Below are 144,179 nucleotides of genomic sequence, written 5' to 3'. Positions count from 1 at the left end.
CGTTACAAAGGTGTGCCCCCTCCTCTCAGACCTGGGAAACTGAGCAAGCCTTTTGGAGACTGGCCAGGTCTCCAAGACTACTCCTGTTCCCAAGCTCAAGCGAAGAAAAAACAACACCCATGTACTCTCTCTTATCATGTCTAGCAATAGGCAGCTAAATTGAATACATCATGTCAAAGCCAATAGGAATGCAATGTCAAAGCCAATAGGCGGCTAGACTGGATACAGCATGTCAAAGCCAATAGGCAGAATACAGAATGTAATGGCTAATGCAATGTCAAAGCCCATAGGCGGCTAAACTGAATACAGAAAGCAATGGCTAATGCCATGTCAAAGCCAATAGGCAGAATACAGAATGTAATGACTAATGCAATGTCAAAGCCCATAGGCGGCTCAACTGAACAAAACATACCATGTGCTACTGGTGAACATTGAGCAACTAATATGCGCAGTGGTGAAACACAAAGTCATTGGTCAAAACAAACTCCATCAAATGGCAGTACATTCCGCCCTTTGACCAATGAATTTTTGTTTCACATATCTCTTGTTTCAAACAAAAAACAAAAAAACATCAGCACAAACAAAAAAACATTATGATCAAAGCAATCCCTGTAAAGCAATAGAAGTGAATTAACACATTGATTTCATAACCTTTCACATCAGAGTCTCTAATTCAACAGTGTTAGCAATTTGATGTGGCATGAGTTCTGCTCATGTAAAGGTGCACGGTCCACCTGAAAGGTTTTCTGGAAGGTAAGCAAAAGTCAGAGTTCCATACGAGAAGGCGCAGTTTGCGCAAAATGGATCCATGGTGCTGGCACTTTACTCAGCCAGGTTCAGGTTGGGGATTCGGTCCCTTCCCCGACCCCACACGCACACACCGGAAGGGGGACCACACAGCACACTCAGGGACAGTGGCGAAACGTGGTAGGATCTGCAAAAGAAACAAGTATGACTTTTCTTGCAAATAACATTTTTCATTTAAACTGCACCCTTCCTCTTTCTTTCCCTGTATTATAATCAGCAGGACGTTTTTGGGGCCCTTTGTTATATTCTCTGCAGGTTCTGGAGGGTCACTTGGGGCTTCAGCCCACACATCAGCACTGAGGTTTTTATCTGCTGCGCCACAGCTTCCCTTTTCTTGCACTGTCAGAAGGGCTGGGGCAGACTCCTTCTTTAAGAAACCTCCATTCACTGCACTTTTGTCAATTTGGGCCATTCTGTCTCCAATTTGTATGAATGAATCAGATTCTTTTCTAGGTATCAGCATAATTTCGATTTTTCCTTGGTAATTTGCAGCAATCACTCTCCCTAAAACCTGATCAATTTGCCATTTCTGTTCTGGTAACTTTCCTCTCCCCAACTGCTCTGTGACTGCTTGCATGACAGATTGCTTTTGTGCGTGCTGCACAGTTTTTATCAAAACTAGGGGAATGTGCATCTCTCTCATCTCTGCCCACCTGTAACTGGCTTTTTCTCTCAGCTGTTCACATTTCTGGGGCACCCACTTAGCCATCCCCACTAAGGCAGAATTCTGGGTGAACACTTCTCTCTCTGAATTTTTCTCATTAACATCTGCAAGGTAATTGAACCAGTTAGGTGCAAGCCATGTGGCTAAAACATTATCAAAGAACCAAAAATCAGCATAAAAATGACACATCTCACGTAGCTCTTGCTTTAAAATCTGACACACATTATACAACGCTGTTCCTTCTACTGTGCCAGAAAGCAACATTTCAGTCAATGAATCATTAGTAAAACAAACATGCTTTTTATCTTCAGTAGACACGAATTCAAATGGTGCACACAACTTCATTGATAACTTTTTTACCTGTGGTACTCTAGCCCTGTCTTGCAAGTACCAGATCCATTGTATGATTCTAGCTAGGGGCACTATTTTCTTTCCTTGTTCTTGATTTAAATGTACATAAGTATTTCCTTCTTGCACTGCGCAGAAACCTAAAGTCTGCATTATTTCATTTGCCAAATCACAAGCGCGCAGCTGCATATTATTTTTCACAGTGACCATATACAAAAGTGTTAGGATTTCTCTCAAATGAGGGCTATTCTTTTTCCAAAAATCAAACAAGCTAATGAAACTCGGTGTCTCTTGCTCTAAAATCCTTCGTTTTACTTGTGCATTTTGCAAGGGTAACTCGTAAATCACATTCTGGTCTCTCTCGTCCGTGTTATCAGTTAAGGAATGCATTTTGGCTGCCAAAAACCCTGGCTCACACGAATACTCAGTGCAGCTCGGAGCTGTCTTAACCCCCTCATTACTGGAATGGGACAAGAAAGATTCTTCAAAAACAGCCCTTTTATAACTTTCAGTCGGGCTAATTTGCTCACGTAAATTCCTATTTTCATGTTCCAACTTCCTACATTTCTCCTGCATTTCTCTGTAAGCAGATAAAGGTATCCAGACCTTTCTGTCATCATTACTTCCAAAAGACACGTTTTCTACATATGTACAACAGGAATTATTTCTCAAAGCATTATCAGGCCTTTTACTGTAGCTACACATGCATTTTCTTCTGTAATTCCCCAAACAGAAAACAATTCACAGTTTTTCTTAGCACCATCAGGCAGTTTATCAACACATGTATTCTCAGACATGGTCTGCCGTGCTACTGTGATTCTCCAAAAAACAATTTCTGTAATTCTCCAAACAACAAAAACAATTACACTTTTAAAGTGTGCACTTAGAAATCTACCAACTCGTCAACACCCTCTTAATCACCTCTTAATGACCGACCCCACGACTCCTGGTACCAATTGTAGTGCTTTCCTCTTATCTAGTTTCTAAGCACTAACATAACACAACAGAAATGCACTTCTGAGGTCAAAGAAGACTTTTATTGTTGTTAATTCTTCCCCAACCACAATATTTATGAATGACGAATTAGTAGCTTTCAAGTCCGCGTTAATCAAACAAAATATATCAGTTTGCAATATACACAGCAGGTTATATTTATAAGATATTGAATGCAAAGCAAAACAAATACTTCACCGTGTGGGAACTATCTACAGCTTCATCTTTCTAAGGTCTGCAAGCTGATGACCCCTGTCAGCCGCGAGAAAGAGAGATTCATCTACCCATACGGGATTGCTGGCAGCCTGCGCCAAGCTCCAGCACGAGGTCCGGCAGATTCGAATCTGACCCTCTGCAGCCTGTTACATTCGTTACAAAGGTGTGCCCCCTCCTCTCAGACCTGGGAAACTGAGCAAGCCTTTTGGAGACTGGCCAGGTCTCCAAGACTACTCCTGTTCCCAAGCTCAAGCGAAGAAAAAACAACACCCATGTACTCTCTCTTATCATGTCTAGCAATAGGCAGCTAAATTGAATACATCATGTCAAAGCCAATAGGAATGCAATGTCAAAGCCAATAGGCGGCTAGACTGGATACAGCATGTCAAAGCCAATAGGCAGAATACAGAATGTAATGGCTAATGCAATGTCAAAGCCCATAGGCGGCTAAACTGAATACAGAAAGCAATGGCTAATGCCATGTCAAAGCCAATAGGCAGAATACAGAATGTAATGACTAATGCAATGTCAAAGCCCATAGGCGGCTCAACTGAACAAAACATACCATGTGCTACTGGTGAACATTGAGCAACTAATATGCGCAGTGGTGAAACACAAAGTCATTGGTCAAAACAAACTCCATCAAATGGCAGTACAATGGGTGACCTCTTTTATGGGGTGTCCCTCACCTGCAGGGGTAAGGGTGCTGGTGGCCTGTGTGTCCTCCTGCTGGGCCTCCATTCCAGTAGCAGGTGCTGATGTTGATGGCAGTTGTGTTGCCTGACTACTGGATGGGGCCTGCTGTTGGGTGGAGGATGTCCACAGGATATTGTTCAATTCCTTGAACTTCGCTAATATGGAGACCATGGTGGTATTGAGTGCCTGCCACTGTTGCATGGCCTCTTGGTGGTATTCACCCTGCAGCCCTTGGGTGTCCTGCAAGGTGGTGAGTATCTGGCCCATGTTGCCCTAGGTGTGCTGGTAGGCTTTCAGGACTCTGGAGACCGCCTCTTAGCCAGTCGTGTCCTTGACCTGCCTCGTCCCTTGGCCCATGATTGCCCTCCTACTTGCCCTTGCCCCCTGTGCCTGTGCCCCTGGTGCAGTGTGCCCCCTCCCACTGACACCAGGACCGTCATTCTCTTCGGTTTGCACCGTTGACTCCTGCCCCTGTCCTGTGGGGCACACTGATGTTTGATGTGACCTTGGGACACTGGTGTGGGAAGGTGGGCTCTGTTGTGCATTGGCTGGCACAGGGGAGGTTGTTATGGGCAGGGTGAGGCTGGTGGTGGTGGACTGGCCACTCATGCCTGATGGGCCAGGTTCGTCATCCATATCCAGACTTCCAGGGGAGTCCTCCCTATTGGACCTGCTTCCAGGCCTGGGCTTTCTGTCACTGGGCTCCTCTGCTGTGTGGCAGTACTTGACCTGTGTAATGAGAGGTGTTGTGTCAGATGATGGTATTATAGCAGTGATACACATGGTTGTATGCCATCATTGACTGGAATTGGTGGGCAGTAATGGCATTGACAGTTACTAGTCCACTCCTTGTGTTACCATCAGTGGAATGTTGCAATGGGCCTATTTTAGAGAATAGTTAATGTTTGTCTTGCTACTGTCATTGCCATGTACTGATGTGCATTCCTTATACTTATTGTTGATTTGGAGTGACATGGTTTAATGTGCAATTGCAGAGATGTGAAGTGGATGTTGCAGTCATGCAAGGGTATGGAGTGTTGCATTGTGGTAGTTGTGGTACTTGCTGCAGTGTGGGGTATCCATGCACTAGGTGGGCCTGTGTGGGAATGGTGTTAGTAGGGGGCTTTGGCATGCAAGGGTAGGTATTGGGTCTATGGTGGGCTTGTGCACGTTAGGGTGGTGTTAGGTGGTGAGAGAGTGGTGGGGTACATGCTGTGCACGTGTACATGTTGGCCGGGGATTGCAGTTGACTTACCAGTGTCCAGTCCACTAGGTATTCCAGTCAGCCCTTCTGGATGTAGAATGGCCAGGACCTTCTCCTCCCACAATGACAATTCTGAGGGAGGCGGTGGGGGCCCACCACCAGTCCCCATGATGGCAATTTGGTGCCTGGAAGCTGTGGCCCGTACATTCCCCCATAGATCGTTCACCCTCTTCGTAATGTCCTCCCTTTTGGGTGGATGGTCCCCCACTGCATTCACCCTGATGACTATCCTCAGCCTAAGTTGTTCTTCCGGGCTATGGATGTCTGCTGGACCTGTGCGCCAAACAGTCGCTGCTCCACTCTGACGATTTCGTCAACCATTACCCTCAGCTCCTCGTCTGTGAATCTTGTTTTTTTTGTGGTGCCATGGTGGTTGGGTTGTGGGTGGGGGTGTATGTTGTGCAGGGATGCTGGGTGTGCTGTTTGTTGGTGTGAGTTTGGGTAGTGGCATGTGCATGAGCTCTGTGGTGTTTGTGTGCAGTGGTGTGTTTGATGTGTGTTCAGTGTGATGGTGTCTGTGATATCTAGGTGCAGTGCCTCCTCTCAGTGCGCTCTTGCCTCCCTCTGTCACAAGTTCCTAGTTGCAAAGGGTTCTGGGATGTGTGGGGGTGTATTTTGTAGTGCTGTGGACAGGTGTGTGTATGTGTCTCAGGTGTTGGGTAATGGTATTGTCCAATGTGGTGCAGTGTTCTGGTGGTGGTGCCTTTTTTTCCCCGCGGCGGTTTGGACCACCAGTGAATTGCCACTGTGTTGGGACCACAGTGGTGATTTGTGAATTGTTATTTGGTGGGTGGGATGTTCTCGGCGTGATGGTGCAGGTGATGCAGCCGTCCCCTTAACGCCGTTGTTTGAGCCGACGGTGTCGTTTTTTGGGTGTATTTTGGGTGGTGTTGTGTGGGTGGCTCATAATGCGACGGTCTTCACACCGCCATCACTGGCGGTCTTTTGGTGGCCACTTGCATGGTGGTCTTCAGTAAAGACCGCCAAACTCAGAATCGCCACCTCAGTCTGTAATGTTTCATAAAAGTATTGTCCGAAGACCAGATAGCAGCTCTACAGATTTATTGGATGGAGACAACCTGTAGTGCTGCCCAAGATGTTGCCATGCCTCTTCCAGATTTTCTCTGTATCAGATTTTAATCAGAAACAGCCTGATTTGCCTGAACAATGAAGGACTAAATCCACCTGTTAAACATAACTTTTGTTACTTTTCTCCCTCTTCCTGCTTGACCAAAAGTCACAAATAGATGATCAGACCTCCTGAACGTCTGTGATTTGCCAAGATAAACAGACAGTATTCTTTTAACATCTAGTGTATGTAAAGCAGGTGTGTCATCTTAAGAAGGCAAGGGAAAAAAGAAGTAAGAATCACCTCTTCTGGTGTATGAAAAGAAAAGTTGACTTTATAAAGGCAGGGTCAGTTCTCAAAATCACTCCATCATCAAAAAATCTTTGCAAGGGAGGTCGACAAAGTAGGACTGAGAAGTAATAACATTACGAAAGAAAACTTTATAAAAGAAAAACTTTAAATCTACTATTTCTAAAAGATGAAGCAAAGTCAGATTCCTGGTCAACAGAAAGTCTCTGCTCAACAGGGCTGCCTACTTGTTGTCCTTGCCTTTGATTGGAACACCTAAGAGACTCAGGAGATTGTTCTCTGCCCAGGATCTCAACTAGATTGCCACCTGATTGAGGGATCTGGATTGAGTACTGCCTTTGTAGGCTACCAAGTCTGTGTTCTCTGTTATTATTAATACATTCTTCTGATAAATCAAAGGCTTGAACTTTATGAGGGCTCTATAGAATGCCGTCAGATCTCTCCAATAAGATGATATCTTCTTCTCTGATACTGACCACCTGAAATGGCAAGATTGGAAATTGAAGGTAGCTCCTCACTCAATTGGATTGGCATCTGTCGTGAAAATCAGTGGTTGCTGAGGATGTATCTTGACCCCTTTGGTTAGGTTTTCTGTGTCCATCCACAATCTAAACTTCTCCTTTCTCTTTGGTGGATGGGAATGAAAGTGGCCAATGATTGATTACCCTCGAAGTAAAACTTGTGTAGATGGCATAATAGTGGGTGCAAGTGAAGACATGCCCACTGCACTGTAAACATGTAAGCCGCTCAATGCCCTGAACCTACATGCAAAGTTTTGCAGGCACTTCTGTTTTTTTGTAGAATAGAGGGCTGATCAGATTCTGGAGACTAGTGATTCTCTTCTCTCTAAGAACAACCTTCCCAAAATTGGTCTGAAATCATGCCACAATGAAACTGATGTTTTTCAAAGGGAGTACTTGGCATTTGGAAATCTTTCTTAGGAGACCCAACGTGTTAATCTCACCCAGGATACATAAGGTCTCTTGTATGGAAGGAGAGTGTAGTAACCAGCCATCCAGAAAAGGGAAGTTGGGATTACCTAAAGATGGAGATAAGCACCAACTGGTACCATCATCTTTGTAAAGACTCTCTGTGCTCACTTTAGGCCAAATGGCGGAACTATAAACTGTCAATGTTGTCTCCCCACCACAAACCTGAGATACTCCTAATGCTTCTGGGCAATTGGATATGTGAAGGTATGCATCCAGGAAGTCTAGTGTAAGCATGAAATGATTGGAAGGGATGAAAGGGATGATCCCCTGCAATGACTTCCCTTTGAACTTGTTGTCTTGAATAAAACAATTTGGGTTATTTAAGTCTATCACTAGACGAAAGACACCTGTAGCTTTCTTCACTAGCAAGACAATGGTATACATGCCCATTCCCACCTTCCGCAATGGAATTGGACAAATTGCATCCTTCTGGACTAGAGCTGTGATTTCTTTGAGAAGAGCTTTCTTCTTCACAGAGTTCTCGGACACAGGTATAGGCATGGTCCCCACATTTGGAAACACTGAAACTCGATCTGGTACCCTTTTTTCAGAATATTGAGAACCCGTCTACTCATAACTTTTTATTGCCATGCTGAGAAAGAGATTGCCTTATCCAACTTCCATTCTTTAAAAGCTGTCCAACTTCGCCCAACTCATTGTCAGGAAAACTGTGTTTTGGATGGTGAATCCTATTCATTTTCTTAAAATAACAAAAGAATTAAGCTTTCCCTGGGTTCTGGAATACTAGTCAAAGCCCTGTTTCAATGAAGGTTGGCTAAAGAATTTCCATTTTCATGACTTAGATGATTTCAGGGGTTCTTTCCTGAAGAAAGAAGAACATTTAAGCTTCTTAAAAAAGGTGATATAGTTAATCTTCTAAATCGGAAACAAACAATCTAGAACCATCAAAGGGCATTTTCAAAGCAGCTGTGTATTCCAGTCCTTTTAAATAAGATTGTGTCTAGCAGCAACAGATGATCGACTTGCCAAGGCTGTGGATCTTTCCACATCAAATGAAATATCGGATAATTTCACATGATGTTCCATCACTTCTAATAAATCAAGGCATTCGGAGTTCTCCTGGATTACTTTAAATAAAGATTTAAAGCTGTGCCCTATATGCCCATCCTCATAGTCACATGGGACCCAGCAACCACATTTAGAGAGCAATCAACTTTTATGCACGTGGTGTCCTTCAAAATATTCTCCTCCACCATTTAAAGTCTGCCCACTAGTCTGGCCACCACCAAGTCAACATGAATATTGTCTGCCAAGAGGTACTCCATTTTTTTTTAAAGGGGACAGTTTAGAAATAAATCTTGGTAAGCAATCTTCTCAGGATCTTTCCATTCCTTCTTAAAGTACTTCTTACGCTAATTGATGAATTAGGAGACCTGTGTTAATTGGTTTCTTCACCTGGTGCAAAATTGAATCCTGAGAAGAAGAACGTTTTTCAATTGGATCACAACCTGTTCTCTCTCTTATATGACTTAAGCCATCTGGTAGCATTTCTTCAGGTATATATCTTTCCTTCTGCTCTGGAGTAGGGAAGGTGTCATCTGAATCCAAGGAAACATCTGATGAAGACAGTAGATCTCCTGGAGATTTCTTGTCAGTCTTAGTATTGTCTGTGTGAAATTCGTTCATAGTTCCAATGCAATCCAACCGATCCTTTCTTCCTCACTCTCACTTCTGCCCTTTCTCTCTCTCTCTTGACTGAGCAAGAGGAGAACCTAGAAGAGTGGGAGGGCACTGTGATCTAGATTGGGAGGGAGAAACATGCCTCCTATTTGATGTGTGTTTCTCCATTACGCTGCCAACATACTTGTAAAAGTGCCCAGACTTGAAGCAACACCAAACAGATCGCCAAATAGCAGCAGGGACACAACTTACCTTATTGCTCTCTGCTTCTTAAATATGGGAATGGAGATGTGTCTCACATGCTCTCCGAAATGAAATCTTGCAATTGTGCAGACCTAACAAATCCCCCACACATGTGCTAGCCAAGCCACACCTTCTCTGACGATCTTATGAGTTGGAAAGGAAAGATCATTTGCCTGACTAAACTGCCACCGTCTCCCTGTGAGGTAAGATTAGTAATGTCCCACGAAGTAGGAAGGATCTCCTGCAAGCCTGGCATGCAGGAGATCTCCTTCTCGAAAGCCTCAGGTGTTTTGACACTTGCGCCCTGTGTCCTGAAGATAGGAAAATAAAACAGAAGGATTCTGTGAATACTAGTTCCTAATAGCACCCAGAAGGGTAGGTGAGGCTTCATTTACAGAATTCTCCTCTGTTTTCCCTGCCTTGGCAGTGTGGTCACCTCAAATGTCCCTGGCCTCTTCTCAAGTCGGTATGTAAGCCGAGAGACGTTCAATCAATGCAAACTCAAACCTCAAGTATATCCTGTCTTTACCAGCTTCATTGAGAGCTGTGGGTATTTCTGTCACTGCCTGCATCTCATCTCAGCTTTGTTGCATCATCCATCATTTATTAGTAGCTCGGTTTCTTCAATAGGCTTAAAGGGTGTCATCAGGATGATGCAATGCGTGGTCTCTAACATTATTAAACAATTACTGACATAATTAAATTGTCACCCAGTAAGCCAGTGGTTAAATTAAAAAATGTATGCATGATACCTGAAGCCCCCCCCATTGTATTGGTGCTTACCAGATTATCAGTTGATTTGAGCATTATGGGGATTATTACAACTTTGGAGGAGGTGTTAATCCGTCCCAAAAGTGACGGTAAAGTGACGGATATACCACCAGCCGTATTACGAGTTCCATAGGATATAATGGACTCGTAATATGGCTGGTGGTATATCCGTCACTTTACTGTCACTTTTGGGACGGATTACCACCTCCTCCAAAGTTGTAATAACCCCCTATGTGCCAAAGCTCGCAAAATGTAACACATCTAGGCGGTCATTCCAAGTCTGGCGGGCGGCGGTAGCCGCCCGCCAGGCGGGAACCGCCATTTGGCCGCTATGCGGCCAAAAGACCGCTGCGGCATTACAACCTTCCCGCTGGGCCGGAGGGCGCTAACCATGTTAGCGCCCGCCGGCCCAGCGGGAAGGAGGCCTGCAACACAGAAGCCGGCTCCGAATGGAGCCGGCGGTGTTGCGGCCGTGCGACGGGTGCAGTTGCACCCGTCGCGCTTTTCACTGTCTGCTAGGCAGACAGTGAAAAGCCGGCCGGGGCCCTGTTCGGGGGCCCCTGCACTGCCCATGCCAGCGGCATGGGCGGTGCAGGGGCCCCCAGGGGCCCCAAGACACCCGTTACCGCCAGCCTCTTCCTGGCGTTGACAACCGCCAGAAACAGGCTGGCGGTAAGGGGGTCAGAATCCCCATGGCAGCGCTGCTTGCAGCGCTGCCATGGCGGATTCGCCCAGCCGGGGCAAAAACGGCGGGAAACCGCCGGCCCCGGTTTTCTGACCGCGGCGTCAGAATGGGCTATGAAGCACCGCCAGCCTGTTGGCGGTGCTTTCGTCATCCGCGACCCTCGGAATGACCCCCCTAGTTTTGATGGCCTTTTGGTAGGCTGCATATTTCGGACCTGCTGCACCAGACATGGCTTATGCAGTAAGAGCTTCCATTTTCACTATGAATTTAGGTTATGGCAATTGACATTCTCAGATTTTATGTCCTGAATATAAAGGTTATAGCTTGAAACCACACATCTGCTGTAAAATGCACCATTTAGTATCCTTTTTATCAATGTTTTCCTTTTGCACACATTTCCTTTAGCTCCACTGGCTGGTTTGAGTATGATTTTGTAGGCATAATTAGTGGATGGCAATTGCAGTCCATAACATTGAGTTTACCGTCATTTCCGGGAAACATTACCTGCCTTGGGGCAAAGACACAGGAGAAGGAGGCCACTTCTGTCTGAGCTGAGGGAAGGTGATTAAAGGTATTGGGGAAGGATGAGTCTCATATTACATGTGGCTGTGGCCTACCTATATACATCACCTGAATTTGTCAATATGGCTGTTTATCAGCTAATTTGGGATTTCCAATTAAATAATATTTCATTGTTTTTTCGTATAATAACCAAACATAAATACTTCAGCCAGTATATATATATATACCTGTCTTTGGTACATGCACAACAGTCATTTATCACATTACTTAATTACATGTCGCCTTTCATAGCATTGTCAATTACATTTTGATTTGTTTGCACCAGTTTCAGTGATATTTAAACTATCGTATTCATTTTAAATTCAATTTATTTATTAACTTCCACGATCCTAATCTGTGTGATGCCACAGGTTCAATTTTAATGTGATATCACTTCAACAAAGGTTGGGAGATGTTATTTCCTATGATGTCATCAAGGTCAAACATTGTGTAATGTTGCTATGGTCTTTAGTCTTAGGTCTTTGTGTTCTGTGTTTAGAGGAATGTTTGTAGATGTGGTTCCATTGTCATGGTACCGACTGCATTCAAAGGGGGGTAGTTGTTCTGCAGTCAGAGGAACACAGTCGCGGACAAAAAGTGCTGATTTCTCTGATGCTGAATAAATACTTGAATATGCTTCATCCATGCCTTTTTAGGGTCGTGCATGCGTATCGCAGCGAGACGCTTTAGTGTTTAGAAAAGGGCTCGGAGCCCTGTCGATGTCACGTCAGTGTTTTTCATTGGTTCGTGTGCTTGCCTAATAAAATCTGCTTGCTTTCATTAGTCGAAGGCATGCATACATCATGCCTTTTCCGGTGGCTAGCCCTGATCGAGCGCATCGACCAATACAGAAAACATGCGAGGCTCACTGTTTTCTGTCCGGCTCGTGGACTACTTTTTCTTTAATTTGCTAGCGCGACTTCGCTTGGCAGAAGTCGAGCGCTTTACATAGTTAATTGCACTTTTTCGGTTACGTACATAAATGCACTTTTGCTGATAGGTGAAAAGTCGGGTTAGGAGTTTACAACGCTATCAGCTCTAACATGAGCAAACTCGAGACCCGTTGCATTGCAAATGCTTGTTTGATCTGTCAAAAACACCACATAAACTGGCGACGAGCGGAGCAGGAAATCGGCACATGATTTATTATCTAGGGGCCTTCTCGTATGGTTCCGTGTTTGTGACTGCTCAGAAAACACTTGAGAAATGCATAATTAATACGGAGAAAGGTTAACATTCTTCAAATAATCTGGCTGGGCGGCCCCATTTAACTGTTAAAAATACATTTATGCCAACGGGGCCGGCCTCATATTTGAACGTTGAACAGGACATGCACGAGCTGGGCTCAAGGCTCCTTCTGACCTCCTTGTGTCCTGAAGGAGGCTGGGCTCTCCGTGTGCTTGCAGCGTTGTCACTCGCTTGTAAACAGCGCTCCCCACTCGCGCCGCTTAGCAGGACTGCATGCGTCCGTATTAGCAAGTCTACAGCAATTACAGCTAAATAAATGAGCGTTGGTCCAGAGAGAGACATTTTGGAAAATAGACAAGGGAAACGGAGAAGTTTGTTCTTCTTGAAGTTTAACCTTATCCTCAAAGCTAGATCTGTTCTCTCTCAGGATTGGTTAGTGGAGTATACTCTGGGATTGGTGGAATAGTCAGCTTTGTCTTCTTCACTGATTGGATAGATTTTAAGCGGCTATTTTCAATTATTTAGCCTCATATTTTAGAATTATATTAAGTGGTATAAGGGTATTATCAGCTTCAAATGGAAACAAAGTAATTACGTATGCAGACTGCCAATCTCCCAGTATCATTTTTATTGGAACCTGGCAGCCCAAACTGCCAGGCATGGTCCTCCCTGGACCGGAAACAAGCATTCTGGGACCGGTTTCAGGGTATCACCCTTCATCAGCCAGGCTAGCTTGAATCCAGTGGCACATTGAGCAAGGGACCCACGTCTAGGCATACTCTTCCCACTTAGGGCAACTTTATCAACACAAAAAGGCTCTGGCCATTTGTTGAAAACCATAATAGTCTACTTTGGAATCCGCCAAAGTCTCAATAGGACTATAGCCAACAGTGTACAATAATACCAGCAATGTTATGATTGGTACATGCATCCTTCCAGTCAAGAGTTACTCAACCAGCAGTTGAGACAACCAGTTTTGAGGACAGCTGATCTAAAAAGTTCTTTGTTAACTGTAGATTATCATATGCCTTTCCACAAATTCATCTGGGACAGCAAGACACCAATTTAATCAAGTTAGTTTTCAATTTTGCAAGAGTTTCTGTGGCCCCTAATCAGGAGGAACCATTCAAACTGCCATTAGTCTTCCCCTCTGCTGCCATGAAGTGGTGCCACCCCTGAATTGCCTTTGCTTAGCCCCTTCAAGTAGGCATCAATAGTAGGCTTCAAGCTGTGATATTTGAATCCAGGGTTTGTGCCTGGTTAGGGGCTGGTTTACAACTCAGCGGACTAATTACTCTGTCACAACGTCCGCCGAAATCTAAATCCCATAGGATAGAATCAGATTTTGAATTCAGCAGATAGATTTTCATCACCGTTGTGACGGAGTAACCTGTACACCGAGTTCTAAATAAGGCCCTTAGTCTCCTTTCTAATATGTGGAAGTGCATTTGTGATCATTATATGTGTAGGTTTTGCAAATACATTGGAACATATGCACACAGGACAAAGTTTGCAATCAGTTGGATCATTAGGGCTCCATAAGGGTTTTTCAATGTCTTTGTATCTGAGAATGATATTTGCAAGATGAAGGATTAATGTTAAGAAAGAAAACAAAATTCACTGACAATTCTCCCTACCCCCTCTTTTTTCCTTTCCTGATAATTGGTTCCTGGAGCTATGTGAGGGGAATACACAGGGGTTCTCAAGTAAGCAATTGTCTGGAAGTTGTACCTGGCAAGGTTATTGGAGGCTTTGGTCTCCACAGTGTAGTCTGGGAAGAAGGCAAAGTATGCCCTTCCCAAATGCCCAGCTGAAGATTGAAATTCTTCCCCAACCTGTTTGCTTTGATTTTGGAGCTTTAAATATTTGCTGCTGTTTGACAGTGATCTACTGACTCTCTTTCAGGACTAAGACAGATTAGCTGGTGCTACTGTCCAGGTTACTGCACATATTTGTTTTACAAGACCTGCATGAATACTGCTGATGAGGTGTTTCCAGAAAGTGCAGTTCAGTGCTGCTTCTTTCCTCTCTCACTCTAAGCCTTCCCTATTGCTGCCGTTGACTTTGCCAAAGGAAATCCCAGCTAGTCCCTGCAGTCCAGAGATGCAAACATGTATTGAAGCCCTCCCGTAACTCAAAAGAGGTTGGATTAGGACTGCCTCAACAAGCAACTGCTACAATAGGAGGTCAGCTGGGTGTTGACTACATGCTCAATTTGTTCATTAGACCCTACTCTATGTGTGGTGCTCGAGCATGCAGTTGGCCTGCACACAACAAGGATCATGAAGGACCTATGTGGCATTTGTGTCATCACTGTCCTTGTAAGTCAGACTACAATGCACACTCATTGTTTATCAAGGTTGGTCTCCACTGAGCCACTGACCGAAAATCATCCTTCCAGACTTCGAGATCACAAATTTCAATTGACAGACAACAGATACAACCAATCCTCTGAGAGAGGAAATATGAAGGGAATAGCAGGGGAATAGCAGACATTGTATTCACCCGATCAGAATTTTCTCCTTTTCATTGATACCTTGAATCCTAGTAGAAGTGCCTGGACGACTTGGAAGCCTACTTCAGCTACATGGCTGGCGGGGAAGGGTATCTGACATCGCTGCAACAAAATCAAAGAGCTGAAAGACAGGATGATGTAGGAAAATGTACACCTTTACGGCATCCCAAAACAATGAAAAAGAGAGTTTAAAAACATTTTTATCAATATTAGTCGACTAGAAATTAAATTCCCTCTACCACTGGAATTCCAGAGGGCTCACCACATCAGACTGTTGCACCTAGAAAAAAAACATTCACCATATCCAATCATTGCTTGTTTTCTGCACCACAAATAAGTCAGACAAATCATCAAAGCCTCTAAAATCATTACCCCTACCTCTTTTAGGAACGTATAATTAATATATCAGAAGACGTCTACTTCAATAGTAAGTTAAAAGGAAAGACAGTTCTACAGCTGCAACCTATGTGAAGAAAAATAAACATTACACTTGCCATCCCAGAGCCTGCAATAATGCTCATCACCTTTGACTGCTAAACAGTGAAAGTTGCAGACTCGGATGGACTTGAATGCATCCTAAAGACGCCTGACCCTGCTGACATGAACATAAGAACAAAAGGGATGGGAAATCTTTCCCCATGCAGCATCCCACCATTATCAAACAATCTTCTCCTAGCAATACCAGTTCTAAGAAAAAAGTGTACTAAATGCCAGAGGATAGATGTGGGGCGGAAGCCTTTGATCTAGACCTGCTCTGACCAAGGTATGAATTATACTATCCAGTACCCACTTTACTCCACACTTAGAAATGTGTGTTAAGAGCTGGTATCAGTAGGAAGGAATCTCAAGCATGAGCTGAAACGCCTCAAAGGCATAAAAAAAATCTCCAGTTGTCTTGACAAGGATCCAGGATTCTGAAGCGGAATACTCAGGAAAGAGGCTGGGGTTCACCAGAAAAGCTGAGGCTAAGGCTCAAAGACAAAAGGGACAAACAGTTCTGGCCAAGGAAACTGGGCAGAACGGGAAATAAGACATGATAAAAAGGAAACACAGATGCCATTTTGCACTGAGAAGGCTCAATAACGGATGTCTTGAAAGAGTCATCTTGGAAAGGGAAAGAAAATTCTAGATGTGGACTGGAAGTGCTATTGAAAAGGTATTCAACACCTGTCTAACCTCTTCAAAGGAGTCTTCAAGGAATCACACCACACCCTGTGTTTTGCCATATAATATAGCCCAGAAGGGCTCAAAACAGAAGAATGCCAGAAGAACGCCTGGGCAAAGTGGCTTACAAGGTAAATAGAAAGGGAATTGGGCAGAATATGAGGCAACCGTAATTGGTTGTATGCCAGGAGGACACGGTTCATAAGAACAACAATGTGTTTTTGCTTGGCAGATGCAGGCACCAGGTTGTCTTTCTAGGCTTCAAGTCTGGTTCTCTAGGGAGTTGTGACACTAAATCAAGCTGTAGAGACCCTAGTGCGTGACAGGGATAAATCAAAATCACGGTTTAAAGTGGATGGTGACACTGCTCCCAAATAGACAGCACTTGAAGACAGATTTGTGCTGTATAAATACCAATAAATATTTGTAGGAAGCTGGCTCTTTATATACTATATCACAATGAGATATAGGGGGTCATTCCAACGCCAAGCGGAAACCGCAAATTGGCCGCTCCGCGGTCAAAAGACCGTGGAGGCCATTCAGACTTTCCCGCTGGGCCGGCGGGCGCCCGCCAAGGGAGCGCCCACCGGCCCAGCGGGAAAGGCCCTGCAACACAGAAGCCGGCTCCGAATGGAGCCGGCGGTGTTGCAGGGGTGCGACGGGTGCAGTTGCACCCGTCGCGATTTTCACTGTCTGCTATGCAGACAGTGAAAATCATGCTGGGGCCCTGTTAGGGGGCCCCTGCACTGCCCATGCCAGTGGCATGGGCAGTGCAGGGGCCCTCAGGGACCCCACAACACCCATTCCCGCCATACTGTTTCTGGCGGTGAAAACCGCCAGAAACAGGCTGGCGGGAAGGGGGTCGGAATCCCCATGGCGGCGCTGCTTGCAGCGCCGCCATAGAGGATTCTCCCAGCCGGGGCTAATCCGGCGGGAAACCGCCGGACCCGGCTGGGCGAGCGCGGCTGTAAGCCGCGGTCAGAATTCCACATGAAGCACCGCCAGCCTGTTGGCGGTGCTTCCGTGGACTGTCACCCTGGCCCATAGTGTGCACAGAGTCCAGGGGTTCCCCAAGAGGCTTGACAGAGGCAATAATAGATAATACTAATGCTCTATTTGTGGTACTGTGGTCAAGCAGTTAGGCTTATCGGAGGGTAGTGTTAAGCATTTGTGGTACACACAAAAGCAATAAGTGAAAACACTCACTCAATGACTTAACTCTAGGCCAATAGGTTTTTATATAGAAAAGTATTATTTTGTTAATTTTAGTTTTAGAACCACAAGATTCTTTTAGCAGGTAAATACATTAAATGAAAGGTATTTTGCATAGTAATGGTTGAGACTTTGAATAGATTCAATATTGTACACAGTTTTCATTAAAATGGCAAAAAGCTATTTTAAAAGTGGACACTGCAATGTTCAACAGTTCCTGGGGAGGTAAGTACAGTACAGTTTCATAGGTAAGTACCACACTTACAGGTTCAATCTCCGGGGTATAGGTAGTCCACCGTTGGGGGTTCTAGGAAACCCCAAACACTCAGCACCAGCAACACAGGGCCAGTCAGGTGCAGCGGTCAAACAGGAGCCAAAATAACGTGGTTGCCCATGGAGATAGGCGGTTCTCTGGTTTCAGTCTGCTGGCAGATAAGTACCCGCGTTGTCGGAGGGCAGACAAGGGGGGTTTGGAGGAGTCCTGGTGGGACCACAAGTAGGCACACAAACCACACCCTCAGCGGCACGGGGTGGCTGGGTGCAGTGTGCAAACAGGGCGTTGGGTTCTCAATTGAACTCTATGGAGGGTCCTGGGGATCATTTAGGTGCTGCAGGCAGGGCACAGGGGGGCCTCTCGGGCAAGCCACCAACTGGGCAAAGGTGAGGGCCACCTGCTGGTCGTTATTGCACTGGTGGTCGGTTTCTCACGGTCCTGGGGGCTGCAGGTGCAGTGCTTCTTCCAGGCATCGGATATCTTCATCCTGGGCACTCGTGGTCAAGGGGGTCCTCGGGATTCCCTCTGCAAGCGTCGTAATGGGGGTGCAGGGAGGTCAGCCGAGGGTGGATACGTCATCGGAGTCACCTGGGGGTCCTCTCTGGATAGTTGGTTTCTCTGGACACGGGCCGGGGGCGTCGGGTGCAGAGTGTTGGGGACTCACGCTTCTGGAGTAAGGTGGGAATCCCTTTAAAGATGGATTTATTTTCTTCTTGTTGGGCAGAGCCGCTGTCCATGGGAGTTCCTGGTCATTGGTGATGCAGGCAGTCCCCTGGAGGCTTTTCAGGGGTCGCTGGTCCAGCAGAATGCGTCGCTTCTCGGTTGCGGGGTCTTTGAAGCAGGAGACAGGCCAGTAGGGCTGGGGCCAAGTCAGTTGTTGTCTCCTTTTCTTCTCTGTGGGGTTTTCAGCTCAGCAGTCCCACTTCTTCTTGTGAGATAATCAGGAATCTAAAGAGCTGGGTTCAGGGTCGCCCCTAAATACTAAATTTAGGGGTGTGTTAGGGTTAGAGGGCAGTAGCCTATGGTTACTGTCCCTAAAGGTGGCTACACCCTCCTTGTGCCCACTCCCTCTGGAAAGGGGAGCACATCCCTATCCCTATTGGTCCTAATTCTCCAAAGCAAGATGGAGGATTTCTATAGGAGGGGGGTCACTTTAGCTCTGGTCACCTTAGGGGTGGACATGGCTGAGGGGGTTACTCCTCCTTGTTTTTCTCATTATTTCTCCGGACTTGCTACCAAAAAGTGTGGGCTCGTCCGGGGGGCGGGCATCTCCACTAGCTGGAGTGCCCTGGGACATTGTAACACCAGGCTTGAGCCTTTGAGGCTCACCGCCAGGTGTTACAGTTCCTGCAGAGGGAGGTGTGAAGCACCTCCACCCAGGACAGGCTTTGTTTCTGACCACAGAGTTCACAAAGGTACTCACCCCATGTGGTCAGAAACTCGCCTGTAAGTGGCAGGCTAGCACAGACGGGTCAGCCTTGCACTAGCAGTTGGGCTAACATACAGGGGGCATCTCTAAGATGCCCTCTGTGTGCATTTCTCAATAAATCCCACACTGGCATCAGTGTGGGTTTATTGTGCTGAGATGTTTGATACCAAACTTCCCAGTATTCAGTGTTGCCATTATGGTGCTGTAGAGTTCGTAATGACAAACTCCCAGACCATATACTCAATATGGCTACCCTGCACTTACAATGTCTAAGAATTGACTTAGACACTGTAGGGGCATATTGCTCATGCAGCTATGCCCTCACCTGTGGTATAGTGCACGCTGCCTTGGGCTGTAAAGCCTGCTAGAGGGCTGACTTACCTATGCCACAGGCATAGGGGAGTGCCATGTCGACTTTGTATTTTCTCCCCACCAGCACACACAAGCTGCAAAGCAGTGTGAGGGGTCCGTGAGGGTGGCTTATTACATGCTGCAGCCCTTAGGGACCTTCCCTGACCACAGGGCCCTTGATACCAGGGGTACCTTTTACAAGGGATTTAACTGTGTGCAAGGGCTGTGCCAATTGTGGAAACAAAGGTACAGTTTTAGGGAAAGAACACTGGTGCTGGGGCCTGGTTAGCAGGGTCCCAGCACACTTCCAATCAAAGCTGGCATCAACACTAGGCAAAAAGTGGGGGGGGTGACCATGCCAACAGTGGCGTTTTCCTACAATATCTACATACATAAATGTTGCAATGTCAACATGAAACAAGAGTTGGTGTAGAGAAGAAAAGGTTACTTTATTGCTTGGCCCACACAAGACCGCTCCGATGGCCCGTCCTCTCTTGGCATACCTGCCAAGATTGGAACGCTGCCACCAGAACGGTCACAACAAACTTTTAAATAGAACAGCAGAACATAACAATATACCTTTATGATTCTAATGCAATGTAACATTCCTACTGATTAATATGCTTGCCCAGATTTCATTTTAATATGCTGAGGGATTTGATATGTAGATTATAAAACTTCTTTCCTGTGATGATACAACAGGATGGCCCCATTTGTTCAGTTAATTGTTTATTATTTCAGCCCATATCGAACCTAGTTTGATTAGGGTTACTCCACACACCCATTGATCAGTGATTCTCCACTCCCATCAACCTGGACGACCTAACCCTGAAGACCCCTGTCCACAGAACCCCAAATAGAAGATTTTATATTATTTCATACCATACACTATACTATGTACAGCCTACAACTGAGCCAATTGTGCCTGCCCCACGTATTGTAAAATATTCCTCGATGAAAATGAGGTTTCAGTGGTATCAACAAAGATTTTATTGGCAGCAGGCATGGCAGGTGGGGGGCTCTGCTGGGGACAGAAAGTGGTCTAGCCTGGAGACAAGACAAACACAAGCAAGCACTGTTAGAATCATCAATTAGAGATTCAGCTATGAGCTACAACTTATTTCCTTTGAAACCCCGCTGAGGAAAGTCAAAGACTTGCAGGGTGTCACAGAAAGCCCAGGAATTGTCAAGGTGAAAATCAGAGAGAAGCTGAAGTTAATGGGCACTCACAAAACCCCTAAGTGAGTTCAGTGGTAATTGTGCCCAAACACAAAAGGCATGGCTCCTTCCCAGAGGCCTTGTGGCACAAGCCTATGTGGAGCCCTGTGAGAGGGAAGGGATTAGATGCTAGTCAACATCTCTTCACCATGAACATTAAGCAGAAAAATAAGAATCTGCAACCTGTTAGTTCATAATAATAGAAAGTGGGCTTAGGGAGAAGAGAGAAACACACTGGTGTAGATGTCATGTTTCATAGGCATTTAGATGTTTTACTGCTCAAGCTTGCACACTCCCCCTTGGAGGTCTTAAAGGAATCACACACACGAATGGCACAGCAAACGTGACTATAACAAAAAGGTAGATGGTAAGTAACAGCAGAGATTCCAGCATAGCAATTACATAGCAATCTCCACCCCTTTGCTCTTACCTCATGCTCCTTAAGCAAATGCGGTTGATGAACCCATGAAGGACCCAGAAACCTTCACAAGCTCGGGAGCACCAGGAACCAGGAGATGCTGAATAGCACACAAATGGTGTAAGTCAGTTCAAATCTTGGTCTTCCACGGCAAACAAAGTCAACACAAGAAGGAAATAGTGAAGAAAAGGGAAAAACAAAACAAAGGTGCAGGAAAAGGCCAACATGGTGATTGAAATAAGTGAGCAGGAACCATGCACTTGAAAGACAAGTTGCTACTGCCACTAGGCTGCTTAAATTTCCTGGGATGTGGTCCTATTATAAATCTGATTTGCTTTCTTTCTCTATCTGGCCTGAAAGACCCAGTTCCTGTCTCACAGCCACAGTCTCCCATAAACCTGCTTCCACAGTCTCCATATGATAGCATTATATATTTCTGCCTTTCTCCCAGGTTCTTCTTCCCAGAGTATCCAAGGCTCACTGGATTTTCCTCCAACTCTTGATGTCTGGTCCAGTTGAAGATTATGCCCTTTGTGCTAGAGAAGGTACTTCTTTCCTTCCAGGGGTTGGTAATCTACATCTGATTGGCCTAGATGCACTCTATATCATCTATATAGACAAAACTGTGTTGTGCCCTACCTGAGTAAGTAACCTTGTTCACCAGATGAAGGCACTGCAGGCACTGAAGAAAACAAAGCTCACTGTGAAGAGACTTGAGTATGAGTTTGTTTCTTTGGCAATAATCATTTACATACCATTCAAACTTCTCCTATCCCCGAAAATGTTGCCAGGAGAGCCGCCCAGTCATCCGCCATTAGGCGGTCATGCAGGACTGGTCTTTCTTTCTCCCTTAGTGCTAACTCCTCCGCAAGTGCCCAATGCTCAACATCTCTCTTCCACCTGCAGTGGGGAGGTCTCATATGATCTCCAGTGCATTGTTAAGGTCCTCCTACCTAGAAGCAAGGCCAGGTTTAGAAAGTTTATGGACCCTCTCGCCACATTTGAGGATGAATGTAGACCTAATAAGCATACTTAAGCACTCAGGACATCTGCCCGATTTAAGGTTCATTTCAACTCTCCAGGTACAGCCTGCCCGAATATTGCTATCCTGTCGTACAACTAAGCCATGAGTAGGAAGTCAGTATATAGTTCACTACATCTTGGACACGCCTTATCCCCTGTCCCCCGGATTCTGTTCAATGTATGTGGTGTGAGGTAGGACAGATGGTTGTAATTAAACTGGGTGTATCAGAGACTAGTATTTTGTGAAACTGTGAGTATGTTCAATAATTCCTGCCCATTGGTTGTTTCGCAGATCTCGGCCTATCTCAGCCTCCCACTTTTGTTTAAGCTACATTAGATCCGCATTAGTCAAATGTAAGGATGATTTATAGAGATAGGAAAGTAACTTTCGGCCACCTCCAAAAATAAGGAGGACTTGCAACACCTTGTGAGTAAATGGTTCAATATATGTGGCCTTCCACAGCATTTGAATTGCGGTCACTGCCACATATAGAAGGAACCTGGAATCTTGCAGGCCTGGATCCATTATGAGCACCTCGAGTTTCCTTAAGTTATTCTCCTCATAGCAGTCACCCCCCATGAGCAATTTTCATATCTGTCCATGCAGTCAATCTACATGCTGTTACATACCAGCCTCTTTGTGTTGGGAGGCAGACCTATGATATCGCCAGTGTGTAGAGTTGAAAACAACACTTTTTCCGCCAGCTGCAAAGAGCTATACTCAGCAACATAGCCGGGGGTCCAAAGGAGAAGTGTCCGATATATTTTGCCCTACAGGTACAGGACTCTGGCCTACACTCCATCATATAGGAGCACTGTCCATTTGTCTCACCCTGGTCCCTGATTCATATGGCACATCACTGCATGCATCACCATTTAAGAGTGTTGAAGGCCTGATGGATGTCCACAGAGTGGATCTTAACCTCTTGGAAGTTCTCCCGCAGGATCTCATCCAGCACATGAAAAAGACACATGATATTTAAGGAGGTGTTTTGTTGTAGGATAAATCCATTTTGGTTTATGTGTATTAGCTGCTGCATATAGGGTTGTAGGTGATTAGCAAGCATTTTACTGAGTAATTTATAGTTGAGATTTAACAGCGACAATGGGCGTTAAGAGGAGGAATACTCTGGGTACTTTTGGGAGGGAAATAAACAAAGGGTCCCTTCAAGGAGGGCATATGGTACCATCTCCCCAGGCCAATCTATGCATTTCTGTGAAGTGGGGGAGGGGGAAGGTGCATGTGCTTAACAGAACTCCCCAGGTAGGCCATTGAATCTTATTGTCTTCCCTATAGCAAGCTATCTTAATTGTTCTCCCTTATCTCTTGTTGCATGATTGGCTGCCCTAGCATCAGCTGAACTTCATTCTGGACTGTTGGCAGTGTTGCTCTAACCAGGAGGCCCTCCATAGCGCTCCCTTCGGCAAAGCAAGTTTCACTATATATCTCCCTATATTGCTGCACAAATACCTTGTGGATATCTATCTATAAATGCTGAAATTTCCCACTGGTGTCCCTGAGCGCCTGCACCAGACCTAGGTGCTGCTCTGGGTTGACCAGCCATGCCAAGAGCCTTCCTGCTCTGCCTCCTGAGCAGTGTAACTCAGCTACATATTTTTATGTGGAACAATCCTAATCACTTCACCACTTCTGCATGATGGCCTTGCAACTCTTATAAATCTGGACGGCCAGTTTCGGAGAGTACTTTCTAATTGGGTGAGCTCTACTTTCAAGGTCATACAGACTCCAGTTTGTTTTCCAGGCCACGGCATGTAATCACCAACTAGAATGCTGCCTATGTGAGCATGTGTGGAATTACTGCTATTCTGGAAGTACTTCCTAAGAGTGCCTGCTAGAGAGTTCCTGATTACGCGATCTTGCAAAAATTCAGGGTATTGCCTGCAGCTAGGGATTGAGACAGTTGTTTCCTCCATTCCAATCGCATCATTAGTGGCTTATGGTACGAAAATGTGTGGGCTAAGAATTCTGTCTGTGTAATACTCCTTCCACTGGTTTGGGAGACAAATAGTTTATTCAGTCTGACCTTACAGTCATGCACTGGGGAGTAGAAGGAATAGCCACTTGCCAACCCATTTCTGCTTTTCCAAGGATCTTGAGGGTCTCAACTCTGCACTCACTCCCAGAAGAACCGTGTTACCCTATGTGTCAGAGAATTTGGCAATGGGGAGAGGTGGAAGTAGACTGATCTTGCAAGACATCTGCCACACAGTTAAAGTCTCCACGCACTATTCATGCCATCGTGGTGGAATTGCTTATATGTAGTGCCAAAGACTCTAGGAATTGTGTTTGGTTCCCATTAGCAAAATATATACTGCTCAGTGCCAATGGGATCATATCCAGTATCCCTATAAGTATCCCTATATGATAGTGTTCCTGACTTCTTTGTCTACCACCTGAGAACTGCACCCACAAGCCCCTGGCAAATGTGGATTAGGTTGCAGCAAAGACATGTCCCCTCCACTGCCATTATAGTCTAGTGAACTTGCTGCTCACCAAGTGTGTTTTTGAAGGAGGGAGAGGTCCACGTTTCAAATACTAATACACCTGATGCCTATTAGTGGCGGTATTCATGTCCCAGATGCTCCATGAGAATGGTACAGTTAGGTAACAAAGGAGCAATTTGATAGCCAAATATTACTCCAGGAAGGCAGGTGCCAGCCCCATGTATGGGGCACCCTAGTCCCTGCAGGTTCAGTGGCCTGCGTACATGGCAGCACTGCTTGTATAAGTGTTCATCCTCACTGTAGTGTCTGGAATATGGTATGCCTGGTTAACTTGATCAAACTATGCCCAGCTTCCACTTATCAGGGCGTCCTGAAAATGCTCAGGTACCCAGAACTTGAACAATGGCAAATATGGTACAAATGCTGCTCCAAAGGCAAAAACGCTTCAAGGAGCACTAGGAGGGGATGGTGGGCCACCACCATTCATTAGCACGTGCAACATCCTCAATCATTCCAGATCCAAACACAGCCATGCTGCCTCCACCCGCTCCACCTACGACCTCAAAATTTCCACCCCACAGGATCACAGACATCTCCTGTCTCCCCCATGTTCCCAGGTGTCAGTTGCAAATACTACTAACAGAGCAGAACTCAGAAGCCATCAGCTGTGCATGTATTCTCAAGTCCAAGTCTGAGTCTGTTCCCTTGTGTGATGAGTTGGACAGGTGCCCCCTCAGGCCCAATTGTTTTGACTTTCAAATTGGCTCACCACTGCAATAGCTTACAGTCTTCCGGGGTTCATCTGTTTTTTAGAGGGCCAACCTCCTTCAGATCTGTTCTTGCAGCACTGCCTGTGCATCTGCTGGGGGAGCAATTGCTGCCCTCCAGCTCCCCCATTCCATTTCGGTCCCACACATCTGCAGGATTTTCAAAGAAAAAGTAAGCAATCTTCCACAGTGAGTTTCAGCCAGGCTGGGAATAAAATATGTGTTGGATTCCACGTGCCTTTTTAAACTTCCAAAAATGAGGTTTCCCTGACTTGAACAGCCAGAGTATTATCGACTTATAAGTGGACCGAAGAGTGAGACTTTTGCAGCAGGATGTCCCTGTCCCTATAACTGAGTAGCTTAGTCACTGGCGGTGGCATTGCCCCTGGTGGCAGGCGTCTCGCTGGCACTCTATGCACCCCCTTTTAAGAAAAAAACTAGGAGAATCAGTGGAGGGCCTCTGTCTCCAATACCCTTTCGAGATTGGCCACCATGTCTCTGCCTTCAGCACCAATAGAGTGTGACTTCACCTGGCCTTCAGATCACACCGGTCCTCACCGGTCGCCTCTGTTCTCCTTATAAGTTGGTTTGGTAAGCCACTTGTAATTCAGGGAGCAACCAGGCCTCACCCCTCCCCAGTGGCATTCCTGCTGCTAACCTCCAGGCAGTACATCAAGGCCAGGTGGTCTCAGCCTTCTGCCAGCCTCTCCATGCCCAGGTGGTAATCTCTGCCACCCGCTGACTGCCGCCTGTAATTTCCTGGGTCCACCGCGCCCAGCTGTCGTGCCGCCTTCCAGGAGATCCCGATGTCACTGTTCCAGGATGCTTCTTGCGGGGGTCTCTGCTGTACTGGCGCCGGTCTTGGTCGCCATCTTTGACACCCATGGCTCGGCCTGATCGTTATGCCTCTCTCCTTCCAGGACGGGGTAGGTCCGTAGGTGTACTGACAGTCTCTACTCCTGCTGGGGCTGCAAAGCAAAAACCCAGGGGCACCTGACGGGCCCCAATGAAGTCAGGATTGAATGTAGATGGTTAAGAACTTGCAGGAGCTCCGTATGGAGTGGCAATCTTCCTACTCGCTGTAGCCACGCCCCTCGCCCCCCGCCCCAATTATTATTATTATTTTTTTGGGCAACGGTTTGTGCAGCCTTTGATCATGAGTAACTTCTCAAACTGTAATTCTGGTTCTTCTGAGTGACACCTGTGATGTGCCCTGAAAAATTGAGAATTGACATTGGTTTTCATGCCTCCAGACCTGATCCTTTAGCAGGGTTGTACGCAGTGGCTGAATGGCTGTTCTGACAGTGTGTGGGCCGTTTTATGGCTGTTTGTGGGCCAGCTTTATAGTCTGGTGGGTCAGATTCTTACTGGTGATTATCTTGCTAACGCTGCCTAGAGGAAGGTCACATGCATGCACTCTCCCATATCTTGCTAAACACCTAGACAGCATGTGTTTAAAAGTTCGAACTTTCTCCAATTTGCAAAATAGGCCACTTTTTGACTGTCTAATTTATGGATAGAAGTCAGTTTTATTTTGATGCCGTTGCTCTTTTTCTGTCCCAGTCCAACCGTGTCCTTCAGCCTTCAGCCTGTTAAGTGCAGGCCTGGCTGGTGGTGGCATTAATATGCTTGGGGTGCAGTAGCTGTGCCCAGCTGTGATCCCTTTTGCCCTCCCTTCGAAATTTAGTCTAGTGGTCTGAAGCAAACTGGGGTGCCTTTGTGTTTACTTTTTGTGTGTGCTGCCTAACTAATAGGCCTTAGAAATGTGAAATAAAACTGTGCTCCAGTTTTGAGAAACATCTTCTTAGGACACAGTCCTATGTTTTTCTCCAGAATGTGGAGCTGAATGCTTCCTATGCCCTCCTTTCTGGGCACATGCCTGAAGCCCTCATGCAGCTCAGCTATCTTGTCTTACTGAAGCTGACCTTGCAATATGGAAGTCGCCAGCTAGACAAAAGACTCCATATAGGTAGGCACAGAAAAAAAGAAGTTGAATCTGCTGCTCACCAGAACTCAGAGGGGAGCTACATCAACAGCTAAATGCTACAAATATAATTAAGTTGAGTGGTTACTTTGCCTAACAAGCATCCTCCCGTCCTGCACCACCTCTTGTTCATTCGACCTGAAGTTTAGCACTGGACTTTCAGGAATTATAGCCAGATCATGAAGAGCCTACGTGGTAAAGTGTGCCTATACACTATTGAAGGTTAAACAGCCTCTTTACGCACCTTCTTAATCAAGGTAGGTTCCATTGACTCTGAGTCATTAGGATACCTAGGTCATGAGATATCCACCTTTTAAGGACCTAAACCACCTAACCTTAAACTGGACAATTGTCTTTTCTTCCCAGAATACTTTACTCCTTTCACCATAACTCTGAGGCACGGCACTTTTGACCGAATATTTTCAGTTGACCTGCTTCTTATTGCTATTTCCCCTTAGTTAGTTTTGCCTTTTGCAGTCAGTAGGACCACACGTGGTAAGGTTTGTGTGACATTTAACCCGATTTTAGCAGAAGGTTTGCGATCCTCCGTTTTGTGTATGTACATGTCTGTGAACCCTATTTACCTCAAAGGATCGTTTCTACAGTTATTACATTTGTTTTGTGTTTTTTTTTTTGTTTTTTTCTTTTCAGAACGTCCTTGTGTTCACCGTGATCTAGTGAACGCAAAATGTATCAAATTTTTATATCCGGGATTATTTGTGTGCTTTCTAATCTGACCTTTGTTTTTGCAGTTAATATATTTATGTATTTTGATGCATTACTAAAGCGTTGAGCTTTTACAAAAACATACAACCCTGGCTGCATAGTTAGAGAGTTATTGCAATTTGGTGAAAGTTTACCTTGATTCAGCATCAAAGCACCTCTTGTAAATTAGACCTTGATTCCTCTACCGCCTCTGTCCGAGAAACATAGGAGGCTTGGGAGGCTAACTGTCTATCTCAGACAGGGTTTCCTGATTGGAGGGGAATACAAGTAGTGTGTTCTAAAAGCTTTTTTTGGATCACGTAACTTATCTTGCCAACAATAGTAAGAATTGCTAGATGGTCGGTACAAACTCATTACTGGTTATCACTGCTAACGCTTTCATAAGGAAGCGGAAGGGATGTTATTTCTTCCAACTATCATCATCTAAACAGATGGCTCCCTCTGGCTAAGAAGAGGAATATTGACCTCTCTAACTCGCAAACAGCATCCAACTGTTGTATTTAAAGAACACATGATTCTGAACATCTTGACGCATTATAGCAGCAGTTGTCTTTTAATGGACTTAATTAGTATGTTTAGGTTTTTGTGAAGTGTGGACCTTGCCAAAATGCTGATGGAGCGCTGAGCCGCACGTTCAGAGATACTGCATAATAAAAACAGTTTGAGCAGTTAAAAAGTAACACATATTACATAGACTGAAGGCATATAACACTGGTGATCTGCAATTGGTACCTGCATCCTAATTATTTCTTTAGTGTGTGGGAGTGGGCACTGCCCCTTTTAAGATTAGCTTCCAAAATTGTTTCTGAGAATTTAGCAATTTCTTAGCACCCACTGGCAAGTTGTGGCATTATATTCTTTAAGTGGAGTTTTTTTCTAGTTCTGTTCAAATGTATTGTTCTAATAGATTGCTGTACCACACCCATCAAGCATATTTTCTCTGTTTTCCCATTTTGCTGATGTTTCTCATAATTTGATTTTGAACAAGGACTTGGCTGCCGCTATGTAGTATGTTCAGTGTCACTGGGGCTCATGGTTGTGAGACAACCACTGAACCCTACTAATGGTTTGTTGTTTACTACCCAACCTGAAAGAAGGTATCTGTTTACCATATTATTGCACCCTATCGCCCCCATTGCTAAAACCATCAGTTTGTAAGATCAACGTTTCTCAGGCATTCTCAGTGCAATGTTAATGTATCAACTTACACTAGTCTGGATAAAAAGGTTGCCATCATCAATGACATCCTCTCAAGCCAATCAAGAAATGGTAGAATTTGTTTGTGATAGCTCATCTTGAAATCGCAGCTCCTCACTACTTCGTCGCCTTGACTGTCACGTGAATGCTTATGATCGCAGTCATTTCTCAAATTATTGAGCAATGAGTTGTAAAGTGAATGGGATGGTAACACTTCCGACCATGAGAAAGAAATTGGACAGACACTAAGAAATATAGTAGTAGCATATTTGTTTTGGCAAAATTAAAGTTGTAATTTGGTTTCTCTCATTCGCCTGAAAGTGCCAGTGACAGAGTTATCTATAATCTCACTATCATCACTTCCCTCCATTTTTTAAATATTCGGTTCATGACATTTAGTTGTAAATACGTATATTATAACAAATTTCCCATATCATAAATCCTGGCAAACTGTATTATTGTAGAAAACCTTGTGACAAAGAATTGCTAATTTTGAAATGCCTTACATTACATTCTGACAGAAAATTCAGAAGACAGAATGCAAGGAGATAGGAGTGAAAGCCATATACTCAGCTGTTCCTTAAAAGATGGTTTTAAACGTAAAGCTACATTACTTCTTTACAGAAACAGAATTAAAATTAAACACTTCATAGCATGTTTGCCACAGAAGGGAGATGTAAAAACTAGAAACACACTGTGAGTCAAGAAGCAGACATTTTATCTGCAACTCGTTTCTTTACTTATTTGGGACAGAGTTTGACGACTCAATCACTCTCTTCGTTTCAGACTCTTATTTTCTTTTATTCCAGAACTACACACTTCCCTTATTCCAGAGGCACATCTTCGCGAAAGTTGAAAGAGCTTTATAAAAAAACTCCATGTGCATCAAACGCTAGTTGCCATCGGTGAACACATGGAAATTTAGCTATAACTCCAAGACAGGTTTAATTTGTTCGTAATAATCTCCATCACCCCGTAATCCCGGACCATTCGACTTGGAGATCTCTAACCTAGAGCAGTTTCCTCTTTCTATCAATAGTGCCGACTGTGTTCTGTACCATGGGCAAACGCCAGACTGGCTATCAGACGGTAATACATGCCCGGGACACATCTTTAAGCATTTTCAGCACTACCGCCACAAAGGAGGCTGATGATCTAGCCTGGCCCAGCTGTAAAGGAACGCTGGAGTTCGGTCTGACATTCTGCAGGCATCGCAGCATGAGGCCCACTGTTCTCACACTGCACCGGGACACTATCAGAACCATATAGGCCCGCCCCAAATACAGCTGAGTAAATAATTAACAAATCCGAGGTCGTGCTAGTCCCTTCATAGCTATGGTGACTAGAATTTCAAGTCCAAAAAACAGGACATTCCACTTAAAATAGAAGAAGGACTACAATTTTACTTCAAACGAGCGCTCAGAATGACGAAGCTCGTCAGCATAGAATTTCTGAAGAGGCACTAAGAACATAAATAAAATATATTTTCTAAAGCAGTAGAAATGCCTGTTAATTCAATTGCTTTCTAATAACACCTGCTAACAATCTCTTCTTTGGAAAACAAAAAAAAAACACATCCCAGAGTTTTCAGTCCACACTCTCTAAAAAAAAACGGGACATGAGCTAAATTTCCCGAAATCTGCCGGGTCAGCTGGTGATAACCGGGACCGTCCCGGCAAATCCAGGACGCCTGGTAACCCGACTCATGGCCCATTAATCTTCTACGCTTGGTGTCCTTTCTATAATGGCGATTTACTGGCTACATTCGCCCCTGCCGAGAGCCCCATTTTTGCGGTTGAGCCAGTTCCTTTGAGCCTTCACCTTCATCACGCTACGACAGCTCTGGATGTAGACTGTACATTTTACTCACTCTCGTTGCCAAAACGAGCTCGCCGTGGGCTTAGCAATTAGTGGAGGCACAGAATTATAAGGCAATACTTGAAAAAAAATATTGCTAATGAGCTGACACATTAAACAATGAGTCACACTTCCATCCGCGAGGATCCTAAATCAAGCTCTAACCCCGAATAAACAAGCTGTGAGAAACAGTTTACAAAATATGAACGTGTTTCCTATTAGAGAAGCTGAGAGGTGAACCCTGGAAGGATGCGCGTATGTGAAGCACACGCGTTCCGTGAAGAGCGCGGATCCTCGCGTCTAATGAGGGAAGCTGTGGGAGGAGAGTGCTTGACCGTGTGAAGGGCCTGACGTTCCCAGAAGCCCTCGGAAGGGAGGCAGTGCGGCTGTTCTCCAAGCCGAAGCCTGCTTGCCAGCCTGCTGGCAGGCTGGCAGCTTTCTTTATCTGTAGCTTGTACATTCCTTGATCTAGTGCCTTGAAACACTGTGACGTGCACATGAAAAGCACGGCATGGAAAACAGAGGAATGCGAACAAAAAAGGTGCATGTTGGAAAGGACGGAATTAAAAAGCAGGGTAAAAAGAGGCCGACGTTGCGACGCCGTGGTGTTGCCTAAAATTCTAAGGCTTTGCAAAGCTGCAAGCAGTGGCGGCCATCCTTTAGGGCGGAGGGGCCACGCCCCCCCACCTTTTGTTCCCCATGAAGAGTGTCTGTCAGGCTGAACAAAGGTCAGCCTGACAGACACTCTTCATGTTCAGGTCAGGCAGCCAGGAGCAGAAATGTGATTTGCCCAGAGTCCTGGCTGCCTGAGCTGAACTTTGCTGGGCTGAGGAGGTCACAGCTCCTATGGGTGTGACCTCCTCTACCCAGCAAAGGTGCCTCGAGGCCCTCCCCTGGGTGATGAGGAAAGCGTCACCAATTGACACTCTCCCTGGGCGCTTCAGTTTAAGCCCTGAAGTGCCCAGGGCGAGTGTCAATCAGTGACAGTTCGTCACAGATTGGGGTGGGGTCAGCAGTCTCACTAACCCCATCCCATTCTGTGAGGAGGCTGGGACTGCTGGCTTCCCTCAGCCAATGAGGGAAGGCAGCAGTCCCAACCCTCCTGGGACCTGGAGGCAGAAGGTAAGTGTGTGTGTGTATGTGTGTGATGTTTCAAATTGAATGTTTGGTGCGTGCATGTTTGAATGGTATGAATGTTGTTAATGCATGTGCGTGCGTGCGTGAAAGAATGAGTGTGTGCGATGTTTTACAATGAATGTTTGGTGCGTGCGTGCATGTTTGAATGGTATGAGTGTTGTTAATGGATGTGCATGCGTGTCTGTGTGTGAAAGAATGAGTGTGTGTGTGTGTGTGCCCTGCCCGCCCCCCCTCCCTCCTAAAGCTGCCGGGCGCCACTGTCTGCAACATTTTTATTGCAGTCACAATAAATATAAAGATAAGACTGTTCCATGCGCTCAGAGGCGGACTTGCTCATAAGTAAAGCAAAAGACGAGCCATGCCTCTAAAAGGAAGATTTGGCAAAGCCAGATATGATCACTAGCTTTGCCAAAGCATTATTCTCCAACCACATATCCTACAGGGTGTAGCCTGCCATCAGTGTAAGCAAGCGCTTCAGCGCATCTCTTAGGGATATTAAGCTCTATGCAAAGGCTACAATATTAAGCAATAAAATTCACAGAGCCGGAATGATTATGTAATGATCAATGCCATTATTCTTTCTCTGTTGTCAACACAAGCTTTGTTCTCCAACATATGCATTTAAACATTTGTCTCACTGGCTCGGGGGTTAAGTACAGATGTCCACCGTTGTGAAGGTGGGCACACATGGATTCAAGGACAAGTAGTGCTCTTGTAAGAATTTGTTTGTGCTAACTACAAGTGGTGGTGATGATATAGCAACTGTCTTTTGGAGCACTTGGTGATAATGTATATGTGTTAATGCGCCCTCAACCCCGGCCGCACAGCAACTTGCTTCCAGTCCTCTCCGGGGAGCACCCACAGACCCTTCTCCTGCCACACCTGCAGATTCACCTGCGACAGAGCCACCAAACCGCCAAAGACCAGAACCAACCTCCTCCACTGCATACTCCTCAACACCCGCTCCGCACGCAAGCATGCCATCGAGCTCTGGGACTTGCTCGACACTGCCGCCCCGGATGTAGCCTTCCTGACTGAGACCTGGTGGAACGACTCCTCAGCGCCCGACATCGCCATTGCCATACCTGACGGCTACAAAATCACCCGCAGGGACCGCGCCAATGGAATCGGAGGAGGCATAGCCATCGCCCACAAATCCACCCTCAAAGTCTACACCCACACGGACAACACCCTCAAGACCGCCGAACACCTGCACTTCCGAATCCACACCGACCCCAACACCACCCTCAGAGGGACGCTCGTTTACAGACTCCCCCGGTCCACGGGCACCCTTCAGCGACTCCATCGCCGACCTTGCAAGCACCCACGCACTCGACTCCACGGACTACATCGTCCTCAGGGACCTAAACTTCCACTTCGAGAAAAACAACGACGTCAACTCCACCACCCTGATCGACAACCTCGCCAACCTCGGCCTCAGACAACTCGTCACCGCACCCACCCACATCACCGGACACACGCTTGACCCCATCTTCTCCACAAGTGCCCACGTCGCCTTCAACCACACCACCAAACTCTACTGGACCAACCACCACTGCATTCACTTCACCTTTAAGAAACCTACCAAGCACCACTGCACCCGACAGCCACCCCGCCGCTGCTGTAGCAAAGTCTCTGAAGATCAGCTGACCAGCACCCTTGCCCAGAACCCACCATCCGACCCCACTGACCCAGACACCGCCACCCACAACCTCAGACAGTGGATCAACGACTGCGCCAACTCCCTCGCACCAATCAAGAGGACCACCAACAACCAACCCAGCAAGAAAGCCACCTGGTTCACCGACGAGCTCCAAACCTGCAAGCGCGACTGCCGGAAACTAAAGAAGAAATGGCTTCAGGATCGCACACCCGACAGCCACGCAGCCCACAAGGACACCTCCCGCAGACATCATCAACTCATTAGACTAGCCAAGAGATCCTCCTTCAAAGACCGCTTGGATAACAACGCACACAACAGCAAAGAGCTCTTCAACATCGTGAAAGAACTCTCCAACCCCAGCGCCAACGTCAACGACATCCCTCCATCACAAGAACACTGCAACTCACTGGCCACCTTCTTCCACCAGAAGATCACCGACATCCACAACAGCTTCAACACCTCGATCACCCCGACCACGCCAGACCCCACACCCGCTAACACCACCCGCACCAGCCACCTGACCTCCTGGACCAACGTCAACGACAACGAGACACGCAAGACCATGAACTCCATCCACTCAGGATCACCGTCAGACCCATGCCCGCACCACGTATACAACAAAGCCAACGCAGTCATCGCACCCCAACTACAGAAGGGCATCAACATCTCCTTCAAGACAGCGACATTCCCGGAAAGCTGGAAACACGCCGAAATCAGCGCCCTCCTCAAGAAGCCAAAGGCGGACCCCAAGGACCTCAGGAACTTCCAACCCATCTCCCTACTCCCATTCACGGCGAAGGTCATCGAGAAAATCGTCAACACACAGCTGACCAGCTACCTAGAAGACAACGACACCCTGGACCCCTCCCAGTCCGGTTTCAGACGAAACCACAACACCAAGACCGCCCTTCTCACCGCCACAGACGACATCAGACGCCAAATGGACAACAGCGAAACATCAGCCCTCATCCTCCTGGACCTGTCAGCCGCCTTTGACACTGTCTGCCACTGCACTCTAAAAACACACCTCCACGAAACCGGAATACAAGAAAAAGCCCTCGACTGGATCACCTCCTTCCTCTCTGGCAGAACCCATTGAGTCCGCCTCCCTCCCTTCCGTTCCGAAGCCACCAACATCATCTGCGGCGTACCCCAGGGCTCATCCCTCAGCCTGACGCTGTTCAATATCTACAAGGCCCCCCTCGCACAAGTGGACCACCAACACAACCTCAACATCATCTCCTACGCCGACGACACCCAGCTCATCCTCTCCCTCACCAAGGACCCGCTCACCACCAAAACCAACCTTCACAAGGGAATGAAGGCCATCGCCGAATGGATGAGAAGCAGCCGTCTGAAACTGAACTCTGACAAGACGGAGGTCCTCATCCTCGGACCCACCCCCTCCGCCTGGGACGACTCGTGGTGGCCAACCTCACTGGGAACCCCACCGACCCGACCAACCACGCACGCAACCTGGGCTTCGTCCTAGACTCCTCCCTCTCCGTGTCAAAACAGGTCAACGCAGTCTCCTCCTCCTGCTACAACACCCTCTGCATGCTCCGAAAGATCTACAAGTGGATCACAACAGAAACAAGAAGAACAGTGACTCAGGCCCTCGTCAGCAGCAGGCTAGACTACGGCAACGCACTCTACACAGGTATCCCGGCCAAAAACCTGCGACGCCTCCAACGCATCCAGAACGCCTCCGTCCGGCTGATCCTCAACGTACCCCGCCGCAGCCACATCTCCCACCACCTGAGAGACCTTCACTAGCTCCCCGTTGACAAGAGGATCACATTCAAGCTCCTCACCCACGCACACAAGGCACTCCACGACACCGGACCAGCCTACCTGAACAACAGACTCAGCTTCTACACCCCCCCGCCAGCTCCGCTCCACTAACCTCACCCTCGCCGTCGTTCCCCGCATCCAGCGAAAGATCTCCGGCGGCAGATCTTTCCCCTACCTCGCCGCCAAGACCTGGAACACCCTCCCGACCAACCTACGGCAGACCCAAGACCTACTCACCTTCAGAAGACTCCTCAAGACCTGGCTCTTCGATCAGTAGCAGCACCCCCCGCCCTCAAAGCCTTGAAACCTTCACTGGTATGTAGAGCGCTTTATAAATACTTTGATTGATTGATTGAATGTATGTCTTCCCGGCTAACTTTATGGTTTAAAAAACTAATTTTAATTGTCTCTAATGGGGCACATTATTGGTGTTCTCTAAAAAGGTTGTTTTATAGTTTGTGAGGAAAACGTTCTTTGCTTGGGCAGCACAGAGCTACAGCAAAGTGAGCCACATCGTGCTGAGAACCAGAAAAGGTAGACAACTTTTCATTTCTGTAGACTGTATATTATGTCCACCTCAGAATCTGGGTACTCCATGATTGCACAGTGCTTTCAATTGCCCACTGGTCTTTCCTTATCTCCAGAACAGCGTTAAATCAAAGTATATTTATCATTCTGTGGATGTGTTCAATGCCTCTTCCTGTTGAATCTCTTGTAAAGTCAAACAACCTAAGCACACATTGAAAAGGCAATTTTTCATGCTTCTAGTAGTCATGCACATGGCAACCTACAGGACCCATTATGAAACAACTTTGGTTTTGATGGTGGGAATTCAAGCTGGACATTGCTTGTATGGTCTTAGCACTGGTAACAGAGTCTATAGAGTGGCTAGAAAGGGTCCCCAGAGGCCTATGGACAATCATTGTTACACATATTGTGACTCATTGGCAACTCAAATACCAGGTACTACTGTATGTTCAGTGAAATGCCTATTGACTCCTCTTTAGGCATTGACTTTCAAGGGATATTAAAGCTGTACAGTCAAAATTTACTGTTTGGGGGTGTTGTGAATTAAAAGTGTCTTGTTCAGTTTTATGCCACTATTTCAGTGTGCCCAGTAACTTTATTAAGCTCTTATGGCATTAATTAATCTACTGTATCTCAGTCATGAATTAACTTTGCTCATCTACACTTTATGCATATCCTTCAGGGTTTTGCACTTAGCATGGGCTAGTTACATCCAGTAGGACACCACAAGAGATTGTTCCAAGAGAGTTCTGACGTCGCAGTTCCATACCTGGGTTTCAGTCGATCTTGAGCGTTGCCATATGCCTACATGGAAGCCAGTAATGTATATACTTCTCAACCTTTCCTGATCAGCAGCAGTTGCACAGTCTAGGGCTGCCGGCTGAGCAGTGGAAAGATTGTTAGTCTCAGTGTGCAGCTGATGTCATTGAGTGGCAAAAGCAGGTGGTGGAGTGTGGACTGCGGTACTCGAGTAACCACTTACAGACTTGGTGGTAGTCTTCAGGATGTGGGCATTAGGGGCAGATTTATCATAGGGTTGCGTTGGCCTTGCGTCACACAAGGTAACACAAGGGCAATGCAACACATAAGTCAGATTTACCAAGCAACACAGAGCCACCTTCCATGGCCCTGTGTTGCTAGGTAAATCTCAAGTAAGGCAAGGCAGCACGAGTTGCTGACTAGTTACTGTGTGCGAGGGAGGTGTCCATGGGCGACGGTGGGTGTTCCCACACATCAACCCATGGATTTTGGCGCATTTCCAGATTTACCATGGGTGGTAAACCTGGGAATGCGTCAAAATGCTGCGCCTTCCCAGAGGAGGCGTAACAAGTAGAAATATGTTTATTTCTCCTCATTTTTTACTCTTTTCACAAGTGCTGCATTCTGCAGCACACATAGAAAGAGGAAAAAGCCTCAGAGGATTGTTCTTGTGCAGGAAGGTGTTCCTTCCTGCACAAAAAAGTATCCTGCCTACAACGGAGGCACTAGTAACAGCTAGTATTGTTTTAAACCGGTGGGGCTGGTTGCAACGTGATGACGAAAACATTCACCCATGCTGTGTGTCTATTGTCCTGGGTGACGAACAGGAAGGTGGTTCATGACTTCCTGTCGTGCCAGCAACCAATCCTGGAGCTGCTCTTATGCTGTTTTCAGCATGAGTGCAGCTCCAGGACTGGATGGGGCAGGCTAACCCATCATTCATTTTGAGGTTTGGGAGGTAATGAGCATTTTATTATTCTGTGTGTTTACCTGTGGCACTCGCTGCAGGTGGGGCAACGCTCCTCCGTTCGTTAGGAAGAACCATCTCTGGCAGACACCCTTGCACCAAGGTGCAAGTGTGCCTGCCTTGTACACCAGTGCAAGGAGAGGACAGGAATGCTCCATATAATGCTAAACATGGTGCATTCCTGCTCTCTCTCTTGCTGTGTTGTGTGAAATGTTGACAAATTTGGACCTTGGTCTACACAGGGTACTTATGTCACTGAAGAAATTATGAGCGGTGATATAGTCTGCAAGCTGTCTGCCTTGTCAGGTCCTCAGTAACGCTTGAAGAATGTTATGGAGAAACGGTAGAGTGCAGGCACATAGATCTCATAAATGCAGTAACACTACATGGACAAACAGTTGTGGGACAAATGCAGAGCACAGGTACACAGATCTCAAAAAGTTTTGAGTACCACACAACCCTGGTCTCTTCCAGTGCCAGCAGCGTAGACGCGTATCAGCTTGAGGAGTGCTTCTCACAAGAGAAGCATTAGTCTGGCTGGTCAGTAGTGGATGGCTCCTGTTTTTTTCAGGTCTGGGGCTTCCTGATGTCTCACTGCAGGTTGCTTGACACTGAACATGGACTCTCTCTGCCCAGGGCAAGTCCTCTACTCACTTGGACAGTCCACTTTCTGGGTCTTTCAGCACTGGCAGCACAAAGTTTCTTCCTCGATCTTTAGGGCATTATAAATACCCACATAAGGTAGACAACCATATATCCTGTCCCTGCCTTCCTCTGCGCTGGTGTGCATAACTCCAAGCATGCAAAGAGGAACCTTGGATGTGCAGAAGGGGTCTGTCTATGTCCAATTCTGGAGGCAGTTGGCATGACATCACTGATCAGTCAATTTCAATGTTAAAACCAAACATTTTGAGGAACAAAGGTGCACAAATAAATTAGGCTGGTCTTGCCATTCGGTCTGTTCTTTGCTGCTCAAGCCACTTCACAAGCTGCACTCCTGGAACCACTTAAGCCAAGTTCATGGAAATATAGGTTTCTCTTTCACCTGTGTTTTGGAAGCTAGGTAGTTGCCCTTAACTTTACGAAACATTGCTGAGGTGAGCAGCACAGGTGGGGAGACATTCTGTGAGAGGGGAGACAGCCAATTCTGACTACCATTAACCACAGGGGTGATTCCTTCCTCAGGGCAAAAGGGCATTGACCTGCCGCCCCATGATCCCCCATAAACTTTAACTTAAAATGTGTGTTTTGCTGCGTCTCTTAATTGCATTGTGGTTCGGGTAACTTACTGCTTGATGTTGGAGTGGGGCTTGATTGATAGCAGAAAGGTCTCTTAGGACTAGAAGTAAAGTGCGCATGTCAGGCTGGACTGGTGTTTTACTGTGCCCAGCCTGACATGCGTACTTGAGGTTTCTCTAACCTGTGCAATGTTACAGAGTCAGGCGGATTACAGCCACAGGCCCAAGGTCTGATTTGAAACATTTGCTTTGCCTGCTCCTACCAATCCTGGTTCTGCTTTCATGTTGCTTACAAAAATAAACAACATGAGAGCAGCTTCTAGCTTGGGTTTGGGTGCTAGGTGGTAGGCCTCTAATCCATCATCAGCGTGGGGGTGGTACTTCCACTATATGGCCAATCTCTGTGTGGCTTTATCTTCTAGCCATACAGTCATTGGTCAGTTCTTCAATGTGACGTTTTCGTTCTGCACTCAATGTGCTACTGCTTTCCACTATTCAAGTAAGTGTAGACTGCACCATTATAGGGTCAGAGGGAGCATTTGTCCGTAAAAGGCTTACCTACGGCCTGAGTAACAACTGCTACCTGCGTTGCTACTGTGGAATGAAAAATTGCACCATGGAGTGGGAGCTGTAATGTACAAAAAGCCAGTAGCTCATTGATTAATTAACTATACGTCCCTGTGAGTTCAAAAGTGGCACCCAATCCAGTCATGCCTGGTCGATGTGACTGTGTACTTATTTTGCCACCTGGGACGAAGCTTCTTCTGTGACAGTGGGACCACCAATAGAGCAGTCCAAGGTCAGAATTTCGGAAGGAGTAATGTGTTGCAAGAGACAGACAGGAAGCGAAGTTAATCTGCTGCCCAAAGAGTCACTGTATTTAACAAGCATTTGCAACGCAATGGGTCTCACATTTGCTCAAGTTAGAACTATTAGCGTTGTAAACTCCTCACCGGACTTTTCTTGCCACATAAATTGAAAATGTAAAGTAAATCACTTTCACATAAGCGAGCCGATTCAAAGCGCTATGCCATGAGCGTGAAGGAGACACACAAAAGGAAAAAGAAGTTCGCGCGCAGTCAAACGTATCGGCAAAAGTGCAAGTATCCCTGTGATATGGTCGATGTCCAAGTGGTAACCAAACTGCCCAGAGGAAGAACAAACGTAAAGCATTTACCAATTATAACAAAGGATTTTTGAAGGGCAAGCCCTTTGACGAGCTATAGTGATGGGTGTAGGGTGGGTGTGGTTAAAAAACCCAGATAGATAACAACACATCAGAAAAGCAGTGCTTGCGCCCTGCTCTGCTTGACCTACAAAAAGTCATTTTTGGGCTGTTTTGCACTTGCTGCTTTATTGCTGTTTAGTCATAAAGTTACATGCCTTTAAATAGTAACAGAAAAGCTAGATTTTGAATTAATCGGTAATAACTGAAGAGACCTAAAAGCACCAGGAAAGTTTTCCCGTCGTCTCTTTTCAGCTCTGATACTCTTGCCTGGGAACGTCTTTACAGGGACTTTCAGCATCCTCTGTGAGGTTTACCCCCCTGCTCTGTGTGACTTTGGGCACTGATGGAATATTGCACCAAGAGCCATTGGTCTTACACTGCCTTGTAGTGCTCACTTTATTGTGACCTGTGATAGAGCGTTCCGTCCTAATAAATTACCTGTATCTGGACGCTCTTGGGTCGATGAATCTTTTGACCAAGTGGGGCTCTCTTCACCCGAGAGTAATCAATTTAATCAAATCAATAATCAATAACGAACATAAGCAATGCCCTGATCAACATAACACTTCACAATTAATCCAGAAAACATTTCGGCGAACCATGACCCTTCGGCCATGAATAACCACACCAGTTTATTCAAAATTAATGAATTTATTTCCCTATATTAACAAAGCTAGCACGATATAAATGTGTCTCAACACCAAATGATATATGTAAATGAACATTAATAGCTGTCCATAACGGCGAAAAGATGCAATCTATGCAGCATTTGAATAACAATGCATTCGATGATAGCAACGCAAACCACTAAAATGATAATCTGTAATAGGCTAATTGCATACATTAGTCAGCATAACAAGGTCTCAAATTGCATCGTGCAACAAATGAATCCTCATCTAACATCAAATTAGCATCTGCATGTGGGAATTCATGCAAAAACAATTTAGCAACATTAATTTGGAAAAACTCCTAACTAGGGCTCATATCAAAAATCAGCAGTTGGTTACCTAAAAAGAAAACACAATGCAATTGTACATTTTATCCTTTCATATTTACCAAATTCAATCAGCATTCAAAGAAGTCTTCGTCTCACAGGTACCGGTTGATCAGCATGGGACGGGGGTAAAGGGGCAGGGTGGACGGGGCAATTGCCTCACAGCGGCAAGATAAAAGGACAAAACTACTACTTTATGCAAAGGGACGAATCAAAGTTAAAGTCTCTAGGGTGAGAATTTCTTAAAGTCTCTTTCTCTCGATTAGAGAAAGCATCAAAGTCTCATTCAAAATGGCGTCGAACATCAATTGGCATCGTAGAAGATGGCAAAATGACGAGGTCGGCAAGATGGGCCATAATGTCTGCAATGTCTAATGTCCTCAATGGGTGCAATGGGTAATGGCTGCTTTCTTCTTGTGCACCAGGTTTAAATAAACAACAGTTCAAATCCAGTAGGGTCTTCCATTGGAGGGTTCATAGGTTGGCTTCAAATTGTCCAATCAAAAACAACAATTTACAAGCTTCTACCTAGGCCTACATTATCCTTGGAGTCGGGAACGTAAGTTGCAACATATTTTACCAATTAATTCACTTTCAGAGCTTCCATTGTCTGCACCTGCAGATTGACCTTGGAGCAAAGAAGAAGATGCCAGGCTGGCACGAAACCTTAAAGATAAGCATGTGAACCGATCTCACTGGAAAAGTACAGCTTCAAGCAAGAATACACGTTTTATTAGCACATTAGAAAAATACGAGCATCTAAACCGTGAGACAAGGCAACTAGGCCGAAGCCTCCACTAAAGTTATGCTAAGTTAAAACATTTCAAACAAGCAAATCATGGCACACGTTTACGGTTATGTCAGATTAGTACAATTCTAATACATCACGTTATATAAAGCACGCTTATAAATGTTGGCGAACTACTCTGAGGGCACATTTGTCCCCGTACAATCTTTATTAGTTCGGTTAAAGTCACACTTGATTATTGCAGCACTACGTTTTATGCGCTAATAAATGTAAAACCTTTGTTTCTGCGTCATCAATCCCTCCTCTGATGACTATTTGTCATCACACAAAACCATTCCCACAAATTTTATTCCATTAAAATTCTGTCAGTTCTCTTTGCCTTTTAGTTCCCCTTGTTCTTGCCTTGTATTCTTCTGCCATTCTTTTCATTATTTTCTCTTCCTTCCTTCTTTTAATTTTTTTCCATGATCATTAGTATTCCCCTCTTTATTCCCCAAATCCCAAAGATGCAAATTAGTACTATTAGTATTCCCTGTATTATTTTTAGTAATATTCCATTCCAAATGCCACCAAGCCAATTTCCCACTGAAGCAACTCCCTTTCCAACCTTCTCCCAAACTCCTGGTTCTTTCAATTCCTTCAAGTCTGCACTCTCTTTTGTTAGATTTGCAAGCATTGTTTTAATCTTCACACTGTTGTCTGGTATATACGTGCAACAGTGACGTGCACCAAGCATTTTGCAAACGCCGCCATCCTTTGCTAAAAGAATGTCTAGGGCAAGCCTGTTTTGAAGAGTCATAGCTCTTTCCGCTGCAAGTTCAGCATCCATCAGGATTATAGCACCTGAAAACTTTGTCAACATGTTATCCACTATAGTAGACAACTTTCTTATTTTGATGGAATTCAACACAACTCCCAATGACGGAATTATGGCTCCAAATATATCTCCTACCACAGCAGCTGCGGTCTCTCTTTTCTGGATATGATGAGATCCAGACGTCTTTGGAATCACCGATAGGTCATCCAGTTGATAAACCTTTGGGAACACTATACCCAAATAACATCTCCCCCACCATCCCTTTGGAAGACGATAATAGGCATTATGCCCACAAATGTAATATACACCAGGTATGACAGGGTCAAGTCCGTTCAGCATGAATGTCCATTTGGCCTTAAAGATAAACGTATGTTTACATTCACTCGCTCCCACGAAAATGTTATCATAATAAGACTCACCACGATATATACAAAATTTCCCTACATGCCAAGCGTCTAAAGCTATTTTTCCTTGTGTTTTTATTGCGGCAAAAGCATAATTATCTACTGAAGTCCTCTTACTTAGCTCTTTTTCTAATTTCGCATTCATTTGTGCCCTTCTATCATCTGTGCGATCTAAAAAGCTTATTTCTACTGCAGAGAGCGAGCAGGTAAGGTTTTCCCTATGAGCGTGAGCTGTTTCAAAAGGTTGCATTGGCTCGAAAAATTCCCTCATTATTTTAGCATCCCAATCTTTAGCAATCTGGCTTAGTTGCGTTATTATAGGAACATATGCAAAGGTAACATCATAATTTGAATAAAAATACTGTATGTTAGTTTGACCATAAAATCTAGAAGTTACTAAACTACATGTAATCCCATATGTAAGAGGCATGTGGTGATAAGTCACCCCTTCCGTTACCGATGTCGGTATCTGTGTACACACATAACAATCTTTCGCATCCATAGTCTCAACATATTCTGTTAGTAGGCGATAGAAAACATACGAAAGTTCCTTCTTATCGTGCAAGTGTCTCTCATCTAATTCTAGTCTTTTCAATGGGGTTAGTTCAGTGACAGTAACAGGAGCAGAAGTAGAAGCATCAATTTTCTCATTCTCACCCTTACCACGCGTTGCAAGCACTATTGCCATTATTATTAGTACACATGCAGTTATCAAGCCTATACACGCATATTTACAATATTTCACTCTACTGTTTTGTGTAGCGTACTTAGTCATGATCTGTATAGAATCAGAGAGCTAGAAGCACTTATAAAAGAAACGATTTAGCAAATTGTTACGAAGCTGAACGAGCGCAATGTTCACACAGTTTTCTTCAGGAGCCCAGTCACTTATCGGTTAGCAGCATTTGCTCAATTCGGCAATAACTCAGTCTTTTATCAGTTAGCAACGTTGTCTCAAATCGGGTTTAAGAGTCAATCAGGTTATCAAAGTCTTATCAAGTTAGCAAACGTCTCATCCGGTTTAGCAATGTCTCAGCTGGTTGTATCACGTTAGATTATAGCAAGCAATGTCATTTATCACCCTTTCAATCAATAGTGTCCATAAAACTTTTCTTTTCTATTGGTATCTCTTCTTCTTCGTTCTCGAGGCTAAGAGATACAAATTCGTCGGTCCAATCGTCATCGACTACATATGCCCATTCTGGACCGGAATATCTCCTGTTTGGTATCCTTTTCCTTTTCAATTTTGCATCTCTCTTTGATTCTGTCTCACTGGTACTTTCCTCTTTGGCCAAGTCTTTTCCTTCACTCGATGTTGGTACCACGACAGACACTTCCTTTTTTTTCTCTTTCACTCTTGGCCCTTCACTGTCGTTCAACGTTTCTCTGGTCCTTACTTTTACTGGTGATATATTTGGTCTTCTCTTTGCACTGTGTCCACTTGATGGACCTGCGATCTCTTCTGAAGAAGTTTGAACAGTTTCGTTCTGTTCTGCCTTGTCCCCTCCTTCTGGGGAGTCAATCAGGTTTTCCTTTTCTTTTTCTGTTCCGTCTGCTTCTGGGAAAGCCCTCCTCTGATCAGGCTCTCCTGCTTCTTCACCTCTTTCGAGCCCTTTGTCACCGTTACTTTCTTCAGGCTCTTTGTCACTTTCAGCTGCTTCGTCGCTGTCTGAGGCTCCTCCTTGGCCTTCCCCAAGTGAATCGGTTGCTTCGTCCTCAGAGAATATTTCTCCCTCCTCTATTTCTGCCTGTTCGCTTCTAGTTCTGTTTTGCTCTGCCTCAGCGCTCGGCACTTTGTTATCAGGTACTGGCAGTTTCAGCGCTTCAACTTCCTCATCTGTGGGACACAACACTTTCTTTGTATGACTGGCGTGGATCCAGTTGGGAACTCCCGCACACTTCACAGCGGTAGTGGTTGTCAGGATCACTTGGAAAGGGCCTTTCCAACGGGGTTCCAGACACGACTTCTTCACGTGTTTCTTTATCACGACCCAGTCACCTGCTTTCAGTGTGTGTCCTGGACCTTGGATCGGTGGCAAGGTGGTTGCTTCCACCTGGTGAGAGAAAGAGCGAACCACGTCAGCCAGACCCTTGCAGTAGTCTAACACCATATCATCTGTAATATTCAAAAGCGCGTTTGCGGGAACTGCAGGAAGTCTCATGGCCCTGCCCATGAGAATTTCGTGCGGGGACAATCCAGTCTTTCTGTCAGGGGTGTTTCTCATTGACATTAACACCAAAGGCAATGCGTCAGGCCATTTCAAATTTGTCGATGCACATATTTTCGCCATTCTTGATTTCAGTGTACCATTCATTTGTTCCACCAGTCCTGAGGCTTCAGGGCGATAGCTACAATGCAGTTTTTGCTCAATGTTCAGCGCTGCGCAAAGTAACTTTATCACCTCGTTATTGAAATGACTTCCCCTATCTGACTCTAAAGAGATCGGGAATCCGAAACGTGGTATCAACTCCCTCAACAATAGTTTTGCAACTGTAAGGCTGTCATTTTTACGTGTGGGGTATGCTTCAATCCAGTGACTAAAAATGCACACAATCACCAACACATACTTCAGACCTCCATGCACAGGCATCTCAATAAAGTCCATCTGCATTCTGCTGAACGGGCCACCCGCCCTGCCAATGTGGCTCACGTTCACAACCGTTCCCTTTCCTGGGTTCATCTGCTGACAAATGACACAACGATGGCAAACTGCTTCTGCAACTTGACGGAATCTGGGGTTAAACCAATCAGTTTTGAACAATCTTATCATGGCATCTCTCCCTAGGTGAGCCTGTCCATGATAGAACCGCGCTAGCTGCGATAAGAGACTATTTGGTAAAACAAATTTTCCTTCATTTGAAACCCATAACTCATCTGGTCTCCTTGTACATTGTGACTTAATCCAGGAAACTCTTTCATCCTCCCTGACGCTATTCTGTAATGCTTTTAGCTCATCCATTGTATCCACGACCTTCAAGGCAAATGCTTCAGCTGGTTCGAGCTCTGGCTCACTTATCAAATTCCATTCATCCCTGAGCAATATACGGTTCAAGGCACAAAATCTTGCGACTTGATCCGCATATGCATTTCCCAGGGAAACATAGTCCTGTCCTTTTGTATGAGCACTACACTTTACCACTGCAATTTCGGCTGGCATCTGAATGGCGTGTAACAATTCCCTTATTCTCTCCCCGTTTTTCACTGGGGACCCTGAAGAGGTCAGGAAACCTCTCTGTGACCATAGTTGCCCAAAGTCGTGCACAATTCCAAACCCGTACTGACTGTCAGTGTAAATGGTAACCTTCATCAATGTAGACAGTTGGCATGCTCTTGTAAGGGCTACAAGCTCTGCTACTTGTGCGGAATAGACTCCTTGAAGCCAGGACGCTTCTAAGACACCTGTTACAGTACATACAGCATATCCTGCTTTCAAAATTCCCAACCCATCTCTTAGACATGAACCATCAACAAAAATAATATGGTCATTTTCATCAAGCTTAGCATCCCTAATATCAGGTCGGGGTTTTGTGCAAAATTCAGTCACCTGAAGGCAGTCGTGCTCGACGTCTTCAGCGTTCTCAATTTCAGCATTTTCACTGGGAAGCAAGGTTGCTGGATTCAACGTAGTGCACCTTTTCAGCTGCACATTCGGTGAGCCCAGAATTATTGTTTCATACCTTGTGAGTCTTGCTCCAGTCATGTGTTGCGTTCGGGAGCGGGTCAAAAGTATCTCAACTGAGTGAGGGACCATGACTGTTAATGGGTGTCCCATCACTATTCCTTCACTCTGAGTGAGGCTGATACCAACTGCTGCTACGGCGCGCAAACACCCTGGCAGTGCTGCTGCAACCGGATCCAAAGTAGCTGAAAAATACGCTACTGGTCTGTTTATGCCACCATGGGCTTGGGTCAAGACAGACAAGGAACACGCATCACGTTCATGACAAAACAATGTGAAAGGCTTTGTATAATCAGGCATACCTAAAGCTGGAGCCCTGCACATGCATTCTTTCAATTCAATAAAAGCGTCCATCTCATCTCCTTTCAGCTCAATTTCATCCAATGCATCCTTCTGGGTCAGTTTCAGTAAAGGCTTTGCTAGAGTTGAGAAGTTGGGAATCCATTGGCGACAGTAGCTCACCATCCCCAAAAACTTCCTCACCTCCCTCCTCGTCTTTGGTGGACTCATTTGAAGTACACTTGTTATTCTTTCCTTCATTATTCTCTGTGACCCTTTCTCTATTTGATGACCCAAATATTTCACTTTCTTCTGACAGAACTGCAACTTTGAAGGAGACACCTTGTGTCCATTCCTTCCCAAATGGTTCAATAGGGCAATGGTGTCGGCTGTGCAGTCACTTTCTGTCTTAGATGCAATCAGTAAGTCATCAATGTACTGTACTAGGGTTGACTCGAATGGCAATTCTAACGCTTCCAAGTCTTTCTTTAGAATCTGATTGAAAATTGACGGTGACTCCGAAAACCCTTGAGGAATTCGACACCAACTGTAAACTCTGTCTAAGAATTTGAAACAAAAGAGAAATTGGCTGTCCTCATGAAGAGGCACCGAAAAGAATGCTTGTGACAAGTCGATGACTGAGAACCACTCGGCATCGTAAGGGACTTGAAACATTATCACAACTGGATTCGGTACTACAGGGCAGCATTTAATTATGATGTCATTTATTTTCCTCAAGTCCTGCACAATTCGGACCTTTCCACTCGGCTTTATTAGTCCCATGATTGGTGAATTACATGGACTGCTTAACACTTCTTTCAGTACTCCCTGTTTTACAAACTCGTCAATGAGTTGGGCGACTTTCATGAGGGTGTCTTGTGCCATGTGATATTGTGGGGTCTGGGGAAAGGTTACATTGGGTTTTGTGGTCACTTTCACTGGTTCCACTCCTTTCACCAATCCCACCTCTTTTCCTGTCATATCCCACACTTCCTTTCCGACTGTTTCCCGTAATTCAGCTGGAATATCTGCTTCAGTTATCATCGGAAAAAGGGTAATCAGAGGATATTCTTCATCGACAGTTTCCATCTCATCCCCTTCTACACTGTCCCCTTCTTCCCCATCACTGCTCGTCTGAATTCTAATTCCATCGTTCGAACACATAATCGAACATCCCAATTTGCACAATAGGTCTCTCCCTAACAGTGATATCGGGCTTGAGTCACATACCACAAAATTATGTGACCCTTGATAGTTACCAATTCTGACTTGTACTGGATCGGTGATTGGGTTCGTCAGGTGCCTGTTTGCTACTCCCACTACTTGAACTGTTCTCCCTGAGAGTGGCAAATTTGGTACTTCAATGCTCCTGACAGTTGAGCGTGTGGCTCCTGTGTCAACCAAGAATGAAACACAATGACCCATAACTCTTCCCTCCACATACGGACCCTTTTGATCAACTTCCAAGGATGCTGCAAGCACACAATTTCCCTCCTCATCTGAACTTTCACTCTCCCATGCATTGTTTATTCCATTCTCACTGTGTAATGGGAACTGTTGTACTGTGCCATTTGTATTCATCACCTGACCTGAGACCTGTGGAGGAACCATCACTTGCTGCTGACTCATTGGTGCCAAAGGTATTTGCATTTGCTGATTAGGCACCATGGGAAACTGCTGTTGCATTGGCTGCATTTGCGTCATCTGCATATGGGGCATCTGCATCTGCTGCGGCTGCATGGGCTGTAATCCTTGCAGCTGATTTATGGTCTGGAAATTTGGGTTTGGACCTCTCATTTTCGGTCCCCTCATTGTCTGGAATGCATTGACATCATTGTTTTGCTGACCAACACCTGCACCTTCCTGCATCACCATTGGGCACTCGCGTTTCCAATGCCCGACGATTCCGCACACGTGACACGGCATCACCCTTTTCATTGCCTGCACACCATTCGGAATCGCAACAGTGTTCAAATCCGGACCATTACTCCCAAAGCCTCCTCTGCCTCTGCCTCTCGCCTGTGGCTGAAACACCATGTTTCCCTGCGGCTGCGGCTGCGGCTGCGGGATCTGCTGTTGGAACCCTTGCAACCCTTGCAAACCTGTCTGAGCTGCTTTAAGTTGCATCACCATCACTTTCTCTTTCAACCTTTTCTGTTTCACTTCAATTTCGTCGCTACAGTATTTCGCATAATTCAACACCTCATCAATCGGTTTCGACTGCCAACAAATCAAATGCGTCTTTATCATCTGACTTATCTCTGGTCTCAGCCCTTCCACAAATCTAAACACAAAATGGAGCATGTCCTTCGCCTCTATTGTTTCCGTGCCACTGTAGTTCTTGAACGCCTTCAACAACCTCTCATAGTAACCATGAATCGACTCTTTAGCCTCTTGGGCAGTCCGATCAATCTTCTGCCAATCCACATTTTTTGCGGCAACCTTTGTCTTCAAGTGCTCAATCACCTTATAGTACAAGCTCATTACCATAGTTGATGGTGCACCCGTATCCCTGTCTCTCTCTGGTTCACTTGTCGGCCAACCTACAGCCCTTTTGCAGTCTTCCCACAAATCTGCCGGAACCACAATCTCAAAGAGGGTGTTCAGGTCTTCCCAAAGACATTTTGCAAGCTTCACAAACCTATCAGTCTGTTGATACCATTCAATCGGTTTCTCTCTCAGTTTGGGAAAATCATCTGTAAAAGACTGAATGTCGCTCCTGTGCCACGGTACATGTATTAATTTTCCCCCTGCTGTCTCCCTCATTGGTAACATAGTTATTGCATCACTACTCTGTGGTCTTTTCTCCTTGTGCTCTGGGACACTGTCTTTCTTCTTTTCCTTTTTCCTTGCCCATCTGCTCTCCCATTTGTCTAAGCACCTCCACACTTGTGCACTCTGCAGCAATTCTCTAAGGTGCGTTTTCATGCCTGCTGACCTCATGTGTTCAAAGTCTGTGGTCCCGAAATCCAATCTATAGCTCCTGCTCAAGTGTTTTGTCTTGTCTATCTCAACCCTGTTTTTGTCAGCTATTTCTTGCAACCTTCTATGTACCTTGTTCACTTCTCTCGTAATCCTGGGACATAGATACCTCAGCTCTTCTTCCGAGTAGGACTCTAACCTATTCAAACCCATAGTCCCTTCCACCAATTCTTCTGCTTCCATGTTCAACCTGACCTTATTCAGATAGTCTTCTCCCTTCCCACTGGCTGAGCTTTGTGTGGAATTCAGACTGTTGAACCACTGCGTCAGCTGTTGCGCATTCAACCCCATCAGTGTAGCATTCACATCGACTGCCTTTGATGGTTGCGGCAACTTTTCAGTGTTCGATGATAGCGGTATCATCAGTGGGGGACTCGACCTCACCACTGTTGACTGAGCACATATGGGACTAAACTCCATCAAGGACCCAGATCCAGTCGGCAGAGCCGCTATCGGAGTTGTCTCTGGAGTGTTTTCTATGCACCTCCTTTCCGTCCCACTCTGCACCATTGATCCTTGACCGCTCATACCTGAGTTAGGCTGAATGTACAAAGGTACCGGTGGACCTACAGTAATGGGTAGGGATATCGCATCTGGGTTCTGTCCATTCCCCAGGTTCTGAGGCATGTTCATTCCCACACTATGGGTCATCATTGCCGGCATGCCCGTCTGACTCCCCGTCATCTGAGCATGTGCGGTTCCCCCCTGCATCTGCTTTTGAGACATCAAAAACTGGGTTGATTCAGCTTGTGCCAATGTTGGGTTGCGACCATTCTGTACTCCCATTACGGTTGGATCTAGAATCATTCCCGTACTGTTGTCACTGCTGTAGTACCTTGGGACCTGCGGCTGATAATTTTCTGCTGTTTTCAACATAGGCACATCTGGATATATTCTCCTAACCTGCGGTATCTGCAGGGTAAACAGTAAACTCGGGTCCTTAGATCCCGATGGCGTTTCTGAATTCGGAGTTTCATTATTCTGTACCGGTGCCGGAGGGGCAGAACTGGTACTTGGACCTTGTTCACTCTCTGCATAAGGTGGTGGACGGTCGTTCAGCAATTGCATGATGAACTCCTCATCCTCTGACTCGTCTTCTCTCCTTAACTTTTTCTCGTCCTCTCTATCTTTGGAACACCTCCTGTTTGTCTTACAGGTAGCTTTCTTGCCTGTCGCCTCTTCTTCCTTAGCAATTGCGGGAAACAATTTTATCCCCTGCAATATATCTGACCTCCACACCTTCTGTACATTATCCCACCTAGCGTCCGCTAGTGCCTTTTCTACCTTTCTTATCCTGGTCTCGAACTTCTTTTGCTGTTGCTGTCTAGCCATTAGTTCCCAAATCGCTAGAGCCTCAAACTGTGCTGGCCTTGGAGGTACCTTCATGTCGTACATCGCAAATCTCAAATTCTCTAGGATCCTTATATTGAATGTCCCATGGATCGGGAACGCTACGCTCCCATGTCTCTCTGTCAGCTTGTGCCATTGCTTTAGACAAAGGCACGGAGCTACCCCCCTTTCCTCCATTACAATGTAAGCTGGTGTACCTTCGGGTGGCGTCTCCTCTCCTACGCTCGCTTTAATGTAAGACTCCCCCTTCATCGCACTCTTTAATGCTTTAAAAAATTTCATTTTCTCGTCTTTTATTTCACAAAGTTTGTAATCAATAAGTGACTTTAATTCCCGGAATACTCTTCGCTTGCCTTTCCCCTTCCAATCGAGCCCCACGGACTGCGTCCAATCCGTGCGCGGCCCTTCTCTGCAACCAACCTATCCCAGCGCGGCTCCTAGTGACGTCACACTCACACACACTGCGGCTGACAAAGCCTCGCGGCTTGTCCTCCTTCACTCAGCTCCTCTCGTAACAACTTCTGGCATGTATCGCGAGCAACCAAATAATAATAAAACAGATCTGTCGGTTTACTACAGGAAGGGTAACACAATCGCTTCAGGACCTTAGGGATTTTTCACTAGCCTCGGCAGTTATTCCATCTTTCTCGGTCCCCACTTTCGCAAGCAAATCCTGACCCGCAGACTCTGCTCTCAACTTGTCAATGATCTATTCTAGTGCACTTAGAATTTGTCAAAGCCCGAAGTCAAAGTTTTCTTTCACTCCCTTAACACACGTACCGACTCGTTGACCACGCCCGGTCAACCTATTAAACCGACCAGACCACAACATAGAACAAGTGTCTCATACACTTTTCAACATACTCCGGAGTCTCTTGACCTCGCAGGGCCCGTCTCAACATCAACAACCACGTGGACATTTTTCTGCACAAAGCGCCACATGCACATGAAGTTCGACAACTCCCCTACTCTCACACTCGGAGTCGCACCTCCGCTATTCTCTAAAATCCTCGCAACCTTTTCAAACAATCTGCGGCAATAAGCTGTGCAAGCGCAAAACCCTGACTTCACTCATACCGTCACTAGTACCGCCAACGCCGATTTCACACCTCCATTCTCTCCATTCGCAAGCTCCGAGATCCCGGGAAAGTCGCGGGGGACTTAGGGCATCATCATTCTCTCAATCTGTTTTACCCAAGAAAAATCTAATTCAACACCATATACCTCTCGAGTGGGGTCTCAAAGAGCGCAACCGTTACCTCTCGAGCGGGGTCCCAAAGGGCGCAACCGTTACCTCTCGAGTGGGGTCCCAAAGGGCGAAACCGTTACCTCTCGAGTGGGGTCCCAAAGGGCGAAACCGTCCTCTGCTACCATCTACTGATAGAGCGTTCCGTCCTAATAAATTACCTGTATCTGGACGCTCTTGGGTCGATGAATCTTTTGACCAAGTGGGGCTCTCTTCACCCGAGAGTAATCAATTTAATCAAATCAATAATCAATAACGAACATAAGCAATGCCCTGATCAACATAACACTTCACAATTAATCCAGAAAACATTTCGGCGAACCATGACCCTTCGGCCATGAATAACCACACCAGTTTATTCAAAATTAATGAATTTATTTCCCTATATTAACAAAGCTAGCACGATATAAATGTGTCTCAACACCAAATGATATATGTAAATGAACATTAATAGCTGTCCATAACGGCGAAAAGATGCAATCTATGCAGCATTTGAATAACAATGCATTCGATGATAGCAACGCAAACCACTAAAATGATAATCTGTAATAGGCTAATTGCATACATTAGTCAGCATAACAAGGTCTCAAATTGCATCGTGCAACAAATGAATCCTCATCTAACATCAAATTAGCATCTGCATGTGGGACTTCATGCAAAAACAATTTAGCAACATTAATTTGGAAAAACTCCTAACTAGGGCTCATATAAAAAATCAGCAGTTGGTTACCTAAAAAGAAAACACAATGCAATTGTACATTTTATCCTTTCATATTTACCAAATTCAATCAGCATTCAAAGAAATCTTCGTCTCACAGGTACCGGTTGATCAGCATGGGACGGGGGTAAAGGGGCAGGGTGGACGGGGCAATTGCCTCACAGCGGCAAGATAAAAGGACAAAACTACTACTTTATGCAAAGGGACGAATCAAAGTTAAAGTCTCTAGGGTGAGAATTTCTTAAAGTCTCTTTCTCTCGATTAGAGAAAGCATCAAAGTCTCATTCAAAATGGCGTCGAACATCAATTGGCATCGTAGAAGATGGCAAAATGACGAGGTCGGCAAGATGGGCCATAATGTCTGCAATGTCTGCAATGTCTAATGTCCTCAATGGGTGCAATGGGTAATGGCTGCTTTCTTCTTGTGCACCAGGTTTAAATAAACAACAGTTCAAATCCAGTAGGGTCTTCCATTGGAGGGTTCATAGGTTGGCTTCAAATTGTCCAATCAAAAACAACAATTTACAAGCTTCTACCTAGGCCTACATTATCCTTGGAGTCGGGAACGTAAGTTGCAACATATTTTACCAATTAATTCACTTTCAGAGCTTCCATTGTCTGCACCTGCAGATTGACCTTGGAGCAAAGAAGAAGATGCCAGGCTGGCACGAAACCTTAAAGATAAGCATGTGAACCGATCTCACTGGAAAAGTACAGCTTCAAGCAAGAATACACGTTTTATTAGCACATTAGAAAAATACGAGCATCTAAACCGTGAGACAAGGCAAATAGGCCGAAGCCTCCACTAAAGTTATGCTAAGTTAAAACATTTCAAACAAGCAAATCATGGCACACGTTTACGGTTATGTCAGATTAGTACAATTCTAATACATCACGTTATATAAAGCACGCTTATAAATGTTGGCGAACTACTCTGAGGGCACATTTGTCCCCGTACAATCTTTATTAGTTCGGTTAAAGTCACACTTGATTATTGCAGCACTACGTTTTATGCGCTAATAAATGTAAAACCTTTGTTTCTGCGTCATCACCTGCGTCTAAGCGCCCCAGATTGCCTGCGTTCTCTGGTGCTGCGTTTGACAGCCGTGCAAAGTGTGGGAGCACATAGCTCTCGGTGTGAAGTTACAATGGACTTTCTTAACAGATGCATTCCAGACCTCCAGTTCGTATCTCTGTGTGAAAGAGCTCTGGCGGATAGCAGATTTTTTCCGAATTACAGTCGATTTTATGGGTAGCTGCCTGCTGAACACTTTGTGGGTGATGCTTTAAAGTACAACAGTTTTGGAGGGTGCAGCCAAAGCAAAAGAAAGCAGGAAATGGTGAAATGAATCTGTGGACCTGGTAAGAATAAGGTAGCCCAATGGAAAAGAGTATTTGCTGCAAACAACTACGTGCACTGCAAGCTTGGAATGCCACCAGACTGTACTCATCCTTTTACTCTTTATGAGAGGACTGCCTACCACCGAGTTGAATAAGGGCGACCTCTCTTTGGCCTAGGACCCAAGTCATTTAGTTTATTAGCCATATAGTTTTCATTATGCGGCTCAAACTCAAGTGAGTGTGAATTTCGTTTTGCCAAAGCATAGGTGTGACTGTATGTGCACTTGTATGTATTTGTTGGATCTCTGGTAAGTGAGCTCACCTTTGGGGGATATGCATGACATTTTTGGGTAGGGGCTTTTTGCTATCTTTATTGGTAAAGGTTTTGTAGTGTTATCAGTACTATCTGAGCCGTGAGCAGGTACGATTGATGTAATCTGTCTGCTTACCAGTCATGGGAATTCTAAGTAAGTGAGCAGTAACAGCTGTGTGAGCCTGTGAGATTGTCAAGCTGTGGTATCTATGGTCTGTGAATGGGAGATTTGTGTAACCTTTGACTTGTTCACGCTATCCCTTCCATGTAGAACCTCAGCCAAAACATATGTCTGACCTGCTTTAAGGGGACTGGATGGGATTATGAAGTGAAGAAAAATGCTTTTGAAAGTCGATAGGCCGAGGTGAATTGCATACCTTGATTTTCTTTACTGCCTGGAATGCACACTGCTGTAACTAATGTTTAATAAAAATTATAGTACAAAGTCCACAATGTTGCCTCCATTTTGTCATGATTTTCCAGGAGTTTCAGGATCCAGTAATAAAGGTAAAGCTTGCTTGGCACTACACAAAGGTTCCCCTTCAGAACTTCTGGCTTTCTAACAAATTATATGTAAATTGTGTTATAAATGTCCCAGTTCCCCATGTTTGTTTTCAGATATTAATAGGGCGATACCGTGCCCACCCCCAAACATTTTCAAGGTCTTTGGACTCACTCATTCCACTAGTTTCCTTTTTCCAGTTTTAGGAGGAAATTTATGTTCCACCACTTTCAAAGTTCACCTCCCACCACTGATTAACCATATTGAGCACTTTTTAACCCCATACCAGTTCCATACATGCAGTAATGATCTCAACACAGGTACATCAGCCCACATGTTTCCAAAAGACTCCTTGATTATACACATATAATCAGAAGGCCTAAGAAGGGGGCTCATATGACAGTCTCCCTAATAGAGTTCACGGTCTGTGCTCCAATACTATAAGCAGCTGACACCACCTCTTAGTTGTGTCATAACCTTGTCACGGGAGCAAAAGCCACCTATGTAAAAATGGGTACTACCTTGGGTGGACCCTAAATACCCAACAGAATCTAGTGCTCTTTTGTCGACTAAAATATCATAATCACCTAGATTCATTGGCGGCTGCCGCATATGTCATGGGGGGAGTGGAGGACGTGGGAAATGGAGAAAAAAAAGAAAAGAAAACCCACTTCCCGGTTCTCCTCTTCGTCGTCGCTTCCTGCCACATCATGCTGCTTCGCTTGTCTCTCCTCTTCGTCTGGTGTTCCAGCATTCACTGGGACACCAGCAGAGGATCCCCAGCAATCCTGGTGATGCTTTCATGCTAAAAATAGCATGAAAGCAGCCTCAGGATTGGACTGCCGCTCAGACACAAGCCTGGGGTCTGTGCTGTTTCTTCAGCCCGGCTGTGTATATAGCCAGTTTGTAGAAACCCAAGTGCGCATCTGTGTTTGGCCGCCCTCAAACGGCGGGCCAAACACACATGCGCACTTAGTTCACTCTCCCTTCCTCCCCCCTACCGTGGTCCAGCTCCGCCCCTCCCTGTACATGCTGCTGGCTGATCCAGCAGGTGAAAAATGATGAAAAATAAAACAAAAGCAAGCTATTGTTTTATTTGTCATCTGCTGACTCAGCCAGGGTGGCGACGCCCCTCCGCCAGTGCGGAGAAGCTGCCCCTGCCTAGATTACCTGCGGGATGCTTGTGCAATAAAACATACAAGGTTTGTCAAAATGTAAAAATGAGGTTAATTGCATTTTAGAAGCGAGTACTCCACTTGTCTCCCCCCCCCCATACTTCAGGTTCATAAGCTCTCTCTTTCTTTAAGTCAGAACCTCTACCTAATCATTTCTCATGAAGTTGACAGTTAAGGCCAGATTTACAATAAACTGGTGCATCAGTGCTGATGTGCCAGTTTGCTTGCGTCACCCCTGCCCCCCTAACGACACCATGTGTGTGCCGTATTTATAATATGGTGTCCCATGGCCGTCGTTAGGTGAATAGCATCAGAACTTTTCACGCTATTGTGGTGCTTTGCTCGACTAGCGTAAAAAATGTTGACGCTAGTGGAGCAAAGTGTAAGGAGGCCCAGAGGTTAGTATGGTTGCGTCATTTTAATGCTTGTTCTGAGAAGGCATTAAAAATAGCGCAGTGAAATCTTGTAGATTTCACTGCACCATTTTTGCGGACCTCCTAACATCAGAACACCCCCTTTGCATACATTATGCCTGACGCAGGCATAATGTGGTGCAAGGAGTCGCAAAGTGGCGCAATGCATGCATTGCAAAAATGGTGTAAATATGGTGTGGCGAAAATTGCCTCCTTGAGCCACATTACCATAAAAAAAATGATGCTAGTGTGGCGTAAGGAGGTGCTAGGACTTTGTAAAGCTGGCCCTTAGGGCCTCAATAAGAGTGTGACAGAAATGGCACTTTGTTGCAATAGCGACTGAGTACCTTTTCCATCATACTGAAGGTCCTCCAGACTCATTTAGGGCCATATTTATACTTTTTGACTCAAAAATGTTAACGCCGGCTAACGCCATTCCAAAGCGCCATGCGGGCGCCTTATTTATTGAATGACGTTAGCCGGCGCAGCTGACTGGTGTGCGTCAAAAAAAATGACTCACACCAGGCAGCGCCGGCGTAGGGGAAAATGGAGCTTGGGCGTCAAAAAAATGGGGCAAGTCAGGTCTGAGGCAAAATTTTGTCCTCAACCCGATTTGCGCCATTTTTTTTGACGCCCAACCCCCATTGAAATGACTCCTGTCTTAGCACAGACAGGAGTCATGCCCCCTTGCCCAATGGCCATGCCCAGGGGACTTATGTCCCCTGGGCATGGTCATTGGGCATAGTGGCATGTAGGGGGGCAAAAATCAGGCCCCCCTATGCCACAAAAAAAAAATATATATATACGTACCTGAACTTACCGTAAGTTCCCTGGGATGGGTCCCTCCATCCTTGGGCGTCCTCCTGGGGTGGGCAAGGGTGGCAGGGGGTGTCCCTGGGGGCATGGGAGGGCACCTCTGGGCTCCTTCCGAGCCCACAGGTCCCTTAACCCCTGCCCTGACCAGGCGTTAAAAAATGACGCAAAAGCGGCTGGATGTCATTTTTTAAGGCCCGCCCACTCCCGTGCGTCATTTTTGCACGGGAGTTTAAATAAGGCGCACATGCCTTAGAGTCATTTTTTAGAAGAGAACGCCTACCTTGCATATCATTAACGCAAGGTAGGTGTCCACGCTAAAAAATGACGCAAACTCCAAGATCTTTGGCGCTAGACGGGTCTAACGCCAAAGTATAAATATGGAGTTAGCTTTGCGTCGGATTTGCGTAAAAAAAAACGATGCAAATCCGGCGCAAACAGAGTATAAATATGCCCCTTAGAGTCTGACAGAGCTTCAGGATGTCAGTGGAGGAGAATACTCCATCTCCATCGTTAACATATACCTACAACAGGCCAGATGGAGTAAGGGTCGTCAGAGGTTTTGTCATTTGTTCGTCCACCCTATTTAGAGTGAGCAAACAAATGGCAAGTTTTTACTTTGGATTACTGCCATCCAAAACGTGGCGGTAAGTGAAAGCAAAACATTTCAAAGACGTCCCCGCCGTTCCTAGGGGTAAAAACTTCCATGGCAAGAGTGTCACTGCTTTTTGTATTTTCAAAAAGAAAATATAGCTTTGGTCTTCTCTTTTTGAAACTAAAAAAAAAGAAACTGAAAGTGTACCAGAACCGCTACAAAACATAAAAATAAACATACCAACCCCAGTAATAATAATGATAATGATAATAATAATAATAATATTAATAACTTCCTTCACCAACATCTCTGAGCGCAGTATTCACCCTGGCCAGTTGGATACACTTCCCAGGGAGTGCAACAAAGTATAGCAGTGAGCCCCTATAGCTTGTCGGTGACTGCGGAGACAAGTGTAAGTGTGGGTCTTGGCCTCTGGTGTGAGGCCAGTGCAAGCTTAACCCCCAGACACAATGAGGATGCAACTTGTCCATTCAGTGTCGCAAGCTTGATGTATGGGCTGGCACCAGAACCTGCTTAGGTATAACCTTTAATCCTCTAGATTGGTCTGGCCAGAGTTCCTGCTGGCATATACAAGAAGAGGGAGACTCTGCATCTTTTAAGAAGATAAGAATAAAGTAAGTCATAATAATACAAGCAATTGAAGGAAAGATTTGAAAGGGAAACACCAAGAGAACTCTAAATAAAAGGCTGGTTTGCTTGCTGACTACGGGGAGGAGGGAGTTTGTAATCTGAATAGTAATATGAAGAACCTTCTCATCATAAAAGTTAACTCATCTGGCCAGAAACCGCCTGTTCTACAGAAAAGATTGTACCACATATCTACCAGAGAGCAGTAAAGGGCAGTGACAAATATCTAGACACCAACCAGGCACTCTTGCTAGATGAACCACTAAGAGAGTATATTGGAGTAAGCCATCAAAAGGAAAGAGTACTGTATGATAACCATAGAATCTTGTTTCCCCTGATGCCAGCCAGGCCACAGATTGTTGGAGGAGATCAAGGCTGGCTTTAGGGCATTGTGATCGCAGTGGGAGGTGGAAGGCACTGCCTCAGGGGGGTCGCTGTGTTTAGCAATAACTTAAGATTTAAAAACACCTGCTGCAGAGTTCAGAGTTCTTTGTGCAGCCAGTTTTCTGGCAGCAATACAAATGTCAAGATAATTTTTGTGAATAATATTCCTGCTAGAGAGAGAGATGGAATTTTGTCTAGTGGTAGTTTTAACTTGTCATGAATTAGCACAGGGGGGTAATATCCCTGCTGCAAAGAACAGATCTGTATTTCATATTGATAGCTGAGTGGATTAGTAAAGACAGCCTTTATCAGCTCTTCAAAACAAATGAAATGCATGTGAGCGAGGGTCATTGGTAGATGAGGGGCACTATTGCCAGCTGCTAGTGAGGGAATCCGGGTATGAGGTCATGTGGTAAGGGGGCAAAAAAGATTGTCACACTGGGCGCCACCAGTGCCAAAGCCGGCCCTGCAGGAGATGATTACAGGAGAAGTTGAGGTCTTTCATCAGCCTGCATGGCAAGCATACGGTGAGTTTTCAGCTCACATTCGGGTGGTGGTAGAGGGGAAGATTTCACTTTTTTAAAAAGGCGCAGCAGCTGAAGAATATTTGAAGCTTTTTCTTTGGTCACTGGAGTAACTCTGCCCTTCGTGATACTGATCTCTGACTGTCACTAAATTGCTGACTGGGACTTCCTAGGAGAATAATCTTCCTTTGGGTTGGTCTTTATATTTGTCCTGATCCCCCAATATTAGCTTTTTTGAAGGGGTTTGAAGTAATATTCTGTAAACATCTAACAGGATTGTGACTTTTTTTCATCCAGCCCATTCAATTGTGGCTATCTTTATTAAGTACTCATCAGTCACTTTCATAATTCTGACTCAGTTTTTGTGATGCCATGTCATGCTAGCAGTTGTTCACTGTGATGTGGTAAGTTCCCTGATATTGACATGTTGGCTCCTTGGTGGAAATTTTAGAAGTGCTAACAAAATGATTTAGCAAAAATAAGGGCCATGCAGTATTCCAACTTTGTATATATTTTATACTTATATATTATATTTATTAGAGTTGCACCTTTAGATAGACGAAGTGTTGTGAGTACTATAATCAAATTAAACAGTGCTTAATAATGCATCAAGCCTTATCCTATGATAAAAGGCATGCACAACTATATTTTAATTGGCCTTAAAATAAGACAAGGTAGTGCTTAGGGAAGATCATCTGGAGCTTTGTTAATGTCTTGGGTCTTTGTGCTCTGTATTGCAGCTGCATAGGCTAATGAGTGTCGGAAATTGACAAGCACACAATATAGCATAAGTGTATGATGTGACTTACATAAAACTGCTTAATTGCAGTCATCAAAGCCTGCAAGCACTTAGGTGTCTAATCATCATTCAGCAGTATAACCCTGATCAAGGTATTAAAAGAACTTCATGATCATAGATTGGAGAGTACACAGTTATTCTGCTAATGAGGAGTGACACAAAGGTACAATTGATTCTGATTTAAACTTTGGGTAAGAACTATGTATAGTTTAGGAGAAAAGGGAGAGTTATGTGGTGAATGGGTACAACTCACAGATCTTAAACTAAGAATAATTCCACAATGAGAGTACAATGTATCACATTAGGTCCTCCAGGGGCATTTCTAAATTGACCTGGGAAACCCTCTATCCAGTGGCTAGAAGGCAGTTAGATATTTCTAAACTACATTTCTACTTTTGGAGGAGAAAAGCTAGCTCCTGAAAAGAGAATGCTTTCTCATTTGCTAGGCATGGACGCACCTAGAGGTGTGTTCCAAGGGGAAAGAGCAAACACGTAGGAGAGTTCTTCATAGATGTAATTGTGTTGCTATTAATAAATACAGAGACGATTATGTCAAATGAGTTCTACGGGGACCAAGTTATTATGAATAAAAAAAGAGAAGACATAGATGATTAAAGATGCTAATTGTCATGACACTATATGGAATGTTGGTAGGTCCAAAATATCAGAAAGGTGTGCTAAAGCAGTGAAGTCTGAGTCTCATGAGAAATGCTGTGATGTTTTAGGGAAAATTAGTTAGAGTAAGGGGAAGAGAAAAGCTGGGGAGGGTTATAGAACGAGATACGAAAGAAAACTCAAATTAGGAGTGAGTCAAAGGAAGGAATATTATAGGTTTGGGGGTTGCAGGCATTTAGCCTCAATTAAAATGTGTCCCTGTATTAAACTGAAGTGCAACAATTGTGGAATCTTGGGTCACTTTGTGCTTGTTTGTGGGAACAGAAAATAAATAGGTAGGGTTCAATGTGTTAAGGTTAAGAATGATGAGAAAAAAAAGCAGAAGTGAAAATAGTGGAGGGAATGATGTGTTACTGAATGTGAAAAGCAAGTATACAGAATATTTGTTTCGTTTTTATAGGGGACATAGAAATCCATATTGTATCATATTCTGCATCCCCACACACCATCATTGCACAGAATGTATGGGAGGAAAGAATTGGGAAAGCATTAAAACACATCAATGAAAACCTGAATAGTTATAGAGGAGCATGCATAGACAAGATTGGATCCTAAAGACTTACCTTCATGGCATCATTGGAGCAGCATGGGAAAGGGGTGCAAGAGTGGACATTTTGACCATGATTTTACTAATTAATAATGTACTGATCATTGATGAACTAATATGTGAAAAATGGGTGACTTTTGTAAATGGTCACCATAATTCATTTTGTTTTCTACTTAGACTAATTCTAGAAAAATTGGCAGTTATTTTCCATTGCTCAATGCTTACCTTAAAAGAGTGTGATTATTAGCTTATAGACGTGTAGACAGCTACCCCAGTGAGGTTTTTGTGTTATGACTTCCAAGGTCAGATTTATTAGGTAATTACTCGTGTTTGACTGTTCTGTTGTTTAAAATTGTCACTAATGTGTGGGTTCTTCCTCGAGGATGGAAGTAGATGTTACTTTGCAAGTCGTTTCTTCCTGAGAAGTAAAGTTTTGATGTGATGGAACAATGGAGCCACAGACAAGACAGAAGAGAAGAAGAAACTGTTATAATTGTGTTTAGTTAATGATGTCGTCAATGAACATTTAGTTATCTAACAGTAGTTTTATTGGCTGAATGTGCAACACCCCATGTACTGACCAATCGTGAGGCTTGCAAAAATTTATATAATGTTCTGTCACCTGTTCTTGGGGTTTGGTTCTTCTCCTTGTTCTCCTGGGTTTGTTTGTTCATGCGGATTCAGGGAGTTTTTAGTGGCGGTTCTTCTTGGGAAAGAGTCGGATTAGTGATGTGGGTTTAGCTGTCGATGTAGACCAGACCCTTTGAGACTTTCCTGATGGTGTCTCCTTGCTGAAGTAGACTGCATGTTGTTGTTCTGTGGGTTATGTATGAAATTGTGTTGTTATATGTGCCTTTTGTTCTACAGGTACCAGCTGCAACTTATACATTTATCGCTGCATAATGATAATATTTTCTCTCTAACCCGAGTTAGTATGGTTTTCTAAATTCGTGTTTCTAAAGTCTTTTTACATGAAGCCTGACATGTTAATGCTAATTAGTGGTTAGTGAGGGAATATGCCTTTACGTGCTCATGATTTATATTGACATTCTTTGATCTTTTGCTCAAATGTATACCATTTCACTTTTGCAAATATTGATGTTAACTATTTGTGTTATAATACTTGAGATAATTTGCTTACTTGCTTTGATTAAACTCAGATATATAAGACGTTCTAGTCAGCCATTATTGATTCTATATTCATATAATTTATGTTTAAGAGCTATTTTTGTGACTTCAGCGTTGTTAATATAGGGAAATAAATGTATAATCCTTCTTAGTAAACTGGTGTGGTTATTGTGTAGTGATTAGAATAATGATTACTTGGTTGTTTGTGTTTATTATGACATTCTTCCTTGACATCCCCTCAAATCTATGTTGTGTCGATCCATTGGCCTAAGACGCAAAATCCACTATTTAGTTTGAGGTAATAGCTAGGATTTCTTGGCACTGCAGCAGGGGATGGACTTTTTCTACCCATTGTTACAGACACAGGGGTACCTGTAACTCAGAAGGCAGGGAAAATCCAGGACATTACACATTGAACAAAGTAGGTCCACTAAGAAATGAAATTTTGGGGGGAAAATCAGTGCTTTTGGATCCAATTCCCCCCCTAATTCCTCATTTTGGGCCTGACTTTAACCTGAAGCTTTCGGCTGCTTCAGCAGCCAAATCTCCAGGTGAAAGTAAAAAACTCAAATTCCAATGTTGCCTGTAAGAGGCCACTCATAACGAGGTCCTGGGAAAAGATAGAGAGATCAAAAGAATATGAACGTAGTTCTCAGCTCCAATAGCAAAGAGCAGGGATTAGTAATGTGTGAAGAACAAGCAAGAGTAAGTATCCACAGGGAATTTCCTGTTGTTTTTAGTGACAAGATATGTAAATATAAAGGATTTCAGCGTCTACATCAAGCTAAAAAACAGTCCCCAGAATCAACAGTGTGCAGGATATTCCCTTAGCAGTTAGAGAAGAAGCTGCATCAGAAGAGAAGAAGTTGAATGATCTAGGTATCAAGGAACCCATAGACTCTGTGGAATGGCTAGCAGCACTTGTATAAACTGAAGGACCAACAGCAAAATCAAGTTATGTGTTGATCTGAAGGACTTAAACAGTGGCACCTTCGTAGATATAAAGTGTGCTAAGGAGTGATCATAAGCCTCTTACCAAGTGCTACTGTCTCTGAGCTTATTAAATGTTGCTGCAAGGATAGCTAGATTGCCTGTGAAATTGCAAGAGTACTCGTATCAAGTAACATCTGAGCCTGGAGCGAAGAATGTGATAGCGAATGTTTTGCCCTGGATGCCAATTCTGATGGAGCACTGGATGCCAATTCTAATGGAGGAGTGCAAAGATGAAGAGCGGGATGAAACTTTGTAGGCACTGTTTTCGTCTGCTGAAGTAATACAATTTCAAGAGAGGTACTAGAGAGTGAAAACAAAGATGATGAAGCAATTAAGAAGGTCGCACATTATGTAAGGGGTGTTCGTCAAGTGTTCGTCAAAGAAGGCAGCTACGAGTGCCTTTGAAAAACCATTTTGGGAGTTAAGAGATTAATTTTGAAGAGTGATTCTTGATAAAGAAAGGGCACAATTGATGCTCCACTCACAGAGATAAAGGCACATTTGGTGGCCCCAAGGGGATGTTGAATGGAGAGGTCAGAAAGAGGTTGCATTGCATGCCCCTGCACAAAGATTCAAAAATCTTTAAGACCTCAACACTTTTCTAATTCTTGTCCTAGGAAAAATAATGGTTGATGCTACCTGTCCAGAGCACACTGGACAGAAAACCAAGTACATGGTTGGAGTTATAGATATATTTTCTAAGTAGCCTGAGCTGGTAGTGGTTAACAATTAACTCTGAAGAGGCAGGCGAAATGTTGAAGAATATTGTTTCACAACAGAGTACCTAATCTTGCAGTTTAGAAGTAATGGAGTACAATACAGGTATAGGGAAATTGAAATACTTTTTCAAGAAGTGGCAGATTGAACACATGTTTAGCTAGTTATACTATACCGGTGGGTGTGACTTGGTTGAGAAGTATAGTTAGCATTATTCAAAATAATATACATCTGACAGTTCCAGGAAACATTGAATGAATAGTTGAATAGTTGAACTCCATGCAACATTATAGCCATACCGAAGTATTAATAATAATTTGATTTGTTGCAGTCTTTTTGTGTGATGAGGGGAAGGGTGCCTTGTTCGAAAGTCACTCCTGGATGTGTGAAGATGTCTAAAGTTGCATTGTGTTTTCTGGAAAAGGTAAGAGATCGAATGAAAGAAAGCTCAGTACACTTCCAGGAAACCAGATGACATAGTCTCTGCAAAGGACAAAATTGTCACAGTTAGAATCTTACTAACTCACTAACAGCATTATGTAGTACATTAGTAGTACTCTGAGAGTACTACTAATGTACTACATAATGCTACTTATAAACCTAAGTATGGATGGTATGTTCTGCCTCTCCTATCTTTTTTCTGTGTGGAGATCTCCACCTGACTCTGGAGTCTCCGCACATGTATATGTTTATACCGTTTAGTAGTAAATGTGGGAGGGACAGGAGGGAGTGTGCGAAAACAGAGAATTCTTACTACAAAATGGGAGGGGCTATAGAAGAATTAAGAAGGGATGAAGGCCGTGTTTAGAGAGGGGTACATCCACAAAAGAGTAAGTTCATTCCTGTTCACGAACTGCATTTCTAAAGTTACAATATTCAAAAAGGAGTCAAAACAGTAATACATGTGCTCGAGCTCTGGGATGGAGTAAGCCCAGCACTACACATGACAAACCATTGGTACTACAACACTCTCCCCCTGAAAGTATAGGAGATAGGGACTTAAAATAAATCCACATAGAAAAAAATGTTGGAATAAACTAATTTATTTAAGCTAGTTAAAAAATATAAATACATTTAACTTGATGTTAAAAAGTAAACATCTAAAAATAAAACATTTGTATTCTAATTTAACATATTTCAGTAGCTTTTTTAAATTGAATATGTAATGTCACATTTTAATTCAAATGTACTTTTAATTAATTATATGATCACTTTTAAAATAAAGAATATTAATTTTAATTTACGGAGGACTTGTCAGCAGACGTTCCCACTCTGCTGGCAAGACCTCTGTAATGTTGCAGCAAATTGTGCATGTTTGAAACAGGGATAACATGTGTGACCATAATCCATGGCACCTCCAATTATCAGAGGAACATGGCAGGTCATAAGACTCTCTGTATAGGGTCCTTATCTCAATAGTATGGCCTAAAAATTAGATTAAATAAAGATTTTCGAGCCAATGAATCAAATCAAAAATGTCATCCAGCCCATTGTCCTCTGCCTAGTCTGACTCCTGGTGACCTCTCTCAATAGGTGTTGGACGTGCCCATCGGCCGCGTCCTGTTTTCAGTTGCGGGCGCTCCCGTCGGACCCTCCTACCAATGAGAGGCTTTCCTTTTCATGGTGATGCAGATGCTCCCCAGGGATGGGCTTGCAATAAAACTTACATGCAGCTTATAGCCAGGGTGGTGGGGGTTCTCGTGGAGCCAGCATGGCAGTTTGTGCTTCAGGGTGATACCAGTGACAGGAAATGATGGACCAAGGTAGTGGGGCTGGCTTTCTTGGTCACTGACCAAATCCATCATGTTCGCCATCTCATTTGCTTCTACTGTAATCTTCCCTAACCAATATGGAGGAAGTACTTCCCTTAGGTTTAGTTCTATTTCCAGGTCACGTTTTACTATATAAGCATGCAAGGATCTTTGTGCTATGTGTCGCAACACTCCTGGATTCTGACCGGGTTATTGTCTCCGGGTTTTTCTGCTGAGCCCTGTGATTTATTCTGTTCTATTACTGTTTGCAACTTTCTGGAGGTTTGTGTGCCATTGCCTTTTTAACTCCTAGCAGTTTCCTTAGTGGGCGCTTTCCATCTTGGTATTTTCTATAGTGACTGGCAAGGTGGCTTTCTGAGGAGATTGTCCTGTCTTCAAGACAATAACTTATAGGTCTAAATGACTATTTGAGTGCCCAGCCCTTTAAAATAAGCCAACCTCTAGTTCCGATTCAACAGGCTCGAATCAGGATATCGTATTTGGCCAATCTCTTTCTTTGACCCCCTTACTGTATAAGGTTACTTTTTATTCATTCTATCCATGAATGTCTTAAAACGATATCCCCACAAGTACCCATTTCTTGCATGAATTCGATCTCCCAGACCCTTTTCTCTTCTCCATGGGTCATTTATCTTTGGTTGCCAAAAGACAGTATCCAGTGTTCACCTGATACTGGGACTTCTTTAAGGCCTTCCATATTTAGCAATCTTGAATCTCTCTTTTGGTTGCCAATTCAATGGTGATTTTTTTCAATGTCCATTGTATTGCTCATAGAACGGTTCATAACATCAGCTTGTTTTTGTCATCATGCTTTCAGCGTTATCCTCAGGGTTATCCTCTCAGCTCCGACAATTTATTGATGGGTCTTCAAGAGTAATGACAGTCACTGAAAACCCTTGCTAGGCTGTCTTTCCGATCAAGCAGTGCAATGAAGTAAACAGCAAAGTTCTACCTGAAGGCCCCACTGGGTCTGCTCGCATTGGGAGAGCTACTACTTCTGTATTTCTGAGGTTTGTGCACTTACAAGTGGCTTGCAGCCCCTTACTCTTGCCTTTTCACTGTTTTTGGCATGGGTGAGTGGCTCCATGCACTACTGGTAATAAAGAGTGTGACCGTAAACCCATGAGGCACCAAATAAATGGACACCCAACAAGACCTATAAAAAGATTTTTGAGACCGGCATTACAGTGTAGATATTTTTTGACTTGAAACGGAATCAGTATGAGGTGTGTACATTTAGCCCGCTGCATGAGGACATGTAGTCCTTCCTCATGGCTGCCCTCCCTTTAGGATAGTTCTTCCTATGTTAAATAAAAGAAGTTATTTCATCCATTTCAAACTTTTTGTTTCAGAGCAGAACTCCTTCATTTTTAGGCAGATATGTTCTTTTGTTGCAGCTTTCAACAACATGCAGTGTCGATTTCTTCAAGGTGCTTCAGATTCGGAGTAAAATGTAATGTTTTTAGCTACCTGTAGGGCAATTTTATGATGTTTCTAAAAGGGGATCTCTTCTTATGTGTACCATTTCATCTGTCAAATTGTTCATTACCATATGCCTTATTCCCTTCTATATAAAAGGAAAAAGGGAAGGATGTCCATTCTTAGCAGGCATGGCAAGAGCATACTGATAGCAAGGGAACATGAGGGGGTATATTGACTAAAAAGTCACACAATGTAGCATTGTGTAGCAATGTTGCACTAGCATCTGTATTCTGCCTTGTACCACTCACACACCTTTTCACAAAAGGGAGTGTATGATATCTAGTGCACGTTTTGTACTGAGAGGTGTAAGAAAATGTGTTTTTGGTTAAGGGGGGAAGCACCACTCAGATAACAACTGCAATCATTGTCTAGGTGAACCACAAATGCCACTAAATTAAAATGTGCGTAACCTCTGCTACCTTGGCATAAAAGCAAGTCAGGCTTAAATTAGAAACACAGTGTAAAGTATATATGCAGCACACATGCAGTAATAAAGTAAAAAACACAACACAAAAAAATCCCAAATTAGAAAATAGAGCAAATGTAATAAATAAAATGAGACAGAAATGACAAAAAAATCCAATCAGTAGAACAGGAGATATTGAATTTCAAAGTTTTGGGTAAATATAGCGTCTAAAAGCACAAACCGCCACTCACGGTCACCTAGTCGGTTCAGGATGACGGCAATGGAGCACAGAGAGGAACCAGGTTAGTCCTGCTGAAAAAAGTTACCTTCTCAAAGCCTGGTGCAAAGAGTTCCATTCTCTGTATAGAAGACTGCAGAGAGCAGGGGGAACAGCAGGCCTGATGCTGGTGAATCGCGAAAATCTAGTCGGGTGTCATAAACCGTTGTTCTTGGAGCTTCACATTGGTTGTCACAGCGGGCTTTCACTGTTGTAGCGCAAAGTGGAGATCTCATGTTGCAGGTTGTTTCTGGCAGTCACTGTAGCACGAAGAGTCTGGTTCACCAGAATTTTGGTGCAGGGGTCAGAGTCTCAGCACAAACAGGCCTGTTTCCGGTTGTGAAAAGCCCAAACATCAGTATTTTACTCTTATTTACAGAGGAGTGCACTCTGATGCCAACCAAAGGTCAAGGACCTAGGGAGACACTTCTTGGAGAACCGAGATTCACTCTAGCAGAGGACAGAAGAGCTCAGTCAGGTCCAGTTGCCTGTCTGGTCAGCTGGGCAGATGCAGGATAGGCCTTTGGAGCTTGTTCTGTCCCTGTTGCTCATACAGAAGGATAGCCGGCTAGTCCTTGAAGTCACTCTGGTAGTCATGGATTGAAGGAGCAGGTCCAGGCTCCGTTTCAGAGAGCAGAGGCAGTATTTCTGCATCTTCCACATGTCCAGAAGTGATCTCTGGAGTGACTCAGAGGGTCCAATATTTCTACCTGGAGCCTATTCTACCCCCACATCCGGTTGTGGGATGTTCTTCCCCTCCCCTGCCTAAGCTCAAAGTAGTCTGGGGTTACAAAGGACTGGTGTAGGGTACCTTTGTGAGTGTGCTGGAGGAAGGCATTTGAAATGTTAGTGAGGCAGGGACCAGCTCCACTCCAACCATCACGGCAGGATTGCCCAACCTGCCAAAAACAAGTCCTCCTTTCACTGCCTGAAAGGAATACATAAAGCCCAACAGCTAAGCTATTCACAGTCATGTGACCAAGGGCCATGGCAGCAGGCACCAAATGATCAGGACAAGAAAGTGCCAACTTTCTACAGAATTGTGACTAAAATCTGACTTTACCATTATAAAGGGTTTTAAATTATGATTCATTTGAACATAAACATCCTTTTCCTATATTCTCCCAAAGTTAAGTTAGCACTTATTAAATTAAATAAAGTAACAGAACCTATGGGAGAGGCAGGCCTTTCAGCAGTGAAAATCAAATTTAGGAGATGTTCTCTACTAGCCTACCTCAGCGATGATTTATATGTAATAAAAAGGAAGGTTTGGGCCAAGGTTTATTTTGCCAAGTTAAATTGGCAGTTTTAAAACTGAACTACAGGTTGCGATGGCAGGCCTGAGACATGTTCTAACGGGCTACTTTAGTTGGTTGCACAATGAACGTTGCAGGCTTACTAGTAACATTTAATTTAAGGGCCCTTGGTAACAAGTAGTACTATATAGTAGGGGCTTATAAGTACATTGAAGGTGCCATTCAGGTGTCGGCAAATTTTACCTTGTGGTAGGAACGCAGCACAAGCAACTTAGCGCTGATTAGCAGTGTTATAGTGCTCAGAGTTCCAATGCCAACAAAAATGAATTTAGAGAAGCAGGTGAAGTGAAGGCAAAATATGTATGGTGACTTTACAGAGAGCACCAAGTCCAAAAGAAGGGTAATGTTCTAAAAGAAAATACAATGGTTAGACATACTTTAACATTTTTCCAACTTGTATACCTACTGTACAGTACAGCACACCTGCAAAGTCTGAAAAACTTGAAATGTCTGGACGAAAAAAAATATGTACCACCCATATATCACTCACGGCACACCCTCTTGACACAAAGTACACAAAGTCGAGAAATGTGGTAAAAATAGGATCTTGTTATATAGGTCAACAAAGATTGCAAGGCATTTCCGAGTTGATGGTGAAAGTAGTTCTGTTATAATTGAAAGTGTGGCTATAGGTTTGGGGTACTCAGAATTTTCTTGGAATCATAAGTCTGCTTTGCTTTCCTTAGTTTGTTTGCAATAGTAATTAGCTTTCTGCCTTTTCAGTTTGATAAGCGAGTCATAGTTTTGACACATTGGTCATCAATGACATGGAATGAACACCGAAACTCCAACAAGCCATTAGTGAAACAGGTGGGGGACTGACAAACTTTACTGTCAGATAGGGTGACCAGACGTCTTGGATTTCCCTGGACATTCCCGGTTTTTAGAGAACTGTCCTGGTGTTCCGACGCTTCTGTTAATTTTTAATAAATGTCCTGGGTTTTGGGACAAAGGTCAGATCTTTAAATAAATGTCCCCGTTTTTGGGACAAAGGTCAGATCACCTAGGGAAGCATAAGTTAAAAACTCCTACAAAGTATGAAATAATGAAAGTAATTTATCTGTTACTGTCAGGCAACACAGTCCCTTGTCTGCTCCCAGCAGTGAGATGGAGTGGGGAGCAGAGAGAGGTGGGTTGGGGCGGGTTGGGGGTGCAGGGAGGGAGGCCAAGCCATAGCTAATTTTATATATGTAGTCTTTTAAATGTGTGTGTGTATATATGTGTGTGTATATATATATATATATTAACGCACCTGTATAGGCACACATTCACAAAGCTATGGAAAAAAAACTGGACAGGCCAGATACAAAAGTGAGAGTAAAGCCTTTAGTTCTTCTTTTATGTCTGACCTGTCCCGGTTTTTGCTCCTTAAGATCTGGCCACCCTGTTGTCAGATTTAGTGATTGAGGGGGAATAAGCTCAAGAGTTGTAGACAGTGGGTTGTAGGATTTATCAGGCATCACCATTGTGCCACTGGAGGCTGGCAGCCTACAAGGTGACACGTGGCAAACTAAATCTTTGGCTGAAGCTAGATTCTAAGTACGGAAAGTTACAGGACAGTGAGTAGTTTCTAATCTTAAAAGCTGAGTTACAGAAGCAAGTCAAAAGCAATCCAAAACGGTCTGATCAAAGGACACAATAAGAAAGACAGTGGGGAGCACTTGAACATACAACATTCAGAGTAGGGAACTATATGGTTGATTTTGTGGGTGCTGGCTATTGGATTGAAGTCAAATTGAAGAGAGATAAAAGGTGCAAGAAAGGTGATTGTTCAGGAGTCAAAGTGTACAATGAAGTTGCCTGGAAGCCCGTTATGACCATCAGCAATCGTCTCTTGGTCAATAGTCTCTTGGTCAAGCACTGAGGCCAAGTAATCCCCAAAATGTGGCCCTGCTCAAGGGATCTGTAACCATGTATGAAACATCAGTGGGTGCCAGAGGAGTCAATGACTATCAGTTAGAGAGTGACAGACGGGGTTAAAATGATGCATCAATTTTCAAACATTTAGAGAGGTCCTTTACAACAAAATTCAGACCATCCTTCACCTTGCATGCCTCGCTTGAGTAGGGCATTGAGTATCTAGTAAAGTACATCAAGGGGGAATGTTTTTACCCCCATCAGGTGTGTAATTGTACTTTTACTGAAACCAAGTTTCAGTAAAAGTAATTGTCAAAGTTCAATTCACAGATAAAGTTCATAATAGAGTGAGCATTTTCAGCCATGAAATGAGTGTTAATTAGAAACCCCAACAAACAGTTTTGAGTGAAAGATTGCACTTCAGAGAACTACTGATCTTGGCATCAATCTTGTAAAAAGGGCAAAATAAGCCCTGAAGAACTGAGCAGAAATAAGGAAAAGTAGTTAACTTACTTACGCTCTTAGAACACAGGCAACATGCCTGGACACTAGGTGCTGTTTGGGTGTGAACAGGCACAGATTAGCACAGACTGCTTTTATTTGGCACACTTTTTAGCCCCACCAGGGTCTGCTTCACACATACACTGCATTTTTCTTTAGGCAGCATCCCATTCTGTTCCTGGAACAATTAGTACACCAACACACAGTTAGCCACTCATTGACAGAAAAAAATGAAGGAAAAACTAAACTTGAATTTCTCAGAACAGAGCAGCAAATCTTATATAGCTTAACTAATGGTTAAAAGATCTCCTGAAAGCGCTATACAGGTTAAAAGGTCATGCCAACTAATTAAACAACACTGTTGTATAAAGCTAACAACTCTGGCGAAGTTTGACGAATCTTCACAAAACTTTTCAAAAAAGGGATCATCTCCCTCAGCTCCTTCCAGGAAAGTTTTTGCATGGTCCGTCATGCTGAGAAAAAGGATGGGGTCCCAAAACACCTTTTTCTCCCTGCATTTTTCGTAGATAAAAATAGACAAGGATGCAGCCAAACCTGCTAAACAAAATTTGGCAGAAAACTAGATCTTAACGTTTACAGCTATATTGACAGCTGATGTTGTGAGAATCCCATTGGATGCACATTAAAAAAGGGAAGTGATATTATTGGTCATGAGTGCTTTTTTCTCTCATTGGCCAGCTCGCTGTCGGCAGAGAGTGATCTGATTATCTGGCCACAACGTGAAAGAAGATGTTTTGCGCGCCATTACAGGACATGAGGCCCGGTCAGGAAAATCCTTGTTTAAAACATGCTCTTTCATTAGCATCTGCTTTGGGATTATCCGATTGCATCGAATGTTTTACACAGTTCTGTCACGTGATATCATGATCGAAACTGCCAAACACCTTGGTAGACCTTTCCAACCTATTCCCCTAAGTTTCGATTTTGATTATCTTTTGGATTCTTTCTGTCTCGATCTTTGCCATTTAAACTAGCACTTCACTTTTTGGGGCCTTCTCACATCTCCAAATTATTCTAGCAACTTGCTGTACTATATTACTTACTTCTTGGAAGATCCATCTGGTACTTCATGCTTCTCATCTCAAACCATAGGTTCAAGCTTCTCCACCTGTCCTGGTGCAGACTAATCCTGAGGATAAAGTCCAAGAAATCTGTTATTCTGAATTATTAAGAGGGTCCATGCAATTCATGATTGATTGGAAATATTATTCCCTGGGTGAACTTTACTGGGTGCCGGCTTCTGTCCGTGCCTCTTCCTTGATTCAAAAATGTGTGCATTCCTGAGTGAGCCTGGGCCTACCAGAGAGGAGTATACTGAGGTACTGGTGGGTCGGCCGGTTCGCTGATGGACCATGGCTTCCCAAGCACGTCCTGTCCAAGGTACATCTATCACATTAGTGTTGAGAGCTGTGCAGTGCTTTGCCTCCTTGCCTGCACAAACTCTCAGGTGAAAACATTCTGTGCACCTCCCAGTGTGGCTTGCTGGAGTGGTTCGCTGATGCACAGCCACTGTCTTCTTTAAACTCAAGCTCTAAAATCAGCCTCTCTCTGTGTGGAGAGAATGTTTGTTCACCTACTTCGTTCTCTGGTCTCGGTTCTTTTAGGTCACTAATGGTTCCACAAGATGGCCCCCTTTCTTATCCCTACTGTTACTCTTTCTTCTTAAACAGGGGATTACATATTTTGTTTTTTCCTTACCGTCATGGCCTCCACCATCTTTTTTACGTCTGTAAATACCCCACACCATCATAGCGGCATAACTTTATGTGTTCCTCTCTCTTCTTGTTTCTCTCTACAGAAGGAGCTATAAGAACCAGTATGATGCATTGCAAATGCTCTGATAACCTTTTTTTGGCTAATTCTTCATGCCTTGTTAATGATTTTTGCTCCTGATATTTCCTTCTACTGCTCCTTCGCTTCAAATTCTGCTTCTGTTGGTTTAGTCTTCAGGTTAGTAGCCCTTTAAAGTGATACCTTTTGCTGCTGCATCGAGTCTAAAGGGTTAAGCAACATAGAGGCTGCAGGAAAGATTCACCCTACCTTTGGGCATGTAGATGTGAGAAGGTGTGCCAGTTGTGTCCATCAGTTAACACACTGGAGGGCTTTGGATACTCTTTGGTAGTTTACAGCGCTGGAACAAAGTTAACGGAAAAAATAGTTTATTTACAAATAAGAGAAACTACTGCACTGTAGATTATCTTTTTGGTTTTATGTGTGCCATATTCTTTCAAAATCCTGCTAATACTGTGGCCAGATTTATCATAGTATTGCATCACCTTTGCACCACACAAGGGGGCGCAAGGCCGAAGCAACACTAAACACAGATTTATCAAGCCATGCAAGGCCACCTTACATGGCTTAAATCACAACATGTACAACTCTCCAATCATATTGACATTGATAAGTCTGATGTGTTCTTTTTAAAAAAATGGTTTAATATATAATATAATTTCTTCTGGACACAATTTCCTAAGCATAACTATTTGACAACACATACAACATAAAAGTAATGATACTCACTACAACAGACAAACAACATATAGACTAGTCATAGACAAGTAATAGGCAGGTAATGAATCACCATACAAACACGTAAAGACAAGCACAAACCAACAGTTTTAGTCAATCGCAAATATCAAATATAGACCCATTCAAAACTTCAGAAAACCTAACAAATAAGTTTACTTATATGATAGCAACTAATAACACAAGCACATTCTATGGTAATCATATAGAGATACATATCCTTCGGTACTCTTTAGCTGTCACGCGTTTCGGTGGATCCAGCTCTTAAGTATTAATATAAATTCTCAAGCCACCCTCTTCAGGGCAAACACTTAGATTACCAAATTAAACAACATGGATCTAAATAAAAAGTTTAAAAAATTTATTGTTTAATCATGTGTATTAGACATTCTAGGAAATCATGAAATCTGTCCATAATTGTCAATATGCTATATCCGTGGATGTGAATATTTGTCCTATAAAGAATTGTGACACAATTTATGTGTTGTATGTGTTGTCTAATAGTTATGCTTAGGAAATCGTGTCCAGAAGCCATGCAATACACTGAACATTGAATATGTTAAATTAATTATATTATATATTAATAAAAAAAAAAAAAAGAACATATCAGAATTATTGATGTCAATTTCTGTTAATATGATAGGAGAGTTGTACGTGTTGTGATTTGAGCTCTGTTCCCTGTAATTCTCTCCTTAACGTACCAGGGACCCCTTTTGTTGTTGTTTTTTTCACCTTACATGCTCTGCATGGCTTGATAAATCTGGAGTAACACAAGGCAGCGCAAATCCCTACCTCCTATTACTCTGTCCCAGGGAGGCATTCCATGGGTGGAGTGTGGATGTTCCCACCCATCTACCTATGGATTTTGGCAAATTCACAGAACTACCATTAGTGGTAGACCTAGGAATGAGTCAAATTGCTATGTCTCCCATGGGGAGACCTAAAAAGGCGAAATATTTTGATGTCTCCTCACTTTTTCTTCTTTGTACACTTGCTGCATTCTGCAACACACAAAGAAAATGAAAATGTTTCTGAAAAAATTTTTTGTACAAGAAAGTGTTGCTTCCTGCAAAAAAAGACAATCCTGCCTGCAACACAGGCACCCTTAAACCATGATGCGAGGGTGCCTGCATTGTCGCTAGGCAGCCAAAAGTGTTCCAGCGAAAGGAAAGGACAGGAATGTGCTATATTATGTTAAATATGGCAAATTCCTGCTCTTTCACACAGCGCAGCAAGGTGGCTTACTGTGATACGCTGTGTGAAAGTATGAAAAATAGTGGCCTATATGTATTGTTCTAAATAGTGCATGATTTTTGCCTGGCATAAGTGGAAACGGTATGGAAATTAATTTAAAAATTAACTAACGTGTGTGTGACAAGGTGTTTGGGCTAAGCAGACATCCTCTCCTCACCGAACTGGCAGTAATCACACCAGGGGTACCTGGAAGCCAACTAGAAGCCTAGAGGCGTGCCACTAGTCCTGGAGCACAACATAGCACTTGCAGATCTACTCATAGGTTGGAACATTTATAACAGACCCGACAAGCCTCTGAGATTTGCAAGATCAATTCTCGGTCCTGAAATAAACCTGCTTTGTTTCATCTGAATAGTACACAATGCATGGCACTCTCTCCGTCTATCGTATATTCAATCTCTGGCTCTGACTACCAGAACCCAAAACGTCTCTGCTTTCAGGCATTTAACAGTGAACATTAGTGTGACCAGATTCATCATATTTTGGGCTGTACCCAGTCAGTGAATGAGTCACAGTGGCAGAATTGCAGATCCCACACAGGTTTTAGCTGTAATGTCCTCACATGACAAAGTTCTGGGCCCGCTTCCATCTTTCACCCACAATCGGGGACCTTGAAGTTCCAGCCATCTGCTCAGGCTCTTAGAGAAAATAAGGTCTTCCCCGTACTTGTGTTTGGAAGCTGGCCCGGTGCAGATTCTCATTCTCATCCTCACCTCCAAGCAGCCCTTGCAGCCCACGGCCATTTGCACCTCCCACGGCATGGAGATTTGGTCCACAAACCAAATGGCAGTAGTGTTCAACTGACTTTTATTTATAGGCATCTTCTCAAAAACAGCATATGGTTAATTTCATTGCTGTTCCCAAACGTTAGGCTTATTACCATGGTCACATTTACAGATATATAAATTAAACTTGTAATATATCCATGTGGAAGAGAGCCATCCAACCTCATTATTATGTCCATACCCCAGGCCAAATTAAATGTGGGCGACCATACCCAACACATTCTTCGGCATGCCAATTGCGGAGGACACCTGAGTTCTAATATATCCCATCATTACATAGAAGAACATTAGGAACCTCCTTCTGAGTAGTCCAGTAATTTCTAAATCTGTGCCCAATTTCAAATCACTAGTATCACACAAATTGCCCTTGGATCTATGCTTTTGTCCTTGCAAATCCTTCCTGGAAACCCAGTTGGATCCTCTTTAACAAGAAAGTGTGCAAAGAAAAATACCATTCGATAGGAGAAAGTCTAGATTGAGTTTAAAAACAAATCCAACTGCACACAATTACAGAATTCCCCTCCCATGGAGTGTGTGCTTCACATTTTGCAGAGGTATTGGAAATTGCAAATGGGCATCTATGTTAAAGTAGGGGCATGATCAAGATGGCCGACATGTCAGACATGTAAGCCACAAACTCTGCACAGTATTGGTTCAGGGGCGTCCCAGGGCCCCCGCCAGAACTAAAAAGTTTTTTTTTATAAATCTCGAAAAAAAACACAGATGGATCCGCAGATCTTTCAGAGGTTTTTTTAAAACTGCGGTCTCCCACGGTTTTTCATTTATATGGCCTCCGGCAGGGCCAGGTCCCGGGGGCACTTGGGGTAAAAATAGGAGGGGGTGCACAGAGCCCCCCTCCTGGGGCTAGTAGAATACCTGGCACCACCTCCTCCCTGAGGCTATGTTGATATAATTTGTGGGTGTGTGCGGCTCCTTGGACCACCACCTCCCTGGGGCAATTAGTATACTTAATGTGGGTGGTGTGCTGCCTCCCTCGCTGCCTCAGGAACCACCACATTCCCGGGACAATCAACACATTGCATGGGGTGGCGCACAGCCCCCCGCAGCTCTGGGGACCATCACCTTTCCGGGGCAATAAACATAATGGGACTTCATATTTAGAAAACATTGGGGGGGCACACAAACCTCTTGAGTCTTGGGGGCCACCAACTCCCTGGGGTTATGCTAATTAAGTATAAGGGGGAGCTGCGCTGCCCCCCCACTGCCTCAGGGACCACCACCTCCCCAAGGCTATCCCTTTAAAAAAAAAATGTTTTTATTGTTCCCAACACACATTCAATTAACTGCCTTTCCCTCAACTCCCTCCCCCCCACCCTATACTTTATTTCAGCTCAGATCCTTGTGCTCCTTCCTCCCAGGCATTGCCACTCTGAGTTAATCTGTTAGTTGTCTGGTATGGTGCTAGTCTCTTTGCAGGTTAGTACCGTTGTTCTCAGCTGCGTCCGATTCCTCCGATGATGTGTTTTGCTCCCGTGAGTCAATTATTGGGTCTTTTAAGCGGTCTAGTAGACTATCCCATTGCTGCATCCCCTCTGCACTCTCCAATCCTTTTGCCATTTCTTGGCGTAACGCCTCCCCTTCTGCTTCAGCCCATTTAGCTAAGGTGTCCCTCCATCTAAGCGCCCTTGGGCCCCTAGGACCCTTCCAATGCATTGTGATTTCCCTTTGTGCTAGAATCAATGCTAGGTCTATGAACTTAGTTGTTACTTTCTTTGAGTGAGGTCTGGGTAAGCTTCCCAACAATGCTACTGCAGGGGTGTTCGCCATTTTCCTGCCCGTAAACTTCTTGGTGTCGTGTATTACCTCTTCCCAGTATTGTTTTAACTCTCCACAGTTCCATAGCACGTGTATTAGGTCTGCCCCTAGCTCTGCACATCTAGGACATGCGCTGTTCGTGTTGTTGTACATTGATGCTATTTTGGCAGGGCTAAGGTATGCTCTGTGATATATGTATATGTTTATCAGTTTGAACCGGGCATTTCTAGATACTTTGTAGACCTGTGCAGTTATGTTTCCCCATCACTCGTCATCTATGTTTTCCCCAATGTCAGCTTGCCATAAGGTTTTTAGAGTTTCGAGAGGGATCAGTGCGTCTGTTTGTAGTGTTTTGTAAATCGTTGATACTACCTTTTTGTCTCCCCCTATTGTACAGATGATGTGGCATCCAGCGTGTGTAGTTGGTTCCCTTAGGCCCTGCTTCCAATGTTGTTGTATTAAAGCTGCCAGGGATCTGTGCATGAGGAACATCCCGGGTGGTATTCCGTAATGTGCCATCATGTATGTGTATGTCATGAGCTCTCCGTTCCTGAAGAGCTCTCCTATCATGGTGACACCATACGTCTCTAGTTTCTTAAACCCCATTACGGAGCTCTCTCCGGGGAGCAGGGTCAGGTACCTCAGGGGGATCTTCGTGAGTATGGGGATTTAACTCGTGTGCGCTGTAGGCTACGCTTCCAGCATGTGGTTATGACCTGATGTTAAAGAGACTTCATCTCCTTCTTTCCCTCTTGCGCTAAAAGTATCCCTGCGAGAGTTGTTGCCGTTTTCTCTCTCATGGGGTCTTCTGCCTCTGCAGTTGTTGCTACATGCCATTCTTTGGCCAGCCACTGGAGCTGGCCTGCCAGATAATATAATTCCACATCTGGAGCTGCCAGTCCACCTTCTACTGTGGGTCGTTGGAGATTGTGCAGGGCTAGTCTGTGGCGCCCCACCCCCCAGATAAAGCTGGTAAGGATGGAGTCAATTTCCCTGAAGGAGGATCGGGGTATCGGTACCGGCAGAGTCGAAAAGCTATATAGCAGTCTTGGCAATGCCACAATTTTCATCAGGGCCACTCGGCCAGTTACTGATAGCGGCAGTGTCTTCCAAAATTGGGCGGTTGTTCTTAATTTCCGTATTGCATGGTTCACATTTCCCTCTAATAGGTCCCTTAGCTCATGGTAAATCTTGACACCCAAATATCGGAACGATGTCGGGGACCATCACAGGTTCTGGATGGTTGTGATTCGAGGGGTCCCCTTCTGCAGCAGGAAGAGGAGGGATTTCTGCCAGTGGATGCAGAGACCTGATACATCCCCAAACCAATTCAGCAGGGCCATGACCCCGGGAAGATCCCTGTTTGGATCTCTCAGAAATAGTATCATATCGTCTGCATACAGTGCAATCTAGTGCGCTCTGTCCTCTATGGCTATTCCTTCATAGTGTTCTTCTGTTCTGGCCATCAGTGCCAAGGGCTCTACCGCAATGGCGAACAGTAATGGTGATAACGAGCATCCTTGTCTGGTTCCCCTCCCTATTCTATCAGAGCTCGATATTGTTCAACCGGTGAGGACTCGTGCCGTAGGGGAGGTATTTAGCAGCTTAGACCACCTAAGGAACCCCGGACCTAGACCCATCCTCCTCATCACTGTCTGCAAGTAGTCCCATCTGAGGCTATCAAATGCTTTCTCAATATCCACTACTAATATTGCAGCTGTGGAGAGATTTGGGGAACCCAAATACATTATTCCAATTAGTCTTCTGATATTAATGGCTGTGCTACGGTTAGGAATGAAGCCGGTTTGGTCGGGGTGGATCAGTTTTTCCATGTGTGGCACCAACCTGGTGGCGAGGATATGACTCAATATCTTATAGTCCATGTTCAACATGGATAGGGGGCGGTATGATTGCACATCTGTAGACGGGCGATCCTGTTTTGGCAGCGGGACCACAATGGCTTCATTTGTGGAGCTAGGCAGATTACCATTCTCAAACGCCTCTCCATATATATCACTGAGCCGTGGTGCCAGTAGATCCACGTACTCCTTAAAGAATTCTGCTGGTAACCCGTCTGGTCCTGGTACTTTCCCTCTGACCATTGTCTCCACCGCTGTGGTCACCTCCAGTGGGGTTTCGCCTCCCCCAGTTTTTGCTGGTCCTCCCCTCCCAGGGTTTGAAACCGAATGTTCCCTAGGCATCCCAGCCAGTCTGGCTCTAGGGGTACAGTAGGGGGGCATATAGTGCTGCATAGTATTTGGCGGAACTGGCATTAATTTCCCCCTGGCTGCATAGTCTTCTACCCTCTGTGTCCTCCATTTCTATCACGAGTGACTGTTGTCTCGGTGGGGACGCCAACCAAGCCAGTAAGGTCCCCGCTATGTCCCCTTCCGTGTTCTGTCTACTGATATATTTCTTATAGTCGAATCGTCTACGTTTTTCCAGGGTGCTTGCTATTTTGTTCTCAGTCTCGGATATGCTAGGGGACAGGTCTGGGTTGTTCAGTCTGTTGCGCTCCAGAGTTCTCAGTGTTGTCTCATATTTATCGAGTTCCCCTTCTATTGACCTCCTAACCCCCAGTGTTCCTGCCATTCATTGACCCCTGATAGTCACCTTAAATGCCTCCCTTTCCTGCCCTCGGGAGGGGGTAGAGCCTGTATTGTGCGTCAAAAACTCTTTAATTGCTTCTCGGATGGTTTGCCGATAGGCGCTATCTTCTAAAGACTCTACATTCAGTCAACAATCTAGTATGGGGAGCGGTCCCTCCGCCAGTCTAGGGTAAGCAATAACGGGTTGTGGTCAGATATTGTGCGGCATAAGTATTCTGCACTGCGTACCGTGCAATTTACATCGGGGGAGGTTAGGATTGCGTCCAGTTGGACGTGTAAGTCATGCATGGATGAGTAGAAGGAGTAGTCCCTTTCTAGCGGGTGGAGGTGCCGCCAAGAGTTGATCAGTCCCCAGTCCCTCTGCAAGTCAGTGAAGCTCTTGGCTGTCCTGCGTATAGGGGAAGACTCCAGGGAGGGGTGGGATCTATCTAGCGCTGTGTTCAATACACAATTAAAATCGCCTCCCACTACTGTTGACTGTGTTAGGTGGGGTCCCCAAGTACGGGACATTGCATGTAGGAAAGTGCTCTGGTCTTGATTGGGGGCATAAATTCCTGCTAGTGTGATGTCTCTTCCCCCTAGTCGGCCTTTCACCAGGACGTAGCGCCCGTCCCTGTCTATGAGTATTTCCATTTTTTGGAAGGGGATCCCTGGGCGTATCTATATCAGGACCCCTCTTGCGTACACTGAGTATTCTGTGGCATATATCTGACCTATCCATCTCTTTGCCAGCGCTAACACCTCTTTCCATATGAGGTGGGTCTCTTGTAAGATTGCTATTTGTACACCTCGTTGTTTAAGCTGATTGTACACCGTGTAGCGCTTACCCGGACTGTTCAATCCTCTAATATTCCATGTGAGAGGTTTATAATCCTGCGGTCTATCCATGTTCAATCTTTATGTGTGAGTTTTTGGTGTGTTTGCACCCATACCCCATTCCGTGTGTGACAATGCCCAGGGGCTTGGCCAATTGGTTCTACTACCTGAATCTATTTCCCTTATCTGAAACCCACTGCTTGCTAACTTAGCGACTCTTCTATAAACCAAACTCCCTTTCCCCAGGACCGGTGACGTAACTTTTCCTGTCCAAACTTTCCCCAACTTAGTAACCATTGTGTGTGGGGGGCTAAGCAAGAATCGTGTGCCTAGCCCATGGGCTCGTATCAATGCATACTTGCTTTATTACGTGTTTTTCTCCCTAGTACCCCGGCTATACTTGCGATAAGTGGGCTGTGACTGAGTCCCATGGCAGTTGAGCTTGTGCTGCTGTGTCACTGTCTACCACTGTGCACCCGGTCCATCCGGCTCCACAAGTCCTTATTTCTGCTGTTCCTCTTTTGCTACGTTCCATCAGTCCATGTTTTTCCAGTCATTTTCACTGGTGTTTCAGATGATCTCGTCTGATGTCCCTGGGGTGAATCGTGGGAGGCCGTTGGCTGTGTCCTGTGATGAGCAGGAGATTTCGGTGGGCCCCGAGTCCTGATCTGATAGGGATTCGGACCAGCGTGGGGAGGTGACGCCTCCTCATCCCAGGGATGCCACGGCTTTCACAGCTTCTTGTTTTTCCCTCATTGTCTGTTTGAGTGGCGGGCCATGTCCGTAATGTGTTTCCCTTTCCACCGGGATGGTTCTCTTCTTTTTTTATTCACTCCTTTGTATTGTCTCTCTGTCGGTCCTAGCTCATCTAGCCATTCCTGCACTTGCTGTGGTGCCGTGAAAAAGAGTGTGTCATTGTTCGTAATGATCTTTAGTTTGGCCGGAAATAGCATGGCATACTGGATGCCTCGTTCTCTAAGACGCCGCTTGACCTCCATGAAGGGGGCTCTTTGCTTCTGGGTGTCTTTGGTAAAGTCCGGGAAGATCATTATTCGCTGTCCCTCCATGGTGATCTCTCCCTTTTTTCGTGCTTGTGATAGGATGAAGTCTCGGTCTTTAAAATGCAGAAGCTTTGCTACGATCGGACGTGGCCTTGCACCAGGAGGAGGAGGTCTCACAGGTACTCTATGGGCTCTTTCTATTGCAAAATATTGTGAGAGGCTCTCTGGTGCTATTTCTATGAGTATCCACTGCTCTAGGTAAGACTCCATGTCCAGCACTTCACGGTCCTATTTTTCTGGGATACCCACCAGGCGTAGATTGCTTCTTCGTGCTCTATTTTCAGCATCCTCCACGCGTGTCTCAAGTATTTTAACCCTGGACGTCAGAGAGGTCACGGTTTTAGCGAGTGTCTTGCATTCAGGGGTGAGTTGTTCTAGCGACTTTTCATTGGCCACTACTCTGTCGGTTAATCTTCTGTGATCGTCTCTTAGGAGCATCAGATCTGAAGACAGGGAGTCTTTTTTAAGTTCCAGAGCTACTCTGGATGCCTGGATTGCTTGCAGTAGGGTGTCCAGAGTGGTACCCCCGTCGGCCTCTCCAGGTGCTCCTTCTCTTTGTGAGCTGTTGTCCTCTCCTGGGTCTTCCTGTTTTTTGGGCTTGCCCATTTTTAGTTGGTGCGTTGATTTTACAGGGCTGGGTGTGGTTCTCCATCTGCGTTGGTTGTTTCCTCGATTTTTCCTCTTCTCCCTCTCGTGTTGGGGGGCTCTCTGTGTTTACTTTCACCCTGTCCAGGCCAATCACTGTTGCTACGATCCACCTTGCTTTGAGTCAGTGCGTGGAGTTTCTGGCGGTTTCCATATCTCGCCCCTGCTTCGCCATGTCGTCCGTTCAGGTATCCCCCAGTTTTACTTGCTGCAATGGGTCCCCTATCGGTGGAGGGGGCCCGGGTCAAGACCTCCGGCCACCCACTCCCGGTCTTTCGCCGGGTTCCTCGCCGCTCCGGCCGTTCTGGTTCGTTCTGCTGAGGAGAGAGCAGCCTCAGCTCCCCGGGTTCTTGCTGAGTGCACTGCCGGGCCTTCGTGCTGTTCTCAGGCCTTTTTCCCGACCGGGGGTCTGCCAGCCTCCCCTGCTCCTCTTCCCTCTAGTGGAGGGATCTAAATGGAGGTCTACGGGTCGTTTTGCGCCCCCGCCGGCTTCACCGTGGGTCGCGATGTGGGTCCAGCCCTCTCCGCAGACGCTCCCTTCCGCCTCTCCTTACCGCCCACTTGGCCAGTTGTGTTGGGGCCGGCGCGGTCACCAGTCAAGTTCTCCACGTCCCGGTCCCTCGTCACTGTGTCGGACTGGGCGGTCTCCTAGTTTTCCGCTCGCGCTCCAGGTTCTGTTGTCGCGTCTCGGCAGAGCCGCCATTTTGTCCTACCTCTCTGCTTCAGCGCCGGGGCCGTTGGACCGTCCGGAGCCAGCTAGATCTCTCTAGGCTTCCGTTTCTTGATGTGCCAGGGGTTCCATTATGTGCCACAGGTCATTCCTCCTGATCGCCTGGGTCAGGGATTCAGGATAACTGTGCGAAGATCGGTGGCCCGCCGGGAGCTCCACTTTACCCATGCTGCTCCATCAGCCTCAAGCCATGCCCCCTCCCCCAGGGCTATCCCTTGTTCCCTAGGGACCACCACCTTCCCAAGGCAAGATAATATAAAAATAGTATGGGGCGGTTCAGTGGCCCACCTGGGACCCAGGGACCGCCATCTCCCCGGGATTACTAAATTAAATCATGAGGGGTTTTGTTATCGACCCCCAGTCCCAGGGACCACCCCCTCTCTGGGGCAAATGTTAAAATATTTAGGATGGCCACATGGCCTCCTCTTGGAGCCATACATGGCCCTGGGGACGGCCAGCACCCCAGGCCAGCCGGCTCCTGCTACATCCCGAGGTGCCCATCCTTGGGAGGTAACTGTTTGCTTTTGCTTAGTGGGAGCTGAGATCTCCCACCAAGCAAAAGCAAACATACCACCGCTTTCAGCAAGCGAGAGCTGTCAAACAGCTCCCGCTTGCTGAAAGTGGAGTTTCATCTCTTTCCAAAGAGATGAAAACATTGCTCCCACAAACAACGAGCTGTTATTTAAAGCAGCTACCTACTTGCAGAAGCAATGTAGGCTCCCACAGGAGATGATAGCAGTTGGGACCCCTGGGGCCTTGATGTTCCCTGCTTGGTCCCCATACCTGTGTACTAGGTGCCCTAGGCACCCAGTAACATGTGGCCAGGCCCCTGAGGCTGAAGTTGGCCTGGGGGGTGACATTTTCCCCCCTTCCTTTTGAAAAAAAAGTATTTGGCCCTTGGGAGATTGTTGTCCCTGGGCCCCAGGGGTATCCTTGTGGCCCCCCTTTTAAATATTTTTTTAAGTAGCCTGGAAGAGGTGATGGTCCCCAGGGCCTTGGGCGTCCACACAGCTCCCCCAATTACTTTTAAAATGTAGTCCTGGGGAGGCGGTGGTCCCTGGAGTCCAGGGGAGTCCGTGCTGCCCCCCCATATATTTTTTAAATGTTGTCCCAGGACCTAAGGGGTCTATGGGGGCCCAGCAAAGAATCTTTAATATGAAGCCCTGGGGAGGTAGTGGTTGATGGGGACTGGGGGAGGGCTGTGCGGGCCCACATATATTTTTTGGGTGTTGTCCCAGGGAGGTGGTGGTCCATGGGACTGGGAGGGTCTGTGTGGCCCCCTAAGTTTTTCATTATGTAGCCCAGGGGAGGTGATAATATCCTGGGCCGGGAGGGCCCATGTGGGACCCCAAAAGTATATATTTAAAGTTGCCCCCTTTAAGCTCCAACCCCCTTTGCCGTGCCTGGCAAAGGGGTTTGGAGCTTAAAGGGGGTTGACTGTAGGGCCTGCCCACAGGTCAGGCCCTTTGGTCAACACCGCCTGGCAAGCAGTTGGGTGGTTATAGGGGAGTTGGCTGCAGGGCTTAGCTGGAAGGCAAGGCCCACCTGCCAACCCTTGTCACACATGGCCAAAGGCCAAATGTGGCATGGGGTTGGTTGCTGTTGAACCTGGCCCTTTTGCAGGGTTATCCCCAAACTTTTTGCCTTCTTCCTCCTATTTCTTCTGACTTGCCCTGGTTGGCTGTATGACTCAGGGCACTTTATCACTGCTAACCAGTGCTAAAGTGCATATGCTCTCTGTCTAAAATGTATTAGTGATTGGTTTCTCCATGACTGGCATACATGATTTACTAGCAAGTCTCCATGTGTGCCCAGGACCTGTAAATCAAATGCTACTAGATGCTCTGCAACACTGATTGTGCCACTCACATGAATATCCCTGTAATCATGTCTCAGACCTGTCACTTCAGTGTCAGTGTGGGCAGTTTTAAACTGCCATTTTGGCCTTGCAAGTGCACCCACTTGCCAAGCCTAAATCTTCCCTTTTACTACATGTAAGTCACCCCTAAGGTAGGCCCAAGGCAGCCCCATGGGCAGGGTGGAATGTATTTAAAAGGTAGGACATCTACTGGTATGGCTTTCAGGTCCTCATAGTGAAATACTGCTAAATTTGTTTTTCACTATTGCAAGGACTATCTCTCCCATAGGGTAACATGGGGATTGCCTTGAAATATCTTTTAAGTAATTTCGCATTGGGAGCAGACGGAGATATGAAGTTTAGGGCCTCTGAATTCACAATTTAAAAATACAACTTTTGTTGAAGCTGGTTTTTGAATTGTGTCTTTCCCTTTCTGTGGAATACACGTCTGGGTCAGGATGACAGTTGAACTGATTATGAATTCACTCTAGACAGTCACACAAAGGGAGCTGGGGTGAGCCCTCCATTTCCTGATGGGTTTTCATGAGCTAAAGTGGTGGGAGGATCTGACACTTGCACCTGAATAGAGCTGTGCCTATTCTTACACAAAGAAGTACCCAACCAGCTCGAGTGTGTCTGTGGCCAGGGCAGGGAAAGGCACGGTCTTGTGCACCACAAAGACTTCTCTTTGAAGCTTTCCTACTTCAAACACAGAAATTGGTATAAGTACTTGACCTCTGACAACATAGTTAGAATCCTTCTGGACTACGGATATTTTGCCAGAAAGAAAAGCTAGATGCTGTAGGAGGGACTGCCAATCTGCCTGTTGCTTTGCTGTGCTGGCCAGCTGCTTCCTGCTTCTGTCTTGGGACTGAATGATTGGTCTTGGTTTTTTACATCCTGCTTCCAAAGGTTTGCCAAGGGCTTGGACTGAGCTTGCCTCCTGTTAAGAAGTCTCAGGGACATCAAAGCCTTCACATGCCAGTGCATGGGCTCTCTTGCGGAGAGTCCTCCTTGTTAAGTGGTGTCAAATCCAGTTCCTGGGCCCTTGGGAGTGAATTCTGTTGTAACAAGGTAGAAACTAGTGCATCGACATCCAGAACAACTTCTAGACCGGTGCCGCTTTCTGACTCCACGCCGATGCCTGCAGCGGAGCCATGTTTCTCACTGAGGGCAATGACCGCAACCTCCACTGCCAGCCCGACACTGCAGTGCCTCAAGAGTCCCGCCACAGCGTGAGTCCAGAGTGCTGTGTCACATTCATTCATAGCACCCAACACCGTTGCAGCACTTGTGGCCTCATGTTGTGATTGCAACACCAAGAGGTCGAAGCCTCATGTCTTGACCTGCTGGAACCGTCGACCCCCTCCTTGTCGTAAGGAACCGCAGCTTAACCTCCCTTGCCTTGCAGTAAGGAACCAAGGCTCACCTCCCCGGTGGCAGTAAGGAATCAACGCCACACCCGCTTCAGTGACGCCTCACCTCCCCAACTCCATGCAATGTCTTTGTTTCCCCATTGTTTTCCAAGGTATTGTACCCAGCCCGTGCAACTTCGTGACCGGCCTGCACTCCCTCATGAGCAATGTCAGGCTGTTGGCGGTGACTCCATCAAGACGCAGTGATAGCCCCAGTTGGAGCTATAGTGTTTTTAAGTGCTATACTAAGATTTAATCTTTAAAAAATTGGATCTTTACTTGTTTATGTTGGTTTTTTGTTGTTTTGGTCTTGTTTTACTCAGATTAATATTGCTATTGTTCTAAACTGGTGTGGAGTATTTTTGTGGTGTATGTGTGTACATACTTTACAAATTGCCTCTGAAATAAGCCTGACTGTTCATGCCAAGTTACCAAGGGGTGAGCAGGGGTTATGTTAGCTGTGTGACTCCCTTTCCCTGACTATAGTGTGGATCCCTACTTGCACTGGGAAAAAACTATTGCCAAGAAGAGACCTCATTTTTAACAGGTGGTTATAGGAGGTTAGGCTGGAGGGCCTGGCGCTAAGGTAACTCATGCCCTAAGGTAACTCTAACTCACACCCTTGCTATGCACTACTAATTACCCCACATATTGCAACACTCATGACATCTTCGATAACATCACTGATAACATCAGTGTATTATTTGCAGTAAGGTTTTTTGAGGAACAAGCTATCCATGGCGGGGGCATGAGTTATAGTTACCTTAGGGCATGAATTATAGTTACTTGAAATAAATCTAACTATAACTGTTGAATTTCTATGGTTTTGTATGTTTAAAATGTGAGCCTAACTATATTGTCCCTGTAACGTTTTTATTTTTTTAAGTGAATTTTTATGTTTTTTTAATTTTATTTCCTAACTATAACACCCTTTAACCTTTGGTTTTTTAGTATATATATATATATATACACACACATGTATATCTGTCATCCTGTCACTCTGCAATCCATTCCACATTCCAAATTTCCAAATCACATAAGTGATATCTTCCACACCGAGAACAACATTGTAATTGACAGTCTAGTCACCCCTTCACCCTCGATACAGTCATATAGCTCGATGGCTTCCCCTCTCTCATGAAGCTACATACCTAGCATCATATCACTTTTTTCTCCGTCCTTCCCAAAAGAGACAAAAGTCTGGTACAAATGACGCCGGCCCTTCTAAAAAAGAGTTTTGCCATTTTAGTCAATAGTGCTTTGGATGCCAAATTTATTAGGCCTGTACATGACATTAGGCCCCCTTGCAGCTTTGTGCCTGCTATCCTGCGTCCCTGTTGAAATATCTGTATCAGTAAGGGTGAATGGTCTTTGCCTTAGCACCAGATGACAAAGCTGATCACTGACAAGAGTGAAAATGTCTGCTGAAAACGTGGAGGCAGATTTGTTAACTTTTGGCTCAGTGTAGTACAGCAACCAAAGTTGCTGTACTGCACTGCGTAAAATAGAGAGAGAAGCAGCACCATATATTTTAAGATATAGCACTGTTTTTCTCACTCCTGCTCTGGTGCGCTTTTGCCTGCCTTGCGCAGGTGCACACATGCTTGCACCATAATGCAAGGATGTGTGCCTTCTGTCAATCATAGTTTTTCTACTGATAGGCTAAACGTTGTACAGTGCAGCACGCATACAAAGTTGGCAAAATGTGGAGTTTTAAAACCTGCCTACCTGGAGAAGGCTTACGTTTTTGGTGCAGATATTTGTTTGCTAATGTTGGTAAATAGGGAATTTGCACCCAAACACATGGATAGTTGCATAAGAATGCCCTTGTACCACCCATGGAACACCCCCTTGACTTAAAGTAGCATGTATCTCTCCTCTGCATTACTCTGCATTTAAATGCAGACCAAAATTTGCGTTGAAAAGTAAATCCTAATTCAGCCTTTTGTACAGGATTTCTACAACTTTTGTGATGCAAACCAGGTGCAAACTGTTAGTAAATCTGGGTGTTGATCTCACAAATGTACTACAATTAGGGAAATTTCAGATTAACTGAGTTACCTCTGCAATTTGGTATATGAAATTGCTACAAGTAGGAAGACATAAATATATATTTTTAATCCAGTTTAATGTTTAGCGTGTGCAGTGACATGAAAGCATCTGTATTTCCATGTGCTGGGAGAGTGAGGCAGGCATAATTTGGCATGTAGCTAGAGATGAACATTTGCCTCAACACTTCCTTTGAGGGCAGTACAGTGTGCTTCAGGGCTCCTTCTCAAATGCATATGCATACTTTCTAAGGAGTAGTGTTAATAAAAGTGATTAATGCAACATGTCTAGTTCGTGTTATCACTCTTTGTCAAGGGGAACTGTAAAGAAGTCAACCTGTCACAAAAATTATAACAGAAGCAAGCAAGGACTGAGGAACAATATATGTGTGTATTCAAAAACTGCACTGTGTAGTACGTGAGTAGCACTATAATAGTACTACTCGCGTGCTGCAAAATGTTATTCATTAATCTGTGTGTGGAGGTCTCGGTTTCACATCTTTTCTATGGGGAGCTATCAACCCAGAGTGCGGAGACTTCATACACGTACACATACATTTTTGAAGTACATGTTGAAGGGACAAGAGGAACGGCTGGAAAATGGGGAATATGTACAACTAAGTGGGATAGATTTAGTGAGGAGAAAAGAGGCACTAAGTGAGTGTTAGGAAAGGGTTTCTGGAGTAAAGGACACCCACCACCAAAATAGTATGCCCATTCCCATTCACAAGCTGCACTGCTAAAGTTTCTACAGCCAAGAAATTTCTCAAAATAGTCATAAACTTACTCCAGTGTTAAGCTGGAGTATGTCCAGCACCACACTTGGCTGTGCCCTACCTTACAACCTCCTAGGAAATAATGTTAAAATTTTTTAAAAAATTGCTACTTTAAAAAAATATATATACATTTAATTTAATGTTTATACAAGTATACATAAAGAAAAAATAAACAATATTTGTAAACATGTTACTATCCTTTTAGCCTCTTAGCTGCTGGGCCTTCCCCCCCCCCCCCCCCCCCAGGGCAGAGCCCTTTTTTGGCTATTTGGGGTGGTTTGCGCTTAGGCCTTCATAACTTTTTGTCCACATAAGCTATCCACGCCAAATTTGCGTCCTTTTTTTCCAACATCCTAGGGATTCTAATGGTACCCAGAGTTTGTGGTTTCCCCTAGAGGAGACCAAGAAATTAGCCAAAATACAGTGAAAATTTCGTTTTTTCCAAAAAAAATGGGAAAAAAGGGCTGCCGAAGAAGGTCTTGTGGTTTTTTCCCTGAAAATGCCATCAATAAAGAGTTTCTGGTGCTGAAATCACCATCTTCCCACCTTTCAGGAACGGGCAGACTTGAATCAGAAAACCACTTTTTTCAACACAAATTTGGCATTTTACTGGCCTCATTCCAGTTAGTGACAGGAATGGGTGTGAAACCAATGCTGGATCCCGGAAAGCTAAACATTTCTGAAAACTAGACAAAATTCTGAATTCAGCAAGGGGTCATTTGTGTAGATCCTACAAGGTTTTCCTACAGAAAATAACAGCTGAAATAAAAAAATATTGAAATTGAGCTGAAAACAACAGCCATTTTTCTTTATGTTTTACTCTGTAACTTTTTCCTGCAATGTCAGCTGCAATGGCAGATTTTTTAAAGCAATATACCATTATGTCTGCTGGACTCTTCTGGTTGCGGGTATATAAAGGGCTTGTAGGTTCATCAAGAACCCTAGGTACCCAGAGCCAATAAATGAGCTGCACCCTGCAGTTGGTTTTCATTCTATACTGGGTATACAGCAATTCATTTGCTGAAATATGAAGAGTGAAAAATAGGTATCAAGAAAACCTTTGCATTTCCAAAATGGGCTCAAGATAAGGTTTTGAGGAGCAGTGGTTATTTGCACATATCTGAATTCCGGGGTGCCCATACTAGCATGTGAATTGCAGGGCATTTCTCAAATCGACGTGTTTTTTACACACTCTCTTATATTTGGAAGGAAAAAATGTAGAGAAAGATAAGGGGCAATAACACTTGTTTTGCTATTGTATGTTCCCCCAAGTCTCCCGATAAAAATGATACCCCACTTGTGTGGGTAGGCCTAGTGCCCGCGACAGGAAATGTCCCAAAACACAACGTGGACACATCCTATTTTTTTGACAGAAAACAGAGCTGTTTTTTGCAAAGTGCCTAGCTGTGGATTTTGGCCTCTAGCTCAGCCGGCACCTAGGGAAACCTACCAACCATGTGCCTTTTTAAAAACTAGAGACCTAGGGGAATCCAAGATGGGGTGACTTGTGGGGCTCTGACCAGGTTCTGTTACCCAGAATCCTTTGCAAACCCCAAAATGTGGCTAAAAAAACACGTTTTCCTCTCATTTCGGTGACAGAAAGTTCTGGAATCTGAGAGGAGCCACAAATTTCCTTCCACCCAGCGTTCCCCCAAGTCTCCCGATAAAAATGATACCTCACTTGTGTGGGTAGGCCTAGCGCCCGCGACAGGAAACGCCCCAAAACACAACGTGGACACATCCCATTTTTTGACAGAAAACAGAGCTGTTTTTTGCAAAGGGCCTACCTGTAGATTTTGGCCTCTAGCTCAGCCGGCACATAGGGAAACCTACCAAACCTGTGCATTTCCGAAAACTAGAGACCTAGGGGAATCCAAGATGGGGTGACTTGTGGGGCTCTGACCATGTTCTGTTACCCAGAATCCTTTGCAAACCTCAAAACGTGGCTAAAAAAACACGTTTTCCTCACATTTCAGTGACAGAAAGTTATGGAATCTGAGAGGAGCCACAAATTTCCTTCCACCCAGCGTTCCCCCAAGTCTCCCGATAAAAATGATACCTCACTTGTGTGGGTAGGCCTAGCGCCCGCGACAGAAAATGCTCCAAAACACAACGTGGACACATCCCATTTTTTGACAGAAAACAGAGCTGTTTTTTGCAAAGGGCCTACCTGTAGATTTTGGCCTCTAGCTCAGCCGGCACCTAGGGAAACCTACCAAACCTGTGCATATTTGAAAACTAGAGACCTAGGGGAATCCAAGATGGGGTGACTTGTGGGGCTCTGACCAGGTTCTGTTACCCAGAATCCTTTGCAAACCTCAAAATGTGGCTAAAAAAACACGTTTTCCTCACATTTCGGTGACAGAAAGTTCTGGAATCTGAGAGGAGCCACAAATTTCCTTCCACCCAGCGTTCCCCCAAGTCTCCCGATAAAAATGATACCTCACTTGTGTGGGTAGGCCTAGCGCCCGCAACAGGAAATGCCCCAAAACACAACATGGACACATCCCATTTTTTGACAGAAAACAGAGCTGTTTTTTGCAAAGTGCCTACCTGTAGATTTTGGCCTCTAGCTCAGCTGGAACCTAGGGAAACCTACCAAGCCTGTGCATTTTTGAAAACTAGAGACCTAGGGGAATCCAAGATAGAGTGACTTGTGGGGCTCTGACCAGGTTCTGTTACCCAGAATCCTTTGCAAACCTCAAAATGTGGCTAAAAAAAACACGCTTTCCTCACATTTCGGTGACAGAAAGTTCTGGAATCTGAGAGGAGCCAAAAATTTCCTTCCACGCAGCGTTCCCCCAAGTCTCCCGATAAAAATGATACCTCACTTGTGTGGGTAGGCCTAGCGCCCGCGACAGGAAACGCCCCAAAACACAACCTGGACACATCCCATTTTTTGACAGAAAAAAGAGCTGTTTTTTGCAAAGGGCCTACCTGTAGATTGTGGCCTCTAGCTCAGCCGGCACATAGGGAAACCTACCAAACCTGTGCATTTCCGAAAACTAGAGACCTAGGGGAATCCAAGATGGGGTGACTTGTGGGGCTCTGACCAGGTTCTGTTACCCAGAATCCTTTGCTAACCTCAAAACGTGGCTAAAAAAACACGTTTTCCTCACATTTCAGTGACAGAAAGTTATGGAATCTGAGAGGAGCCACAAATTTCCTTCCGCCCAGCGTTCCCCCAAGTCTCCCGATAAAAATGATACCTCACTTGTGTGGGTAGGCCTAGCGCCCGCGACAGGAAATGCCCCAAAACACAACATGGACACATCCCATTTTTTGACAAAAAACAGAGCTGTTTTTTGCAAAGTGCCTACCTATAGATTTTGGCCTCTAGCTCAGCTGGCACCTAGGGAAACCTACCAAACCTGTGCATTTTTGAAAACTAGAGACCTAGGGGAATCCAAGATTGGGTGACTTGTGGGGCTCTGACCAGGTTCTGTTACCCAGAATCCTTTGCAAACCTCAAAACGTGGCTAAAAAAACACGTTTTCCTCACATTTCAGTGACAGAAAGTTATGGAATCTGAGAGGAGCCACAAATTTCCTTCCACCCAGCGTTCCCCCAAGTCTCCCGATAAAAATGATACCTCACTTGTGTGGGTAGGCCTAGCGCCCGCGACAGGAAATGCCCCAAAACACAACATGGACACATCCCATTTTTTGACAGAAAACAGAGCTGTTTTTTGCAAAGTGCCTACCTATAGATTTTGGCCTCTAGCTCAGCCGGCACCTAGGGAAACCTACCAAACCTGTGCATTTTTGAAAACTAGAGACCTAGGGGAATCCAAGATTGGGTGACTTGTGGGGCTCTGACCAGGTTCTGTTACCCAGAATCCTTTGCAAACCTCAAAACGTGGCTAAAAAAACAAATTTTCCTCACATTTCAGTGACAGAAAGTTATGGAATCTGAGAGGAGCCACAAATTTCCTTCCACCCAGCGTTACCCCAAGTCTCCCGATAAAAATGATACCTCACTTGTGTGGGTAGGCCTAGCGCCCGCAACAGAAAATGCTCCAAAACACAACGTGGACACATCCCATTTTTTGACAGAAAACAGAGCTGTTTTTTGCAAAGGGCCTACCTGTAGATTTTGGCCTCTAGCTTAGCCGGCACCTAGGGAAACCTACCAAACCTGTGCATATTTGAAAACTAGAGACCTAGGGGAATCCAAGATGGGGTGACTTGTGGGGCTCTGACCAGGTTCTGTTACCCAGAATCCTTTGCAAACCTCAAAATGTGGCTAAAAAAAACACGTTTTCCTCACATTTCGGTGACAAAAAGTTGTGGAATCTGAGAGGAGCCACAAATTTCCTTCCACCCAGCGTTCCCCCAAGTCTCCTGATAAAAATGATACCTCACTTGTGTGGGTAGGCCTAGCGCCCGCGACAGGAAATGCCCCAAAACACAACGTGGACAGATCCCATTTTTTGACAGAAAACAGAGCTGTTTTTTGCAAAGGGCCTACCTGTAGATTACATAGATCACATAGGGAAACCTACCAAACCTGTGCATTTCCGAAAACTAGAGACCTAGGGGAATCCAAGTTGGGGTGACTTGTGGGGCTCTGACCAGGTTCTGTTACCCAGAATCCTTTGCAAACCTCAAAACGTGGCTAAAAAAACACGTTTTCCTCACATTTCAGTGACAGAAAGTTATGGAATCTGAGAGGAGCCACAAATTTCCTTCCACCCAGCGTTCCCCCAAGTCTCCCGATAAAAATGATACCTCACTTGTGTGGGTAGGCCTAGCGCCCACGACAGGAAATGCCCCAAAACACAACGTGGACAGATCCCATTTTTTGACAGAAAACAGAGCTGTTTTTTGCAAAGGGCCTACCTGTAGATTTTGGCCTCTAGCTCAGCCGGCACCTAGGGAAACCTACCAAACCTGTGCATATTTGAAAACTAGAGACCTAGGGGAATCCAAGATGGGGTGACTTGTGGGGCTCTGACCAGGTTCTGTTACCCAGAATCCTTTGCAAACCTCAAAATGTGGCTAAAAAAACACGTTTTCCTCACATTTCGGTGACAGAAAGTTCTGGAATCTGAGAGGAGCCACAAATTTCCTTCCACCCAGCGTTCCCCCAAGTCTCCCGATAAAAATGATACCTCACTTGTGTGGGTAGGCCTAGCGCCCACGACAGGAAATGCCCCAAAACACAACATGGACACATCCCATTTTTTGACAGAAAACAGAGCTGTTTTTTGCAAAGGGCCTACCTGTAGATTTTGGCCTCTAGCTCAGCCGGCACCTAGGGAAACCTACCAAACCTGTGCATATTTGAAAACTAGAGACCTAGGGGAATCCAAGATGGGGTGACTTGTGGGGCTCTGACCAGGTTCTGTTACCCAGAATCCTTTGCAAACCTCAAAATGTGGCTAAAAAAAACACGTTTTCCTCACATTTCGGTGACAGAAAGTTCTGGAATCTGAGAGGAGCCACAAATTTCCTTCCACCCAGCGTTCCCCCAAGTCTCCCGATAAAAATGATACCTCACTTGTGTGGGTAGGCCTAGCGCCCGCGACAGGAAATGCCCCAAAACACAACATGGACACATCCCATTTTTTGACAGAAAACAGAGCTGTTTTTTGCAAAGTGCCTACCTGTAGATTTTGGCCTCTAGCTCAGCTGGAACCTAGGGAAACCTACCAAGCCTGTGCATTTTTGAAAACTAGAGACCTAGGGGAATCCAAGATGGAGTGACTTGTGGGGCTCTGACCAGGTTCTGTTACCCAGAATCCTTTGCAAACCTCAAAATGTGGCTAAAAAAAACACGTTTCTTCACATTTCGGTGACAGAAAGTTCTGGAATCTGAAAGGAGCCAAAAATGTCCTTCCACGCAGCGTTCCCCCAAGTCCCCGATAAAAATGATACCTCACTTGTGTGGGTAGGCCTAGCGCCCGCGACAGGAAATGCCCCAAAAACACAACGTGGACACATCAAATTTTTTCATGGAAAACAGTGCCTACCTGTGGATTTTGGCCTCTAGCTCAGCCGGCACCTGGGGAAACCTAGCAAACCAGCGCATTTTTGAAAACTAGAAACCCAGGGGAATCCAAGATGGGGTGACTTGTGGGGCTCTGACCAGGTTCTGTTACCCAGAATCCTTTGCAAACATCAAAATTTGGCAAAAAAAAAAACTTTTTCCTCTCATTTTGGTGACAGAAAGTTCTGGAATCTGAGAGGAGCCACAAATTTCCTTCCACCCAGCATTCCCCCGAGTCTCCCGATAAAAATGGTACCTTACTTGTGTGGGTAGGCCTGGTGCCCGTGACAGGAATAGATCACACAACGGTCAATGTTGGTCCTTACATGAGGCAGCTGTTGACCCTGGGGTGATCCATTCCTGACGCAGGCACTAGGTGTAGGCACTCAAGTGGGGTAGTTTTTTTATCAGGACAGGTGAGGAATCACTGGGTGGTAGAAATGTTGTGGATCCCAGCATATTCCTGTAGTTTGTGTGACAGAAATGCGAGAAAAATAGAATTTATAATTCAACATTTCAGCTTTGCAGGGTAATCTGGGTAAGAAAACTTTGGGGAATCCACACAAGTCACACCTCTGTGGACTCCCCCGAATGTCTAGTTTCCAGAAATGTTTGGGTTTAGTGTGTTTCTCTATATGGCCGCCGAACCCAGGACCAAAAACACAGGTGCCTGCCTTACAAAACCAGTTTGTTTTGCGATAGATAATTTTGAAGTCTCCACAATACGATTTGGGCGGTGGAATTTGGGGCTGAACTAAATTGGGGAGATCCCAAGAGAGCACTCTCTCTCTCTCTCTGCTTGCCGCCGCATTCACCTGCTCTCTGGGTTGGGCTAACCCACTGTTACCCAGTTGCACAGACTGCTTGCGAAGGGACAGCAGGACTGTCCTCATAATGTACTGGAAGAGGAGTTATCGAATGGGACTCCTCCGACTGAAAAATCACTCCCAGAGTCTGCGCCATTGTCCTATCCCTCAAATGCTGTCTCAGTATCTGATGTCTCAGTCTCTGATCCTATGTCAGAGCTGTCCTCTATAACCCGAGTGCCGGCAGCAGTCATCCATCAAGATGCCATCTCTGCTATTGGCTAAACTGTTGCTCTAAAACACTAGCCTACGTAGACAGTCACAAAATCGATGGTGTGTGTGAGATACGTGCAACAGTAGAGGCCACCTTACCTGCGCTTCTTCCCTCAATCAGCACGTTCTTTCAAGACACTCAAAAAACACCTTGTCACATACCATTCGTCACAGTCTTTAGCACCTCCTGCGCCCAGTCCAACAATCATTATTGGTGCTCCCACTCCCTCCTCCTCGGATTCCCTCATTACCACCCAGCAAAAGTGCCCTTCATCTCTCCATAGCCGCCCGCACATACATTTCATTTGTATTATAGTGCAGGTAATGGCTGGCTTTACTAATGTACTCAGCTATTGACATAAAATACAGATTTGCTCTTTGCAGTAGGCATATAAACCTTCTGCGCTTCTTTATGGCACTAAAACTGCCACTAGACAAAAGTCTGATCCTTTCGTAGCAGAAACATAATCACAATACTTACTTGACTTTTTTATTGCTGCCTAAAAGCTACAGGTGAAATGCGTCAGTTGAAGTATGTGCATTGCTTTGAAGACGCAAGCTGCAACTGAAGACAACTGGTGGCAAATATATATATATATATATATATATATATATATATATATATATATATATATATATATATATCACTTTTATATGTGGGTCTGATCTACATAGATATATCTATAGATAGATCTATATATATATCTATAGATCTATCTATAGATATATCCATGTACATAGATATATCTACATATATAGATCTATATATATATATATATATATATATATATATATATATATATATCAATTTTTTTTTGTTGTTGTATGGTTTTCCGTTTTCCGAGGGGGCCGACCCCCCCAAGTGAAATCCCTGGCGTCTAGTGGTGTTTCCTGGCCCCCGATCGCAGCTGTGCTGCGATCGGGGGCCAGGAAACACTTTCCGAAGGCCTCGTAAGAAAGGGGAGACTCTCCCCTTTCTTACGAGGCCTTCGGAAAGTGTTTCCTGGCCCCCGATCGCAGCACAGCTGCGATCGGGGGCCAGGAAACCTGAAAGTGTTTCATGGCCCCCGATCGCAGCACAGCTGCGACTGGGGGCCAGGATACACTTTCAGGAAGGCCTCGTAAGAAAGGGGAGACTCTCCCCTTTCTTACGAGGCCTTCCCGAACGTGGGGAAGGCCGTTTTCCCCATTGGAGCAGGAAGCGGCCGCAAGGCTGCTTCTTGCTCCGATGGGGAAATCAACTTTGTTACGTCACAAAGGGGCGGGTGGGGGCGGGGGAGACACGGAAGAGCTTCTGTGTCTCCCTGGGGCAAATTTATTAACCCCCTCCCTGGTGTCGCCCACTGGTCGTGACCCGCACCAGGGAGGTAATGAAGGGGTTAACTTCATATTACTATAATAACATTAATTTAAACAAATTCTATACATAACTGTTTGTAATGTTTATACATAATTAATATATATAAACATTTTGCTTTAGGCATTTTTTTAAAATTAAGTAACTGTATTTTATGTTTATATTTTTTTTAAATTAATTAAATAGTTATTTCAAAATTAAGTTTGGGGTACTGTAGAACATTTGTTTATTTTGTTCTACATTTAAAATAAATATGTAAATTAATATAAAATAAAGTTTGACATAAAATAATTTTTGCTGTTTTTTTTACATGTAATAAACGTTTGCTTATATTTTCCATGAGGAGATTTCTGCTCCTTTGGGCAAACACCTATGCTTATATGTGAAAAGATACTTGTGGTAAATTTACACATGTAAATCTGGCTTCACCTCTTGGTTTCTGGGGGTAGGGACATGTAAGTCTAAACTTTGTAATAAATTTGTTATTGTAAATGGCGAATGGCTAAATGTAGTAAATGTATTGCAAAATGCAAGAGTACATTTACACATGTAGATTTACTCACATGTCATTTTACCTTCTGTGACTAGCCTCCATAGTCTTCAATCCTCTGGAAGTCCATAAAAAGGTAAGTAGCTTCCTCAAACAGGGATTCCTTTACAAATGTCTTTGTCAAACTCTTCTTTAGATGTGTAGTCAAGTTTAGGTAAATTGTGCCATGAGGAGATGCTGGGCAGCAGAACTGACCCACACCTCAAATCAGTAGTAAAACTATTTATATGGTTTGCTTGAAGATTAACAATAATTATGTCCAAGAACCCTGGGGCTTGCCGCCTGACACATTTGGCCAAATAATCCCTTAAAGTTTAATTTTGGTGTATGTAGGGGCAGCCTGTCTTATCGATAAGATCCCTCATCACTGACCTATGTTTTTGTAATTATAGTCTTCACCAACTTACCTGACAGATAAATGTGTCTTGGATTAGGGGAAAGAGCCCTGGTGGATGTAGCAGTTTCCACCAAAGCATTATAGCTATATCCATAAAATGGCACTACTGCACTGAATGCCTAACTTCTCAGATTTTTTAAAAGCTTACAGCTGTTTATATTCTGTAAAGTGATTGACCTTTAGGGGGTCATTATGACCCTGGCGGTGAGTGTTAATGTGGCGGTAGTACAGCCAACAGGCTGGTAGTACATACCTCCACATTATGAGAATGGCGGGTTGTCTGATGCCAACCTGCCACTTCTCCACTCATACCGCCATGGCGGTATCAGCCACCGGGCCAGAAATGTCAATCTCCAGCCCGGTGGCCGGCACAGTACCAGCGGTGGCATTATGAGCCTGCCTCCACCATGGTTGCACGAAAATCATGCCGGTAGGCCCTACCGATGACAGGAAATTCCGTCCATGTCAATGGTAGGCAGCTCCCACATCCCCCAACACTCACCAGACACCCCCCACCCCCTCCAGCCAAACTTCCACACCCTCCGATCAAGACACACACCCCCATCCCCTCCAATCAACACCCCCACCCCCTTGTGATCAACACAAACCCCACCCCATGCACGCACGCACCCGCAGACACGCACACACCACACAACTGACCCCACAGCCAAACACGCACACATCACCCCCTACCACACCCCCACCAGTCACAGTGCCCCTCACCTCATACCCCTGCATACATGCACACACTCAGACACACCACGCATACACCCATTCAACTAACACTGCCATACACGCATTCATACACACACTGCATACACGCATTCATACACGCACTCACACACTCAGACACACACACAACACCCCGACCCTCCCACCCCCTGTCGGATGTCTGACTTACCTTGTCCAGCGAGGAGGTTGACCGTCAGGGAAGGGGCACTGCTACCACCAGCAGAACACCACCAGGCCGTATGAAGTGTCATAATATGGCTGGCAGCGTTCTACTGGCGTGGTGGTGCTGGTGGTAGCAGTGCCAGCTTACCACTGTCCGCAAGTATGATCACTGCCGGATTGCCACCCTTCTTGTGGTGGAAGTTAGGCAGTGATCATAATATAGCGGATGGATGGTAGCCGCGGTGACAGTATTTTGGCGGTAGGATGCTTTTACCGCCAATGTCAAAATGACCATCTTAGTGTTTTGAAGCCTGATGTGTAAATACCTTCCATGTAGCAGATGTCCTTCTGGGCACTGGGGGAGGGGGAGTTGTTGACAGAGTATAGGGTAATATATATTTGTATTTTAGGAATTTGTAGAGTGCAGCATGCACCCACAATAGGGGTTTGGAGCTAAAAAGACCATAATAACACAATGCACAAAAAAAAGAGTGATCATTGAGACTACATTCTCAAATCATGTGACTCGGGGAAAGATTGAAATGTAAAGATTTTCCAAACTTTGAGAAGATTTTGAAATAGAGGGAGTTCTAGATAGAATTACAATAATCCAGTTAGGTACTTCTGCGATGTGGTGAGCAGGTATAACATGTACTTTAGACAGTGAAGTCTCAGACATCCGCAGGATACTGCAGCATGGATTTACAAATTTTGTGGCAGAAATATGCACATTTTGCAGCACCAATATGCATTTATTTTACTTTATTTTGCTAAAAATAAATGCCCCGTGAACCTGCCACATGCCCCGTGGGTGGCGGGACCTAATACAAAAATTTACATCTGGGCCCACTGTGTGCCGTGTGGGTGTCAGGCCCTAATCATTAAAAAATATTAATTCCCCCTAGGCCTGCACTGTGCCCCCTGGGTGGCGGGCCCAAAACTTGATAAAAACAAGTGCCCCCCCGGGTGCACTGTCGGCAGTGTGCCCATAGGCCATTAATTCTCATCAAGATTTGAGCCCACTGCCCATGCGGCAGTGGCGGGTCCAGGAGACATTTATTTGTTAAATGATTAAGGCCTACAAGGCATGCGGCAGGCCAAAGGTTCATGTATTCTTTATAAATAGTTAGAGCCTGCCCCGTGGGCAGAGAACCCTAATCATTTAAAAAAATACATGCCCTCTGGGCCTGCTGTGTTCCCCATGGGTGGAGGGCCCAAAACTTGATAAAAACTACCGTGTGCCGCATGGGCGGCGGGCCAAGGAGGGCATTCATTTTTATCAAGTTTTGGGCCCACCATCCATGGGGCATGCCGCAGGCCCTCAGGGCATGTCTTTTTTAAATAGTTAGGGCCTGTCCTGTGATCTGTGGGTAGCAGACCCTAATCATTTGAAAAAATAAATGTCCAGTTGGCCCGCAGCAAGTCCTGTGGGTGACAGGCCCAAAACTTGATAAAGACTAATGCCACCCCCGGGTGCCCTGTGGTTGACAGGCTGAGGGAGGCATTAATTGTACTTGGCCGGTCTAGGAGGCTTGTATTTTTTAATTAGTTAGGGCCCACAGCATGCCCTGTGGGCAAGGGGCCTATTCTTTTACAAAAATAAATGCCCAATGGGCCCACCGTGTGCCGAGGGGGCAACAGACCCAAAACAAGATTAAAAATAATGCCCCCTAGGTGGCCCATGGGTGGTGGGCCCGGGGAGGGGCATTCCTTTTTACAAAGTTTTGGACCTGTCACCCACAGGGCACCTGGGGGGCTCAAGAGGCATTTATATTCAGCAAATTTGGAGGGCACTTTTGTAAAAAGGTCTGGCTTTACTGTATACAAGACTGCCGATTTTTTATTTGTTTGCAAATCGCGAAATCCTGGAGGGTCTGCTTAAATACATTAGAATTTTGGTCATTAAGGGATAATGCCCTGCCAAATGTAGCAGTGAAATTTCTAACACAAGCAAAAATATTTGCCTTGGGCCCAAGTACATCAGGCCAGAAGAACTCATCCAAAAATGGTGTATACTTGTGTATGCAGAGTCAGTATGCTACCATGCATACACATCACCTAGAGGTTGGAGCTGCTTTACTTACATAGCTCAAATGCCATCTTAAGTTGTGGCTGGTCTACTCATTTCTGACTACCAATGGGAGACATTCCATTTCAGCTGCCTAACTGATTGATACAAGGCTCTACCACATTCAGATCAAGTAGTCAAAGCAGACCACTTGTGAACTACATTTCATCTCTAAAATCTGTCACCTCTCATGTGTCTTCAAGAAATCACTCCTCCTGGCATTCTTGCAAAGTTACAGCAGCACAATTTCAGGACATATAGATCACTAGCCTAAAACGTCCAGCAAACACAAGCAAACCTGAGGACTACCCAGGGACCTCTGACTTAATTTATATGTAAAATTGCCTTCCCTCAAAAATAAAAAAACACTATCCTTGAGCCTAGACACCAACAATCCTATAACGGGTATTTGTGGAAACAATCAGCTGGGCCCTTCATCGAACCACAACTTTTAAGCATTTGCCAAAAGAGAGGAGGGGATGTGACCCAACATCCCACGCTGCTGACCTTGGAGATGGGGAACCAGGTTCCTTTTAGTCCCAGCCTCAGCAAAATGATTAAAAAGTAAAAATGAAATGTAGTCTGGGGCTTATGTCACTTGGTCTTGGGCCAAGTTTACAATACACAAAAATGGAAAAAGAATAAATAAAAAACGAAATAGTCGATTGAACCAGTAGTTATTATTGAAAGGTGCTGCAAGCTATCAGGGACACGTCTGATGATATGAAACAATTACACTGAATTATTAATTATATATATGATTTGTTTCATATCGATACACTTGATCAAGAGTCTGGCCCATTTACTAATTTTCTAGGTCTGATTAATCTTTTTAGGAGTTCCCAGGGGCATGAGGAGACACATTAATACATTTCAATTAATTCACAGAATAACCCATTTGGCCACACGTTGAATCTTGGAGGCAAAATTAAAGTTCAAAATGTTTTTATTACAAATTCAAAGCCAGACTTATGTAAATGAGTCTCAAAAACATTGTAGGACACTGAGAGTCTTTGCAGATGCCCTCCCCCACGTTTAGCCCCCTTTTAGAACTACTAGATTGTTGACTCTGACAGTGCGCTGAAGCCTGCTAATCAGACCTTAGTGCTAGTACCCGTTCCTTAAAACCAAGTATGTCTCATTGTTTCCCAATTGGCACAAAACTTTGTCACCCCTGAAAGTCTCTAGTAAATGATACCCCTGGTACCTAGGGCATGGGCACTAAAGATGGTCCTTAAGGGCTGCAGCATATCTTATGCCACCCTAAAGGAACCATACACAAATTGCACATAGCTTGCCGTTGCAGACTGCATGTAAGAGTGCAAGTCCTGAGTGAAAACACAACATGGCAAGCTCCTTGTGTGCCATGCCAAAATCACTGCATGCATTATATGTAAGTAACCCCTACAGAAGGCATTAAGAGCCCTAAGGCAGGATGCATTATAATTCATGTGAGGGCCTGTCTGCATGAGCAAATATGCCCCTGTGATGTTTAGTTCTATTGCTAGATATTACCAGTGACCAGACAGCCATCTTAGAACATGTACTGAACACTAGTCATCACAAGTCATCACCCGGCTACATGAAAGCTGCACAGAAAATAGTGGTGTTTGGTATCAAACATCTTGTCTTAATAAATCCATACTGACGCCAGTACTGGATTTCTTATGACATGCACCAAGAGGGCACCTTAGAGGTGCCCCTTGAAACTTACTAGTCCTCTGGTGTGCTGGCTGACTGGTATCGACCAGCCTGCCTCCAAAGATGTGCTGCAAACCCCTTTGAGGTTAGAGTCCCTGCTCCCCGAGGTGAGAAACAATGCCTGCTCTGGAAGGAGGTGCTATCTCCTCCGCCAACAGTATGGCTGGTAAATCTGCATACCAAGGCCAGGGATTTCAAAGTCCCTGCTGCCTTTCATATAAGACCCCAGCTTCCCACAGACCTGGGTGAGGCAGTTGCCTGTCCTGAGGCCCATTTGGCACCAGGACAGGTGGGAAATTAGCTATGCATGAAGGGGTGTCACACTTACAGGGTGAGAACAACCCTAAGGTGGACAGCCTGAAGTGTACGCGAAAAAGGAATTCTGCCATCTTGTGTATAATGGAATTAGGAATTCTAGGACAGGATGATGCTCATTCCCCACAGGAAGTTGTCATCTAGGGTGTGTAGTAACCCCAAGGGTATGTAGCCTATTGGCTACTACCCTTCATTTTCCTTAACCCCCCCCTAAATTGAGTATGAGGTCACCCTGAAACCAGGAAAGCATGTCAAGTCAAGAGTTTGACTACTGGGAATCAAGGAAGAAAGAAGATGGACTGAAGAGAGTGAGAACTATAGACCTGGACCAAAGATGGGCACAAAACCCAGCCAGGGTGCTTGTACTTCGACAATTGCTAGACCAACTTCCCCAAGAGCTAGACAACCTCCCCAAATTCATTGGAGGACTGCTCAGTCTCAGATCAGGGAAATTGCAAATGCTATTACTGATTCGCAAATGGCGATTCTGAGCCCATTCTAAGCCTGTAGGCCCATATTTGCGAATTTTTTGCATTTCCCAAATTGCAAATTCCTAATTGGAATTTGCAATTTAGGAAATGCAAAACCCCAGGGTTCTGGGGGCCTAATGCCCCTTCTGCTGCACCCCAAAAAGTTTTTCAGGACATGTAAGGCGCACACATGCCAAAGGGGCAAGTGTGCGTTACATGTCAATTTTAAAAATGCATTTTTAATGCATTTTTTAAATTTGCAAATGGTTACCACCAAGTTTTACTTGGTGGTAATTGCGATTCCTTAATGCCCAATTCGCATTAAAGAAAAGCTTGATACATGTGCTTAAAAAATCGCAAATAAGGATTCCTTATTTGCGATATTTTTTTCGGAGAATCGCAATTTGCGATTCTCTAAACGGGCTTGCAATTTTAAGGAATCGCTATTTTAGCGATTCCTTAAAATTGCATAGCGAATGCCTTTCATACATAATGAAAGGCATTTTTGCATTCGCAAACGGCATTCGCACCGTTTGCCTATGCAAAAATGCTTGATACATCTGGCCCTATGTCTCTAAGGGTTCACCCTAGTCAAAGGGTACAAGGAATCTCTCTTCCTAACTAACCAAACACCGTTTTAGTCTCTGCAGAACTTTCAGTAGCTGACATCCTCAGCAGGAACTTTCCTCTGTCCGTGCACGGTTTGAAATATGCAACTCTCATTAGCCTTTCATCTCGCGGCACAGCATCAGGATGACCTTTGATCCTTCCAGTATCAAGGAATCCGGAGGGTAGTGCTCCTACACAGCTCCTTATTAACACTCCCGTCCTTGGCAACCTATCTTCCCATACCCCTTCATCTAAGACTAACAAACAGCTTTTCATTAAGTGGAAACTTGTGCAGACACACCTGCAAATAAAGAAATGTGCAATGGGAGCAACACCCCACATTTAAGATTAAACATAGAAAATAATTCAGGCCTTAACACCAGACAACATAACATAGAACTCATTGCACATTCAAATACATGATTAAACGTGCATTTCTCAGAAGCATAATAAATTAGGGATTAGCTATGAAAACATAATTTCCAAGATAATATAATACCAATACATTTGGATAATATTGCAAAAATGGGTATTTCTTCAATCAGTAAATGTCATTACAGAACATATATCTGATTTTTCTACATTTCTGCTTATAAGTGGACTAAAATAAAATGGCTTTTCAGTGCACCACATTTACACGAATACATTTGATTACACATTATATTTGTCATTGTGTAAAATGTTATGTCACTTCTCGAATGCGTAATGGCCCAGCCAAGATATGCTCTCTCGCACTATCTGCCTTTAATCCTTAGAAGCATCAATTTCTACCCATTAACTGATACCCCTCCTGTTTTACCTTGGAAATGACTCTCTCGTAATAATGGCGTTTTTTTCTTTCTCCTTTGTATTGTTCTCTTACCGTTGTAACTGGTGCAAAACTGACAGTAAGTGGATATCTGTTCTTCACGCCCACAACTGTTTTGCAGGTTTTCAATACATTTCTACTAAATGCTCAATTTTCATTTTTCCCCTGTGCTTTTTCCTTGTTAAAACCAGTAAAAATAAATTTGAAAGGCAGTGGGATTTAACTGTTTACATGGGTTTGTGATGGTGAACTAGTAAGTGAGAATGTTTCAGAATTGTCTGAAGATTAAAATAGGAGAAGCTGATAAAATTGTCATGGGGAAGCAATCCCTCAGTGTGTAGAGCTATCTCTAGACATCTCTGTACACGTTGACCCCTAATCACCCAAGAACCCTCATTTAGAGGTCAGAACACCTCTGAGAATGGACAAGAATATTTTGGTCCTGATTTTACACCCCTGCAGTTTATGACCTCAGCATGAATCGCATCCAGTTTTATACTCACTTACATCACCTGCTTTTAGGTAGTTGTAATAGGGAGCACAGAACCATGAAAATGAAGGTACTAACTCGTACAACGTGCCCGCTAAGACCATCCCCCCGTGTTTCTCCTCATATGTTTTTTTTCCCAGTGGCAAAACTGGGTGCAAAGCCTCAGAGAAAACCTCTTTGTGGGAGGAAGTGATGAATAATACACATGCTTTGATGGAAAGGCCGCTTTATTGGAGCAATCGAAGATCACACTGTTAAACGCCTTTAGCTTAGCCTTCCTAAACTTCCTAATGAATGTGCTAGTAATAACACCAACCCCTAATCATTTCCCTGGTTCAGTCTTTCCCACCCCCTTTAGATAACGTTGACACATTTAACGAAGTCAATTGTTTAACTTTCCGTGTTTGCATCACTGTCTTATTCTTGCACCCGCCTGCATTAGGCCCAGGCAAAGATACCTTCCGAATCCAGAGTTATCTTTCCATCCTTTTCTCCTACACTTGCCGTCTCTTCTCCTGCCTTACCCCGAGCTCTCTCTCCTCCACCATAAAAACTCTCCCTCCTGCCATCAATCCTCCAAAACCTTTGTCGATTTTATAATGTACATTCTGTTCCCCAGCACTGATTAATGGATACTGTATTACTGCAACAGCATGGGCAGTTTATAAGCTTTGTCCACATGGCTGACCACCCTCATGCCCCTTGCTTAATAGGAACCAACTTTGTCAACGGTGCAGGGTTCCTTGCTCCCCTCCACATTTGTCTCTGTAGCAAATGCAACCACAGCAGCCCTGTCTTTTCCCACCTTCTCAGCACTACCAAGACTTCCTCTTTCACCATCTTCAGCAATTCCAGAACCAACAGCTGCAGGAGATCATTTTCCACCAGGTGCAGAACTATCGCATCCTGCTCAGTCTACTGTGTCTTAGTTCCTACATGAGCAGCAGCTGAGCTGACCCTATCTCACCCCCTCTAGTCCATGACATACCAATACTATCTAGTCATTGTTCAGATCTAGTTGCTGGCCATAACGTTGCCTATTCACAAGCTCTCCACTCACTTCACAATGGAGTGGCTGCAAATCAACCCTTGGTTTTTCCTACCCTCTGCCAGATCCATTCCTATGCAGAAGAGACAAAAAAACACTATTTCTTCCTTCCAGTTTTACATAATCACACATCTTCTTTGCCAGCCACTTTCTCAGCCTATCTTCCTGCTATCCGGTTGCAAATCACCACTCTCATCTGGAAGGAATAAGTCCCAAAAGGCTTTTCCGACCAGCCAATGAGACTGAGGTGCTTCCTCAGTCCCCTCCAACACCTGCCTGTCACCTGTCCAAAACATCCACCTCTTCCTTATGTTGGAACATCCTCCCAGACCCATCTACTTTCATGTTCTCATCCTCAGACAGAACTCAAATGTCATTACTGGACAAATCTCTTTTTTGCCTGACCGATTAATCCTCATCAGCCTTCATCCCCCCTTCCCTCTTACAGGATAGCAGACCCTGTGTGTTTATTTTCCTTAAAAGGGTGCAGAAGACAACATAACTCAACAAAACCCCAAAAATAGACATAAATGGGAAAGAGAGAATGACGAGGAAAGAAAAGGAAAGGGTAATGCTTGAATCTAGTTATCAGATGATGAGGTTAGGGAATTGTTCTGACACTAACCTTTGATGACACGCAAACAACCAGCAGGAATCACATCTCAACACAGACCGCCAGGTAGCAGTGACTAAAAGGATGTATTGAGTGCAAGCAGGACTGCAGATGCTCAACTCTCCCCCAACTGTAGCTGTCTCTTTCTATTCTTGTCCCATTTCCCTTTCCCCTGTGTGGCAGACTGAGCCGCCAATGTCCTTACGGTGTTTGGGGTGGTGACAGTCGGGCAGCACAGCTGAGAGAGCTTCAGTGATTCCATTATGTTTCCAGAGGATCTCTCACACCATGGGTGAGTGTGCTTAGCACTTGACATAATGTGGCCCTTTTCCTATGAAGCATTGTAACAGGGGTTGTTTCCCATTGCACCCAGAGCATTCATGTCGAAGGGCCTGATTTAGATATTGACGGATGGATTACTCCGTCACAATGGTGACAGATATTCCGTCAGTTGAAATCTAAGTCCCATTGTTTCTTATGGGATCTACCTCAGGAGTGGTGGGGACACAGTCGAACACAACCATGGTGGCGGCTTGCTGGAACTACAGCAAAGTGACAATGATGACGGATATCCTGTCCGCCGAAATCTAAATCCCACAGGAAACAATGTATTAGATCCTTCTTCCATACATCTGACAGCTTTTGTATCTCCCATAGGTACATTTAAAAGATTGTAGAATGCCTTTTTGGGTTGACATCAGCTGCAGCAGTTTTTCAGAGGATAATGTTCTAAATGCTTAAAGATGTCATGGGTGTAGCAATTTTCAGGGTGATGTTCTGATTTTTGGGGCAACGAGGGAGGACCACGAAGATACTCTGACAGAGGTTTTGAGCATTATGCAGGAAAAAGTTGCAGCAGTGAGAAGTGTAAATTTTTTAAAGACAGAGTTGAATACTTGGGGCATGTGGTATCTAAACATGTAATTGAGTCAAGGCCAGGACTGGTTAAAGCTATTACTGATGCAACCCCGCCAGTTGATAAAGCTGGTCTTAAGTTAGTCATTGGGCTTTGTGAATTTTATGCAAGATTCATACCTGATTACGCATCCAAGGTGAGATCTATGTCCTCTATCTTAAAAAAATGTTTCCTTTGTTTCCCTTGCATTCATTATGCACCAGGCATAATGTATGCAAGGGGAGAGTTCTGGCTTTAGGGGTGCCAGACAAATGGCACTGTAGAATCCATGAGATTCCCCTGCATCACTTTTTAGCGTAATTTTTAACGCCTTCCTGAAGCAGGTATTAAAATTAGGCTCCCCTTGTTTTCAATGGGCCTCCTTTCACTTTGCAGGATTATTGTCAAACATTTTGGCGCTAAATCTGCAAAGCAGCAAGCTATCATAAAACATTCTGATGCTAGTTCCCTAACTACCACCATGGTGCACCATATCATAAATACAGTGCACACATGATGAAGTTAGGTGCCGGTAGAGGGGATGCTGAAAAAGTGGCACATAAGCTCTGATGCGCCACATTTTCATAAATATGCCCCTGTGTGTTTGGTAGCAGCAAGTCAGGGATTTATTTCTGCCAGGCCACTCTTCCAGCTTTCATAAGCCATTTAAAATGTGTTCAGTACCCTTCGAAGGCCTATCCCCTTGCTTGTGCCATTTGCAAAGAGACTTCAGTTACCTTTTAAGTCTTCTACTGAGTTCCCTTGCTGAGTCATTGGATCAGGTGCAGATCGGTGATGCCACACACTGATTATTTCACACTCTACTGATCCTTGGGCACCTGCCTCTCTTTGGGGCATACCACTGAATCACTGGACACCTACTTCTCATCTCCATTCCTATGGCTTATTCACTGCTACATCTAGGTCAGCCTCCTCAGACACAAACTACGGCTTCGTATAATGTTTTTTGCTGTACTGCAACACAGCAGCTCATCAAACATATATATGACTGGTTATATGATGCCCATTCCTATGGGTTTCTCCTCTGCTGCTACGGTGTAAACCCCAGTGCATGTATTTTAGCTTATAAAAGATACACCCACTCACTCTCAACCATTTTTATATGCCCATAGTAAATGTTGTTAAACTGCATGACAGACCTTACAAGACGGTAAGGGGCATATTTATACTCCGTTTGCGCCAAATATGCGTCGTTTTTTTCGACGCAAATTCGGCGCAAAACTAACGCCATATTTATACTTTGGCGGTAGACGCGTCTAGCGCCAAAGTATGAGTAAAGAGCGTCATTTTTGTGCGTGAACGCCTTCCTTGCGTTAATGAGATGCAAGGTAGGCGTTCCCGTCCAAAAAAATTACTGCGACGCAAATGCGTCGTATTTATACTCCCGGGCAAAAATCACGCCCGGGAGTGGTCGGGTCAAAAAACCCCACATTTGCGCCTCTTTTTAACGCCTGGGTCAGGACAGGCGTTAAGGGACCTGTGGGCTCAAAATGAACCCACAGCTGCCCTCCCATGCCCCCAGGGACCCCCCCTGCCACCCTTGCCCACCCCAGGAGGACACCCAAGGCTGGAGGGACCCACCCCAGGGACATTCAGGTAAGTTCAGGTAAGTATAAATTTTTTTTTTATATATATTTTTTTGGCATAGGGGGGCCTGATTTGTGCCCCCCTACATGCCACAATGCCCAAGGACCATGCCCAGGGGACATAAGTCCCCTGGGCATGGCCATTGGGCAAGGGGGCATGACTCCTGTCTTTACTAAGACAGGAGTCATGTAAATGGCGTCTGGGCGTCGTTAAAAATGGCGCAAATCGGGTGGAGGCGATTTTTTGCGTCAACCTGACTTGCACCATTTTTAAGACGCCCTAGCACCATTTTTCCCAACGCCGGCGCTGCCTGGTGTACGTGGTTTTTTTCCACGCACACCAGGCAGCGCCGGTCTGCTTGCGCCGGCTAACGCCATTCAATAAATACGGCGCCCACATGGCGCTTCAGAATGGCGTTAGCCGGCGCAAAAATCTTTGACGCTAAACTGCGTTAGCGCAGTTTAGCGTCAAAAAGTATAAATACGGGCCTAAGTATCTTCATGCACGACTGTAATTCTTCTCACAGGCGTATGCTTTGATGCACTCTTGCTGCAACATGGTTTGATCAGTCTCGGCCGTAAACGTCCCACAACAAGCCACTTCCCACTGGGGCCACACTGCACTCATACACATTCTATCCACACACTAGCAACTGATGCTTTAGCATTCTGTCCTTCACACTTTCACTTTAATCTCGTGCCAGGAGCGGCAAAAGACACAGTAAGAGTACAACTCTGCTTCTCTTGCACAACCCTGAAACTCTCCCGGCTGCATGATAGACATACTTTCTTCCTTGAATAGCATTCCCATAGAGTAGCATGTTATTTGTCCACAACTATGCCATGGTACAAAGCAGTGCTGTATAAATGCAGCCATGGTACAATACGGAATGGACGTTGTTCATTGATTATATCCGCAGCATATCACTAAGCCATTTAATGTCAACTTTTACCACAATATCTTATAATCACAACGGCTGAAATTGTTGATGCTTCTGTGCCTTACATTATCAGTAGCTTTAAAAAAAGTCAAACAGACGCATTAATCAGTTTATCTTGACCTCTTTTTCTGGTCATGAGTCACAAATCGAAATTTTATTCATAAATCATGACGCTATCACAGGCCCTCTTAGCATCCAGCAGATTTTGGGGCTTTTTATGACTCATCACTGGTACATAGGGCAGAGCCATATCTACTAGGCCACACAAAGCCATTTTGACTGGCTTTTCATGGGCTTTTCACTGCATTACTTACACTGCGTCAGGGAAGTGTACCATGGGTGTTACGGTGGGTGTTCCCATGCAACATGCATGGGTTTTTACACATTCCTAGATTTACAAGAATCTGTACGTCTCCCCAGGGCAGGTGCAACGAGGAGAAATATCTTTATTTCTCCTTGTTGTTTTTTCTTTGCATGTGTGCTGCATTCTGCAGTACACATAGAAAGAGGAAAACACCTTCTGGATTGTTTTTGTGCAGGAAGGTCACCCTTCCTGTACAAACACAATCCTGCTGACAACACAGACACCCTTGCACCATGGTGCATTGGCGCTTCGCAGCAATTTGTGCACCTTAGCAGGCGGTACAGGACAGAAATGCACTGTATCTTGTAAATATGTTGCATATCTGCACTTTCCCTTTGGCACAGGGCAGCACAGCAAGGCAACTTGCTGCACTGCCCTGCGCTATGGGGCTTGTTAATGTGCCCTGTGATGTATACTAATGATCTGTGTAATTGAGCACAAAAGTAAGATTAGAATTGAAACAAGGGCTGGGTGTGCTGCCAGCTCCGCACCATGGCAGACACAACTGCGTGAGCTCTTCCCCCAGGGAAAACCCAAGGCAGGGAAATAGATAAATAGATGCAGCTTTTTTTGGTGGAAGGTGGAAGTAACATAGCAATTTATAGGATGGTGGCCAAATGAGGCAGCAACACAGATTGTGACTGTGATTCTAGGATGTCACCATAGGATGTGGTGGAGACTTTGCCATCTGGCCCAGGCATTTAGGCCTTCATTACAACCATGGCGGTCGGTGATAAAGCGGCGGTAATATCGCCAACAGGCTGGCGGTAATAAATATAAAATCATGACCACGGCGGAAACCACTCAGACAGCCAGCCACTGTAACGCACCGACCGCCAGAGCGAAACCAACAGGCACCACAGGGGTAACCACCAACAGACAGGCAGAAGACAATGTACCGCCCACAGTAATATGACACACCTATCCGCCACCTTTTCCGGGGCAGTACCAACGACACCAAAAACCTGGCAGAAATACTGCACAGAAGGGAAATGACTCACCTCTGGAGACTCAAGAAAGAACCACGCTGCCATAGAGCCCGAGCTGCCTGTCTTCCCCATGCTCTTCTACCTTCTGCTCCATTACGAACACCAATGCCGGCGAAGACGACCACGGTGACTACTTCTGCCTAGCACACAGGGCCGGGGGGGAGAAAAAGAGAGTGACACACACAGGCAACACGCAACACCTCTACTCCTAACACCACACACACATCCAGACGCAGTAACATAACATATAGTTATAATGCAAGGACAACTAGTATAGTGTAAAAAGGCAGTAATATGTTAAATATAGGTGAAATACATGCATCCAAATAAAAAAGTATATACATATTTACAATGCAAGGGACACTGCCCAGTCCTCAATGTCCGTGGGCCACAGGGCCACATCACAAAGTCTAAAGCCCAACCTCACTCCTGCAACAACACGGAGAGAACACTGCAGGAGCATCAGGTCGAAAATAGACAGGCACCTCAGGGGGACGGGAATGGGGGGCACCTCAGCCGAAGATGGTACAACGCCACTGGTCCTGGAGGGGTCAACAGGCCCTTTGCTTGGTCCTGGGGAGTGCAAGGCCACAGTCTCTCAAGTGGGTGATTTGCCCACTGCTTGGTCCTGGGGAGTGCAAGGCCACAGTCTCTCAAGTGGGTGAATTGCCCACTGCTTGGTCCTGGGGAGTGCAAGGCCACAGTCTCTCAAGTGGATGAATTGCCCACTGCTTGGTCCTGGGGAGTGCAAGGCCACAGTCTCTCAAGTGGGTGACTTGCCCACATGCTCTGGAGGGGGCAACATGCCCTGCGCTTGGTCCTGGAGAGTGCAAGGCCACAGTCTCTCATGTGGGTGATTTACCCACTGCTTGGTCCTGGGGAGTGCAAGGCCACAGTCTCTCACGTGGGTGATTTGCCCACTGCTTGGTCCTGGGGAGTGCAAGGCCACAGTCTCTCAAGTGGGTGACTTGCCCACTGCCTCTGGAGGGGTAACATGCCCTGTGCTTGGTCCTGGAGAGTGCAAGGCCACAGTCTCTCAAGCAGGTGTCTTACCCACTGGTTCTGGAAGGGGAATTGTGGCCAGTGAGCTTCATCCTGGGAAGGATGAGGTGAGTGGATGGCTTCTCCACTGGTTCTGGAGGGGGCCTTGTGCCCAGTGAGCTTCATCCTGGGAAGGATGGGGTGAGTGGATGGCTACTCCCACTGGTTCTGGAAGGGGCATTGTGCCCAGTGGGCTTCATCCTGGGAAGGATGGGGTGAGTGGATGGCTTCTTCCACTGGTACTGGAGGGCGCATTGTGCCTTGTGATGCAGATCTTGGGGAGTGCAAGGTCACAGTCTCTCACCTGGGTGTCAGACCCACAGGATTTGCTGGGGCCAGGCCGCACTACAGCCCATGGACGCAGGACTACACACTGTCCTCTGACGGTGACGGCTGCTCAGTGGTGGCAGTGGTGGCAGTGGCGGTGATAGCAGTGGTGGGGGGAGGCTCCAGCCCTTCCCCTGCAGTCTTGGACAGCTGCCCACAGGGGCTGCTGCTGCTGGTAGTGGTGCTAGTGGCGGTGCCGGTGGCGGTGCTGGCAGTGGTGGGGGGAGGCTCCAGCCCTTCTCCTGCAGCCTCAGACGGCTGTCCACTGGGGCTGCTGCTGCTGGCAGTGGTGCTGGTAGTGGTTGGGGGAGGCTCCAGCCCCTCCCCTGCAGCCTCGGATAGCTGAGCACTAGAACTGCTTCTGCTGGCAGTGGTGCTGGTGGCGGTGCTGGTGGTGGTGCTAAAAATGGTGGGGGGGAGGCTCCAGCCCTTCCCCTGCAGCCTTGGACGGCTGCCCACTGGGGCCGCTGCTGCTGGCAGTGGTGCTAATGGCGGTGCTGGTGGCTGTGCTGGTGGCGGTGCTGGTGGTGGTGCTAGAAGTGGCAGGGGGAGGCTCCAGCCCTTCCCCTGCAGCCTTGGACGGCTGAACCACCATGGTTGGTGGTGGGGGCCCCGACTAAGTCCCAGCACCAGGCCTCTTGTCCTTTTTCCCTGCTGGTGCAGGCCCCTTGCCCTTCCTGCCAGCAGCTGGGGATGGCTCCTTGCTCCTTTTGGCAGCAGCTGGGGACTGCTCCTAGCCCTTCCTCTCAGCAGCCGGGGATTGCTCCCTGCCCTCCTTTTACTAGCTAGGGGTGCCTCCTTGCCCTTCCTTTTTGTAACTGGGGTGCCTCTTTGCCCTTCCCTGCAGCAGCTGGGGGTGCCTCCTTACTCTTCCTTGCAGCACTTGGTGCAGGCACCCTATCAGTGTGGCTGCCTGGTGCCCGGGATCCTCTATCACCTGGTGTAGCTGTGGACACTACAGTGCCTCTGGACTGGGTGGCCGGGGTGCTCGTCTGTGTTTTGACCACCCTGGCCTGACGTGAGGGATGGGGGGCTAGGGAAGAGGTCAATGTTGGTGAGGAAAAGCTGCTTAGGGACATTGGGGCATGAAGAGGGAGATGGTTTGGGAGTTGAGGAAGAGGGAGTGGTGGTAGGAGGTGTCAGTCTGCTGTGTCTGGGTGCAGGTGCTTGGCCTGGATGCTGTTGTGAGGTGGATGGCTGTGGATGTAATGCATGCAGGTTTGAGTGTAGACTCAACTGGGAGGGAGATGGAGGATGAGGAGGAGGGGGCCACAGTGAAGGCAGTGGATGTTGGTATTTCTGATTCTGGATGGTGTTTGTGTGAGTGCCTGTGTGATGAAGTGTGGTGCTTGTGTTTGCCATGTCCACTCTTGTGTGTCGTCCTGGGTGCATGCTCGTCTGACTGTTTGCTTGGGATAGGTTGGGGTTGAGGGGAATGGGATTGGGTAGAGGAAGTTGGAGGGGGAAGGCTAGAAACAGGGACAATGGCTGCCATCAGAGAGGAGGCCAGAGCCTAGATTGATCTATGTTGGGCCCACATGCCAGTGTGAATGCCCTCCAGGAATGCATTTGACTGTTGCATCTGGCCTGCCAGTCTCTGGATGGTTGACTGCCCAACAGAGATGGATTTCTGGAGGTCAATAGTCTTCTCACCCAGGGCGGCAGGGCTAACTGGGGCAGGGCCTGAGGTACCTGGGGCGAAGGAAATGTCCACCCTCCTGGGTGAGTGGGCATGGGAAACTCACTGAGGGGCTGCTGGGAGGGCGGTGCTGGTACGCAGGGTGGCGGCTGTACCTGTAGCTGGGGTGGGAACAGAGGTGTCCACCACCACCAGGGAACTTCCATCGGAGGAGGAATTTGTGTCCGAACTGTCCCCTCCTGTCTCCACCGTGGTGCTCTACTCGCCCTCCGTCCCACTGGTGCCCTCACTGTCGGTGGATTCAGCCTCCTGGGTCCTGTGGGATGCAGCTCACTCCGTCGCCGGTGCCTCTGCTCCTCCGCCAGATGATCCTAATGCACATAAGGACAGGGTGACAAAACAAAAAGGAAGGGTGAGAGAGACAACGGATACACTTGGTCAATGGCAGCAACAACACCACCGTTGGCGTACATGATACACACACACAGGTAACAGCCCTACACACTAAGCAATGCACTACCAGTCACAATGCTAGTCACCAGGCCATGGATAGGGACACCTAATGCCTATTGCAGCATACCTGAGACCCAAAGACCCCTTCCCAGTAGTGGATGCCTACTAGCTTGGTTGGAGGTATTTTACATCAGAACCCTGCCCAACATGGGACCTACACTGCAATGTGAGGCCTGGCCTAGGGGCACCCACAGGCCCACATCCCCCACCCGGATACCACCCCACCAGGCGCAAGTTGTATATTGGGGTACTGTACTCACCCCCTTGTGGCTGTTGTGATGCCCCCAAGCGCCCATCCAGCTCCGGATAGGCCACCGCCAGTATGCAGGCCATCATGGGTGTCAGGGTTGGACGGGCACCCCTTCCTCGTTGGGAGGCCATCCCCAGCTGAGCCTCCGCCATTTTCCCTGCCCAGCGTCTCAGGTCCTCCCACTGTTTGCGACAGTGGGTGCTCCGCCTGCTGTAGACCCCCAGGGTCCGCACATCCTTGGCGACGGCACGCCATATACCCTTTTTCTTATGGGCGCTGACCTGCAGGGAAACAGACACAGGGAAAGGTATTAGTCTGAACGACCTGCCTGTTACACTCTTGGCCCACCTTGCCCCTTCCCATCCCAATTAGCACAGAGATGGCCCACCATACATGCGGCTCGCTGCCCAGGGCCCATCCATCCCCCCGTTCATGAGGCCTTCACACACAGCACTCCATGCATTCACACCCTATGCATCGTACTCAAGGTGTACCCACCTGTTGGTCTGGAGGCCCATACAGCATTCAGTACAGGGGTAGGACCCCATTCACCAGTCTCTCCAACTCTGCCAAGGTGAAGGCAGGGTCCATTTCCACAGTGAAACGAGCCATGGTCAGTTCCAGACACAGGTCACAGCAGCACATGCAGTGTAGGTCCTCTCCTGTTGAAGGTCAGGTAGCAAGTGAGTGAACAGATAGGAAATGGCGGTGACATCCACGGCGGTGCATACTGTCACCGCCGGCGTACATCACCATTGGCCATTGTACCCCATAGGGCCCAATGTTAACCCCTGAGGAGCTGCACTGCAGTTTTCGACCGCCTCCCTCAGCGGGGCACAACGTCAGCGGAATTACCTCATTTCCCCCTGTCCCTCCAAACAGGACAGTCGGACGCCTTTTCGGGTGGGGGGAGCAGGCCATGGCACCTAACTGCGTCACAGTGCGTCACAGTACAGAAGCACCATTTGGGCCTATCCAACAATATACTGTTACAGTCCCAACATGCAACGGCGTGTAGTGTTTGGAAATAAGGGATAATGACCAGCTGCTCACCGTTTTGCCCCCTAGATTGCAACGTCTGCAGATGAATAGGGGATGGAGACATCCACCCTTGTACAGGCCCCTGGTGGTCTTGGCATCAATGGAGGACAGGCACATTATCCTCACCTATAGACTGGACAGGGCCACAATCACAGAGCTGTGTGCCCAATTAGAGCCTGATCTGATATCTGCTATCCGTCACCCCACCGGGATCCACCCTCTTGTGCAAGTGCTATCAGTGCTCCATTTCTTGCCAACTGGTTCTTTCCAAGTGACAGTGGGCTTGGCAGCAGGAATATCACAGCCAGTGTTCTCAATAATGCTGACCAGAGTGTTGTCTGCCCTGATTAAACACATTCGCAGCTACATCGTCTTCCCCCAGGTGGAGGATTTGGCCACAGTGAAAGCTGATTTCTATGCAATGGGACATATCCGCAACATTATTGGGGCTATTGATGGTACACATATTGCATTTGTCCCCCCCCCCGGAGAAAAGAACAGGTGTTCAGCAATTGAAAGAGCTTTTACTCTCTGAATGTGCAGATAGTGTGGCTTGCGGACCAGTACATTTCCAAGTCAATGCAAAGTATTGTGGGTCTGTGCATGATGCCTTTATCCTGAGGAATAACAGCATCCCATATGTGATGGCTTAACTCCAGAGGCACAGGGTGTGGCTAATAGGTGAACCCTGGTTCCTACCCAGCGGATGTTGGTGTATGGGTATGGTGTGGGCCCTAAGGGTGAGTGTGTGGATAACAGTTGTCCCTCGATATTTGCAGGTGACTCTGGTTACCCCAACCTCTCATGGCTACTGACCCCGTGAGGAATCCCAGGACAAGGGCAGAGGAATGTTACAATGAGGCACATGGGCGAACAAGAAGAATCATAGAGAGGATATTCGGCCTCCTGAAGACTAGGTTTTGTTGCCTCCGTCTAACAGGTGGATCTCTTTACCACTCACCCAAGAAGGTCTGCCAGATCATCGTGGCATGTTGTATGTTGCACAACCTTGCCTTACGTCGCCAGGTGCCTTTTCTGCAGGAGGATGAGGCTGGAGATGGCCGTGTGGCAGCAGTGGACCCTGTGGACAGTGAAGATGAGGAGGATGAGGATGAGGACATCAGAAGTGCAATAATTAAACAATACTTCCAATGACACACAGGTAAGACAGTGTAACTTCACATTTAAATGACAGTTTTGTGTTTGACATTGTCACTGGCAGGCTGATTTTCCTACTTCTATTGCCACTCACTGTACCCTTTGGCATCTCTATTTGCAGATACTTGTGCCCCACTATCGCTCCTGGTGTGCTGACTGCAGCCAACTACAGTTCATTCCTATGTATACATTACTGTACAGATGATTTTCAATGTTCAAACCTTGTTAAACAAATACATACTTAAATCATTTGACATACTCCATAATTGTATTTTTTCAAAGGGTGTTATTTAAATCCTAAGTAGAGGGGGATTTGCAATGGGCTGGGGTGATGGTGGAGGAAAGTACAGGTTAGAGTCCATTCTATTGTATCACAGGTGCATTGTCCAAGGGGGCATAGGAAGGGGAGCAATGGCAGTTCAAGGTGGACAGGGTGACAGAGTGGGGCACAAGGGTGACAATCAGGAGAGTCTTATTTACTAGTGGGGGTCTTGGCAATAGTCTTTGGCTTCTGTCTGGATCGCAGGGAATGTTTGCGGGTGGTTCTGCAAGAGGAGGGGTGCTGGTGGCCTGTTGGTCCTGTGGCCGGGCCTCCTGTCCACTAGCGGCAGTGAAAGTGGAGGGCTGTTCATCTGTTTAGCTAGTGACAGACGCCCGGTGGGGTGCCACTGCCTTCCTCATAGTGTTGGCCATGTCTACTAGCACCCCTGCAATGGAGATCAGGGTGTTGATGTCCTTCAAGTCCTCCCTGAGCCACAGGTACTGTCCCTCCTGCAGCCACATGTTCTGCAACTTGTCCAGTATCTGGCCCAGCGTAACCTGGTAATGTTGGTATGCTCCCAGGATTGCGGTGAGTGCCACCTGGAGAGTCGGTTCCCTGGGCCTGTCCTCCCTATGTCGCACAGCAGTTCTCCCAGCTTCCCTGTTGTCCTGTGCCTCTGTCCCCTGAACCGTGTGCCCACTGCCACTGACCCCATGTCCCTGATCGTCCTGTGTTTGTGGGGTGGCCTGGGGTCCCTATAGTGGTGGACACACTGCTGATTGATGTGTCCTGGGGACAGAGGTATGGGCCCGCTTGGTGGGTGCTGTGGTGGTGTTTCCTGAGGGGGAGGCTCAGTGGTTGTGTGAGAGTGTGCCTGGGTCGCCGACAGTCCGGAGATCCCTGATGGGCCAGGTTGGTCATCCAAATCCAGGCAAGCAGAGCTGCTGTCATCACTGTGGGCCTATTCTGTGGGGGGACTGGATGTTGCTGGCACCTCTTCTCTGGTGACATTGGCTAGGGGACCTGTGGGGATGTAAATGCAGTGTTATTGTTTCTGCGTGTGACATCATGTGCATGGGTTTGGCCTCTATGGATGTTGTTGCCCTGGCAGATTTGCCATTGTGTGAGTTACTATTTGGTGGGCTAGGTGATTCTCTCCAGTGTGCATGCAGTGGTGATAGGTGCCCATGCAGGTCTGTGAGGGGTGTCCATGCATTGATGTTACATGCAGGGCTTGGTATTGGGATGAGTGGGTTGTGATGGTGGGGTATGTGGGAGGTGGTGAAGTGATTGGAGTGAGGGTAAGGGTGGGGGTGAGTGATGACATGCACGTAGGGGGGATGATAGTAATAGAGATTTGACTTACAAGAGTCCAGTCCTCCTCCTACTCCTGCCAGACCCTCAGGATGCATGATTGCCAAGACTTGCTCCTCCCATGTTGTTAGTTGTGGGGGAGGAGGTGGGGTTCCACCGCCAGTCCTCTGTACAGCTACTTGGGGGCATATTTATACTCTGTTTGCGCCGGAATTGCGTCGTTTTTTTTTACGCAATTCCGACGCAAAACGAACTCCATATTTATACTTTGGCGTTAGACGCGTCTAGCGCCAAAGTCCATGGAGTTTGCGTCATTTTTTAGCGTGGACACCTACTTTGCGTTAATGATATGCAAGGTAGGCGTTCCCGTCTAAAAAAGTGACTCCGAGGCATGTGCGCCGTATTTACACTCCCGGGCAAAATTCACGCCCGGGAGTGGGCGGGTCAAAAAAAATGACGTCCAGCCGCTTTTGCGAAGTTTTTTAGCGCCTGGACAAGGCAGGCGTTAAGGGACCTGGGCTCGGAAGGAGCCCAGAGGTGCCCTCCCATGCCCCCAGGGACCCCCCCTATCACCCTTGCCCACCCCAGGAGGACACCCAAGGATGGAGGGACCCATCCCAGGGACATTAAGGTAAGTTCAGGTAAGTATATATTTTTTTATTTTTTTGTGGCATAGGGGGGCCTGATTTGTGCCTACATGCCACTATGCGCAATGACCATGCCCAGGGGACAGAAGTCCCCTGGGCATGGCCATTGGGCAAGGGGGCATGACTCCTGTCTTTGCTAAGACAGGAGTCATTTCAATGGGGGTTGGGAGTCGGAAAAAAATGGCGCAAATCGGGTTGAGGCCTCAGCCTGACTTGTCCCATTTTTTGGCGCCCAAGCTCCATATTCCCCTACGCCGGAGCTGCCTGGTGTACGTCATTTTTTTTCACGCACACCAGGCAGCGTCGGCGGCTAACGTCATTGAATAAATACGGCGCCCGCATGGCGCTTCAGAATGGCGTTAGCCGGCGCTAATTTTTTTGACGCAAAACTGTGTTAGCGCAGTTTTGCGTCAAAAAGTATAAATATGGCCCTTGGTGTCTGGCTGCTGTGGAACACACCTCCCCCGTAGGTCATTCCCCCTTTTCTTGATGTCGTCCCTTAATCTTGGGTGCTGTCCCACAGCATTGACCCTGTCCATGATTCTCTGCCATAGCTCGATCTTCCTAGCAATGGATGTCTGCTGCACCTGTGATCCAAATAGCTGTGGCTCTAACCAAATGATTTCCTCCACCATGACCCTTAGCTCCTCCTCAGAGAATCTGGGGTGTCGTTGTGGTGCCATGGGTGTAGTGTGAGTGGTGTGGGTGAGTGTGTGTGGGGTGATGTGTTGGGGTGTGTGATGTAAGGTGTGTGGAAGGTGTATAGGTGATGATGTTATGTGGCTCTGGTTGTGTGAGTGCTCTTGCTCTCTCTGTCTCTCTGCTCGCAATGGTTTGTCCTCGTAAAGGGTTGTGGGTAATGTGAGTGTGTTTTTTATAGTAGTGTGGGTGTGTGGGTGTGGTTTGTGTATGTGTGTCAGGTGTGTGTAGTTTGATTTGTCCCATGTGGTGTGGTTTTGTTTGAGTATGTGTATTTTGAGCGCAGCAGTATGTACCGCCAATGGTGTACCGCCATTGAATGTCCGCCGCAGTGATTCATGGGTCATAATGCTGTGGGCATAGTTCGGTTGGCGTAACAGTGTGGGTTTTGCTAACGCCAGTTTATCACTGACCTTTGGGCTGGCGGACATGTGCGTGGGGCTGTATAGTGACAGATTGGTACATGTGTGTCATAATATGCTTGGAGGTTATCTGCTGAAGCGGTGTTATGTCGGCCGCAGTCAGCATGGCGGTAAGCGTGATTTACCACCAATGTCATAATGAGGGCCTTAGTGACTTCAACAGGAGGAGACAACAGGAACAGAGGAAAAGACAATAAGATAGACCCCCACCCCCCTTCCAGTGAATGACAGCGATGAGGTGGGACAGTCACGTAAAAGGGCTAGGCACCAAGGAACAGCCTACAAAACACCGAAGAAGGGGAGTTGGAGTTAAGAAGTATGTGCCCCATAAGACAAGCATCCCTTACGGTGAGACTGGAGGCAGGAAGGGAACATCTCCAGACAAACACATGCATTACCTGATTATAAGCCCCCATTTGACTTACAGCAAACACAAGCCTCAAGGGAGGCCTGTACTGCAAGCGTAGCCACAATACAGAATTAAGTGGATCTGGCAAGGGTCAAATGTGTGCTCTATAGAGACTGACCAGAAAAGGTGGCCTTATTAAACAGCTGTTCGGAAAGTGAAGATCTTGCTAACGAGTAAAAGGGACTATCTAGCATCTGACTGAAGGCAGGGGCAGGGTTCCTGGCTCTGAACCACACAGTAACAGTCATAAGAAAATTCCTAAATGTCAAGCAGACGGGGACATAAGGCCAAAAAATAAAGGAAGCTTGATCAGGAGCAGATTATTGAAATAGAGTGAAATCTTTACTTTTCTCTATGCTGTGTGCTGAGGATGTATGGGTACACCTGGTACACCTAGGTGTTTCTAGCCTTGACTATATTTCGGAATTCTACTTTCCACCTTTTCATCAATCACTCAGGGAGATGCGCAACTTCCTCATTGGTTGGTCACCGCACTTTCCTGTTATTAAAGTATTTTCCCATTATTACTTTGTCCTTTCAAATCTCAGTAAAGACAATTTCCCATCCCCTACCTGTTTCTCATTGATGGTAATGATGTCACCCACAGTCTCACAATCCAGCTCTTCACAAGTGTACAAGTCCATTTGGTCAGAAAGATCAAGGCCATCCTTTGGTTCTGCTATGCTGCTGCTGCAGTCTTTGGGATTATTACAATAGGGTCCTGTTCCCAAGCAGTCTTTATTAAAGGAGTCCATGATCATAGAGATGTGACTGCTGTCCACAGAAACCCACAGTAGGTTGGGACCCACCAATGAGTCCAGAGAAAGGCAGGCCTTCTGCAATCCCACAAAGACTGCTGTGACTATGTACCTCGCCCATCTGAAAAAGAGCAGGAGACCTGATATCGGAGGTGACAAGCATAGCAAATACCTTTACCCCATTATCAAAATGTATATGCTGCCACACATGCATCAGATGCAGCAGCTGCTAAATTCATTGATAAACTCCCAGTCATGTACCTAGGGGACAATGAAAAGCTGTGACCTGGACGGTCCAGTGATGGTGGAGGAATTGGAGGAGATCTTTACATTCATGCAATCTGGCAAACTCATGGAACAAATGGCCTTCCACCAGAATTGTTTAAGCTGATGGCTTGGATCCTCCTGCCACTTATGTATTAGCTTTATATGAAGAGGAAGTAAAAGTGGAACAATTCCCAGAAGACCGCTAATTGGTCCCAGCTGTAGCATTTCCTAAGCCTGTAGTTCCTAAGACATGGGAAAGCAGTTCCATTTCATTTCACTCATTAATGCTGAAGTAAATCTTCTAAAGGTCCTTATGAACTAATTGATTGAGATGGTGTCCAACCTAGTTCATCCTGACCAAAATGGTTTTATGCCATGCTGAGCTGTGAAGCACTACCTACACAGACTGCATATTGCAACAGCTCAAGCAAAGGAGCTATCAGATATTAACTCAATCAACTTCAGAAAAGCGTTTGACTCTTTCGATTGAAGCCATCTGCTCCGTTGCTTTATGAACATGATTCTTGTGCCCAGACACCTGTCTGTGGACTCAGTCACAAGAGTGACTGTGAATGGGACTCTGTTTGACCTCTTCCATACTGAATGTAGCACAAGCTATGAAGGCCCCCCATGCCTCTGCTTCTCTTCTCCTTCGACATTGAGCATCTTGCTGAAAGAGTTAACTACAATGGGCAGATCCGGGCCTGGGTTGATGAAATGGCATCGTCTACAATGTCTCCCACTAGGCAGTCCATGTTACTCTAAGTCAGGTATCCCAAAATGTTTTGCCAAAGGCATGTGGAGATAATAGAAACACTTGAAAAGGCATCCAGACTTTAATTAACTGGGAGAAGGTTTTCTGTTGTAGGGAAGTGTGTGTGCTATCAATTGACTTCCCTACCTTTGACTGCTTTAGGTATTTGGTGTTCCATTCCTCAAAAGACTGCCAAAGATGCTGTGAGCTCAATCTTGAGCCCTTGATAGAAAATGTGTACAGAGACCTGAATAGTTGGAACCATCTTCTGATCAGCCTAATCGACAGTCACTATATGCAAGATAGTGTCTCTCCTCATCTTATATGTCCTTCAGAACTACTCTTCAAAGATCCCTGCTCAATTCGTCACAAAGATCCGGGAACATACTCCTTCTCATGGGCAAAGTGGGGTCAAAGGGTATCTTTTGAGAAATGTAGTCAACCTGTATGCAAGGGCAGCCTTTCTATGTCAGACATTATGCTATATTATTTGCATCCCAACTTACTGTAATCAGTGACTGGATTTTAAGGCACCTTATAAAGATGGGAATGTAAGCAATGTTGTATGGGCACAATCTGCCACCATGCACACTACAGTGATGCTCAAATGTTGGAAGGGGGGTTTGAAGCAGATAGGCTTTGATCATAAACAGCCTTATAAACTCTGGCAGGCAACATGGCTCAAACATGTTAGCCCTCAGAAGCTTCGACTGATGGAATTTAACAGATATCTTTAATTTGGGGGATATTTGTTGGTTGATCATATCAAATCATTTCCAGCCCTTAGTGAGAAAATTCAGCTATACAAATAATTATTTAAATTCCTCCATAAGATGCATGTGATACGGGCTCAGAAACTGGAGCTATCACGCCTACCGAAATAACACCCCTTCGATCTAGGTTGGTGATCTACCAACTCAAAACCAAGGGATTTCACAAGTTTACAGCACACTGGTCATGAATGGCCGGGCAGGTTTATCACCCTAAAATGTATTTGGGAGAAAGGCACAGGTACACTAAGCAACTATGAGTGGTGGTAGGTGAGGATAGCTCCCAAGAAACTGACCATCTAGGCAAGGCTACGAGTGACCCACTGTAAATATCTCCAAAGTGTATACTACTCCCTAATGGGCTGGACTGAGCATTTCCCAGTGGTGCTGAGGTGCAGGGTGATTCCTTCCACCAAACTGGCATTTCTTGGCATCATAAAGGATGAAGGTTATGTGTGAGTGATGTAATCCATTGAGACCCAGAGTTCATCCTCGCTAACTTTTGCTGATCACCCTTACCCCCACCCATACAGGATTGCTGAGGGTGAAGGACAGGTGTGCCCTGATCGACAAAGATGTATATTGGATCCGAGACTACTCAAAGAAACACAAACGATCTGGGGTCAGTGATGAGAGAGCTTTCAAATCGCCTCGGGACTTAACATGAATTCGTTTAGCTGGATACATGCATCCTATCTTCATCACCTTGCCATTCGTATGTACTACATGAATAGTGTGACCTACAAATGATTTGGTAGTGTTACTGTAATATTTTCCACCTCTGACTATGCAAAGGAAACTAAATGAGTCTAGTTTATTATCATTACTGGTCACTCATTCCTGGCTCTTGGAAACCAACTGCAAGCAGAGGGCATTGTGTTGCACCAGCAAATATAAACTAAAGAATCAAAGTGAAAACTATCAAGGTTAGCCAGGTTAAACAGAGTACCCGTGCTTGAGTTTGCATCTAAAGTTGTGCTCACATAAACGGTAAGAGTCCTGCACTTCAGCAGCAGAGAGACCAGAATCAGCAGTATGTCCTGCAACAGTTGTGGGTTTCTTTCCATATTTAACTCATGAACTCTTTGTGAACTACTACAAACAGTGAGTCTGCGCCCAACCCATGGAATAAACCTCTATGGGTAGATTTAATACATTTTAAAAGAATTTTGCCTATGGTTATACGGCTCATCCTCAACTGCAGCTCCTTATAATGCTGCAAAATGAGTGTGCAAAGTCTGCACACAAACTGCAATAACAAGCCGTTGTTGTGTAGGCACAAATATTGTGCAGAACATCATTGAGTTCTGGTTCATTCTGCAGGAGGAAACATTGACATTTTATAAGGCCCAAAATGTAGATCAGAAAATCTGACATGGAAGAAATCTCATTTTAAACAACACACCAATCACCTGATAATCTAAGTATGCTATATTTAAACAAGCATTAGCAAACCCAATATGCCTCGCTTATGTGAGGTATTGGCTTTGCCACTGTTTTTATGTTTTTAGCCATGTTGTACAGCAGAGCCACTGGTTTTCAGCAACACCAAAAGTAAAAAAAGAAAAAAAATTTTTATATAACATGGCCAGCGCAAGATGAGTCATAGTGCTTTTTATTAATACTGGCAGGAGGGCAGGGCATAATGCATCACAGAAAGAGTGAGGGCATGAAACACAGAGGGTGTGGTAAAAAAGTGGTATGATGCAGCCAGCAATGACTATATCATAGAGTTTTTTGTGTCTGGAAATGGTTTATAAGTAGGCGAGTTTGAGACCTCAATCTTTATCATCTGCTGAGGAGCTTGACAGGCTGTGCCAAGAGGGGAATTTCAGAAAGACTTCTGTCGGTGACTAGGGCTGGGGGCTCAGGCCTGCCAGTCACCTTGCTGGGGGGAGGTGACATCACCCATGGCAACCAAGACAATCTCCCCTGGAGTCTGGAGCACAAGTGCCTGCCAGCTTGCCAAGACTAGTGTGCCTTTTGAAGAAGAGGAGAGTGGTGGAAGGTACAAGGTCCTGTGGGGGAGCCTATCATGAGGACTCCCTCTGTAAGGTGTGAGGTATCTGCTCTTGTGCCGATCGGGCTGCAGCCCATATGCTGGATTGATTCAGTGACCCCTGTGTGCCTCGAGAGGCTGCTGTGGACTCAGCCAAAGAGTGAGAGTTGTGTGGAGGGCACCTGGGCCCTCACAACCTTATAGTGGGTGGCCCCGTGTGTCAGAGAGGGGGCCACTGTGAACATCAATGCTAGGTCAGCATGACTGGACTTGTGAATGACGTGACAGGGAACCCGTATGCCCAGATGGGCCACAAGAGAGGCTGAAGCAAAGGGTTCGGGCCTTTGCCAGGACCGAGAAACTGCTTTCGTGACCAAGGCGGGTCCGGCACACATATAGCAATTGTCTTGCAAGTGAAGAAATATGGTATGAAGTGCACTTCATGGTAAGATAAACTGCTTTCCTATCTGCTTTTCAGATGCACAATCCTTCCACACTTATGTGAAATCTGCTTTTTCAGCACTCTGAAAATCAGGCTCTTGTAGACTAATTGAACAGTATGCTTGCAAGAGATATTACATATAACAAGAAGCTTCTAACCCTCCCTTTGCTCAACAGTTGTTGGCATCTTTCTCACTCTTATTTACTGCCTACCAATTGGCCAGCGCCTGTTGGCTTCACTTGCTCTTCTTTCGGTTGGAGCATGGACAAAGTACTGATTGGTTCAGTTTGATTGCTGTCTTTCTGGTGATCACACTCTGATTGATGAATTACTTTTATTTTTTATTTTTCCCTGTCATCCTTATTGAACCTCCTTCCATTTGTAGCTATGTTTTACCATGCCAGACACAATTCAAAAAAGCGCTTCCGTCCTTTGAAATGGATGTTTATTGTGAACAAAGATGTTGTCTGCTTCTAAATATATTTTCACTAAGACATGGGCATAAATCCTTTCTTGATGTGCTAGTTTTTTTTTAACCATTTTTTTTTCTTTTTCATGCACGGGGCGATTTACTAATTTGTGCAGAATCGAGCACTGCCGATTTGGCCTATGGAATCTATTGGCTTAGGCAAGGTTTTGTAGCCATGATGCATAGCAGTGGCTGCTGTGCAGCATGGCCAAAAATGATAACAATAATAAAAAGGATTATGGTGCATCAGCGATAATGTTTTTTTTTTTAAAGTGCATAAGCCTTGGCTGAATCATAGCGCTTTTTAAATTTAATTTGGCCACTCTGCAAAGTATCCATGCTGCTGTACAGAATGACTACAAAATATTGCCCAAGCCAATAGCTTCCATAGGCGAGGCCTATTGGCTTTGCCAGTGGTTGTTTAGGGCTGGTGTAAGCCTAAACCTTTTGAATTTACTAAAATGATGTGTAGAATATACTTACGCATAGGGGCTTTAGGCCAGCCTTCTTCATCCATTGGTCTGTTATTGTGGCATTTACATTTTTCTTCCGCCCATGAAAGCATACAGCATGGGACAAGGATCAGTCCACTTTACCATTGGCTAACTTCACTACGAGTGATGACATACAAGTGACATATCCATAAGCCAAAGGAGGTACATTAAATACAAGGGTCTACCACGGCAAAGCATGAGTTTTGAGACCTCAAACAAAATGTTTTTGCTTTTAGCCAATGTTTCTTTTTTAGGTTCGTGAGGGCAAGGTAGCTTTCCCAACAATGTAGTTTTGCAAAAACCATGTTGCAACAAAAAAAGCATGGGCAAATGCCAGACTTATTGGCATTGAAAATGTGTGTTTTAGATTGGCAAGGACACGGCAGCTTCCCCAATAATTAATGTTTAAAAAAAACATGACAAAACAAGCATTGACACAGCCCAAAGGCTGACAGCCAATGCCTGACCTATTGGCTTTACCAATGAGGGTTTGTTATGTAATAACGGAAACGCTTGTACAATTCCAATGCTGTTGCACATTTACTGCTTTTACCCATCAATTTCTTCACTTTTTTCTTGGTTGTTTTATCTCCCTTTGTATTTTTAAAGCTTATTAAGCTTGTACCACAATACAGCCCAAGGGCTGTATGTAGGTGTCAATGGAGATCCCCCCTCACTAGGTCCACATTCTTCTAAGACAGTTTGTCCAACACACTGCAATTAAATATCAAGACTTCACTCTCAATTATTTGTGAAATGAGCCGCATCACAGCATTCAAACGAGTTCTTCTGCCTCGTTCTGTACACATACCACCATTTTGCGTTATTCTTACTAAATGCAGTACTAAACTTTGGGGCTGATTTAACAGCCCCTAGTGCCTCCTTGCACCACATTAGCGTCATTTGTTTACACTAATGTGGCCCAACAAGGCCAAAATTGCTGCGTCATATTTACAAAGTGGCGCAATGCATGCACTTTGTAACCCTTTGCGCTACATTTTGGCTGTGCTAGGCATAATGTGTGCAAAGGGGGGCATTCCCCAGTTAGGGGTGGCGAAAAAATGGTTCAAATGAATCTAAGAGATTTCTATGTGTCATTTAGTCAGCACTTTTAACACCTACTTAGAGCAGGCATTGCAAGGAGGCACACCATTATTCATAATGGGCCTCAATGGGCTTTCCAGGATTAGCGTCAACATTTTTGATGCTAACCCAGTAAAGCTCCGAACTAGCATCAAAAACTTTGATGCTAATTCCTCTAACTACTGCCATGGTGTGCCATATCTTAGATACGGTGCCCATATGGTGGCGTTAGGGGGCACTAAGGGGTGCAAGAAAAATGGCGCTGCACTGGGTGCAGCCCCACTTTACTTAAATCAGGCCCTTTGTCTTTACAGTATGTTTGTGTTATATCCTTTCTGTCTTTGTCCTGTGAATGGAAATGAATATGAAATGCAAATGTACATAAAATTTGTGTTGTATGCAGATGTAATTTGTGTGTAATTTACATGAGGGCTCAGGCAGCTCATTAGATGATGGGGTTAGCTGCTGTCATCATGATTCTGGTTGGGTACGGTAAGGCTAAATTATGGTTATAGTAAGGATTTACTTAAGGATAAAATAGACTTTCAGCTTAAACCAAGAGGAACTGGATTAAAGAGGCTATCCAGTAAAAATAAAAACGTTTGTCCTTTTCCCCTAGGTTACATAATCAGTAACAATAAGGGTTCCAGAGTGTCCCTTAGACTGATGAAGTTGAAGATGGCTGAGTTTGCCAAACCTACTGCGGCATTTTTCACTTGATGATCCTGTTAAAAATGGTACCTCACCCCTGTGAGAGTAGAGATTTTATTGATGACATTTATAATTAATAATGTAATGATACTTGATGAACTAATGTGTGCTTTTTCCTCATGAAGGCTAACAAAATGGGTGACTTTTGTAAATGGCCACCATAATCCATTTTGGATTCTACTTAGGCTAACTTCAGCTGTAATAGACTGGGTATTTCATTGTTCAATGCTTACTCAAAAAGAGTGTGTTTAATAGTTTATACACGTGTAAACAGCTACCCCTGACGTAATTTTGTGTTATGCTTTACAAGGTCAGATGTTTTGGGTCACTGCTAGAGTTTGACTGTCCTATTGTTTAGAAAATGTCACTAACGTGTTTTTTCCTCTAGGGTGGAAGTAGATGAAACATTGTTAGACGTTTCTTCCTGAACCAGAGATTTTGACGAGATGGAACAATGGAGTCACAGACGAGACGGAAGAGAAGAAGAAATTGTTATAATTATGTTTAGCTAATGATTTCATCAATGGCGAATTAATCTTAGTGTATTGTGAATATGTAACTTTTAGTTATCTAACAGAGATTTCATTAGCTGAATGTACAACACCCCATGCCCTGACCAATCATGAGTATTGTGAAGATTAATATAATGTTTGGTCACTTATTCCTGGAGAGGAGACAGAGGCAGAGAAAGGGAGAGAGAGAGTAGAGGGATTACGAGACTTTCCAGTGATATTTCCAGAGGTAGACTAATGGGGAGTTTTTGCAGTCATGTAGATTTAGAGGGATTTACAGATCGTCCCAACTGATGGTGCGCCCTTACTTAGGAAAATCCAGTTGTTATTCATTGATCCTACAGGTAATGTATTAAATGTAAATTGTTATGTGTCTTTTTGTTTTTTCAGGTACCAGCTGCAATTTATTGATTAATTGCTGCATAATATTATTATTTTTGATATAACTCGAGTTACTATGATTTTCTAAATTTGTGTTTCTAAAACTTTTACATGAAGTCCAACATGTTAATGCTAGTCAGTGGTTAGAGAGGGAGTCTAACTTTACATGCTCTTGATTCGTGTTGACGTTCTTTGATCTATTGTTCAATGTCTATTATTTCACTAGCGCAGATCCTGATGCTATTAAGTTGTGTTATAGTTCTTGAGTTAATTTGCTTACTTGCTATGATTAAACTCACATATATGAGGGGTTCTTATCATATGTGTTTGAGAATTAGTTACATAACTTTAGCATTGTTAATATAGGAAGAGAAATTTACTTTTTTTTTTTATAAACTGGTGTGGACATTGAAATGAAATTAGATTAACAATTACTTGCTTTATTGTCTAATGTGATTGATTATGACATGCATAATTGACATCCCCTTCAATCAATGTTGTGTCGGTCCATCGGCCTAAGGTGCGAGATCCTCTATTTTAGTTAGGGTGCTCGGCGCTACAGCAGTTTTTGGTAGCAGAGTTACGGTTACGTCATTATTGAATGATGTCATGGTGCTGTTATGATTTGTGAAAGAATTTTCTTTAAATTGTTTTATTTAATTTTTCTGAAATGTTTTACAGATCTAAGAAAATGAGTTGCTAGTTACCTTAAGTGGGTTTCCCCAGTCCTTGGAGGTGCTCTAGGTTGAAGGGTATGTTCTTAACAGTGTTTGACTGAATAGAGTGAGGTGAGATTATTTTGCGCTTGCACGGCTTGAGTAATTTGCAGATGATTGAAGTGTTCATGAGTTTAGAAGGAGTGGAGGAAACTCCAATAGGTATGAGAGTAGTGAAGCAGCGTTCTTCCTTTGAGTTTGGTGCTTAATGCTGAGAAAAAAATTGTCCACGTGTTTGTTGATAAGACGGACCTAATGAGAGAAGTCTAAGACATCAGAAGAGTATATTGATAAGTGTAGAGAGACAGTTGGTATATGTTGTAATTTGTTTATTTAGTAGACCAGTCCGGCGTGGTTGGTAAATCGAGTTTGTGAGATAATTTGTGTGGTTGGAATTATAACTGGGATTTGGTGAGTACTAAGTGCACTAGAACAATAATCTGATTGACCAGTTGAGAAGTGAAATTTGCAGGTTGAATTTTGCTAACGAACGTGGGGAACTGTGAAAAAGAGTAACCGTAGATGCAAAAGCTGAAAGTGAAATTTGGAAGGTTCCTGAAGCGATTGTGTTACCCTACCTGTAATAAATAGACAATTTATTTTCTTTCTTTTTGATTTAAGGTTTGCTCGCTAACTAATATTGCATTGGTTGCTGTGTTAGTTGTATGAAAGTTAAGCCGAATGACTTTGTCAGCGTCTCAGCGGTTGCGCTGAGATGGGGTGTGTGTTAGTGTGACGTAAGTTGTGCCGCACTGGGATAGGTTGGTTAGTAAGAAGGGGCGCACATGGATTTGTCCATCAGTCCGTTATTTGTGTAGTGCAATTGGAAGGCGAGAGCGTAGAAGAGGATTGTGAGATTGTAGCCACTCATTCTGATTGGTTATTTTTTAACAGAGTTCATTGTTTTTGTTTTGTTTCATTTTGTTTTAACAGATTTCATGAATTACTTCCTCATTAAATTGTTTTTGGACAGATTTTGTTTTAAATTAAGTTTTTCAAAGCTTTAAGAAGTACCTTTAGAGGTGATGAGTATATTCTGGCAAAAGAGGGAGAAATTTGTCCACCAGAAAATACTTCGTCATTTTTCATATTTGAAGAGATGGGTACAGGAGCATACCTTTGATTGAAACATTGGGTTAAGATCTTGAAGAAAGAAGGTTGTTGGCTTTTCCAGAAAATGGTACTTTTAATTTGAGAATTTTGGAGAATTTGAGGCAGAAAATGTACAGTGTTAGACCTGACATGCCTTAGGGTGGTCACCCCTAACTTTTTGCCTGCCTCCCTCCACTTTTTGGACTCTGTTTTTGCTGGCTTTTAGACTCTGCGCACTTTTCCATTGCTAACCAGTGCTAAAGTGCATATGCTCTTTCCCTTTAAACATGGTAACTTTGGATCATACCCAATTGGACTATTTAATCTACTTATAAGTCCCTAGTAATGTGCACTGATTGTGCCTAGGGCCTGTAGATTAAATGCTACTAGTGGGCCTGCAGCACTGGTTGTGCCACCCACTCAAGTACCCCCTTTACCTTGTCCCAGGCCTGCCATTGCAAGGCCTATGTGTTCAGTTTAACTGTCAATTCGACTTGGCATTTAAAAGTACTTGCCAAGCCTAAAACTCCCCTTTTTCTACACATAAGTCACCTCTAATGTGTGCCCTAGGTAACCCCTAAAGCAGGGTACTGTGTGGGTAAAAGGCAGGACATGTACCTGTGTAGTTTACATGTCCTGGTAGTGTAAAACTCCTAAATTCGTTTTTACACTACTGTGAGGCCTGCTCCCTTCATAGGCTAACATTGGGGCTGCCCTCATACATTATTGAAGTGGTAGCTACAGATCTGAAAGGAGCAGGAAGGTCATATTTAGTATGGCCAGAATGGTAATACAAAATCCTGCTGACTGGTGAAGTTGGATTTAATATTACTATTCTAGAAATGCCACTTTAAGAAAGTGAGCATTTCTTTGCACTTAAATCTTTCTGTGCCTTACAATCCACGTCTGGCTGGGTTTAGTTGACAGCTCCTTGTGCATTCACTCAGACACACCCCAAACAGAGGGTACTCAGCCTCACTTGCATACATCTGCATTTTGAATGGGTCTTCCTGGGCTGGGAGGGTGGAGGGCCTGCTCTGACAAAAAGGACTGCCACATCCCCTACTGGGACCCTGGCAGACAAGATTGAACTGAAAGGGGACCTGGTGCACTTCTAAGCCACTCTTTGAAGTCTCCCCCACTTCAAAGGCACATTTGTGTATAAAACCGGGCCTCTGCCCTACCACCTCAGATACTTGCTGGAGAACAAACCTGAACCAGAACCTGCATCCTGCCAAGAAGAACTGCCTGGCGGCTCAAAGGACTCACCTGACTGCTTTCTACAAAGGACTGCTGCCTTGCTGTTGTCCTGCTGCCTTGCTGAACTCTTGTCTTGCTGCAGAAGTGCTCTCAAAGGGCTTGGATAGAGCTTGCCTCCTGTTTCCTGAAGTCTCAGGACCAAAAAGACTTCTTTCTGTCAACTAGACGCCTTGTGCGGCAAAAAATTAGACACATAGCTTGCTCCGCAGTGAAAAATTCACCGTACGCCGCTCCGGAAAGACACCGCTCGACCCTGCAAGGAAAAGATCGACGCGACGCCTGCGGTGCGACCGGAACTTCGACGCACGGCCCACCTCGACAATGCCGCCCGACTTCCAGAGAGGAAATCGACGCAACGCCTGCCGTGAGGGAGAAAATTCCATGCACAGCCCACCGGAACGACGCGCAGTCGGATAACAAACCCAGGATTCCACGCACAGACTCCGGGACATCTGGTAATCCCGCGACCCACAGAAGGAGACTGTCCGCACGCCAGAAAACGGCGCAAGGCTTCCCCGCGTGAAAAATAACAACGCAAGTCCGTGTGTGAAGGGGCGAAACCGATGCACACACCATTTTTCCACGCATCTCCTCCTCTGCGGCCCTTTGCAGAGATTTTCCACTCCAAACCAGGTACTTTGTGCTTGAAAGAGACTTTGTTTGCTTTTTAAAGACTTAAGACACTTCATACCACTTTTAAGTGATGTCTTTACAATTTCTTATTGCATCTTTTATCGTTTTGACCTACAAATACCCAGATAAATATTATATAGTTTTCTAAACACTGTATGGTGTATTTTTGGGGTGCTATATTGTGTTATTGTATGATTTATTGCACAAATACTTTACACATTGCCTTCTAAGTTAAGCCTGACTGCTCAGTGCCAAGCTACCAGAAGGTGGGCACAGGATAATTTGGATTGTGTGTGACTTACCCTGACTAGAGTGAGGGTCCTTGCTTGGACAGGGGGTAACCTGACTGCCAACCAAAGACCCCATTTCTAACATACAGTTTAAACCCTCCTCCAACACCAGCTCAGTACAAAGCTTTAGCGATTTGGGAGCTAGGAGCTAAACAGCAACAAGCTTTAAAATTCGAGAGGAGAATGAGAAAAGTAGAAAAGTCATTAGTAGAAGCTAGATGGGATGAGGAGCAGAAAGAGTGGAGACTAGCTACCCTACAGGGAATTAGATTATTTCCTGCAAGAACAAAAGATGATGAGAATGAATCAAAAGCTTAGAAGCAAAAGAAAAAGAGTTCTTTAGTAAATAAGGAATGAAAACTAAAAGATTTGAAAAGAGTGATGTTTAATGAATGTGATGAAGTGGATGAGGATGAATTAGTTTCTGAGATTTTGCAAATTTATCCACCACCACATGCAGCTCAAGAAGGCCATGGAACAAATGAGAGCAGAACTAGTGAGAATGGAATGAGTGGAAGTGGGATTGCTAGTATAAGTCCTACTACACCATCCACGTCGGGGTTATCACAAAATGTCCTGAACAGAGAACAAGTTCAGATTCAGAGTAGTTTTAATGATCATTGTACAATGGACAGCAATTGGGAACAAACATTCCTGAAACGTTTCCAGAGGTTACGATTGTAAGGACGACTACTAATTTAGTGATGTCTCTACGTCAACAAGGGCTGAGTTTAATTAAGAAAGACCCTGTTCAGATACAGATTCCTCAAATGCAGAGCATGAGGACAATGCAGACACAGAATGCTGGGTCTCGTGTTAGTCCAGATGCGATTTCAGTATCAATTACAATGGGTCCACTTATGCCACTATATGTCCAGAGTAATAATAGTGGGGTGAGTTCTATGGTCCAGTTTCAGAATGGGGTTTTGGAAAAATCAACTCCAAGGCAAGAACAAAATCTGAATGAGACTAAGGCCCTCATTATGACATTGGTGGTAAATCCCACTTACCGCCACGCTGACGGCTTTCAACTTACCGCTGCGGTAGCGTTTATCCATTCACCATATTATGACACACACACACCAATCCGACAGAATTCAGCCACACACACAAATCTGCCAGCCCAAACTTCAGTGATAAACTGGCAGTATCAAAATCCACACCGTTATGCCAACCGAACATCACATAATGACCTACGAATCACCATGGCGGACATTCAACGGCGGTAAACCATTGGCAGTACATGCCGCTGTGCTCACAATAGACACCCACAGACAAAACAACACCACATTGGACAATTCAAACGACATAAACCTGACACCCATACACATACCACACACACACACCCACACCACTATACAACACACACCCACATTACCCACAACCCTTTATGACTACAAAGTAGTTGCTCGAGTTTGACACCAAGACCACTGACACAACTAAAGCCACACACTACTCACACCTATACACCACTCACGCACTCCACATCACAAACCCCAACACATTACCCGACACACCCTCGCCAACACACCTCACATAACACCCATGGCACCACAAAGACACCCCCATTTCACAGAGGAGGAGCTAAGGGTCATGATGGAGGAAATTGTCAGGGTAGAACCACAGCTATTTGGAGCACAGGTGTAGCAGAAATCAAAAGCCAAGAAAATGGAGCAATGGCGGAGAATCGTGGACAGGGTCAACGCCGTAGGACAGCACCCCAGAACTATGGAAGACATCAGGAAGAGGTGGAAGAACCTACGGGGGAAGGTATGTTCCATAGCAGCAAGACACCAGCTTGCTATACAGAGGACTGACGGTGACCCCCCACCTCCTCCCCCACAACTCACAGCATGGGAGGAGCAAGTCTTGGCAATACTGCATCCTGAGGGTCTGGCTGGAGTCAGAGGAGAACTGGACTCTGGTAAGTCAACTTTCAACAATTATCAGCCCCCTACCTGCATGTCATCACATACACACACCCTCAACCTCATTACCATCACTCCACTACATCCCACCCACTCCACCATCACATCTCACTCATCCCAATGCCAAGCCCTGCATGCTGTACCAATGCATGGACACCCCTCACAGCCCTGCATGGACACTCATCACTAAAGCATGCATACCATAGAGAACTAACAATCCCACCATTCACTAAAATACACAAGTGAAAGCTGGCAGAGCAAATCCAACCATAGAGGGGAAGCCACGGATATACAATATGTCAGACACATAAACCATAACACATCATTTACATCCCCACAGGTACCACAGCCAATGTCAGCGGAGAGGAGGTGCCAGCACTCTCCAGTCCCCCAGTTGAAGAGGCCCACAGTGATGACGCAACTCTGGTCTTCAGGATCGGGACGACCTACCTGGCCCTTCAGAGACCACTGGACAGCCGGTTACCCAGGCCCAGTCACACACCACCACAGATCCTCCCCATCTGGAAACACCACCACAGTATCTACCCAGCGTACCCTCGACCCTGTCCCCAGGACACATAAATCAGCAGTGTGTTTGCCCCTACAGGGACCTCAAGCCACACCTTGCCCCGAAGACAATCAGGGACCTGGGGTCAGTGGTAGAGGGCACACTGTTCAGGGGACAGAGGCACAACAGGGAAACTGGGAAGAACTGCTGTGCGCCAGGGGCATGACAGGCCCAGGGAACTGAATCTCGAGGAGGCACTCGCCGAGATCCTGAGAGCCTATCAACATTCCCAAGACACGATAGGCCAGATCCTGGACAACGTGCAGGAGAACAGGCAACTGCAGGAGGGACTGTACTAGGGGATCAGGGAGAACTTTCAGGCCATCAACAACACCCTGATCTCCATAGTAGGGGTGCTGGCAGACATGGCCAACATTATGAGGGAGGCAGTCTCACACCAGTGGGCCCCTGCCACTAGCCAGACATCTAAACAGCCTTCCACTTCTGCTGCTGCTAGTGGCCAGGAGGACTCACAGGCCTCAATGCGCCCCTCCCCCTGCAGAAGGTGAACCACACCACAAACATTCCCTGCGATCCAGACAAAAGCCAGAGACACTTGCCAAGACCCCGCCAGGAAATGAGACTCGACGCACACAGCACGGGTTTATTCGCTCCACAAATACTTAAAGCTTATCAGGGCCATCATTTGTCTATACTATTTGATTTCTCCCAAGGACTCATGACTACCAGCAGCTTGATATATGTACCTTTCGTGTTTACATATAATGTTTTATATACATCTGAAGCCTTGACAAAGTCTTGAAGACGAAACACGTGTTGGCTGTTTTGCTGTATGGACTTATTGTTACATTCGAACATCCTATTGTAACTCTGACCATTTATCACCATCTGGCTGCTCTGGACACATGGTCATTTTGTACAACGCAGTCTTTTGATTGAGATTTCTACTTTCTACCTGCACTTGTAATAAATATCTACACATCATCTTCCAAGAACGAACTTTCTATTTATTCCTGAACATTATCAGGATCAGGATTCATGCTATTGGTGTGCCCTGGCCACTCTTCTTTCAGGAAATGAGACTCTCCTGACAGTCACCCTTGTGTCCCACTCAGTCACCCTGTGCACCTTGAACTGCCATTGCTCCCCTTCCTATGTCTCCTTGGACAACGCACCTATGCTACAAACAGACTGGAACAATACCCTGGACTTTCCTCCATCATCACCCCATCCCATTGCACTTTCCCCCTATATGTTAGCACTTCAATAAACACCTTTTGAAAAAAATCCATTTGGAGTATGTCATGTATATCAAATATGTATTGATTGAAACAGGTACAAACATTGCAAATCAACTGTACATAGAATGAGCATAGATTAATGACCTGTAGCCTGCTGTAGTGATCACACCAGGAGTATATGTCAAGTCACCAACATCTGCAAAATGAATTGCCCGGGGAAAGAGTAAGTGGGCATATAAGTGGGAAATATCATCATGCCATTGCCACACAGATTACAACCAAAGTCTTTGAAATGTGAAGTTACACTGTCCTACCTGTGTGTCATTGGAAGTATTGTCAAATAACTGATGTTCTGTTGTCCTCATCCTCTGCCTCCTCATCCTCACTGTCCACAGGGTTTACTGCTGCCACACGGGCAGCCTCCTCCTCCTGCAGAAAAGGGACATGGTGTCTGAGGGCCAGGTTGTGTAACATGCAGCATGCCACTACTATCTGGAAGTCCTTCTTGGGTGAGTAGCACAGGGATCCACCTGTTAGAGGGAGGCACCAAACCTGGCCTTCAGGAGACCAAAGGTCCTTTCAATTATCCTTCTTGTTCACCCATGTGCCTCATTATAACGTTCTTCTGCCCTTGTCCTGGCATTTCTCACAGGGGTCAGCAGCCATGATAGGTTTGGGTAACCAGAGTCACCTGCAAATATTGAGGGACAACATTTAGCCACACACTATCCTATATGGCCCACACCATACCCATACACCAACATATACTGGGTGGGATCCAGGGCTCACCTATTAGCCACACCGTGTGCCTCTGTAGTAGGGCCATCACATTTGGTATGCTGCTATTCCTCAGGACAAAGGAGGCATGCACCAACCCAGGATACTTAGCATTGACGTGGGAGGTGTACAGGTCCGCCAAGCACACTATCTGACCACTCATGGAGTGGAAACTCTTATGATTCCTGAACACCTGTTCATTCTGCCGGGGGGGGGGCGACAAATGCAATATGTGTTCCATCAGTCGCCCCAATCATGTTGGGGATATATCCCATTGCATAAAACTCAGCCTTCACTGTGGCCAAATCCTCAACCTGGGGGAAAACAATGTAGCTGCACATGTGCTTTATCAGGGCAGACAAAACTCTTGTCAGCACTATTGAGAACATTGGCTGTGACATTCCTGTTGCCAAGCCCACTGTCACTTGGAAAGAACCAGTTGCCAGGAAATGGAGTACAGATAGCACTTGCACAAGAGGGGGATGACGGATAGCAGATATCAGGTCAGGCTCCAATTAGGCACACAGCTCAGTGATTGTGGCCCTGTCAAGTCTATAGGTGAGGATAATGTGCCTGTCCTCCAGTGTTGCTAAGTGCACCAGGGGTCTGTACACAGGGTATGTCTCCATCTCCTATTCATCCGCAGCAATAGGTATCTAAGGGACACAAGAGTGAGGAGGCTGTCACAAACCTAACATTGGAGCCACAACAGGAGCTAGCAATCTGTAAACTTGTAATGGGTCAGTGTGATTTATCCAGTATGTGCCTATTTATCCTGTGATGCAGCATGAATCCTTAGGGCTGCCCCCCCCTGAAATGGCATCCGCCTGTCCTGTGTGGAAGCACAGGTGGAGTGAGGTAATTCCACTGATGTTGTGTGCTGTGGCACCGCCGCGGACGTGACCACCATTTTCTATCATATTCCTCACTTGCTACTTGGCCTTCCATAGGAAAGGACTTACATGTGCTGCTGTGACCTGTATCTGGAACCTACTATGGCCCATGTGACTGAGAAAAGAGCCCCAGCCTCCACTTCGGAGGAGTTGGAGCAACTGGTGGATGGGGTCCTACCCCAGTACGGACTGCTGTATGGGCCTCCAGACCAACAGGTGAGTACACTGTGGGCACGATGCATGTGGTATGAATGCATGGAGTTGTGTGTGTGTGAAGGCCTTGTGTAAGGGGTGGGTGGATGTCCTCTTTGTGGCGTATAGTTTGTGGGCAGGGCTGTGTGTCCCGGTAGTGATGGAAACGGGTAGGGTGGGCCATATGTGTAACAGGCTGGACTGTTTGTCTAATGGTATTTTCCTGTGTGTTGCCTTTGCAGGTCAGCGCTCATCAAAAGAAGGGTATATGGCATGCCATCGCCAAGGAGGTGAGGATCCTGGGGGTCTATGGCAGGCAGAGCACCTACTGTCGCAAACTGTGGAAGGACCTGAGACGCTGGGCATGGAAGACGGTGGAGGCCCAGCTGGGGATGGCCTTGCAATGAGGAAGTGGTGCCTGTCGAACCCTGGCCCCACTGATGGCCCGCATACTGGCAGTGGCCTATCCAGAGCTGGATGGGCGCTTGAGGGCATCACAGCAGCCACAAGGGGGTGAGTACAGTGCCCATCATTAGAACTTACGCCTAATGGGGTGGTATCCAGGTGGCGGATGTGTGTCAGTGGGAGCTCCTAGGCCAGGCCTGACATAGCAATATAGGTCCTCCGGTGGCTAGGGTTCTGAAGGGATAATCCTGCCTACCTAGCTTGTAAGGATCCACTACTGGTCAGGGCTTAGTGGGTCCCAGATGTGTTGCAGTTGGCGGTGTGTGCCCCTCCTCATGCCTTGGTGGCTAGCGAGATCAGTGGTGGTGCAATGCATAGTGCATAGGCCTGTTCCCTGTGTGTGAGGGTGCTTTGTATGCCAACAGTGGTACTGGTGCAGCCATTGGCCCAGTGTATCCTTTGTCTCTCTCCCCCCCTTCTTGTTTTGTCATCCTGTCTTATGTGCCTTAGCATAATCTGGCGGAGGAGCAGAGGCACCAGAGGGAGGTGCATCCCACAGGACCCAGGAGTCCACTGACGTTGAGGGCACCACTGCGACTGAGGGTGAGCACCATGGCAGAGACTGGAGGAGACACTTCAGACACAGATACCTCCACTGATGGAAGCTCCTTGGTGGTGGCGGACACTTCTGTGACCACCCCAGCTATAGGTACAGCCGCCAACCACCGTACCAGCACCGCCCTCCCAGCAGCCCCTCATTGAGTTGCTCATGCCTGCTCACCCAGGAGGGTGGGCATCTCCTTCGCCCCAGGTACCTTAGGCTCTGCCCCAGTGAGCACTGCTACCCTGAGTGAGGAGGCTATTGACTTCCTGAGAACCATCTCTGTAGGGCAGTCAACCATTGTGAATGCCATACAGAGGCCGGCAGCCCAGATGCAACAATCTAATGCATTTCTGGAGGGCATTCACACTAGATTGGCGGGCCAACAGAGTTCCTCCTATCTGTGTTTCCTCTGCAGGTCAGCGCCCATCAGAAGAAGGGATTGTGGTGTGCCATTGCCAAGGATGTGTGGACTCTGGGGCTCTACAGCAGGCGGAGCACCCACAGTAGGAAGAGGTGGGAGGACCTGAGACGCTGGGCCCGGAAGACTGCGGAGGCCAAGCTGGGGATGGTCTCCCAACGAGGGCAGGGTGCGCATTGGAACCTGACCCCCCTGATGGCCCGCATACTGGTGGTTGCCTCCCCAGAGCTGGATGGGCACTTGAGGGCATCACAGCAGCCACAAGGGGGTGAGTACAGTGTGCATTACAACTATGATTGGTAGGTGGCATGGGAACCTAGTGGTGGGTGTCAGTTAGTGGGTGCCCCTTAATGCCAGCTCAGAGAACGCAGCGTGATCCAGCTCAAGGGAAATGGTTGTATTTCCCTTGAGCTGGATGGTTGTATTGCTAACTCTGGTAACCTAGCTAGGTTGCCTTCCATGTCAGACAGGGCTTAGTGACTCCTAGGATGGCTGCAGTTGGCAGTGTTTTTCTCTCATCTTGCTGTGGTACCTAGCAAATGTAATGCCAGTGTGATTCATGGTGCTCAATCCTG

Source organism: Pleurodeles waltl, chromosome 3_1 (genome assembly GCF_031143425.1).
Source record: "Pleurodeles waltl isolate 20211129_DDA chromosome 3_1, aPleWal1.hap1.20221129, whole genome shotgun sequence".
Lineage (NCBI taxonomy): Eukaryota > Metazoa > Chordata > Amphibia > Caudata > Salamandridae > Pleurodeles > Pleurodeles waltl.
The sequence above is the reverse complement of the archived record's forward strand: the minus strand, read 5'-3'. Positions refer to the sequence as shown.